Source organism: Bubalus kerabau, chromosome 11, assembly GCF_029407905.1.
Source record: "Bubalus kerabau isolate K-KA32 ecotype Philippines breed swamp buffalo chromosome 11, PCC_UOA_SB_1v2, whole genome shotgun sequence".
Lineage (NCBI taxonomy): Eukaryota > Metazoa > Chordata > Mammalia > Artiodactyla > Bovidae > Bubalus > Bubalus kerabau.
Window position 1 is genome coordinate 101,353,004 of NC_073634.1, and position 137,807 is coordinate 101,490,810.

A 137,807-nucleotide genomic window follows, 5' to 3' on the forward strand; every position below is an offset into this window, starting at 1 on the left:
GATAGGCCTAGGTGGACCCAGGACATGCTTGAGGGTGACTTCCAGGGAGAGAAAAACCTAAGGAGGGCCTGGAGCCCTGAGCCCAGGGGCCCGTTGGAGGGAGGAAGATTGGGCACCCAGGGCTGGAGAGGGGGCTCACCCTAAAGCTCCCATAGCACCCTGATGCCCCCACCCCTCAGCCAGTCTCATGCTGTGTGAGTCTCTCTGCTCGACTAGAAGCCCCTCGAGGGCAGGGACTTGGATGTCTCTGCTCCACTGTTTCCCCAGCACAGAGCCCAGGAGGATCTTCTGGTCCTTAAGACTCATTGATTAAAAGCATGAAGTTCCGCAGAAGGTAAGGCAGGAGTGGAGCCGGGGGACGCATAGGGCAACTGAGACACAGAGAGGTAGACCTTTGCTCCTGTCCCCAGTGGCAGAGGCCAGTCCCCGGGCTGGGCTGCCTGTCCCCAGGGAGTTTCACAGTCACTGTGAAATGCAGGCGAGGAGCAGCCTTGGGTTAGTGGTCTCCTGTTCGCCCCCCAGATGCACGCCCCATTCCAGTGGACACATCTGCCTCCTCCGGCCCCGCTACCCACCCCCAGCCCCAGCCCTGCACAGCTCAGAGAGGAAGGAGCCAGACGATTCATTCTTCTGGCTCCTTCCCCGCAGGGTCACTGCAGATTGGTGGCCTCTCTGCTCCGGAGGCCACAGCCCTGACCTGGCCCTCTCCACCCAGCCCTTCAGTCTGAGGGTAGTCACGGGTCATGGCCACTGCCAGCCCTGGGCTTCTGCACTGTCCCTCGTGACTTTCCTACACCCTGCCCACACCTGTGTCAACAGACCCTTCACTCCACTCTCCTCCAATTGTCCCACTGGAGCGTGCCGTCTGTTTCCTGCTGGGGCCCTGACTGATACAGACGTTTTCAGGTGCCGCCTAGCCACACGCCAAAGAGACAAGCAGCCAATGGCCAGGCGTCCGGGCCGGGCCCCTGCCGCGGGCAGGTGCCCCTTCCTCTCCCCCGCTGGCCGGGAAGACCGGGGCTGCAGGAGCGGATGGAGCACGTCTACCCTGGCCGCGGGCCACCAGAGGAATTTCAGGCGGCCCCCAGGGACCCCCCCACCAGGCGGCGGGCTGTCTCCAGCACCGGCCTGGAGCCAGGAACAGTTGAAAACAGCAGGGCCAGACCCACACAGGCAAGGGAGAGTGTGGGTGCGGGGAAAGACGGCACTGGCCTGGGAATCAGGGTGTCCAGGCTTCAGGCAAGGCCTCCACGTCTTGTGATAACTGAGGAGAATCTATGTATAACTCGGGGGACTCTGCTTGGTGCTCCTGGCGACCTAAATGGGGAGGAAATTCAGAAAAGAGGGGCTATATGTAGATGCGTAGCTGATGCACTCTGCTGTGCAGTGGAAACTAACACAACATTGTAAAGCGACTGTACTCCAATAAGAATTAATTTAAAAAATGTTCTGTGTCTCAGTTATTACCTCTGTGCAGTGGGAGGGCAGTCTGCTGGCCAGGAGGAACCCAAAGCTCAGGAAAACAATCGGAATCACCCCACCACCATTCACACGCTTGCCCTGTGCCAAGTGCCACCTCCTGGCCACTTTAACAGGCTGAGACTGTCACATCTCCATTTTACAGTGGAGGAAACTGAGGCTCAAGTGTGCAGGACAACAGGGCTGAGGAGGAGGGGCAGAGGCTAATTCTAATCTGGGCCTGTCCTTCCTCCCTTGACTTCCAGAACATTCCATCCTGGTTTTCCTCCCACCTCCCTGGTTGCCTTATCTGCCTCTTCTCTGGTACCTCCCCATCCTTCCTTACTTGGACCCTGGGTCTCTTCCCTTCTCTGTTTATTCTCACTCTCAAGTCCGATTTTCTCAAATCTTTGTGACCATGATGTCATGTCCCAGCACAAACCCAGGGACTCAGACTCCAATAATTAAAACGAACATTTTGTGAATATATATATATATATACCCTTAGGATGGGCATTCACCCTGTTCCATTTTCTTTCAAATACTGATCACTAGACACAGTATTGATATCATTGCCCACTGTGGGTCTTGGGCATAGAATATAATGCCCTAGATGCTCACAACTCTAAGTGTAGTCTCCTGGGAGCTTCTCTCAAGCTCTGCCCCAGACCTGCTGAATCAGAAGCTGCGTTTAATGATATCCTCAGGACATTCACGTACACATTCCAGTTTGGGAAGGACTGTTTTGGGTGCCCTCATCCAGATAGCTTTAAAGACCATCCATACATTGGCAGCTCCCAGCTTTGTGTCTCCAGCCAGAACTCTTCCCTCAGGCTCCAGGCCCCTGATAAGCGCCTCAGGCTTCATGAGTCCAAAACTGGGCTCTATTCATCCTCTGCCAACTATTCCTGCCTTCGTCTTCCCGTCTCAGACCATGACAGCTCCCTCCTCTCGTTGCTCAAGACTTAAGGATGACCTTGACTGTGCTACATCATTCATCCAACCTATAAGCACATCCTTCGGCTCCTCCTCCCCAGATAAATTTCCATTGTCTGTGGGGCTCCCACCACCCCACAGCTACCGCCCTGGCCACCACAAACACCTCATGGAATATAACAGTCACTGGCCCTCCTTACTCCCACCCGTGCTCCCAGCCCACTCTGCACACTGTAAAGAGAATCTGTTAAAACCAAGTCAGGTTCCATCCCTCCTCTGCTCAGCGCCCTCTGCAGATAACCATCTCACTCAGTGTGAAAGGCAGAGCCCCTCAAATGGCCCCTGAGGCTCCCCTGCCCCTCTCTGACTTCTGCTCTTCCCCCACTCACTCAATCCACCCCAGCTGGCCTCCTTGCTGTTCCTGCAATGCACCAAGCATGTGCCTACCTCAGGGCCTTTGCACCTGCCATGCTCTCTCCCTGAAACTCTGTCCCCCTAGATAACCACTGGGCTTGCTCCTCATGCTTTAAGTTGCTGATCAAATGTCACATGGTCAATGAAGGCTTCCCATCGCATTTTTGAAAATAGTTTTATTTATTTATTTGTTTTTGGTTGTGCTGGGTCTTCGCTGCTGCATCCAGTTGCGGAGAGAGAGGGCTACACTCTAGTTGCGGTGTGTGGGCTTCTCATTGCAGTGGTTTCTCTTATTGTGGAGCACGGCCTCTAGGGCTTGTCCCATTACATTTTAAGCAGCCCTCTCTCTCCCCACACCAGCAATTGGCCCCCTGGGCACATATCAACCTCTGACAATATTGTGTGTGTGCTAAGTTGCTTCAGTTGTGTCCAACTCTTTGCAGCCCTGTGGACTGTAGCCTGACAGGCTCCTCTGTCCATAGGATTCTCCAGACAAGAATACTGGAGTGGGTTTCCGTGCCCCGCTCCAAGGGATCAAACCCACATCTCTTATGTCTCCTGCATTGGCCGGCGGGTTCTGTACCACTAGTGCCACCTGGGAAACCCTCTGACATATCATGTACTGTTTATTTGGTCTGTTTCCCTCCTTAGAACAAGAGTTTCATAAGGGTAAGGGCCTAAGCTTTGCTGCTAAATCCCCATCGCTTAGAATAGCGCCTGGCCCATGACAGGTGTTCATTAAGTGTTCGTGTAGTAAATGAACGAACTTAACCCCTGGGCTACACAACCTGGGGTCTCATGGGCTGTGATTCTGGGTTTCCAGGGTGTGTGTGTTGGGGGCATTCTGAACCCAAGGATGGGGGGTTCTCTGAAGAGGGCAAATGACTCCCAAGGGTAGAGGGAGGTGACCAGGTTCAGAGGTCCTGTCCCACTCTATTCTAAAATAGTGGGATCTATATCTCCCTCTCTTTCCCCGGGAAATGGTCCTGGTACATGCTGCCTCTTGGGTGATGCTGACCTTCTTGGTAAAACCTGACCATGCCCAAGGTCTAGATGACCATGCCCGTGACGACAATCTAAGAGGCAGAAGGATTCTACTGGGCTGGGATTCTAGCACCTCTGTGTTGTAGGGACTCCAAGTTCATAGAAAGGGAAACTGAGGTCCAAGAAGAGATGAGACTCTCCAACACCCCATGAACCATGGTGGGCAACAGAGGTGGGAGACCCTTCACCACAACCCCCAGAAGGGGCAGAAGCTGTAGAGCAAGGTGAGGGTGCCCCTGCCTTGCTGTGTGATCTGGGGCAAGTCGCACAACCTCTCGGGGTCTGCTTGCCAAAGAGGAAGCCCTGTGTTGGCCAGCTGCGCATGTCCAGTGGGTCTCTGCACCCCCCTCTGAAGCCCCCCCACCGTGGAGCCGCGAGGCCTTCCTGTTTACTTGAGGCCCCTCTCGCGGCTGGGAGGCGACAGCCTTGGCCTCCTCCGCTCCCCGCTTCCTTCCTCTCCCACTTCAGTGCCTCCGGCCAGGCCCTCAGGGCCCCCGAGGCCAAGACTTAGGGGCGCAGTCCACAGGGGCGGGAGCATCTGAGGATACCTCCCTACCTGAGAGCGCTTCCTCTCTGAGACCCTGAGGTTACAGAGAGGTGGCATGGTTAAAATGTTCCTGCATCTTGGGAGGGTCCCCAGAGACCTGAAGAGTGACCATTTCTACAGTCTCGGATTGGCCATCACGTTGCCCTCTCAGCCCGCCACTAGGCGCTGAGCACACACTGACTCTAGAGATGCCCCCTCTTCTCACGCCTTCCCTGGGCTCCCACCTCCACAGGGCAGCTCCTCTCTGAGCTCCCCAAAGTAGGGGGCTGTAGACCAGCAGCTTCCTGCCCCAAGCAGACCTGCTGAATCAGAGTCAGCTTTTCTAAGACCCCAGGGAGATGTGTGTGCAGGTTACAACTGGAAGCGCTGCAGGACTCACTGTCCTGCCTGGTTTAAAAACTCTTCCTGGGACTTCCCCGGGCAAGCCAGTGGTTAAGACTCCATGCTCTCAAAGCAGGGAGCACGGGTTCAATCCCTGGTTGAGGAACTAACATCCCACATGCTTCGCAGTGTGGCCAACAAACAAACCTTCATGAGTTTAGTCTATTAGGTATTCCTGCCCCAAAGACTTCTCTTAAATCTACGAAGCCTCTACAGCTAACTTCCAGTTTACAAGAAATTCAAGGGGTGGGGTAGCGGGTGAAACGCCACCACGAGAAAGTGACAGAAGAATCTGGAAAAAGGAATTTTCTGTAGGACCACCGGTCCCTTCACAGTCAGCGTCAGAGAGCAGGAAGGACTTTGAGGTTAAAAGAGGTTTCATGGAATCACAACCAAATGCGGTGTGTGGTCCTGGGTTGCATCCTGGTTTGACTACAGACATATTTTGGGGACCATCGGGGAAAAGTGCATGTGGTCTGATTATTATCTATTACAATGTTACTATTAACCCAGTGTTCTTGGACCAATGAGTTGTGGTTATATAGGAAAGGGTCCTTATTGTAAAGTCATACTGAAGTCAGACTTTAGGGGTGAAATGTTTTCATATCTGTAATTTACTTAAAAGTGCTTTGGCAAAAGTAAAACAATGAGGTATGGAAAAATAGCGCGCCAATTACTAAATGTTGGTGATGGATGTATGGAGGTTCATCATTTTATTTCCTCCAGTTTTCAGTTTGCTTGAAAATGTTAATTAAAAAATTAAGCTCTGGGACTTCCCTGGTGTTCCAGTGGTTAAGAACCCGCCTTATAATGCAAGGGACACAGGTTCAGTCCCTGGTCAGAGAACTAAGGTCCCACATGCTGCAACAGAGATCCTGCGTGCCACATCTAAGACCCAACGCAGCAAATAAATAACTATTAAAATATATTAATTAAATAGAATATATATGAATCAAATTATGTACTTCTGTCCCTCTAAGGCTTCATCCCTCCCCACACTCAATGGGCCGTCTCCATCTGAGGCTCTGCAGAGCTGTCCCCTCTGCCCTTCCAGGCCCTCTCATTCCTAATGAAACATACTCCTGGTTTCCTTCAAGGCCCCACTCCAGAGCTCCAGCTCAAGGAAACTCCTGCCACCCGGGCCCCCTCTGGTCTGGGTGGAGTAGCTCGGGTGGAATTTTGTGAATATGGCCGCCCTTGTTCCGAGAGCCACCGCACATGGACCAGGGGGTTTGTGACCCCGTCTTCCGAGCATAGCAGTTGCTCTGGAAAGTAGAATGAACAAACGTGAATGAAGGAAACCCTCACAGGGAGGTTTGCGGTGGCAAGGATGGGTGGAGCTGTTAAAAAGTTTGTGGTTTTTTTTTCAAATTCTCAAGGGTTTTTTTGTTTTGTTTTTTATTAACAAAGTGATTCCATGGTGAATAGTTTGGGTCAGCTTAGGTTTTCATAAACTAAAGACATATCTGAATTAATGAAGCTGTACTTAAAAAGTAAAGGTAATGAAGATGATTTTGTCAGGTAGATTTCTCTTAGCTTTGCATCATTTGGGGCGTGTTTTTCCACTTACCCTCACACTGATCATGACAACCTCAACAGAGGAGGTGCGTGCATGCCTGTGTGTGTTTTATCCCAGTTTGATAGATGCTCAGACAGTAAAGAATCTGCCTGCAATGAAGGAGACCTGGGTTCAGTCCCTGGGTCAGGAAGATCCCCTGGAGAAGGGAATGGCAACCCACTCCAGTATTCTTGCCTGCAGAATTCCATGGACAGAGAAGTCTGGCAGGCTAGAGTCCATGGTGTCTCAGAGAGTCGGACCTGACTGAATGACTACACTTTCACTTTCCTTTTGACAGATTCAACAAGGAGACCCCGAGGTTTGAGGTCACAGAACGAGTAGGGACTCCTTTGCGTGCCCTGGTTGGCGTGGCTCACAGACTAACCAGCCGCAGAAGACCAATCTGTACCCCACCCAGGGCTTCATGGTGCGGGCCTTCTAGAACCTATCTCCCCTATTATCTACCAATTTCATGTTCTTCTTTCAATAGACTCACTTTTTATAACTTAAATATGTTTATTTTAAAGGAAAGTTTAAATAATGACTATAAATGGAAAACCAGCCGCACGTGCCATAAATAGAAGGGGACACACACATGGGTGGCCCTCACCCCACCCAGGATTCCGTCCCAGCCAGGGGTGCCCTGCTGGAGACTCTCTTGGCTTTAAAGGGAGCCAGCTGGGCTTGGGACAGGGGTTAGGGACACGCGAGCACCAAGGGAGATGCTCTCCATGATGAGGTCAAGGCGTGAAAGAGAACAGAAGAGGGAAGATAGTTCTCCAGGGGGATTCTGGGGGATTCTGAGGCATTCCCAAAGCATCCTGCCAAGGCTGCTCTGGTCTGTGGTTCCACAGGCTGTGGTACTGACCACTCACACCCCTGGCTCGGTGTGTTCTTGTCCTAACCTTGGTTGGGGGGTAGAGGGAGGAGCACTGAGCCTAATTCAGATTTGGAAACGGGCTTGGGGAGGGAAGGTTGTGACCTGTCCAGGGCTGCATGGTGGGACATCCTGCAGGTCTCACCTCCAGGGAGGCACCCTTGACCATGACCCCCCTTCATTCCCAGTGCCCTGTCCAGACCCTCAGAGCGTCTCGCGCCAAGGAGGCCAACTCACTGCCCACCCAGCCAGCTGATGTGTTCTGCCCTCCCTGCCCGGGGAGCCCCTACCCCCACCCCCAGCCCATGACCATGCTGCCTGCTCCAGCCCTGTCCCCAGCGACGGTTTGGAACAGAAAACATGCTCAGAGAGCTGAGGGGCTCAGGGCCAAGGTCACACAGCAAGGATACAGGGGAAGCCAGGCCAGGGCTCAGCTCTGCCTGACCATGAGCCCCTGAGAACCAGGACCCCACCTCCATCACCCAGCGTCCCCCGGCCTGGCACAGCCCGTGCCCAACACACCCCTGTGTGGGGGGGATTTTCCACTGGAGCAAGGAGAAGGGCGCCAGCTGAAGTGTGTTGAGAGGGGCCCCAACAAGGAACCAGAGGGGGAGGGGCTGGGGACTCAAGACTGGGGCGTCCACGCCCTGTGAATCAACCCTGATGGAAGCAAAGAAAAAGGAATAAAACTGAATGTCCTTGGAAACTCCTTTAGTGCTCGGCTGTCCATGAAAACAGGATAAAGTGGCTTCCTCTGCCTGTGCTCAGCCGGGCAGGGTGGAGGCGCTGAGCTCAGGCCAGGAAGGCCTCAAGTCAGGACGAGGGTGGGGTGGGGCTCTCGCTGGGGAGGGGGCTCCAGCTTGGCTACTTGAGGGCGTCCAGGTGGGTGCAGACCTGGGAGAAGACATTGTCCACAGAGCCTTCAGCATTGACCTGTAGGGAGATGGGCCATGAGGGCAGGAGGCCTACGGGGCTTGGTGAGGAGGCTGGGTGGACCCCACCAAGGCAGGGGGCTGACCCCACCCCCAGAGGCCAAGCCAGGCTCCCCAAGCCCAGCCACAGTGGACAGCAGCCTCTTGTCCAACCAGTGAGGGAAACCAAGGCCCAATCAGGAGGGCTGTCCCAAGGTGACAGCAATTGGAGGCCATGCCAGGCAAAGACCCAGGTTTTCTCTTGGGCCCGCACCTTGCGAACAATGCCGCGTTTCTCGTAGAAGGCGATGACGGGCTCTGTGGCCTTGTAGTAGGTTTCCAGACGCTTCTTGATGGTCTCTTCGTTGTCGTCCACACGTCCGCTGGTCTCTCCGCGCTTCAGGAGCCGCTTGATCATGGTCTCAGGGCTGGCGTCCACATAGAGCAGTAGCGTGGGCTGTGCGATCTGTGGGCAGGGTGTTGTTTACAGAAGGTCCATTCCTGCCCCCTGGGGCCACCTTCTCCTCCACGTTCCACTTCTGAGGCCCACCTGAAACCCACCCATTCCTTCCAGCCCTTCCTTCCCCAAGGCAGCCTGAGGAAGCTTGCTCAAACCGATTTGCCCTGCCCCTCCCCTGCTCACACCTCTTCCACGGCTCCCCAGCGCCCTCAGGAGAAAGTCCTAACTCCTCACCTGACCTGCCCTCCTCATCTCATGCTCCTCATGCCTTTGCTGTCCTGGCTTTGGCCACATAACTAGCTGTGGTTGGGCTCTCATCCCCTCCTCGCCAGGCCTCTGCTCGTTCTGGGAACCTCAGTCAGAAACCCTTTCCCTCAACACCAAGGGCTCGCCTTCCGATTTGAGCTAAAATCTCATTCCTCTAGGGCAGTCTTCTCAGATGCCCCCTCCCCCACCCCAACTACGACCCCAGCTCTCTGGGATGCTCTCCCTGGTGGCTCAGATAGTAAAGAATCTGCCTGCAATGCAGGAGACTTGGGTTCGATCCCTGGGTAGGGAAGATCCCCTGGAGAAGGAAATGGCAACCCACTCCAGTATTCTTGCCTGGAGAATCCCATGGACAGAGGAGCTTGGCGAGCTATATAGTCCATGGGGTCTCAAAGAGTTGGACAAGACTGAGCGACTAACACGCTCTTTCACTTTCTTGCAATCAGTCCCCGTTACTTCTGCCTTGAGCTTGTCTCAGGAGTGTGTGCGTGAGTGCTCAGTTGCTTCAGACTCTGCAACCACATGGACTGTAGCCTACCAGGCTCCTCTGTCCATGGGATGATCCCAGAACGAATACTGGAGTGGGCTGGGTTGTCATTGCCTCCTTCAAGGGATCTTCCCAACCCAGGGATCGAACCCTCATCTCTTGCAGCTCCTGCATTGGCAGGCAGAGCCATGGAGCTACCTGGGAAGCCTTGCCTCTGGTTATTTACTTAACATCCCTCTCCCAGGCAGGCTGGAGCCCCTGAGGGCAGGTAGATACATCTTATACCTGCAGGGCTGACGCGAACCTGACAAAGGAACAAGGGCTGAGTGAAGGGGCGAGGGGCTGCTTAGCTCTGGGGGTTCTCAACAACGTCACTGTCATTGGAACAAGCATTTCATCTGCGGAGAAGGTTTGGAAGGACCAGGTCGACCAGTCCTCCTTCAGTGAGGCCCAGGCGCCACCTGGTGGCCAGAGCCAAGCACACCAGGTGTCCAGAGGCTGGAGGACACAGTGGAGCTGGGCCCTGTGCCAAGTCCAGCACCCACAATATCACCCACAACAGCCCCAGAAAGTTTGGGGTCTTTCATTGACCACATTTTCTAGATGTGATTGTCACGGCCTGAAGTGACATCACAAACCTGGTACATCGGGACATGCTCAGGGCTGCCTGGCATCGGACTTCAGGATCCATGGCCTCCTAGCTCGAAGGAAGCCCAGCCAATCCCCATCTCACAGATAGGGAAACTGAGTCCCAGGCCAGGATAGACACTTTCTTGAGGTCCTGCAGCCTCTTAGAGGTCGAGAAATACAGTGTTGGGACTCTCCTGGTGGTCCAATGGCTAAGACTCCTTACTCCTGATGCAGGGGGCTCAGGTTTGATCCCTGATCAGGGAACTAGAACCCATAAGCTGCAAATAAAAGCCCAAATGCTGCAGTTAAAGATCCCGTGTGTTGCAACTAAGACCTAGAGCAGCCAAAAACATTTTTTTTAAGAAATATGGTATATTCCTACTGGGTGAGGCTCAAAGCTGTGGAAGCCCAAAGATGGCCCAGTCTCACAGAGATGGGCACTAGAGATGGAAGTCTGTCCTACCCCAGCCCCCTAAGATGTCAAGTCCTCCCCATATATGGCCCTGCTGCTGACAGCTGCCCCTGAGTCCCCATCCGCCCTTGCTGACCTCTCCCTCCTCCTGAGAACTCGCAGTTTCCTCTGTTTCCCCATATGGCCTGTGACGTCAGAGATACTGGCATACATCAGAGGCGTGTTTATGTGTGTACACTTGCGTGTGTACGTGTGTACATCTGTACGTGTGTGTACATGTGTACAGTCTCTGTGTATACCTGAGTACATCTGTGTGTATCTGTACGTGTGTACATACGCCTCTGCCTTGTGCTCATGTGTCTGTCAGTACTTGTGTGTACATGAACCTGTGCTTGTATGTACCTGTGGTCACCTACCTGTACATGTGTGTGTTTGGGTGAGGTGTTCCCACCCTGGAGAAGATCCTCCTGGAGGATACTCGTGCCAGGCAGCTCAGAGCCCTCCTCTTCAAGGCTGTCTCTGTCCAGCCAGACTTCCTGTGGTGCCTGGAAGGGGACTAGACTCCCCACATGGCATTCAAGACCTCAGCCAGGCCTGCACCTCCCTCCCCAAGGTACTCCGAGTTGCCCTGCGCCACAGACTCTGTTCTCCCCACATCCCCTGACCTTCCATGCTGCTTCCTGCCCCTCTGAATGTGTGTTCACGGGGTGCCAAGCCCCACTTTTGAAGGTGCATTCTCTCTAACCCCCATGCTACTTTTCAAGGATAATGTCTGTCCCCATTTTGCAGTTGGAGACACGGAGGTTCAGAGAGGCAGAATGATTGGCCCAAGGCCTCAAACAGCTGAATGGGAACCCATGGCCAGGTTTGTGAACTCCCCAGCCTGCTGCCTCCTCTTCTACTCATTTTCCTTTAGACTTCAGAAAGGCCTCCAAAGAGTCATTCCTGGGCTTCCTCCTTGCCCACCCCGCCACCCTCCGACGGTCAGTCTATCTCTCTCTCGTCTCAAAACTGCCCATCACGGCAGCTCCTGCCTGCCCGCTCCATGTCACAGCATCCCAGGGTTGCACTTACCCTCTGCTCAAACTCCTCCCCCTGCTGCACTTCCCGGGGGTAGCCGTCAATCAGAAAGCCTTTGGAAGTATCTACCTTGGCCACCATGGCGTCTCGGAGCATGTCCAGCACTGTCTCCTGGAGGCACAGCAAAAGAAGCGGGGGTCATGAGCCCCTCTTCTCCAGGCCCTGCTCGAGCCTCTGCACAAGCCAGCCCACAGTTAGAAATGCTTTCTGCCCTAACACAGATTTCCCAAACAAGCTGCCCTCTCCAGGAAGCCTTCTCTGAATTGCGAAGACTTAACTGATTGATCAGGCCATTCATTCATTCATCCATTCATTTCTTCATTCACTCAATAATATGACTGGGCCCCTCCTTCCAGCCTCCTGTCTGAGCCCTGAGGACACAGCTCTGAACAAAGTAGACCTTCCCTGTCCTCAGCACACTCACAGTCTGCTGAGGGGACAGACCATTACACAGTTCATTTATAGTTTGCAAGAATGACACGGGCTATATACTGACAAAGAAGCAGGGGCGGGAGTCTAAAGTGGGGGGCGGGAGTCTAAAGTGGGGGGGAGGGTCTTGGCCCAAATCTGAGGGAGTCAGCAAGGTCTGAAAGCTGAGGAAGAAGGAACATTCCAGGCAGGAAGGAGTGTGATGAATGTGAGGGGATAGAAAGGCCAGGGTGCAGGGAGGGTGGAGAGCTGGGGCCAGGGGTGAAGACTCGGGGGTGTAGGGAGGGGTGCTGAAGGGGGTCGGCAGGCAGGTCCTGGAGGCTCTTGGGAGCTTCTGGAAGGAATTTTCTGCCAACGGCAATGAAGACTCTCAGGAGGGTTCAGAGCCAGGGAAGGTCATGGTCAGCCCTGCCGGTGTGTCATGGGCTTTGCTGGCTGGCGTCCACGCAGGGCCACCACCTCCCCCCACAACCCTCACCCCGCCGGGGCCCACTCACCAGTGGCACCAGCTGCCCCTTCTCCATGATTTCTGACAGCATCTTGCCCCTAGCCGAGCCCGAGCTGACCTCAGCCCTCAGGAGGTCTCCGGTGGAGAGGTGGGTGTAGCCGTACTTCTGCACGATCTTCTCACACTGGGTGCCCTTCCCCGAGCCGGGCCCGCCTGCAAGCGCCCACCCATTCAGAAGCCCCGAGAAACGGGACCTCTGCAGGGACAGGGTGTCTTCCCTGGCCACCCAGAGAGGTGGGGGCAGAGTCCAGGGTGCCCCCCAGGCCCAGGCTCCCACCGGGAGGCCTTTGAAGCCGCGCCCTTCTCGCTGCCTCACCCGCCTGCCTTGGACTTACCCACCACAAAGATGATCTTGGTTTTCTTCAGCTTCTCTGTGGGAGAGAAGAGGGGAGCGGAGCTTGGTGAGTCACTGGACAAGGAGCCAGAGGCACCTCTGAGGTCCCAGGCCTGTGCTGAGCCCCAGGCAGAGGGACGGACACCGCTCATGTTCGCGTCAGAGAGGCAAATGAGTCAGCCCAGAGCGAGGGATACGGGGCGAGGGAAATGCAGAGACCAGGACAGGCCGGGGAGGTGAGGCTGATCCAGGCGGAGAGACCCGCAGGGACCAAGGCCTGGAAGTCACGGGCTCCGCACAGGCCGTGAGGGTGATGCTCAGGGGCTCAGACGCCCACCCTCACGGCCCCTCCCTGTGGGCGGCTGGACCAAGGCGCTGGGTCACCTCTGGCTCTAGAGTCTTCCATGATGCGGGGGTCTGTCCCCGAGCAGCAGGCCCCCATGGTCCCGGTCTGCTGTGTCCCCCAGCCTTCCCCCCTCAGGCTCTGGGCCTGCCCATCGCCTGCCTCCCCTAGGCGGTACCAGTGTGGAGTTGGCAACCACAACATATGTTGCCCTGGAGACGGTTGCTGGGGAAGAGGGCTGTGGTGGGCACATGGAACCCTTGCTTAGAGAGGGCGGGAGGGAGCTTGCGTTTCAACCTCCACCTCAGAATTCCACCGGACCGCAGCCCCACCATACAGAAGGGACTGAGGCCTGGAGGCAGGCGCCTGCTGGGACTGGGGCAGGGGCCTCTTTCCAAGCTGCCCAGGCTTCTCCGTTTCTCAGGGAAGTAGGAGCTCGCTGTGTGCCAATGGGGAGGTGAGCTTGGCAAGCTCCCAGGGGTCTTGAGGAGCTGCTAGAATGACTTCCATGGGCTTTCATCGTCTGCGGCCATGTGAAAGGGTACAAGCCTGGGAGTTGGGGGGGGGGCGCCCACACAGCCCAGCGGTACCTATGTTCAGAGCCCTGGGGGTGGAAGGATGACTGCTGGCTTCAGGCGCCAGCAGCAGCCAGGCCCACTGGGCTCCTTTAAGAGCCGCCTGGGCCGGGACCCAGTGCCAGGGATGGGATGGGTGGTGTCGCCAGGAGGCGGGCCAGCCGGGCGCTCTGCCCACGTCTCCCTGCAGGACCCAGCCTGCAGGAGCCAGGAGAGCCCAAGACACCCTGAAGACTCAACCCCACTGGTCCGGGAGAGGGGCAGGAGCGTGTCCTTGTTTGCCTTGGCATTTGCACGCTTGGGGCCTCTCCGCAGGGCAGGCCTTCCCTCACCAGCGCTGTGCCCCCCCTCCAGAAAGAGCCAGAGATTCAGCTCTATAAATACCAGTGTAGGAGGTGAGCTATGGGGCCCTGAGAAGCCTCAAGGAAGCCTCATTCCTTCTAAAATTAATCTTGGAGCTGGTACATTGTGCGAGAGGCCCAAGAGGCCTGAGAAAGATGCCGGAGGCCCCCAGACAGGTCCTTCTGGCAGCTCCAGAGCTACCTCCAAACCGTCCCCGCATATCTCCCAAAAGCACACCCCTTTAACAGATGGGCACACTGAGGCCCATGCTGTGAGCGAGCAAGGAGAGATGCTTCCATACCTTCCATCCTGCTGTGATCCGGGCAGCCGAGTCAGTGCTCTGCAAGACAAGGGCACAGGCAGCCAAGTTAGGAGGATTTCTTGGACATCCAGCCTCTGACCCCGGCAGCCCCCCAAGGTGGGGGCCAGGCCCTGGCCTGGTCTTCTGGGGATGGAGGGGCCGCTGGGGGCAGGGGAGGCCCAGGAGGCTGGGAGATCTTACCGAAGTCACCTTTCCTTGGGGTGCCTCCACTGCCTCACCTGTCTCACAGAGGGCGGGCAGCAGCCCCTTCCGCCCACCCAACAATGAGGGTGACAGCCAGAGGCGTAAACAGCGGCTCCTGCAACTGCTGAACTGTTTCCCTCCCAAGTCCCGGAAAACAGTCCCTGGGTTTGCGTCTGCCCAACACCTTGACAACGCTCCCCAGAGCAGGATGAAAGCCCGGGAGGTGGGAAGGTGCCTCATCTAGGAGGGGTTTGGACCACGATGTTCAAAGGGACACAGAGGCCCAAGGGGAGAGAGCTGCGGGTCTGTACTTGGTCCACAGCCTGCACGGTTCTCAACTGAGCGAGTCCCCCGGCTCCCGCCCCTGTAATGTTGCACCCAACACCTGAATGCCCTTCCCCAAGAAGCTATTGTTGAGGACTCAGTTCAGGTCGCACCTCCTTCAGGAAGCCTTCCTGGACTCTGCCCTCCGCTCCCACACTGGCAGGTGACCGGCCTCCAGCATCGCACACACCATGCTATACTGGGCCTCTCTGCTGTACAGCAGCAGAGTTGGGTGGAAGGCCCAACTTCCACCCCAACATGGCCCCTGCCCCCTCCCTGCCTGAGGACCTTGCACCCCATTTTCCCCTCAGCTTGTCAATCAAGCCCAGTGCCTCTTGGGACCACACCCCTCTGCATCCACAGTTCAGAGGTCTCCCTCCCTCTCCCCTTCCCATCAGTCTCTCTGGAGTTGCCACGAAACATCTTTGGTTCCCACTTCTTCACTCCTCACCCCCCAGCCCTCCCCAAGGCTCACAGCAACCACCACAGACCTTTTTGCCTTAACCTTTGACCCCGAAGCCTGGGCCAGCATTCCTTCTGCCAGGGACCCCTGCCTGGTGCCCCTACTCTGCCCTCTCACTGTTGGCCTCAGGTGCCCTGGACTCTCATCTCTGCCCAGCCAGCCCAGGCCTCTCTTCCCAGCCTCCCACAAACACAGCCCCTGGACAGGCCCAGAGACCCCAGAGAGCCCCAGCCTCTAAACAGCCCTTACATCATCCGAAGCCACGTACTCTATCGCCCAGCCAGAGGCCCCGGTCAGCATGAACGCCCTTCTCCCCACCCACCTCCACCCCACACAAGCACGTCCCAGCCCTCTCGCTCCAGAACTTCCCTCCGGTCTGTGTCCTCACAGCCACTTCCTTGTTCCAAGCAGGGAAACTGGCCATTGCCCGGCCTCCCATGGGCCTCCCCACCTCCACACCCCACCAGGCAACCTGCAGGATTTTCTCTGACAAGCATCAAATCACATCCTTGCCTGCTTGAAACACTTCCACCTGAGGCCCCCTCCATCCCCCAAATAAACCATAATGTAGCTGATCAAGCCCAGCAATCCGGCCCCCTTGGGAACCCTCCCCTGGGGGCCACTGCTTGAGCTGCTTGAAGCTCCCTCACTCACCACGATCGTGTCCCACCTGCAGGTCCCAGCTAATGTTGCACCCAACACCTGAATGCCCTTCCCCAAGGAGCTATTGTTGAGGACTCAGTTCAGGTCCCACCTCCTTCAGGAAGCCTTCCTGGACTCTGCCCTCTGCTCCCACCCTGGCAGGTGACCGGCCTCCAGCATCGCACACACCACGCTGTACTGGGCCTCTCTGCTGTACTGCAGGCCTGTGTCCCACCCCTCCAGGCCTGGCCCTGGTTGAGCATGGGGCTGGGGCCTCACTCCATCCTCACAGCCGTCTTGGGAGGGAAGTGAGGCTTGGGGAGGAGGAGAGACCTGCTCCAGGGCCTGGCTGGGGTCACACTGGGGGCGACATTCTCTGCTGCCCTGAGCCTGGCATCTGCTAGGTCCTTCAGCATCTTTCTGACCGTCCTGCCCCCCATGGGGTACGAGCTATAGCCTCTTTCCTGCTGAGTGTGCTAAAGGAACGCTAAGAGCTGCCAGTGGCCCTCCGATGCTGGTGGGGGAGGGAGAGGGTCCCCCTGGCCAGGGACAGCCTGCGGTGACGCCCTGAGAGGTGGCCTGGACCCCAACCCCACCCCGCCCCACCCCCTTCTGGTAACCTAAGCCCCTCTGCCCTGCTGGCACCTGCTGCTTCTTGGTCCAAAATAACTTGGGTTGTGAGGAGTCCTCACAGAGGCCAAGGGTCCAGGGCAGAGTTGGGTTACGGCCTCAGCACCCAGGCCTTATAAGGCCCCCAGGTCAGGACCACGGCAACTCCTCACATGACTGGGTGGCCTGCTGAGGGGCCCGGAAGACCAAGGCCCAAAGGGACCGCGACTTCACCTCAATCACAAGGCAAGACCAGGGCAAGAGCCAGGCCTCCCAGCTCCTGACCAGAAGCAGCTTTCTCAGTGGTTGGCAACTGGCTAGGGTTCAAGTCCCAACTCTTATCACTCAGCTGTGTGACCTTGGGCAGCTGGGGTCCCCTCTCTGGGTGCAAGCCCCCAAGCCCAGTCCAGCTGCTGCTGGAGGGTCCCAGGTAGGTAGCTGAATGGCACTCAGGAAAGGCCCCACGGGCTGGCTCAGGGGTCCCTCTGAACCCCTGCCCTTTCAGGAGGCTGGGGCAGGGGGCCAAACATCCAGGGGGTTTCCCGTCCCCCCTGCACTCAAAATGACATGCCAGGATAGCTCCTCCCAACACCTAGGCTTACCCTTCCCAGGTCCTGGGGCAGGGAGCCCAGTCACAGCTCTCCTCCCAGGTCCCCAGCTGAGACGGGCCAAGGGCAGGGACCTGGAGCCCCAGGAGTGCCAGCGGGACAAAGAGGTGACTGTCACGGAGGCCAGGAGGGAGAGCAACACACACACACACACACCCATCCCCAGGACACACACAGTGTGGCACAGACATCTAGTGCAGAGCCTGGGGAATACCGCCAGGCAGATACTTACAGATCACAAGCTGGGATACGAACACAGCTACACGAAGCCTGAGGAGACCTCGACACACACAGACACACAATTCCCCCAGGTGCGTGTAGCTTCCCGACTCCCAGCAGGGGCGCCCCCGCCCCAACACACGTGCACAAGCACACACACGGGCACACACTGACCTGGGGGAAGGGTGAGGGTGGACACAGGGGCCAGTGCGTGCCCTCCCTGTCCTCGCCAGCCGCCCGCAAAGGAGACTATTTATAAGGCTGTCAGCGGCGCGCGGCATGCCGGGAGCCGGCGCTCCGTGATGGCAGGGAGGGAGGGAGGGAGAGCGGACCGGGAAGGGAGGGGGCGCTGGACCGGAGCGGAGCCCTGGTGGGAAGCCAGGCCATGCACCCCCAGGTGGCACTGTGCAGCTTCCCAAGGGGTTTTCATTCCTCTGTTACTTCCACTGTACCTGCATCACTCCAGGGGGACCGGACCAGGCTTCTTCGATGACCGCTGGGGAAGCTGACGCCCAGAGAGGAGAGGCTCTTTGCACAAAATCCCACAGCAAATCCATGGCAGAGAGAGAGGCCAGAAACGGGGTGGAGGGGACCAAGGTATGTGTTCTGGGGGCTTTGCTGTCCAGACAAGCCCCCAGCCCCTCCTCAGATCCTGCCCTGAAGTCTCTGGGCCAACAGCCACGCAGAATTCCTCCTCCTCTGTTGAAAGGGGCCTCAAGAGCTTCTCTGGGACTGTAACTCCCCAGAACTCCGAAGATCACCCACATATCCATCTCCCAGCCAGTGGCTGCGTGCATGTGTGCATGCTCAATTGTGTCCAACTCTTTCTAACCCCAGGGACTGTAGCCCGCCAGCCTCCTCTGTCCATGGGATTTTCCAGGTAAGAACACTGGAGTGGGCTGCCATTCCCCTCTCCAAGGGATCTTCCTGACCCAGGGTTCGAACCTGTGTCTCCCGCTTGGCAGGCAGATTCTTTACCATCTGAGCCTGTGGTAGTGTAGAAGATTATTTAAAAAACAAAAACAGCCCTGCCCCCATGCCGCTGCCAGGCGTTCCCAGTGAGGCCAGCTTGAGGATGTGGGACATTAAGAATGCTGTGGGCACAAATGGGGACTGATAGTCCTGATGCAAAGAACAGCTCCCATTAATGAGGCTCACTGGGCACCAAGTGCTGGGCAGAGCACTGGACTCAGACCACATCTGCTATCCTTAAACACAAAGAAGGAAAATGAGGGTCACAGCTGTAAAAGAGCTTGCCTGGGGTTCCCAGGTAGAGAGCGAAGTATTTACCCAGCATTTTTCATGAGACGGGGACACAGCAATAGTTGCTCAATGAAGTAGCAGAGCAGAGATGAGAGCCTAGGACCACGTAGCTTCAGAACTCATGCACTTGACTGCTAGACCATATCACGACCTTGAAGGCAGCAGCCCCAAATGGTAGAGTGGGTTGAATCTGGAACTTGTCTTGCAGGCACTAAGGAGCCATGGAAGGTGTTTAAGCGAGAGGGTAAGACTCTCAGGAGAGTGAGGCCACCTTAGATGGGTGGCTTCTTTTTAGCAACAACAGCATCCTGGATACCAGGAGGCTTGGGCCTAAGCCCAACACTACCACCTGTGACATCAGACAAGGCTCTTACTCGTTGGGATTTTAGTTTCCCCGTCTGTGGGAGGGGTGAGTCGTGGGTCAGAGAGTCTGCCCTAGAAATTGTTTGAAAGGCCCTCTCGAAAGCTGTAGGTGGTTGTGGGCATGGGCGCAACCTTTGGGGAAGGCAAATTGATGATGTCAATCATCCGTGTGACTCTCTGCTCTTAGGGATCCCACGAGCGGGCACAGAATGTGTACTAGTGCAGACCAACTGATAGGGGGGCAGTGGTACAGACAGTCAGGGTGGGGAGCTGGCAACCGCCCTAGAGTCAGCGAAAGAAGGGAAGCTGGAGGTCTATGTAGCTAGTGGGCAAGAGGAAGAGGCTAAGGGCCCAACTGCATTGATCTTATCCCACCTGAGTGAAAATAATTCTAAACGTGTGTGTGTGGCATAAAATCTAGCCCTATAATTTTTTTTCTCCATTTTAACATCTCTGAAATTGGTTTTGCTTGTTTAATATTTATTTATTAGGCTATGCCGGGTCTTAGTTGTGGCACCTGGGGTCTTCTATCTTTGCTGCTGCACACAGGGTCTTTAGCTGCTGCACGTGAACTCTGAATTGTGGCAAGAGAGATCTAGTTCCCTGGCCAGGGATCGACCCTGGATGCCCTACATTGGAAGTGTGGAGTCTCAGCCACTGGACCACCAGGGAAGTCATTGAAACAGTTTTGTCTTATAATTGAATCAATGGTATCTGTTTTTTCAACTTTTTTCTTTAATATTTATTTATTTGGCTTTGCTGGGTCTTATTTTCAGCCCATGGGATCTTTGCTCTTTGGCTGTGGCATGCAAACCCTTAGTTGCAACAGGTGGGATCTAGTTCCCTGACCAGGGATCGAACCCCGGCCCCCTGCACTGGGAGCGCAGAGTCTCAGACACGTAACCACCAGGGAAGTCCCTGAAATAGCTCTGTCTTATAATCAAATCAATGGTATCTTAAAGTTGATGAACTAAAGCAAAACAAAGAGAGCAAGGGTGGGCACAGGATCCCCTGAGTGAAGGCGGGACTTGCACTTCTGCCTTAAAGGCTTTGCAACGCGTTTCCTAAATACAACAAGCATCTATAGATGTACCTTGAGGACATTGCTATGCTATGCTAAGTCACTTCAGTCGTGTCCGACTCTGTGCGACCCCATAGATGGCAGCCCACCAGGCTCCCCATCCCTGGGATTCTCCAGGCAAGAATACTGGAGTGGGTTGCCATTTCCTTCTCCAATGCATGAAAGTGAAAAGTGAAAGTGAAGTCGCTCAGTCGTGTCCAACTCTTAGCGACCCCATGGACTGCAGCCTAATAGGCTCCTCCGTCCATGGGATTTTCCAAGCAAGAGTACTGGAGTGGGGTGCCATTGCCTTCTCCGTGAGGACATTAGGCTAAGTGAAATAAGCCAGTTACAAAAAGACAAATATTGTATGATTCTATTTATACAAAGGGTCTCAAGCAGTCAAATTTGTAGAAACAGAAAGTAAGAGCGATGGTTACCAGGGGCGGAGGGGAAGGGGAAATTCAGAGCAGTTGTTCAATAGGTTTAGAGTTTCAGATATGCAAGATGAAAAAGTTCTGGAGTCTGTTTCACAATGGAAAAAAACGCAATGTAAATATACTTAATACTACTAAACTGTGCACTTAAAAAAGGGTAAGTAGTAAATCTTATGTGTTTTTTTTTTTTACCACAATAAAAAAATTTTTGAAATCTTACAGACTGAACAAAAAATATATTAGGCACCTGTTTTCATTATTTCCTTTGCATATGATCTATGGGTTTTCCACCAGTGCTGAGATATTAAAGTTTCAGGATTTTTTTTTTTTCCCAGCTACAATCTAAAGAAAGAAAAAAAAAAGAGAGAGAGAGAGAGAAGACAGGAGGAAGGGAGGGAAGCAGCAGGGAAGGAGGGAAGGAGAAAAAGGAAGGAAGGGAAGGGAAATGAAAAAGGTACATGGAAGAAAAATCTGGAAGATTAGACTGTCACCAGGGAGTAGAACTGGGTGACCCCCTTGCTTTCTATCTTACAGTGTTTGTATGTTGTGTTAGTAGCTCAGTTGTGTCCAACTCTGCAACATCATGCACCATAGTCTGCCAGGCTCCTGTGTCCGTGGGTTTCTCCAGGCAACAGTACTGAAGTGGGTTGCCATTTCCTTTCTCCAGAGTATCTTCCTGACCCAGAGATCAAACCTGGGCCTCCTGCACTGCAGGCAGATTCTTTACCATCTGAGACACCAGGGAAGCCCATCGTGTTTGTATAGTTCAAGTTATTTTAAAACATAAAAAAATACCTAAAATATAACCATACAGAATGAAACCAATTAAAAAAATTTTTTTTGAAAATACTCTAGCTAAAAAAGAATTCCAGTGAGCCGGCTTCAGGGGACACATCTGAGGCGGCCACTCTTTGAGGTGCACAGCTGGATCCATGCGTCCAGCACATGGGGCTGGGGTGTGGAGCTGCCCCGTGCGGGCCTGGCCAGACAGCAGAGCATCCGCAGGAAGCAGCTGGAGTGGCTGCTTCAAGCAGCGCATGTGAGGTTGGCAGCGAGTGGGAGATGCCCCCTCCCCCAAGGAGGGGTACCCGGGTAAAAGGGTTCACGGGAGGGCCCTGAACCCCCAACTAGGAGGTGGACTTGGTCCTGACCATGGTGGGAAGCCAGTGAAGGTTTCAGAGCAAAGCTGGCCATGATGAGGTGGCTTCAGGAAGCTAAGTTTGGCCGAGAGTGGCCCTGTCTCGGTTGGGTCTATTCTGAGGAGGAAAGAGCACGGGGCGGTTGAGGATTGGACCCCAGGCCTCTTGCTCTCAACATCTTCCATCAAAGTCCTACTTGCTGATTCTGAACTGGGCTATCCCATGGTCCACCCCCAGCAACCAACCCGTCTTGACTCCCTCCTGCTGGCGTCCCCTTTGTGCCACTGGTTGGGAGACAGGAGACCACAGCATTCTGGAAGAAATCCCGCCCCCTGCACCCCCCGAAACCTCTGCCTGCACCCCGATTCCCAGTAGCCTTTACATGGGGCTGGAAGTGTGTCACGTCCCTGTATCCCCTTCCCAGGCGGATCTAGGCTCCCCCCATGTAATGACTTTGCCGGGAGTCCCGTCCCTCAGATACACCCACCATCACCACCATTACTGTCTGGTCACCTCGGGCCCAGACCCCAGGCCTCCCAGCCGCCTCCTCATCCTGCTGCTGTCTGAGCAAGGACGGCCTCTCCAAGCAGGAAGGATGGAGGCTTTGCCCATCAGATTGGCCCTCGCGGCCTTCTGCCACCCTGTCCCTAGTGGTCTCATCTTCCACTGCTCCCTTCTTTGGCCGCCCCACTGCCTACCGAGCAGGGCTGTGGGTTCCCCCGCCAGGCTTCCATTCGGGCCCTTCTTCCCTCCTGACATCCCCTCCCTCATCAATTGCACCTCACACAGCACATGGCCCGTGGCTACCAACTGAGTGAATATATATGTGAACCAAGGCAAAGGCGGGGGCCATTCTCACCACCCGCCAGCTCCGTGGTCCCCATCCCGCTGGCGCGGTGCCCAGGAGAACTCTTTTCCATCCCCGGCAGGCTGCCTGCCCTTGTCTCACAGTCACCCTTTGTTAGGCCTCCGCTCCCAAGGGCATCTTATCTGACTAAACAGGTTGTAATCTCCCAGAGTCACGGACCCCCTACCTCCTGCCAACCTGGAGTAAACAAGCCCTTTTGCTAAGAGGTTGGAGGGATTCACAGCTCACACACCTGGCCAGGGCTGCAGCCCTGCCTGACTCCCTCCTGTTCAGGCTTGCAGGATACTCCTGCTCCCTACGCTGGGCACCCCCGCCCCCAGCCTCCCCACCCTGCTTACAGCCAACCTCTGACCCCACTGCCTGCCTGTCCCTGTCAACCTCCTCCATCCCATCCCCCTTGCTTCCGGGACAGAAATGTCATCCTCTCCTACCCCCTTCTCTTCCTGTGGGACGCTCTTCCCCTCCAAACCTCTGCAGGAACCGTCCTCAGGAAGAGCGTCACCTCCACAGCTGCAGCGCCCTGTGCAGCCCTCACTGCCCTGAGCCTGTCGCAGGCCCCTCGCCTCCCTTGATCCTGACCTCCTTGAGAGTAGTGTCTGGTTTCAGCCCAGAGGGAGCTGGGGTTCTGAGAGGGGGAGTGACTTGCTCAAAGTCACACGGGCAGGGGGAGGTCAGACTGGAAGAGCCAGGTGAGCACCCCCAGCCCCCAGGGCCACCAGGTCTCCACCCAGGCTGTAAAATGCATGACTCACAAAGAAGCTGGCCATTCTGCTGGAGTGTGGGCTCCCAGCCTGGAAGGTGTGGGCCCCAAGTACTGGGCCAGAGAGAGAGCTAGAACTCAGACACAGGAAATGGGGCTGGAGTTTAGGTGCGTTTATTTCTGTACAAATCATTACAAAATCAAGTCTAGGGTAGTCGCCGGCCCCCACCCCTTGCCCCAAAGTGCAATGACTCACTGCTGGCCTCCTTCCCCACCTGACCCTGCCCATTCCACAGCCTCCTCCAGGAAGCCCTCCAGTCTCTTCCCTTCAAGACTCCAGAAGAGCTGGGGGGGGTAAATCCAGCCCACTGAGGCCCAGCAATAAAGTGCCTGATGTAGAGGGAGATGACAGAACTTAGGCGACAGCTCCCAGGCCTCTAGAGCCTTCCCAGGCCCAGGTGGGGGAAGGCCCTTGGACTACTCCAGCAGCTGCAAACGAAGGGGCTTCGGAAAACCTCAGTTGGGCCGGGATCCCCCCTCCTCTCAGCCCCAAAGGCTCCTCCAGCAGGTGGAAAACCTCATGGCTGGATGGCAGAAACAGGGGCCTGGCTCTTTAAGAGCCAGGCTAATGGCAGCTGGGCAGAGGGGCTAAGAAAACAGCTGAAGGTTTGTCCATTCTTTTCAGAGTTCCCTAAAGCCTGAGGAAGTTGCACAAAAATACCCTCAAGTTTCCAGGAGGAGGTGAGGAAGGGAATCCCAGACCCACAGGAAGCTGAGTCCCCCAGCAAGGGGCGGTGGCTGGAGGTGCCCAGTCTTAATGGAGGACAGACCCAAGGTGGTCAGTGGGAGGAGGTGGGAGGGTTCTCAGACTCTACAATTAGAACCTGACACAGGCAGAAGGAGGCCCAGAGACGGGGCAAGGGGTTTGTTCAAGGCCACTCAGGGTAGAGGCAAGACCCAGACACCAGTCTCCCACCCTGGAGAGCCCCCCAACCCCACAAATGCCCCAGCCTGGCCCCCTACCCCCACCCAACCTCTCTCTAGCTCTAGAAAGGGAGGAGGCGGCTTCCTGGGACAGGACCCCACCATCCCCATCAATAGGAAGTGATTTGGGGTCCATCCTGGGGTTCTGAACCAAGGCCTCACGGGAAAGGACGTGACCTTAGCCTCAGATTACTCAGAAATACCCTGATTGACTATGCTCAGACCCTGACTAGACAAAAAATACCCTCAACACCCGATTAACCACACAGAAGCCCAAATCCTTGATTGGCCAAGAGATTCCTCCAGGCCCTGGATGGCTGGAGGCTGTGCCTGCTTCAAGGCCTGACCGTCCAGAAGACACCCTGACCAGCCTTGATTGGCCAGGAGACGGCCCCGGGTCGAGCAGCTGGGCGGAGAGCCACTTCTCCCGTGCCCCTCGTGAGAACCCCACAGGCGGGGTGGCCTAGGTCCAGGAGGGGTGGGAGAAGGTGATTCCGTACAACTGGGCCCAGGACGAGAAGACCCTCTTCTCCGTGATGAAGCGGTGGTGGTTGCCCTTGCGGCTGTTCTCGTTCTGGATGTAGGTGACACACTCGTCTGGCCCCTTGGGCTCATAGTAGTGGTAGGGCATACGCTGCAGGTGGGGCCGCAGGCTGCGGCAGAGCAGAGGGGGCCGTAAGGGCAAGGGGGGCACTGGCGGGATCCTGCCCTTCCCAGCCCCTGACCTGCTGTAGTGCCTCAGTGGGGGAAATCCCCACCCCCTCCCTGGGCCTCAGTTTCCCATCTGTGAAATGGGTATAGTGTAGACTAGGTGTCTGACTCTCAAACTTTTTTTTTTTTTTAATCTATTTGGCCACATCAGGTCTTAGTTGTGGCAAAAGAGCTTATGTGGACTCTTCCTGGACCAGGGAGCGAACCCCATGTGCCCTGCATTGCAAGGCTGATTCTTTACTACTGAGCCACCAGGGAAGTCCTCAAATTTTTATTTTTTTTAATGCAGTGGAAACTTTTCCTTTTCCCCAGAGGGTGCCAATGTGGGATAGTGGTAAGGACCATGGGCTCTGAAGCCTGACCCCTACCCCTTACTGTTCCTGGGAACTGAGGCCATTCACAAAACATCCTCCTCTTATCCCTTACAGTCACTATAAGGAGTAAATGAGATAATAAAAAACCATGTTTGGTACACGGTCAGCACTTAGTGAAAAAACAGCTGTCACCCACTGGGCTTTTCACATAGTAATAATAAAAATAGTTATTAATATATAAACTCTGGACTCCGGCTGAGCTTGGGATGGAAGCCCCTGAGGTAGCTCTGAAGAGCCTAGATCTCTGCAGAGCAGTTTGAATACTGTAAAATAGAGGCCCTCAAAGGCACCCCAGCCAAGGTCTCCAGGACCCCCGCTCCACCCTGAGGCCAACAGCTGGACATCGCCCTAGGAGTGCTCACCTGCAGTAGTCCGGGGGCACCATGCCATAGACGTGCACGTGGTCACACAACTCCACCGCAATCACCATGGTGAACCAGCCTGTGCTCAACCATGAGTGGGACTTTTCCCTGGGGGCAGAGAGGTGTCATGATGAAGGGGCGTGGGGGTGGGGCAGGCAGAGAGGAAGGGTCCACCCACCCAGAGTTTCCCAGAACTCCTCCCACTCTGCCCCCTCCTGGGGCTCTCCTTCCGTGTCAGTCACCCCCTGTCCAGCCCTGCTGCGGGAGCGCGGACAAGTCTGAATGGAGATGAGGGGTGGAGGGAGGGCTCCTTTGAGGGGAAGCACAGGAACACGACATGCTGGGAATTAACTCCTGGGGAGCCTGGTCACCCTCGAGCAAGCTGGGAGTGACCCTGACCACAAAACATGGTAGGCGGAAACAGCTGCACACACGCTAGGAGCAAACTCCAAAGGGGAGACTAATCCGCGGAGGTCCTGCCAGGAGTGACGAGTGACAAGTTCAGAGCAAGGCATGGGGCGAGCAACCAAGAACCTCGGGCTGTGCTGCCCACCAGACAGCCACCAGCCACACGCGGGCACGCGTGAGCACTTGACATGTGGTTAAGATGTGCTGTCGGTGTAAAATACACACTTTATTCCTTAGCATGAAAAAAAGAATGTAGAATATGTCACTGACAATTTTTCACACTGTTCACTTGTTGAACTGAAGATATTTAGGGTATATTTGATTGAGGTGGGGGGTTCTTTGAAAAGTTTAAGAAAAAATAACTTCTACAAGACTGACAGAGAGAAAAGACACAAATTAACCAATATCAAGAATAAAAAAGGAGGGTTCATCATAGGCCTTGTAGACATTAAAAGAATAATACAAAAACTGTAAAAAGCAACGTACATGAATTTGATAATTTAGATGAAATGGGCCAATTTCTTGAAACCGCAAACTGCCAAAACTCAAGATGAAATAGATAACCTAAATATCCTATAACTCTTAAAGAATTCAAAAATCTTCTGAAAAAGCACTCTCCAGGACAAGAGTTTCTACCAAACATTGGCAAATTCTACCAAACATTTAAAGAAGAAATAAAACCAATTCTAGGTTTTAATCTCTTCCAGAAAATAGAAGGAAAACATTTCCCATTTTCACTTTCTGAGACCAGCATTACTCTGATACCAAAATGAGGCAAAGACAGTACAAAATAAACTACAGACCAATATCTCTCATGAACACAGATACAAAAATCTCAACAAAATATTGCAAATCATATCCAGCAACATATAAAAAAAATGACATCCACAACCAAGCAGAGTTTATTCCAGAAACGCAAGACTGATTCAATATATAAAAATCAATCAATATAATCCATCATATTAATAGTCTTAAGAAAAACCATGTGATATCAATTGATGCATAAAAACATTTGATAAATCCAATACCCAGTAATGACTTTAAAAAATGCTTTTAGCAGGACTTCCCTGGCGGTCTAGTGGTTAAGACTCCATTCTCCCAAAACAGGGGGCACAGATTTCATCCCTTGTTGGGAAACCAAGATCTCGCATGCTGCATAGCATGGCTTAAAAAAAAAAAAATCACCAAGAACCAAAACAAACAAAAAAGTCTCAGCAAACCAGTAAGAGAAGGAAACTTCCTCAACCTGATAACCTCTTCAACCCATAGCTTCAAAAACCTACAACCAACACCATATTCAATGATGAAAGACTGAGCACTTTTCCCGTAAGACTGAGACCAAGGCAAGGACGTCCACTCTCACCACTTCTAAAACAATTCAGTGTTATATTGAAAGCACTAGGCAGTGCAATAATGCACGAAAAAGAAATAAGAGGCATACAGATTGGAAACAAAAAATAAAACTGTCCTTATATGCATGTTGTTACATCATGATCATTTGCACAGAAAACCCAAAGAATCTACAAAAGTCTCCTTGAACCAATAAGGAAGTTTAGGAAGATTATTGGATATAAGGTCAACACACAAAAATCAATCATATTTATATAAGCTAGCAATGAATAATAGGAAACCCATCAAAATTCTAATACTATGTACAACAGTTCTAAAAATTTTAAATATTTAGGTATAAATCAAACAAGATGTGTATAGGACCTATATGTTGGACATATCAAGTTGAATAAAAGTGAATTTAATTTCGCCTGTTTCTTTTAACTTTTTAAACGTGGCTACTCTAAAATTTTAAATTACCTATGTGGCTCGCATGGTATTTTTATTGGACGGCACTGGCCCAGCTTTTCTAGAGAGATCAGTCAGAGCAGCACATACCGAGGGTGATGTATCCTTAGAAGAGACATGCTGGGAATGGTCAACACGTTCCATGAGGCATGCTATGGGAGGGCTGTCCTAGAAAGATGCTAGGAGTGATGACACAACCTTAGAGCAGAGCATGCTGGGAGCCCCTGTCCTCTGGGAGTACTGCAAGCCCTCCCAGGGAGACGAGGCCAGGCAGAGCATGTTGGAAATGACACAAGCTGAGAGCTGGACGTGAAGCGAACTCCCCTAGGAAACCCAACCAAGAAAAGGTGGCAAGAAGTGACCACACCCTCAGAGCAGTGCATGCTGGGAGCAACAGGCCCTCCAGGTGGAGCGCGCTGAGAGGGAGCACAGGGCTGGCCAGAGGGAGGGGGCAGGAGGTTGGTACCTGTCCTTGCCTGTCTCACTCCGGAAGAGGTCGTCAAACTGGCGCATGCGGCTGAGGGAGATGGCATAGGCCTCCATGTTGGGGAACACCAGGCCTGCCCGCTGGATGACGCGCACCAGGCTGCCCTGGGGCTTCTGCATCTTGTTTGGGGGCCCCCAGAAGATGAACACAGTTTCAGGGGTCCGGTTGACAAACTCCTGAGGCCTCCGCAGCACATGGAATACGCTGGAATGGGCCACCACGCGGAAGGTGGTCTTGTTGCCCACATCGGCCGAGTAGCCCGTAGTGGGTGCGTCGTTCATGCGGATTGTGCACTCGGCCCGCTCGATCTCAGGACCCAGCTTGGTGCCCAGCAGGTGGCTGGAGCTGGTGACAATCACACACTGGCCACACCTGGAGGGCAGCGTCTGGAGGGTTAAGGAAAGCCAACACTGTTATGACCACTTGGTGCCAGACGCTGTGCTCCATACACCCAGGCCTCCAGGAGGCAGGAATTATGATGCCCATTTTAAAGACAGGGAAATTGAGCCGTATTCATTCAACATTCAACAGATATTTATAGCAAGCTTGCTAATGGCCAAGTACAAGAGACAGAGCAATAAACAAGAGACCCCACTCCTGCCTTTAAGAAATTCACAGTTGGGGAGACAGATGGTGAACAAGTAAATGGTAAAATAATGCCAGGTGGTAAGTTATACGTGCTGGGAAGGAAATAAAATAGGGGCAGAGGATCAAGACTGGCAGGAGTGAGGGCTATGCTAGAAAAGTCATCTGAGGGGGCCTCTCTCAGCTAGCACCTGAAGGATGAAAAGAAACCATGCAGGACAGCCATGCTGGGATGTCCCCAAGGTCGCAGAGCAGAGGAGTGCAGGGCCAGGATGTGAACCTAGGTCTACAGGCCATAGAGCCCCAGCTTCACCCTCAGGCCAGCTCTTCAAAGAAGACATCCTCCCCAATGTGTCCATGACATTTCCACATCACCCACAAAAAGGCCATCAACTTGTCAGTAGGAAATGGTGTGGAAGCTTCTTTGAGCCTCTGTTTTCCCATTGGTGAAATAAACAGATTGGAACAAGCTATCTGAAGCCTATTTTCTGCCCATGGATTTCCTGTGCACCCTTCAAGGCTAAGTTCAGGTGCCACCTCCTCCAGGCAGCCTTCCTTGAGGCCTTACTCCAAGATCCAGCAACATGTCTCATGTTTAATACCTCAACTGATGGCTTTGCCAGCTTTCCTGAGCTCTACCATCCTGGCCTCCCCTATCAGGCTGGAAACAGCTGCTGGCCAAGCTCTGTCTCATTCCCTTCCACATCACCCACCCTCAAGCAGTTCCACTTTCTCCCAGGGATTCTACCATTTCTCTTTCAAGGATCCTTAGGGTAGAGAAAGTCTCAGTTAGGTGTTAATCTGTCTCTCGTGTCGTGTGTGAGTGCTCAGTCGCTCAGTCATGTCTAACTCTTTGCTACCCTGTGGACTGCAGCCCACTAGGCTCCTCTGTTCATGGAATTCTCCAGGCAAGAATACCAGAGCAGGTTGCTATGCCCTCCCCCAGGGGAATCTTCCCAACCCAAGGATTGAACCCAGGTCTCCTGCATTGCAGACAGATTGTTTTCCACTGAGCCAATGGGGAAGCCCTAAATCTGTCTCTGTGTGCGTGCTCAATCACTTCAGTTGTGTTCAACTCTGCGACCCTATGGACTGCAGCCTGCTCAGCTCCTCTCTCTATGGAATTTCCCAGGCAAGAATACTGAAGTGGGTTGTAATTTCCTCCTTCAGTAGATCTTCCCAACCCAAGGCTTGAACCCACGTTTCCTGCATTGCAGGCAGATTTTTTTTTACCACTGAGCAACTGGGGAAGCCCTTAATCTGTCTCTTGTGCTTAGTCACTCAGTTGTGTCTGACTCTTTTCAACCCCATGAACTGTAGCCCACCAGGCTCCTCTGTCCATGGGGATTCTCCAGGCAAGAATACTGGAGTGAGTTGCCATGCTCTCCTCCAGGGAATTTTCCCAACCCAGGGAATCTTCCCAACCCAGGGATCAAACCCAGGTCTCCCACATTGCAGGCAGATTCTTTACCGTCTGAGCCACCAGGGAAGCCCAAGAATACTGGAGTGGGTAACCTATCCCTTCTCCAGGAGATCTTCCTGATCCAAGAATGGAACTGGGGTCTCCTGCTTTGCAGGTGGATTCTTACCAGCTGAGCTACCAGGGAAGCCTCTGTCTCTAAACACATGCTAATGGGCCTTTTTCCAGTGAGGATGAGCTCATGGTCCCAGGTTCTATATGCAAAGACCTCTAGAGATTTAGGAGGGTTAGTGAGAGAAGAGAGAGAGGTAGGCAGGGGCTGGGGGACCTCCTTCTGGAAGGTGGCATCCATGCTGGAGGCCAATAATTTTCTCCCTGACCCCAAAGAAAACACTGGGGCTCAGAGGACTACAAGGTGAGCTCCAGAAATACAACCTTCATGGCTAGCCAAAACAAACAGAAGTCCCAGGAAAGGCTCTGGGCCTCTCCACCCAGCTGTATCTCAGCAGATGTTGGGGCAATACCTGGGCTCCTCCTCTCCCTTGCTGTGTGGCCTTGGGGAAGTAACTTTGCCTCTCTGAGCCTCAATTTTCCCATCTCATCAAGGGAGATAATGCTAAACTCACAGCACTGGTATGAGGATTACTGCTGATCACAGTGCCCAGCACACAGTGGGCAACTGACCACTGGCGGCCATTCTTATTATTGCTTTTGTGTTGTCAAGTACCCTAGAGTCCTGCTCCCAAATCCGATATAGACTCCCCTGCAGAGACTGAGATCTGAAAACCAGACAGACCTTTCCAAAGGGATTCTGATTCAGGAGATTATAGGCTATTAGCACTGAGGGTGGAACCTTGGAGAAAACTGAGGTCCAGAGGACAGGCTGCTTGTCCGAGGTCACATCGCAAACAAGGGGCTGAAGGCACCGGACTCCTGGGGTCCACCCTTTTCTTTAGGAGGGATGGAGGAAGTAGAGAGAAGAGGAGGAGGAGGAGAAGGTAGGAGCAGTGATGGTGGGCAATGGGGAAGGGCAGTCTCCAGGCAGCTCCCAGGGAGTTCCCCAGAGCGGCTGCCCTACCTTGTTGCCAAGAATGGGGATGTATCCGTCAGTGATGCTCCACTTCCTGAGGTTGACAGGCCGGCGTGTCCGGCCCCGCAGGGAGCCATAATGAAAGACCTCATTGGCACTGTTGGAGCTGTAGAGGATGAGGATGGTGATGAGGGCAAAGAGGATCACGAACACTGCTGACCGCTGCTCCTGGAGAGGGGAGAGGCCAGTGAGGGCCCAGCCGTCCGGCAGAGTCCTCACGACCTACCACGCCTGCTAATTCCTGTTCTTTATTCCACCAGTTCAGGTACCACCTCCCCCAGGGAGGCCTCCTCCAACTCCCTGAGCACTGCCCATCACAGGCACCACCTCCCCCAGGAAGGCCTCCTCCAGCTCCCTGAGCACCGGCTATCACAGGACCAATCCCACTGCATTCAGATCCCCCTCAATGGAACCATAAGTTCTGAAGGCTGGGACTGAGTCAGCCTTGATCCCCACCATATCTCAGTTCCCAGGGTGGAGCCCAGAGCACAGAAGGGTGGCTGGATCAGATTGGATGTGGGGGTCGCAAGGATCCCTCCAGCTGCAGCGGGAATGATGCTTGGAGACAGGTGGGACTTTCAAACGAGAGGGACAGTCTTCCCCAAACAGTCTCCACAAATGTTCATCATTCATTTAAACCTGAAGGGAAAGGTTGTGGTCAGGAAACAGGATGCATGGGTAGTCGGTACACCAACTTATGGCAGAAGGCAGGAAATTGATCTCTGAAGCGTCCACTGGGACTTATTGGCCCAGGGTCTGCAAGGCTAGGTGAGGCCCCGGAGTCCTGACTCTTTGTGCTAAGCCCCCTAGGCGGTTATTGAAGTATTGCTTCTCAGTACCAGGTTTTACTCTTTTTTGCCTGCTCTGTGAAAATGGATCTGGGCCCCTTACAAGCTTTTCCTTGCTAGCAAACTTTGTTAGTAGAGGGTGCTAGAGATAGATTTCAGGAGGAAGGAAGTTTGCTGCCAGGTTCTAGGGGCTTTAAGCCTGGTTCTGGGCACTTGCTCCTCCAGGGCACATGGCTTCTCCCAGGGGTCAGTAGCTTTCTCCAGCATCCACCCTCCGGCAGTTTTGAAGCAGAGTGCCCCTGACTCCTACTGTGACCACAGCTTCTCCAGAAGCATGTGACACACTCAACCACCAGCAACACCCACAAAAATTAAGCTTCAGCTTCCTGGAACAGTTCTGCATGATGCTTGACATGCCTCCTGGGAGTTACCTCCTGTGACCAGCCTTCCCTGTAGCCTAGCAGGTGGATTTATGACAACTTTCATGGCACAGCATCACCGTGAGCTCTCTGCCATCCACTGGGCCATAGCTCTTGCCCTCTCCAGGCCAGTAAGGCCTGAGTCTCAGCTCTGACTGCAGGGGCAGCCCCCTTTTTTTTTTTTTTCCTTTTTCTTTGGCCACATCACAAGGCTTGCAGGCTCTTAGTTCCCTGATCAGGGATCAAACCCTGTCCCCAACAGTAAAAGTACCAATTCCTAACCACTGGACCATTAGAAAATTCCCTCTGAGTGCTCCTTACACCTATTATTCCTGTATTTTGTAGAGTTCGAATCCTTTGTTACTCCAATGCCCAATTATAGTTAACAATTCTTTACATTAAATTTGCTCTGTTCAAATTAGTGTGGTTTCTCTTTCCGGATTGGACCCAGACACACCCATATCACCCCAATCCCAACCCCCAGGCTCTGCCAAAGCCATAGCTCAGTGGATCCTAGGAAAGGGGTGTACAGGGCCAGGCACACAATAGGTGCTCAGGAAACCATAAATGAATGGATGATGCGGAACCCGGGCACCCTTGGAGTGATGCTTACAACATTATGTCATTTTTGACTCTGACCACTGTCCCCTCTCCCAGACTCCCATTCACCTTCTCTCCCCAACCCCACCCCCTGCACAGAACTCCACAGTCACCTTCTCAGCTAATCCTTGACCACAGATGGACCAGTCAGGCCTAGGAGGACAGAAGTGGACCTGGGCCCAGACAGAGGCAGGAACTTGCCCAGACCACACAGGTCAGTGGCTACAGCAAGGCTTGCACCAGGGTCTCCCACGCATCAGGAGCTTTTCAGTAGGGAAGAGAGACTGGGTGTGAGGCAGGTCCAAAGGCGACCACTTCACGAAGGGAAATAAGAAGCCGAGATGGGGACAAGAAATAAAGAGATGGGGATAAGAAACAAAAGGTAACTTACTTTGTTGTTCTTCATCTCTCTCCGGCGTCTGCTGAGGGGCAGGGGCCAGTGTCCTGCAGGTGGCCCAGGTAGGGGTGTGTGGTCAGACCTGCAAGCCACAGAAAGGATTATGGTCCAGCTGGTCCTAAGCGACACCCTCCCCACTCCCGCCAGCTCTATCCACCCATGACTCCAAGGCTCAGGGCTGTACCCATTTTCCAGATGGAGACACTGAGGCCAAGAAAGGGCAGGAATTGGTCAGCAGTCATACAGCCAGGTGGTGGCAGAGCCCTGCCTCTCTCCCTGCCGTTCTCTCTCCCACTTTGTGCCAAAGGCAGCTTGCAGGCCAAAGGCTGGCTTCCCTGCTGGGGTGGGGGGTTGCTGCTCCTCACCTAGCAGGAGCCCTATTCGTACCTCTACTCTAAACCTTGCCTTATGGTCCCAAAGCCTGGGAATAAAGCAACATTCTTTGTAGGTCCCCAAACTCCTCAACACTCACACCCTTCCAGGTCTTGCATAAACTGGCCCCTCCAACTGGAACACTCTGCACAACCCTGTTCATGCCCACTCATCCTCCCACCTGGGGTGGGCCAGGAATGTCCCCTGCATGCCACCTTCCAACTGAGAGTTCTGATGGCACAGCTGGCCCAGGGCCTCATTCCCATTCTCTGCTGTGCCTCCAGGGCCCTGGGGATGTGCAGGAGGTCCACTGAGTGATTCCATTCTTAACTTGTTTTCCCTTGGTTTTGACTTTGTTCATTATTACATAAGATCTTGGGGGTTAAGGGTTCAGACTCATCTATCCAATGGGCATAATCACAGCTCCACCCTGGTGAGGGGGGAGAGAGTCTCAGGGAACCATACACACTCTGCTCCTCACTCTCCAATAGACGCCCCCCACCCGGCCCCCATCTTCGCAGGACGCAGCTTCTCTGCAGTTTTCAATTTCCCTACCTTTCAAAAGGGAGTCAGTACTTGTGTCCAGCCACCTCCAGCAGATTAGGCCAGAAGACACGGAAAATGAGTGCGCAAAGAAAGAAACTGGGGCCCAGGGGCTCCCCCAGCTCGGTCGAAGCTTCCCTACAGGGGCCTCCCAGCTCCCGCCACTATCTCTGCCCCCTGACCTAGCAGCTGTTTACTTCTACACCGCTCTCAGGCATAGCCAGGCCAAAGGAGGTGTCCCCACTCAGCTTCTGACTGGTTGGGTCCTAACTCCGCCCACCACCCAACCCCGCCTTCTCTCCGCAGGCGCCCCCTCCTCCCTAGCCATGTTTCAGGTTTCACCGCAGCCAGCCTTCAAAGCCACCCCAGTCGGGACTCATGGGGACTCTCACCAGGTCCAGTCCCGCCGGTTGCACAGATCAGGAGACAGGTTCAACAGAAGGAAAGAGCGGCTTGTTGTTAGACTCACAGCCCACTAATGCAAAAGTTATCCAGGATCCCTAGGTAGCCCCCATCCACCCTGAGGCCTCTAGCATTCCAGCTGCTTCTCTGAGCTGAGCCTCCCCTCTCACTACACTTTCCTTCAGATGCCCCAAGCTCCAGACACCCTAGAACACTCCTGTTCCCAGACCCGCCCCCCGACTTTCCCACCTTTGCCTGAGCAGTGCCCTCAGCCAGGACCACTGTTCCCTTGGTCAGCCCCCGTCACAGTCCTGCTCTGAGAAGGCCATGGTCAGTACAGCATCTCAGGTTCAACTGCAAATCCGGGTTCCTCCACTTACTGGCTGAGGGGCCTCGGGCAAGCCATGTGACCTCTCTGAGCCTCAGTTTCCTCATCTGTGAAATGGAATGATAAGAGTAGGTAACTCACAAGATTGTTAGAAGGATTCAAGCAGATGTGGCACGGGAAGCACAGGGATTTGAAAGTGCTTGGTCGGGGCCAGCAGCTGTTAGTTTTATGGTTATTCATTGTTCAAGGCCTGCCTCTTCAGGAGCTTGCCAAACAATTCTCCCCCAAGCCGCCTCTGATGCCTGGCCCAGCAACTTCCCTCTAATATCAATAAATGCTGAGTCCTTGCTAAGCACCACCCACTCACTGAATCTTCCTGGCAATTGTACACAGTAGGGGCTCTTGTCCCCATTTCACAGATGAGGAGACTGAGGTTCACAGATGAGGAGACTGAGGTTCACAGAGGCAAAGTGCCTTGCAGAGCTGTTCAGAATTTGCTGGGAAGTCTTATTTCCAGGCAGCAACCTGGGGCTGAGCCTGACCGGATCTCTCTCAAGGATCCCCCAGAAAAAAAAAAAAAAAAAGGATCCCCCAGGGCTGGTACTGACTAGAGGCCACCAGGTGCGTTCCCAGCACCTGATTCAGCAGGGATAGCAGGCCTGCTGGGGAGCCACTTCCTCAGGCCAGGGAGGTGGCAGCCCACAGCCCTAAGCCGGGAGCGTGTACTCAGCCCTGAGGAGGCCCAGTCAGAAGGCTGAAACCGTGGGCTAAGGCTGGGGGCCACACCCTGCCCTCTGTTTGGGGGGTTTCGCTTTGCCCAGCTCGAGGATTCCTCCTACACGGTCGGGACGACCCCACGAGTCGCGTGGGAGGAGAGCTCCCGGGAGAAGGGGGAGGGGGCTCCTAATTCCAAATGGGGGACGCCGAAACGGTGGGTGCATCTGGTAGGGGGCGACGAGTTCTCTGCATCCCGCTTGCGCTGACCCCCCACCCTACGAACTCCAGCACTCCGGCGGGTAAGGAGCTCTAGCCTCAGCTGGGAAGAAGGCAGGCAGGCAGGACGGCGGCAGGGTCCCCTAGCTCGAATGGGGTGTCAGCGGCGGGAGGCCCCGCGAACCCCGCGACAGCCCTTGGGCGCGAGGACCGGGATCTTCAGGCGAGACTGCCAAGAGACAGTGGGTCTAGGGGAGCCCCCTGTGGCCCCCACATCAACCTCCATCACCAGCGGCTCCCAACCCCACCCCCACCAGGGGTGCAGGCGGCGCCCGCTCCCGCAGCCCGCCCCCGCGCGGGCCCTGCTCACCTCCCCCGGGGAGCGGTGGCTCCCCGCGGCCCCCGAGCCCCCTCACATGGCGCCGGGAGCCGAGAGCCGGGGTCCGCGATGCTCTGGCCGCCCAGGCCCCGCCGCAGCCCCGGCCCGCCGGGTCCTAGCGCCGCCGCTCCCCGATCTCCGGCCCAGGCCTGGTAGGCGGGCGGAGCCTCGAGGGGCCGCGGGTGGCTCCGCCCCGGGGCGGTGCAGACGGGGATGGGTGAGGGGCAGGCGACCCCCCCGCACGGGGCACCCAGGCTCATTGCTCACGCCTCTAGGCAGCCTGTAGTGACAAGGACAGTAACAGCCTTCCGAAGAACCTCTTCTGTGGGTCAGACCCACACCCACTTCACTTTACTGTCCCCACGGCCGGGATGGGGCAACTGAGTCATAGAGCACCCTGCCCTTGGAATCAATTGAGTTTCTCCCTGGGCATCCCTACCTCGGGCCTCCAGAGCCCTGCACCCAGTAATCACCCTGGGTGAACGCAGGGGTCCACTGTCCAAGTTCAGCGCTGCTAGCTGTGTGGCCTTGGCACTCGACTTGCCGCTTCCCCTGCTTTCGAAAAATGGGGCGAACAAGCTCCGGCGGTGTTGTTAAGGATTAAAAAACGTTTTACATTACTTCTTATAATTATCATGGTATTCATTACATCAATTTTTGTGATAGTGAAAAATAAGAAGGCTGGACGCCTGGTTAAATGAACAAAGGCACAGCCCTGCTAAATGAATGATTCAGATCAATATACACCGACAGGAAGAGATGTCCAGGATGTTCACGGGAATATGTCATAAGTGAAGAAAGCAAGTGTTAAAAATGCATCTCTATACTACTTTGGAAAACGAAGTTGGAAAATTTTGCACCCTGCTCCTAGATATATTGGAGAAGGAAATGGCAACCCACTCCAGTCTTCTTGCCTGGAGAATCCCATGGACAGAGGAACCTGACGGGCTACAGTCCATGGGGTCGCAAGAGTTGGACACGACTGAGCAACTAAACCACCACCACCTAGATATATACCCTGGAGAAAGTCTTGCAACTGCAGGTAATGAAGTTCAGAGCAGCAGTGCTTGAAACCAAACTGGAAATAGTTCATATAGCTATCAAGGAGAATGGAATCTTTTTACATTATGATACATTCACATGGTGAAATACTGTAGAGCAGGGGGAAATGGCATGGATGGATCTTACAGACAGGAGTGAAAAAGCCAAGTTCTGGAAGACAAATGGGACTACACAATATACTGTTAAAGCGCACAGCAGGCAGTAGGCCGCCTCTCACAGGACAGGCGACAGCTTTGCTTATCAGAGTGATTAAAGTTTTAAAAGCAAAAATCAAGAACACAGCAGTCTTGTGTGTTGGGAGATGGGTGTGGAGAAGGAAAAAAGGCAGGGGTGTGCAAGTTATAGTATCAAAGTCTGGTCTTTTAGTGGGATATGAATTCAGGAAGTTCATTATATTGTTTTATTATTCACAAGTATAACTCATGCCGTCATTCAGGTATATTTTAAAAGGTGAAAAAAAAAGAATATAAATGAAAATAGAGATGTTTTTGTCTATCACAGTGATTGAAGGGTCAATAGTGGTTATTTCTGGAATGATAAGATTATGGGCTGATGTCTTCTTTTGGCTTCACTGTATTTTCCAAATTTTTTAGGATAACGGTCACATTGTGTTTTTTATATTTTAAAATTAATTTTTAATATAAAAAATGAACTGCATATATAGCATAATTCCTTTTTTTATCCAACCATCTATGCACGTGGTTTTGTAAGCGTACACAAACTGCTTCGGGAAGAATCCATGAAGGGACTACAGGCAGTAGTTAACCCTGGAGAGTGGATGTGAGGAGAGTGGACGTGGGGAGAGTGGATTGGGTGCTATTTTCACCTTTTGCTTTATAAATTTCCAAGTGGTATCCATTGGACTAATTTAGGACATTAATACCACTTTTAACTTGTTTTTAATTAAAACAAGTTAATGGGCCCCCAAGGTCCAGCCTCCAGGCTGTAGAGACACTGCCCTCCAGGCACTGGGGGCAGTACAAATGGCTGTGGGCACAGGCAAGGCTTCCTGCCCCTCTGGTGTCCTGCTCCATCCGCTTCCTGAGCCTTGGCCCCACCCTCACCCCAGCCCTCCTCAGTGCCTGACCTGCCCTGCTGGCCAGAAAACCACGGAGCAGGGGGCAGGGCGCCTGATGACCAGGACTGCTGGGAGCTCACAGAAGGGGAATCTCTTGCTTGAGGTCACAGGCAGGTTAGAGGCCAGCCCTTCTCCCAGCCCCGGCCAATGACCGGGACTCTGGAAATAAAAGGGTGCTGCAGCCGAGCTCCAGGACCAAATCTGGGGCTGGAGCTCCCCCGTCAGGCCTGCCGTGTCCCTGGGGCCAGGCTTACTCCAGGAGGCTCTGCTCTAGGGCTAGCTTCCCTTTCCAGAGCCCCCAAGAAGAGTAACAACCACTTCAATAATAATAACAAGGACACGGAAGCCTACACAGCTCCCTGTGGGTCAGGGGTTTCTCCTGTGTTATTAATAACAAGCACTATGCGAACATACCTCGCTGAATCCTTAGCACAATCTATAACGTGGACACTGCTGTTACTCCTGCTTCCCAGAGGGAGAAAGTGAGGCTCCAAGAGTACACAGGTGTTCCAGCTGGGATTGCCCCAGGACTGTACGCTAAATCGTCACAAGCCTTTCTGCCCACAAGTGTTTCCCCAGTGGCTCAGCTGTAAAGAATTCGCTGGCAATGCAGGAGATGCAGGTTTGATCCCTGGGTCAGGAAGATCCCTTGGAGAAGGAAATAGCAACCCACTGCAGTATTCTTGCCTGGGAAATCCCACGGACAGAGGAGATTGGCGGGCTGCAGTCCACGGGTTGCAAAGAGTTGAACATGACTGAGTGACTGAGCATTTCTGCCGCTAAAGCCCCAAGCCTGCTCTGCACACGTGCCAGGATCTTCATGTCTGAGAAGCTGTGGCCAGTCCTGGTGCTACTCCCTGACCCTGCCCACAGCTGGGCAGCCCATGCCCTCTGGAGTCGTCCCCCTGCCCCCACCACAGTCTGATGGCAGTAGCCTCTGCTTCAGCCCTTCCTGCCCCAGGGTGGGGATCCTGGTTGTGTGTCACCCTCAGGCCCTTCTTACCCCTTAGCAATCTTTGCACTGTTAGGATTTTTTTCCCCACCATGGGATACTGGAAAAAGCCTTCACAGGCCTCTGGGCAGTGGGTCTGGAACTAAGAAGTCCCTGGTCATTTGCAGACAGAGGCTGGAGCCATCAGAATGGCCCAGGTGACACTGGACCTGGGTGCCCACCAGTACCTAGAAGAACCCAGGCTCCTTTCCTCACCTGGGCTAACTGTGTGAGTGTGCGTTCCTGCCTGACCCCAAGTTCCTTCTGAGAAGAGGCTACGTGAGATACCTCCAGGCTATGAGACTCACCCAGCTTCCCTTGGTTTCTAGGAGGAAGCATTGGGTCCCCAGCAGGCCCACAGAGGAGACAAAAGAGACTGGGTGTGATGTGAAAATAGGGGCCCAGAGTGGCTGCCCACCAAGGTGACCCCCACCACATCCCTCAGGCTCCCACTCCCCCTGACTCACCTCCGGGAAACTGCAGGAACTGCAGTGGCAGAGAAGGGGGTCCAGAGAACGTCAGCAGGCCCAGAACCAATCTCCAGTCATCTTCGTCTGCCTGGAGGAACTGGCTGGTGGATCGCAGCTGCCAGGTTACCACTCCAGAAAGACATTTGGGTCAACAAAGCAATAAACCTCCAACCCACCCAAGGGCAGGGCCAAGACAAAGGGCCTTGGTGTACACTGGACACCAAGGGTTGGGCCTGCGTTTCCCAAGTAATGGAACAGGAAGGGGAGGCAACCTCCTGGGACTGGCTGGAGTTGTAGTCTGATCAAACCCAGCAGACCCTGGGCCTGGGAGACGGAGGGTGATGCTATGAGCAGACACGGCTGATGGTGGTGGGAGGTCTTTCTGCCCATCCCTCACCACCAGGGCAGGCAGGGCTGGGTGAGCAAAGGAGACCCCACTGAAAATGATGACACCCCACTTCATGGGTGCCATCTCTCTCCCGTGAGTTGTATGACTACTCCCTGTGCCTACCCCTGTGCCTTTTACAGGTGAGGAAACTGAGGCCAGGAGGGAGGCACTAACTTACCAGGGTCCTGCAGCAGGAAGTAGAGCCAGAATTAAGCCAAGTCTGACTCCAGAGTCCTCTCTCTGAGCCTGGAAGTTCTCCCACCAACCCCCGCCCCCATCTGCGAGGTCACATTGCCCCCTACCTCTGCCCAACACCAGCTTAGAAACACTCACCACTGCCAAGCCAGCAGTTGTGGCTTGGCCGCCAGCCTGCTGCCTCCCACAGCATGGCTCCCTGCCTCCCCATCTCAGGGCTCTCCTCCCATGCCTGCAGAGACTTCTGGGGCCACCGGGCCCTGGGTAAGGGGAGACAGGGCACAAAAGGCCTGTGGGCCAAATGCCAGGTCTCCAGACTCTCCTGACAAGGTTAGGCGTGGGAGGGGAACGTTCCGGCTACACGTGATTGGTAGGTCCAGTGCCAAATGAAAAGGTGTAGCCCCTTGTTAATTAAAAAAAAAAAAGTGTCAAGTGGAAACTGCAGAACATTAAGCCTGGTGCCCGAGGTAACTGCACAGGTCACCCAACAATGAACTGGCTGAGCCCTGGAGCTGCAAGCTAGAACCCAAGGGCTCCATCCCAGCTGAGACCTTGGGGTCCTGGCCCACCATTAGTCTCCTGGTCTCCAGAAATGGGGAAAAGGGAGGAAGTTAGGAAGAAGGGAGGGGGAGTGAAGCCCTCTTTCCAACCACCGGGTGCAGGGGGCCCAGACACTCAGCTGCAGCTCTCAGACCTGGGATTGCATCCTGGCTCAACCCGGTGGCTTCATGTCATCTGTGAACTGGGTTAATTCTAACCCCACCCCAGGGTGGCTGCACACCGTCCATCCCCTGTTCGATGGTGGGTCTGCTTTTCCACTTTACCGGTGACCGAACTGCTACTCAGAGAAGAAAGGCCCCTGGCCTGCCCCCTGCTTTCCTTTCTGGTAGTGCAACGAACTCCAGAGTTAACTGGGAATTGAACTGGCCAGGCCCTTGGAATCTGACCCTGAACCAGGAAGGAAACGTGATGTGGGGGAATTTCCTCCCACCCTGACTCCTCTCCCAGAGCAGGGTGGGAATCCCATGGAAGGCATTTCCTGGGCTATGTGCTGCCATGGGCCACACACCCTGAGCTGGTGGGGAAGAAGATAGGCTCTTGAGGAAGAAACAGGCAGGCAGATTAGATGGCCAGAGGCCAGCTGGCTGGAGGTCTCCCCTCAAGGCAACAGATCATGGGATTGTGGTGAGCAGAGAAGCTCCAGTCCCCACCCTCAGACACATGACAATAGCCGGGACAGGCTTCCAGAAAACACATTTACCCGTACGCTCCAGAGGTGGCCCTGGCAGTCACAGTTCAAAGGCCCCCCACTTCACCCAACGAACCCCAAGCTCTAGGCTGCCCCGCTGAGGGAAACCAGCCTGGGAAGTGTGGCACCAAAGGCAGGTGGAGAGGGAGTGCAGAGAGGAAGGACCAGGGCTGGTGCTCGGTTGAAATTCATAGTGCTGGTGACTGGGGGCCACCAGCCCCCAGGGCGAAGGCCACTGGACAGACTCAGATTACTCAGGGAGCAGGGGCGGGGAGGAGGCTGCAAAGGTCACCAGAGGCCTCCTCCTCTCTCCCCAAGTCTAGAAGCCCGACATGGCTCCAAGTGTTCCCAAGGGTATGGCTGGAAGGGAACTCAGGTCCGCTCGGCACGTGGCAGGAGGCAGGATCCATAAATTAAGTGCTTTTGGCGGAGTGTGGCTGCAACAGAGGCCTGGTGATGGCGCTGTGGCGATGGGGCCACTGCGTCCTCCAGGATGGGTGGGCAAAGACGATAGGCCTCTTCTTGGCCCAGCGAGAGAACACAGCCTTCTCGGTGATGAAGCGGTGGGCACTGCGGGGCGCCCGCTCATGTGCCAGGTACATCTGACACTCGTCCAGCCGGCCCTTCTCGAAGTAGTGGTAAGGCACTGAGGGGTGATGCTCTTCCCTGTGGGTGGGGAAGAGGGACAGGTGTGAGGCAGCCCACCTGGTCTGCCTCCCACCAGACCCTGCCACCTGCCAGGACCATCCCTCCCCCAGCCCTACGGACCACAGAGTCCCACAGGCCTGGTCCCAAGGGAGGCCAGGACAGATAAAGGAGGAACAGGGCAGCCCCCGAGGATTCTAAAGGCCGAGGTTCAAGCCCTGGCTGTACTTCTTGCGAGCTGGTTGACTCTAGGCCAAGACAAACACCCTGAGCCTCAATAACCCATCTGTAAAATGGGGATGGTGACCTCTACTTTCTTGGCTGAAAGTGAAAGTGAAGTGGCTCAGTCGTGTCTGACTCTTTGTGACCCCATGGACTGTAGCCTACCAGGCTCCTCCATCCATGGAATTTTCCAGGCAAGAGTACTGGAGTGGGTTGCCATTTCCTTCTCCAGGGGATCTTCCCGACCCAGTGATCAAACCTGGGTCATCCCACATTGCAGGCAGATGCTTTACCGTCTGAGACACCAGGGAAGCTAAAATCACAGGTCAAAAATTGCAAAGTGCCTGGTGCCGGGCTCATGGTTGAGGGACCCCTGGTTCCCCGCAGCATGTAACTGCCAGGCCTGCATACCCACCTACTCACAGGCAGTCTAGCCAGGCGTCTTGGTAGAGAGGGGCTACTTTCATCTTGCCCACGTGCTCAGCAAAGAAGTTCCCAAAAAAAACAGAGGATGAAAACATGGGGCCCCTTCAGTTCAGTGATGGGAGCTATGACAGTGTTGAACTAGAACAACATCACAAGTCAAAGCTTAGGCGTAACAGCTGATCACAGACACGCACAGCAGCCCTTAGGCTGGGGTGAGGACTTCGGTAGATCACTCTCGCTAAACCTTCCCACAAGCTTCTGAGGACAGTGTGGTCATTTGCTCTCTTTGACCTGACAAAATGGTTGCCCTGGGAGGTGGCGGCTGGGCCCAACGCCACTTGGGCAGAGAGGAGGTGGGAACCCAGCCTGTTCTACAGGTTGGGCTCCTTCCCACCGGGTACCAGGCCCAAGGGCTGTCTGTGCCTTGGCTACTCACGCGGAAGCCCACACACCCTCAGCGTAGGGCCCAAACATGGTGTCCCCCCCCCACCTGGCTCCTGGCTGGCCTGACCTGCAGTAGCTGTCGCTGACCATCCCGTAGACCACGATCTCCTCACACAGCTCCAGGGCGAGAATCATAGTGAACCAGCCGGTGCTGAGGAAGGACCCGGACTGCCTCCTGGCCGGGGGAGGGACGCACAGTCAGCTGGCCACGTCCCCCAGCTCAACTTGGAAGGAAGGTGGCCCCAGCCTCAGCTGGCTCACCGCACAGCACGGGTTCCCCTCCCAGTCAAGGGCTTCTCACCTCAGCCCCCACAGAGAGGCTCTGTGGGAGCACTGGGGAGCCGGAAGATCCGGCCCAAGGCCAGCAGTGGGCAAGAGGTGGGCGTGGGTGCCAACCCAGGTCTGTGCGTCTTCTACCCATCCACACAGAACTTGAGCAAACCACGCCCCCAACAATGATGATGCATCAGCCCTGGTCACAGCCTCTCCACATCTCAGGGACCAAGCTTGCAGAGACAGCAGAAAGCAGCAGAAACACAGCCATTGAAAGCGGGGAAGAGGGTTGTCTAGAGTCAAGCAGTCTTCAACTTGAACCCTGAATCTGCTCCAGGGCATCCGATTTGCTTATGAACCTCTCTGAGCCTCAGTGACCCATGGGTGACATGGGGATAACTATAATTGGTGATAGAAAGGGAACAAGGTTGGCCCAGCTCCTCCCTCAAGCCCCAGCCCCCAACTCAGAGCATGGGACCCTGGAGCTGGACCTGGCTTCGCCTCTCTCCAAAAGCACCAGTACTGATTACTTTCCCAGTCGATGGCCATTCATCTCGGGCTCTACTGAAGGGCTGTGGGGTGGTTCAGCCATTCAAACCTAACACCTCCCAAGCCCTGAGCTGGCCATGAAGCAGCCCCACCCAGCGCTACCATTCTCAAGGAAGTGGGCAGCTGGAAGAGACCTGCTGAGAAGACAAGGAAACAAAAGAATGGGATGAAGGATGTCAGATAGGAGGTGTCCCTTCAGATGGGGCCAAGGAGAAACTCCATCCGTATTGAACGCAAGGGAGGATCTGGGGGAGGAACGGCATGTGCAAAGGCCTGCAGGTGAGAGCAGTGTGGATGTCCACGGCCAGTGCGGCTGGAGCAGGGTAAGCGACGGACGATGAGGCCACAGAAGCAGGCAGGGGCAGACCATGCAAGGGCACGAAGGCCAGGGCAGGGGAGGAGGTGGGAGTCTGGACTTTATTTTCCATGTGATGCGAAGCTGCTGTAGGGTGAGGCCAGGTGACTGGTGGGAGAGATCAGACTGCAGGGGGTGCTGCGAATGCAGGGGAGTGTGGGGACTTCCCTGTGGTCCAGTGGCTAAGACTCTGCGCTCTCAGTGCAGAGGGCCCAGGTTCGATCCCTGGTCAGGAAACTAGAGCCCACATTCTGCAGCTAAGAGTCTGCATGCCACAACTAAAGACCTGGCATGCCACAACAAAGATCCCGTGTGCTGCAACTAAGACCAGGCACAGTCAAATAAATAAAAAAATAAAAATATTACCAAAAAAACAGAGAAGGATGGTGGCTTTGGTCAAGGAGGTACCCGTGGGCAAGGAAGGAGATTCGAGAGCCCATCCTATGTGGCAGGTGATGAAACAAGGGGAGTCAAGGGCAAAGTCAAGTGTTTGACTAAAAAACTGGAGGTTGGTGGCTGTATTTTCTGAGCTAGGGAGGTGGGGGAGAAGCCAGTGTGCAGAGGAGGAAGCCAGTGTGCAGAGGAAGAAGCCATAGGAGTTCAAGTGCTCTTTTGGGTGTTGGATAAAATGAGATCTTGAAGGCAAGAGTACTTAGCTCAGTACCTGGTGCACAAAAAAGGCTGTTAGAACTGCCACTGTTACCTTCATTTTCTGGAAGGGACATCAGAAACCAATTCAGGTCTCAGAGCATCCCCTCCAAAGAGAAGAACTCCCTGCCATGGCCCCACACCGGTCACCACCACCACCAACAATCCACCGCCCCGCCACAGTGTATACTGGTGAGGCCGAACGCCCTTCACCGCCGTGTGGAACATCTATATGATCATTCGATGATGACAGTCTCTCTGATTCCTGTCCCCATCAGAGGGCAGGACCACACCTGCTTCTGTCACTGCTGAGCCCCAGTGCCAGACAGAGCAGACCCTCAGTGGACCAGAGGCTCCTGGAGAAGGCAGGCCCCCAGCTGCCAGGGAGATCCCCAGCAGGCCAGCCCCCCCGGCTCACGCTCACCGGTTCTTGCCCGTCTCGTCCTGGAAGACCTGGTCGCAGTAGGCCATCATGCGCTCGGTGAATGTGTACACCTGCAGGCCGGGGTACATCCTGGTGAGCTGCAGCAGCGCACGGTAGGTGCGGCCACCCAGCGCCCGGTCCATGTGCTTCCCCTGGCCCCACACCACATAGAGTGTGTCCTGGGCCTGCTGGAAATAGTGGGAGTAGTTTCGCAGCAGCAGAGGCACGCTCGTGTGGGAGATGACCCGCAGGGTGCTCCGCTGGCCCACGTCTGCCTCGAAGCCCACGGTGGGCGCCTGGTTCATGCGCAGTACGCACTCAGCGCTGTCAATCTCGGCGCCCAGGCCCGAGCCCAGCATCTGGCCTGAGCTGGACACCACTGCGCAGCTGCGGCACAGCTCTCGGACCAGAGGCTGCAGGGGGAGGTAGAGAGAAAGAAAGGAAGTCCTGGGCACGTAGCTTCCACCCTGCCTTCTCCTCCACCCAGGAATACCCCTGACCACCTGTATCAGCTCCAAGGACTTCATCAACCCTTTTTGCAGATGAGGAAACAGAGGCTAGGCAGTTGGAATGACTTTCTAAAGGTCATACCAGTGACACGTGGCAGAGCTGAGAGTCTATGCTCAAGGCCCCTGCTTCCCCATCAGCCACATTTCTGGCCCTGGTTTCTGTTGCTAAGGCCCTATGAGGCCCTACATTGCACTTTCTTGTTAGGGTTATATAAGTCAATATTTACAAAGTACTCAGAGCAGTTCCTGGCACAGACTAGGAGTCAGTTATATGTTCGTTAGGTAAATATGAACCTCAGCTCTTCAGAATTTCTTTTAGGTCACTTCTTCCTCTGCCCAAGTCCCATTTTCCTTGTTCCAGTTTATAAGTAAAAGCCCATCACAACATTGGGAACCTCTGGTTCTGAGCCTGAATCCTGGCTCCGCCCCATCCTAGCTGTGTGTGCTTAAGGCAAGTTACTTTGTCTCTCTGAGCCTCAATTTCCTTATCTATAAAAAGGGGATGAAAATAGCATCTGCTTGATCAGGTTTTAAGGATTCAATTCAAAATGCCTAGAGAGTGATCAGCACAGACTGAGGGCATGTAAGCTGCCCTCCTACCCCACCTCATCATCTCATAAGAGGCAGGAGCCAATCCAACAAGCCTGTACACTGTCACTGGAGGTGAGGGCTCCCAGAGACAAGACTTGCTGCCCACCCCAGGCCTCCATGCCCCTTTGGGAACACAGGTTTATGGAGGCCTGTAAAGGATATGGGAATAGTCAATCTAGTCGATAAAAGACACACAGTTGTAGCCCACTCAGGGACAGTTTATGTCTGACACAGTGTTGATTTAAGGACTCGTAGCCCCATTTTCCATGCCCTGGCAATAAAGAACAAGACTTCCTTATTCTGCCCTCAGTTTAAGCCTGAGCTGACAATTGTGGTCTGTTCAGATCCAAAGTCACCATCAGCCCCAGAAGGCGTTCTGCTTGTCCTGTTTTGCAGGATCTTTAAGACAGTGAATCCTTTACAGAAATCAGCCCTTTCGACATTCTAAGATTTTCTGCCCTGTTAACAAACTCAGAGGATCTGGCCATCCTGGGGCCACGTCCTCATGAGCTCTGAGCATCTGAAATGAACACTAGCTGTGACCACGGAAGCTGGGACGGCGTCTACCCAGCCTACCTTGCCGCTTGTCCCTCTTGGCCAAACCCGGTGGCACTTGAGTTTGTCCCTCCCAACTCAGCTGTTTTTGCATCTTGATCAAAGATTTATACAGCACCCATTCTAAACACTGTCCATGAATCACACAGTTGGACTTGCAGAGCCACCCTACCAAGGTAGGAACCACAATGATTGCCTTTTACAGATAAGGCAACTGCAACTCAGAGGGATGAAGACCTGAAATAGATCTCCAACGCAAGGTCCCTGAGCCCTCTTCCCTCTGACCAACACTCGGAGAGCTGGCAGACTCCGAGCTCGGACCTTCCTGCACTGGGTGTCATTGGCAGATGCCTTTGAGAAGAAACCTACCAGCTGGGGCTGCTGAAATCAGGGTGAGCGGTGTAAAGCGTTCTGAACCTCACCTGGCAAAACAAGCATGGGGAGGTGCACGCCATGGGACAGGGGCCTCAGCTGCCTTGTCACCCTTGGGCTCCACTGTCCCTGTCTCCTGTAGAGGGACAGCTCTGGGGCAGATCTGTATCCCCAGCAGGTATCAGCACAAGGCAGAGCACATCTAAGGCACCAAATACACACTTGCTAAACAGATGGGTTGTGCGTGGACAGTTTTTAATAAATTTAAAGCTGCATGTACCACCACGATGTGATGCGGTCTGGCTTCCAGGATGGACCAGGAGTTCCAGGTGGCCACCCTGCCTAACTCATCTTTTTTATCCCCAGTGCCCAGCTGAGAGCAGTCAGGCAATGTTCGTTGAATTAAAAAAAAAAAAAAAAGACATTTAGGAATACCCTGGTGGTCCAGTAGTTAGGACTCAGCGCTTTCACTGCTGTGGCCTGGATTCAAGCCCTAATCGGGGAACCAAGACCCTGCAAGCCATGCAGTGCAGCCACAATTGTAAAAAAAAAAATTTCCTCCTAGAATTTGAAGCTCAGAGAGGTAAAGGGACTGGTCAGCTTTAGCAGAGGAGCCAAGTCCAGGATCCAGGCTGGCCTGACATGAGCCCAGTTCTCACAGTCCCCAGAGAGTCGGGGAGCACCCTGGCTGGGCCTACCCCCCACCCCCCGACACGCTGCCCAGCAAACTCACCTTCCCATCTGGCACGCTGCTGTAGCCACTGAAGTGCAGAGGCCCTGGCACGGTGGGCCTGGACTTGATAGAGAGGTGGGGGTCCAGGCAGGGGGCTGGGCAGAAGGGCAGGCAGGCCCAGTAGCACAGCAGGATGTAGACAGCCGAGAAGCCCACAGAGCAGAGGACGATGAGCAGGAGCCGACACTGGGGGAGACAGCAGTCATGGGGTGTGAGTGGGGGGTGGGGGGGCAGTGTCGCTGGAGCTCCTAGAAGCTGCCTCTGGGATCCCCAGCCTCATGGGTCCAAATCCCAGCTCAGTAGTTCCCAGCACATCAGCAGAGGCCACAGTCTCTGTTAGTCAGGCCTGCCTCTGGGCTGTCAGGTTTGGAGCACGTGCATGACTGAGATAAGCCCTATTATCCCAATATTCTAGATAAGGAAACCAGTTTGGGGTGAAAATGGGTAAGTAACTCAAGGCCACACAGTAAGAAAGCAGCAGGGTGGGGTCTCCAAATCAGAAACTGTCCTCTCAACCAGAAAGCTGAGGTGCCCTGTGCAGCCTTGGGTATAACTGTCTACGTCTCTGGGCCTGCTTCCTCTATGAAACTGATACTACCCAAGGTGGGAACTCACTCTGAGGACAGCGGCCAAAGGGCTACCATAAAGTGCTGTGCACATGAGGACAGGCATGGCCCAGCAGAAGGGCCACCAGTTCCCTTCAGATCTCAGGCTCAGGCTGTCCCGCACACCCAGAGCCGTCCCCTCCCCCAGCCGATAATCATGACCTGGGTCAGCAGACCCTGTGAGTAAAGAGACAGTAGAAGGGGATATTGGGAAGCGTCACTCAGCAAATGGTTTCAAGAACTGAGAGCTGCAGCCTTGAGGCTCCCTCCTCCAGAAACCACGTCCCCAGAGGCCACGTGAACCAGGAAGCCCTCCTGGCCCCCTGCCCGGCTGGCGGATGTAGTGAATACCTCCACCGAGCCTTCAAGGAGGGGCTGCCTGGTGGGGGGACAGAACCCTGGCCTGCCATTGTGTGCTGGGCCACCTTGGTCACCACTTGTATCTCTCTGGGCTCTAACCGGTCTCCCAGCCTGCCTAAGACACAGGTCCCTCTGCCTCAGGAACCAACTGGCAGCTGGCTGGGGCTCTCTGAAAATCAGAGGTGAAAAAGTAGCCCCCACCAGTCCCCTCCTTGGGCATATCCTGCCAGAGGCCCTCCCTTTTCTGCCCACAAGCCACTTCAGCTCCTAAAAATAAATCTCTGTGAGACCAGCTGTGCGTAGGAGGGGGTTCAGCCCCTGAGGCCTCAAGCTATGCTTGGCACCTGGTTCCCTGCCCGCAGGGACCCAGAGACCTTGATTCAGGCAGCCATGGCTGACTTCCCACAACATTCAAGGCTCTCGCCAGGGGCTCCTGAATAAACTCAAGACTCCGCTAAACTGAACTTTCACAACATACCCTGCTCCCAGGTAGATGCCTCACCTGGGTGACCCCTGGATGCTCACAGGAGGCAGTACTATTATCTCCATTATACATAGAAGAGGAGCAAAGTACTGAAACCAGAGAGGGAATGCCACTTGCCTGGGGCCACACAGCCTGCCAGATCAGGGCTGGACTTTGAGGCTGGTCTCCCCGTCTCCTTCAGCTCAGGAGCAGTGGAATCAGAAGTGACAGTCAGCTCTGGGGTGGGGGGAGAGGCTACTGGGCCGGAAGCCACCTCCCCTGTGAGCCTTCCTCCTTCTGCCACTTACCGGAGCCTTCATGTTGTCACTGCCGCTCAGTAGCCGGTGGCTGCTGCCTCCAGGGATCAGGCTGGGAAGGGATGGGAGCCAGGGACCTGCCAAGACCCAGACACTCAGAGCTGGGTCCCAGGCTTCGGAGGAAACTGCCCAGGGATACCGAGGCAGGGGAGGGTACAGGCCTGGGTCAGGGAAGACGGCTTCTGGGAATCACACGCCCTTAAGTCCGCAAACACGGGGCAAGCACTGTCCCCATCCTAAAGGAGCTGTAATCTCTTCCTGAAGGAGCTGAAACCTCCCACCAACCCAGTCTCCATTGCACAGATGGGGAAGGAGAGGTAGACAAGAGAAGCCCAGGGCTCAAGGCCACCCCATCCACTCTGGGTCAGATAAGCACCAGGAGCCTGGAGCCTTGACTTCCCATCTCCGCCTAACTCACTAACAGAGAGGCCTGGGGCTGGAGGGGACAAGGGCTCTCCACCCCACTGCCAGATCCCACCGACCCCTCACCCGCTGGGGCGCTAACCTGGAGGGCAGGCGGGGATGCGCCAGCTGCTCCCCATCCGTTGCTCGGAGCTCCATGGCCCGCGGGCGGGACGGATGGGGCAGGAAGCCGGAGCCTCGGGGCTGAGGCGTCGCCGTCGCCGTCGCCTCAGCTTCTGGAGGCTGGAAACTCATTGTGCGCCGCCGCCGGTGGGGGCGGGGTTTGCTAGGACGGGGAGGAGGAGACAGGCACCGGGGGCGGGGCTGGGGCGGGACCTACGAGCGCGCCTCTGGTGGGGCGTGCGCGGTGGGCGTGGGCGGGGGCGGCGAGGCTGCAGGGTCTGAGGACCTGGCCTCAGCAGCTGGGGGCGGAGTCTCAGCTCCGGCATCTCTTCCCTTCCGCCTTTCAGCTCATCTCCCAAGCTCCTGCGGGTGGTGGGGTAGGCGGCCCCCCAGAGGAAAGACCTACAGGGTGCCTTGTGTGCCTTGTCGCTCTCTTGTGGTCCGGATTGGAATTTCTCCATTCCTGAAGTTTGGGTGTGGGGAGCTTCAGGGATAATCAAGTGGGGTTTTAGGCTCAGGCAGCTCCAGATTTCAAGCTTGGTAGGGTTGCCGGATTTCGCCAAGTAAAATACCGGATGCCCACGTAGTTGGAACTTCAGAAAAGAAAGATAGCGCTAAGTTGCGTCCGACTCTTGCAACCCTGTGGACTGTAGCCCGCCAGGCTCCTCTGTTCATGAGATTCTGCAGGCAAGAATAGTGGAGTGGGTTGCCATTTCTTTCGCCAGGGCATCTTCCCGACCCAAGTATCGAACCCAGGTCTCCAGCAGTGCAGGCAGATTCTTCACCGGTTAAACTACGCAGGAAAGCAGCCACTAATTACGTTAGAAATCTGAAAGTCCAGTGTAACTGTGTGTGTTAGTCGCTCAGTCATGTCCGACTCTTTCTGGCATCCTTACCTGGACTACCTCAGATGAGCCTGTTTTTCTCCTCTGTGGAGGGAGGTTGATGATAGAAGCTACCTCAAAGTGCAGAGGCATCTTGTGGCAGAAGCAGAATTTGAACTGGGCAGTCACTGCAAAGCCAGGGCTCTGACCACCTACTTTCAACTCCCAAATGCCCCTGTTTTGTTGCAGGGTCCAGCGGTAAAATCAGGCTAGAATCACAGGACTGGGGATATACAAAACATAACCAGTATTCAATTCATGAGTCACTTGGTTTATTGTACACAATTAGCATGCAAAGAGTTGGACTATAAAGAGGGCTGACCACTGAAGAATTGATGCTTTCCAACTGTGGTGCTAGAGAAGGCTCTTAAGAGTCCCTTGGACTGCAAGGAGATCAAACCAGTCAATCTTAAAGGAAATCAACCCTGAATATTCATTGGAAGGACTGATGCAGAAGCTAAAGCTCCAGTACTTTGGCCACCTGATGTGAAGAGCTGACTCATTGGAAAAGACCATGATGCTGGGATCAAATTGCCAACATCCGCTGGATCATCGAAAAAGCAAGAGAGTTCCAGAAAAACATCTATTTCTGCTTTTGACTATGCCAAAGACTTTGACTGTGTGGATCACAATAAACTGTGGAAAATTCTGAAAGAGATGGGAATACCAGACCACCTGACCTGCCTCTTGAAAAACCTATATGCAGGTCAGGAAGCAACAGTTAGAACTGGACATGGAACAACAGACTGGTTCCAAATAGGAAAAGGAGTAGGTCAAGGCTGTATACTGTCACCCTGCTTATTTAACTTCTATGCAGAGTCCATCATGAGAAACGCTGGGCTGGAAGAAGCACAAGCTGAAATCAAGATTGCCAGGAGAAATGTCAATAACCTCAGATATGCAGATGACACCACCCTTATGGCAGAAAGTGAAGAGGAACTAAAAGCCTCTTGATGAAAGTGAAAGTGGAGACTGAAAAAGTTGGCTTAAAGCTCAACATTCAGAAAACGAAGATCATGGCATCTGGTCCCATCACTTCATGGGAAATAGATGGGGAAACAGTGGAAACAGTGTCAGACTTTATTTTTTTGGGCTCCAAAATCACTGCAGATGGTGACTGCAGCCATGAAATTAAAAGACGCTTACTCCTTGGAACGAAAGTTATGACCAACCTAGAGAGCATATTGAAAAGCAGAGACATTACTTTGCCAACAAAGGTCCGTCTAGTCAAGGCTATGGTTTTTCCAGTGGTCATGTATGGATGTGAGAGTTGGACTGTGAAGAAAGCTGAGCGCCGAAGAATTGATGCTTTTGAAGTGTGGTGTTGGAGAAGACTCTTGAGAGTCCCTTGGACTGCAAGGAGATCCAACCAGTCCATCCTAAAGGAGATCAGTCCTGGGTGTTCTCTGGAAGGAATGATGCTAAAGCTGAAACTCCAGTATTTTGGCCATCTCATGCAAAGAGTTGACTCATTGGAAAAGACTCTGATGCTGGGAGGGATTGGGGGCAGGAGGAGAAGGGGACGACAGAGAATGAGATGTCTGGATGGCATCACCGACTCGATGGCCATGAGTTTGAGCAAACTCCAGGAGTTGGTGATGGACAGGGAGGCCTGGCGTGCTGCAATTCATGGGGTCACAAAGAGTCAGACATGACTGAGCAGCTGAACTGAACTGAACTGAATGATGAGAGATGGAAGGCAGGAGGAGAAGGGGAATGACAGAGGAGATAGTTGGATGGCATTACCAGCTCAATGGAAATGAGTTTGAGCAAACTCCGGGAGATGATAAAAAACAGGGAAGCCTGGTGACCATCGGGTCACAAAGAGTAGGATGTGACTTACTGACTGAACAACAACAAAAGCAGGCAACACAGGTTAGTCAAAGTAGGGAAAATAGAAAGGGGGGTAACAGACTAGTCCAGGAAGAAGTCTGGGAAGATCCCATCTCAGCACCAGTGAGCAGCAGGTTTTGGTTCAGCTGAACCAGTCTCATGACAGACATGATAGGAAGTCACCTTCTGCTCCAACAGAGCATCCATCTGGAACAGCAGCGGGGAGTCCTCCAGCAAAGAGCCTTCAAGTCGCTTAGCACTGTGGTCTCATTTTAAGGGATCTGCCTATAGGGGGTAACAGTTATGCCCCCAAGGAGTCTTAGTCTCTATCAGTCTCTGTGCCAGTAGAGTCTTTCTGAGGAACCAAACAAATCTCTTATCTAAAGCAACACTATTTTTTTTTTTGACCACACTATATGGTATGCAGGATCTTAGTTCCCCCACCAGGGATCAAACCTTCACCCTCTGCAGGGAAAGCATAGAATCTTAACTGCTGGACCTCCAAGGAAGACCCTAAAGCGACAATGTTAATTTATCACACTCAGACACTCACAGTCCTGTAATGGACAGTTCACAACAACTAATATGGAAGTTCACATTGGCCACTGTGACTCCATCTTGAATTACTAAGTTTAAATCCTATGAGTTTCATGCAAGATGAGGAGGAAACACAGTAACAAAAGAAGTCACACTGTAAAAGCCTGGGCTCCTGCTCTGGTCCTATCTCAAACTCTATTTTCCTTTTTCTAAGAGGTTCTGATGTGGATACAATAGCAAGGTATCTGTGTTGGGTACCTGCACCCAGTTCAGCAACTTTCCAGGGCTATCCACTCCATGTGCGTGCGTGCTAAGTCACTTCAGTCATGTCTGATTCTTTGCGACCCCAGTAACTGTAGCCCACCAGGCTCCTCTGTCCATGAGAGATTCTCCAGGCAAGGATATGGAATGGGTTGCCATGCTCTCCTCCAGGGGATCTTCCCAACCCAGGGATTGAACCCGCATCTTCTGCATTGGCAGGTGGGTTCTTTACCATTAGCACTACCTGGGAAGCCCACATGCAAAGCCAAATTCCCCGAAGCCGGTGACTAGACCTCCATGCTGCTCCTCATCCTATTGGAAGGGCTGATGTTGAAGCGACCCTGCTCCCAGGGCATCCTTTGAGCACAAGCCTTCCTTGTGTTGCCTCCCCCTAACCTGGGCACACCTAAGTTCAGTCTCTCTCCGTGGCCCCAACTCCAAGGGGAAGAAAAACGATTCACTGATCACCCACAATGGCTGGTGAAGTGACGATTCCTTCCGCAGAGAGGCATATCCTGCCTTGCTAAGACTGCATGGGGACAGGGACACACACCACGGTCCTGGGCTCCCAGAGTAGAGGAGGAGCGTACAGCCACAGAGGAACTGACACTGGCAAGTCCTGCCACCTCAGGTGAAGCTCTTCTGTTCGACCCTGCAAAAGTCCTCTCTCCTCACCCTGATCCGTGAGGCCCTGCATACTCTGAACTCCTGCCTCCTTCCTAATCGCTGTCCACCCACCCTGACTGCCGTTTCAATCTCCAGTTGCATTGAACTTGTTCCTACCTCAGGACCTTTGCACTTGGTGTATCCTCAACCTGGACTTCTGTATTCACATGGCCAGCTCTTTCTAGTCATTCAGCTCAAATATCACCTCCTTAGAAGGCCCTTGTCAACCCCTCTATCTGATACCACACCCCCATCCCTCTTGTCCCAACTTGATTCATTTTTTTCAGAGGACTTGTCACACTCTGAAATCACACTGTGTATTAATTCATCGTCTTGTTTATGGTCCACCTGCCCACTAGCCTCTAATCTCCGTGTGGGCAGTGAGGCCAGTCATGTTCTTAGAGCATTTCCAACACCAGCACGGCGTCCAGCACACACACAGTGCTAGATAATGTGTTGCTTGAGCCAGTTAGAAGAGCCAGGAGTCCTGTGCCTCGTGAGACCTTAGACGGGCCACTTCCTTTCAGGCCCTGTTTCCTGCCCTGCTGCCCTTCCACCAGAGTTTCCACGACCCACCCACCTTCCTAGTGATGACCTTAACGCAGTCTGTGTCTCAGCTTCCTGCTGAGCCAGAATGAGAAGTGCTCTGTGGTTTGCGCCAGCTCAGAAAAGTTGAGTAATCACCTAGGGTCACCCAAACAGCAAGGGATGACGTCAATTACATATATATTCCAGGAGCCCACGCTCCAGCCCTGCAGCCTAAGATTTCCTTTTCCTCTCCCTTCCCCCACCAGCCGTCTTTCCTTGTTTTCTGTTATGGCCAATGCAATGGCAGCATTGAGTCACTGAGTGACTTTCCCAAGGTCTGGAATCATCCGTCCCCAGGGACCAGCCATTGGCCCACAAAGCTCCCCCCGCCCCCCACCACACTGTCACCCCACCCTCAAACTCTGACTGCAGTGAAATAGTTCTTTCTCTCAAATGCCAAGCTCTCTCTTACCCCAGATCTTTGCTTTGTCCTTGGCTTGGGACACACCCCCACCCCCTGCCACCGCCAGAGCTGCATCTGATTCTTCTGGTCTCTGTTTAGAGGTTAGAGCCCCCCTTCCCATCAAATAACTAGATAGGGGCTCCTTCCCTAAGCACCATGGCCCCATGTTGCTTCACAAGGCTTTGTCAGACACATGGCTTTTGTCACTGTTCCTCCCACACACACTGTGAGTTCTTCAGAGGAAGAATCTCTGCATTTCGCTCCACCCGAGGTCCCCATTCCCCCGGCAGAGGGCCTGTCACGTAGCAGGTGCTCAATAAATATTTAATGAGTTAAATATTTCCATTTGCAAAATTAGACCACTGAGGCACAGAGAGGTTTAGCACCTTTTCCTGGTCACACAGCCAGGCCACAGAGAAGCTCTAGAGGAAGGGCTCCCTTGGGCATGGTCGAATTGGACTGGGGTCAGAGGTAGGGCTGAAGTTTCCTGGAGGAGGGAGAAGGAATGATCAGGGGCTATGCAGGCAATTTCCTTCTCTGCTCCGGTGATGTTTGTGCATCCAGGTCCCTCAGACTGACCACCAACCTCTGCTCCCATTTCACAGGTGATTAAAGTGACTCCCAGAGGAGGGCAGAACTTACTCAAGATCAATAATGGACCCCAGTCTAATGTTACCTAGAGCTGAAGCACCCCCCCCCAATGCCCCACTTCTTCCCACCTGTGCAGAATATAGGGGGCCCACCCCAGAGGGAGGCCAGTGGGTCCTGCTTGAGCCTGGGTTGGGGGCGGAGCGGGTATTGGGAGGCCTGGGTTCTTGGGCTGGCCTTGCCACTTACCCGTGCATGAGTCTCTTAAAGTCTTTGGGCCTCAGTTTCCCCATCTGGACGACGAAGAGGCTGGACTTGGAGGTTTCAGCCACCCACTTCCCCAGTGAGGACAGGACTGTGGGAGCTGATCAATAGGAATACAGCTCCTGAGTTCAAAAGGCATAGTTGAGTCCTGGTTCTCGCATTTATTGCTGAATGATTTTGCTCAGTCCCTTCACCCCCTGAGCCTTCATTTCATGGTCTGTAGAAAAGAATAATAGCTTTTTTTTTTCTTTCTTTTTTTGAGGATTAATAATCTCACGTTAGGGGAGTCCCTGGCACTATCAGGCACAGCATTCCCCAGCAAAATGAGTTCATAATATTAGTTAGGGGATGCCGCCCTCTGGAGGCCAACAGGAGGAATGGCAGGCGAGGGGAGCCCGACCCGCTGCCCGGGGCCAGGCTGGAACCCGCGTTCCCGGCGTGGTCCCATTTGTCCAGACGGGGAGAGAGCGGCTGGGCGCCGGTCACTCGGTGTGCGCCTCCACCCACTGGCAGAGGCGACGGGCGTAGCAAGCCGGGCTGACGGTTGAGAAGGTCCGGCCTGGGTAGCGCAGCGTCTTCCACAGTTGCTCCAGCCGCTTGCGGAGCCCGTAGACCGTGGTGAGGTCCACCAGGCCTAGGAAATAGCGATGCTCCGGCCCGTCCACGATGTGTAGGGCGTTGGGGGAGTCGGGCAGCAGCCGCCGGTTCTGGGCTCCCGACTCCTCGGCGCTCTGCGCCCCTCGTATAGACCTGGGGGCCGACAGGGGGGTGAGGTAACTGTCTCCTCCGAGGACCCCCAGTCAATGGACCCCGTCAGCCTGGGCCAGGCTGCCCCTGGGTCATCCCCACCCCTCCTGTGTGCCCTGGCCTGATGTCAGATAAACTGGGCGGCTGAATGAATTGTAATTGACAGGCTAAAAGCCGAGCTGCACGCTATGCAGACACCAGCTAGCCACGTATGGCCCCTGAGCGTTTCAATGTGGCCAGTCCCAAATGAGATGCGTGGTTAGTGTAAACTACATACTGAAAAAAAAGGAAAAAAAATACTGAATTTCCAAGACAGTATGAGAAAAAGAATGTAAGATATAAATGTTTACATTGATTAGATGATGCAAGGATCAAAGTTTGGATGTATGAAGTAAGGGAAATATGCTATTAAAATTATTTTTACCTATTTCTTTTTACTTATTAAGATTTTTAAAGTCTTTATTGAATTTGTTACATTATTGCTTTTTGTTTAAAGGCATGTGGAATCTTAGTTCCCCCACCAGGTATCGAACCTGCACTCCCTGAATTAGAAGGCAAAGTCTTAACCACTGGACTGCCAGGGAAGTCCCTCTTTTTAATCTTTAAAATGAGGCTACTAGAAAATTTAAAACTACCTGTGTGGCTAGTATTAACTTTCTACTGGATAGCGCTGATATCTAGCACTTGGGTCACACAGACTCTGGCTCTACATTTAAGTACCACATCACTTCTGGTAAGTCCCATATTTGGGTGGGCTTCCCTGATGGCCCAAACAGTAAAGAATCTGCCTGCAATGCAGGAGATACGGGTTCGATTTCTGGGTCAGGAAGATCCCCTGGAGAAGGAAATGGTAACCCACTCCAGTATCCTTGCCTGGAAAATTTCATGGACAGAGGAGCCAGGCGGGCTACAGTCCATGGAGTTGCAAAGAGTCAGACAGGACTGAGTGTGCACACACCACACCATATACAGGCATTTCCAAAACTGCTGTTTGGGGTCGTCCAACCCTGAACGTTTCAGAGTGGCAGAGTTGAAACCCTGCAGAAAAAGGTCCAACCCAAGTTTGCAAATGTGTGTCTTTTTGCCCCAAATTGTATTCCAAATCAGAAGATCCCTCTGGCGGGGGCCCCCAATCCAAGCCAGAGAAGGCTCAATTCCCTAATTTTGTCCTCCTGTGATGGTGCAACTTGGAGAGTAGGGGATCAGGGGGTCACTGGGAGCTTTATTCCTGCCCTGCCCAGGTCTTGGGGGAAAATAAGCCAATCAAAGAAAGCTCCCTTCCACCCCAGGCACCAACCAATCCGAACAGAGTGGTCTGGGAGCCTGGACAGAATACTGGTACTTTCTGCAGTGGCAGGGTTAACCTGGGGATGGTAGGTTCTGAATGAGGGGCTCAGAACTGGGTGGAAGCGGGGCTATGGCCATTTACCAGCCAGCTTGGAAAACTTCAATAGAATAACAACCACTGTATGCAAACTTGGGTTTACTCTAGCTTGGATAGGCAGACTTGGGGGAATCTGTATCCCATGGTGGGCATTCCACTACCTGGTCAGGATGTGTCCACCAAGCCACAGGTTTCATGGGGAGCCATTACCTTGGGTTGTGCCCAAGATCACCCATTGGAAGGTCTTCCTCCAAAGGGTGGGGCTGGAGACTGGGTGAGTGGACATCACTTTACATTTGTCCACCCAACAAAGCAATGAACTTATTTCCTTTCTTATTTTCCAAGAAGGGCCTATCTTAATGCCTAAATATTTCTGAAAAGCGAAAGTGAAAGTGTTAGTAGCTCAGTCGTGTCCGACTCTTTGCAACCCCATGGACTGCAGGCTACTAGCTTCCTTTGTCCATGGGATTCTCCAGGCAAGAGTACTGGAGTGGGGTGCCATGCCCTTTTCCAGGAGATCTTCCCAGTCCAGGGATTGAATCCAGCTCTCCTGCATTGCAAGCAGATTCTTTACCACTGAACTGCCAGGGCAGCCCTGAGTAATTCTGTTCAACTAAAAAGTGGGCCTTGGAGGAATGAAAGCCAAGTAACTAACCAAGTACTAACATGAATCCTCAAAAGTCATTCTACAACTTCATTTCCTCCCTCTGAGGCTCAGTTTTCACATCTCTAAAATGGGAATGAACCCATCCTCTCAAAACCAAAACCTCATTGTCAGCATGCAAGATTGACTGCACGCAGAGGAAGGCAAGATGATGATGGTGCCAGAGGCGATGACTTCAGGGTCCTCGAAGTGGAGTGACCAGGTCAGGGGGCAGGGGCTCTTTCTAAGGCAAAAGTGAAGTAGGTCTGAAATCGTCAATGACTCCACATCCCCTTCTGGAAAATGGGCAGATTCTTCAACACTGAAGCCCTCATCCAACTGGATCTCACCTGGTCTTTCCCCTGCTGTGATCCACCTGTGCCCACTATCCCTGCTGGCCAGGCTTCTCCAGCTCTCCACTCCCCTCCTCGGCACCCCCCCCGCCGCCCACACACACATGTACACACAAACACACAAATACTGCACTTTCCAATCTTTGAACCTTTGCCTGTGTTGTTTCTCCCACCACACCATCTGTCTTTTCCATGCTCTCATCACCTCATTCTTGCTGTTGCCTCTGGGGGGCCCACCTAGCTGTGCGGAAGATAAGGCTACTGCCTGGGCCCCTCTCATCCTCATGAAGACGCTGGAAGGCCATCAGGAGGCTGTAATCCAGTACGTTGAGCTCCCGGAGGAAGGCGGTGTCCAATTCCATCTGGCGGAGGAACCAGCTCCTCTGGGGCCCTGCCGGAGCATCAGTGCCCCCACCTGAGTGCTCGTCGGGTGCCGGGCAAGGTGCTGCGGGCTCCACACGCACCTGCCCCGGGAGGGCAGGAGACATTACTGTCCCAGTTCACAGATGGGCAAACTCATCTGTAATTTGCCTTGGTCACCTAGCTAGAGAGTCACGGAGCTAGGATTCTCCACTTGACTCCAGAATCTAGGCTGTTAATGACTCGGGCAGAGGATAATGCCAAGGACACCCTTCTAACTTCACCCTAAACAGAGGAAGAGCAGGCAGTGACTGCTCTATGGCTCACCCAGATTGATGGTCTTGCCCTGAAAGTTGAGGTCTTTCAGCACCAGAACAAGGACGCTGCCCTCAGGGGCGGGCTCCACCCAACGGCTCACCTCGCAGCCCTTGATGTCATACCTGGAGGTGAGGGGTGGGGGAGACAGAAAGTGAAAGTGAAAGTCACTCAGTCGTGTCCAACTCTGCGACCACATGGACTGTCCGTGGAATTCTCCAGGCCAGAATACTGGAGTGGGTAGCCTTTCCCTTCTCCAGGGGATCTTCCCAACCCAGGGATTGAACCTAGGTCTCCCGCATTGCAGGCGGATTCTTTACTAGCTGAGCTACAAGACAGAATTCCACTTTATACAGACTTGAGACACACGGGAAAACTCACAAGGTGATAAGAAACAAGAGCAGCCACTGGGTGACTGTTCAGATTCTCAGCACAACCTCAGTCCATTATCGTTCCCTTGTTAGAGATAAAGAAAGAACCTCAGAGAGGTTTTTCAATTTGCCCAAGACCACACAGTGACTAAAAGGCAGAGCAGGGATTCCAACTCAGGCTGAACACCAGTCCAGCCTTTCCCCCTACCTGTGCCTGCCTCTTGGCACCTTGTCATCCTTGGGGTATCCGACAGAGTGGGCCCACACTACTCGCAGAACCACAAGGGCCTGTGGGAGGTCTGCAGTCCCTGCGGAGCACCAATGTGGAGCTCTGGTGGCAGAGGAGGCGGGACTAGGAGGCTCAGAGGGCTGAGTCTAATCAGAGGCTGGGTTTGAATCCCTGCTTCTAGCACAGTTGCTGCTGCTGCTAAGTCACTTCAGTCGTGTCCGACTCTGTGTGACCCCAGAGACAGCAGCCCACCAGGCTCTCCCATCCGTGGGATTCTCCAGGCAAGAACACTGGAGTGGGTTGCCATTTCCTTCTCCAATGCATGAAAGTGAAAAGTGAAAGTGAAGTCGCTCAGTTGTGTCTGACTCTTAGCGACCCCGTGGACTGCAGCCCACCAGGCTTCTCCGTCCATAGGATTTTCCAGGCAAGAGTACTGGGGTGGGGTGCCATTGCCTTCTCCATCTAGCACAGTAGCTATGTAGATTTCCCCTCCTCGATTTCTCATCCACAAAATGGGGATGATAAGGACACCTACCCCTCAGAGATATTCTGGGAAGGAAGATGATGAATGCAAATGACTCAACACAGCACCCATTGCCTCCTGAGTGCTCAAGAGACGTTGGTCGTGGGGATCACGGTCTCGGACCCGTCAAGAAATCTTGGGATCAATCTTTTGCTGTCTAATCCCATGAGTGTGGGCGCTTCTGGTGGTACATTCTGGGCGGGGCTGGGAGGCCGACTCACCTCTCAGAGATGCGGCCAGCGGGATAGAAGACGCTCTGCATGACGATGAAGTATTTCTAGGGACGGGAGTACGGAGTGAGAGGAGACAGGGTCTCACCCTCCCACCGCCCCCTCCGGCCCCGTCCACTCGGCTCGGCCTCACCCACCTTCTTTCCCCGAGCCACCCGCAGACTGTGCACTCCTGGAAGGGGAGAGGGCGTCAGGTGAGGGGCGCAAACTCGGATACGCCCCCGGGGTACGTCCTGTCCAGTGCCAGTTTCAGGCCACGCCTCCTCTTCGAGATCTGCCGCATCCCAAGCCTCCAGGGCGCGCCCCCGGACCCCACCCTTCCCCAACTTGAGGCTGGTGTCCCGACTTGACCTGTTTCTAGATTTAACCCCAAATGGGGGGCTCGATGGTTAAGAATCTGCCTGCAATGCAGGGGACTTGGGTTGGAGCCGTGGGTCAGGAAGATCCCCTGGAGAGGGGAATGGCTACACACTCCAGTATTCTTGCCTGGAGAATCCCATGGACAGAGGAGATTGACGGGCTACCGTCCATGGGGTCGCAGAGAGACACTACTGAGCGACTACTGCTAAGTCAATACAATCGTGTCCGACTCTGTGCGACCCCATAGACGGCAGCCCACCAGGCTCCCCCGTCTCTGGGATTCTCCAGGCAAGAACACTGGAGTGGGTTGCCATTTCCTTCTCCAGTGCATGAAAGTGAAAAGTGAAAGTGAAGTCGCTCAGTCGTGTCCGACCCTCAGCGACCCCATGGACTGCAGGCTTCCAGGCTCCTCCGTCCATGGGATTTTCCAGGCAAGAGTACTGGAGTGGGGTGCCATTGACTTCTCCAACTGAGCGACTAACAGAACCACAAGTCTTCCTCCGGTCACTGTCCAATCCCAATCCCGCCCTCTTTGGGCCCCACCCAGGTCTTGGCCCCGCCCATCGACCCCGCCCCCCTGTACATTGCTGTCTAGGACCCGCCTCCCCACTGGACTTGGCCCCCGCCTCTCTGTTGCCCAGTGCCCTCCACCCTGCTCGGACTCAGGTCCCCTACGCTCCCCCCACTATCCCCAACCCTGGAACCTTCCCACTCTCCGACCCATCCTCTTCTCGCCCTCTCTCCTCACACCTCCCCGCTCCCTGCAGTCCCGGTCCCGGATAGGTCGTACCCAGCACCCGTGCGAGCAGTGAGTGTGGGTGTCGCTGCAGGTGATGCACGTAGCGGGGCAGGTGGGCGAGCAGCGCCTGCACTTCCCGGCTCCGCAGGGTCTTCAGGAAGAAGCGTTGGTCGTGGCTGAGGGGCGGGAGGGAGAGGTCACTGTCCAGGCCGGTCAGGAGCCGCCTCCCTACCGCCCGTCTGGCCTCCTGTCCCCGCCCCTCTCCATCGGACCGCTATCTGGACCTGACCCAACTTAACCTGGCCATTCTCTCTCTCTTCAAGCGCACCTCTCCCCCGACCCACCGCCAGACACCACTCCCCCCACCATTCCCCACCCCTGCCACCAGCTCACGACAGAAAGAAGCTGGCTTTGCTCTTGGAGGTGCTGAGGAACTGCAGGTAGGGGCGGCCGGGACCCAGCGCGGCCTGGTAGTCCTCCTCGGCCAGCCCCAGGGAGCGCCTCAGTCGGGCGAAGGCGGGGCCAGCCAAGGTGCCCAGCTCGAAGCCCTGCGAGGAGGAAGAACAGCCCCTGAGAGTGTCCCCCGGCGCCCAGGGGTGTGCAGTTGGCCCTCCCGCGGGAGGGTCAGGGTTAAGCACACCCTTTCTGCAAGACCCCGGGGTCAAGCCATCACTCCCACTGCAACTGATGGGGAAACGGAGGAGGAGAGCTGAACACATTCCCTCCCATGCAGAGGTCTTGGGCCTCCTACCTCATGAACCTGGGTCAGGACTTCGGAAAAATCCTCCTCCGTGGGCAGCCCCTGCAGCAAGGAGCAAAGCGGCCCAGGGCAAGTCTCAGCCGGCACTGCCAGCCCAGGGTCTCCCAGGGTCTGGCACCCGGCCTCACCCCCTTCCCCCCATTGTGGTTCCTCCAGCTGCTGGGGACTAATCCGGGTATGCCTGAGTTGAGCAGGGAGACGGCCAGCCCTCCCAGAACTGTGGGGAAGAGTGAGCCGGGGCAGGTCCCAGGTGTGTCTTATTCACTGCTGAGTCCCCCACACCAGTCTCTGAGTTAGAGTCTGGCACATGTGCCCAGACACACGCTGGCCAAAGTGTTGCCGGATGCCCTCCCGGTAAAAGGGGGTGGCCTTGAAGTCTAGGGACCTGCCTGACTGAGCCTGGGAGGAGCAGGATCGGAGAAATCTTCCTGGAGGAGGTGGCCCCTAAGATGAAATGTGGGAGTAGTGAAGATGGGGAGCAAGGTGCTCATAGCAGGGGGAACAGCAGTGATGGCCACTGGGAAGAGGAGAGGCCGAGACTGAAGAGAATAAGCGAGGGGTGGACTGAGAATGAGGTTGGACAGATGGCCCTTGAGCTTGAGCCAGCAGGATGCTGAGACCATGCTGAGAATTGAGGAACCCTGCAAGATTTTCAGCAGATGATGAGATTCAGAGGACTCCTGCATCTCCCTGGACCTCCAGGTCCCTGCGCTAGGATGGGGTCACATTGCACATGTGTGCACACACACAAACGACACACATGCTCACCCGGGGCCGTCCGGGTGCTGAGCTTGCAGTGGGCGACCCTTTCTGCTGAGCCAGCCTGGCTCTAGCCAGAGCTCTGGGGAGGATGGGCAGAGCTGGTAGGGTGGGGGTGGGGTCCCTTCTCAACTGCATACCCTGGCGGAAAGGGAGGACCTCAGAGACCAAGGAGTACAATCCCTCCCACCCATTATACAGATGGAGACACTGAGGCCTAAAGAGAGGCAGACACTCACCTAGATCACACATCCACCACATGGGTTCAAGGGCTTCCTCACACCCTCAACACACCATGGGCTTTCTCGCTTCCTGTCCTCAGCCCAGAAATGTCCCTCCTTCCCTGCACCGAGTCCTGGCCTTCTTCCCCTTCTATCTGGCCTGCTCTGATCCCCAGCCCTGCATTTATTAGCAGGGCATCAGCCTGGTCTCGCTGTTAGTGGAGGTGCAGAGAACTGGCCACTCACCATGGGCGGGTGGTCCATGGACACTTGAGTGGCAGCCCACAGCCCCGCCTGCATCAGGCACATCACCTGGTGCAGCTCGTGCCCCGGGCCGATCTCAAACAGTCCCAGGCGACACTGCTTGTCCCGCAGACGCCAGAGGAGGCCACGGTGGCCAGAGCTTGAAGCAGCTGCTCTGCGTCCAGCCTCTGGAGAGGGGGCCAGGATCTGTGGTAGGAGGCACCAGAAGCAGTCAGCATGGGGCAGCCAGCACCCCACAGGAGAACGACCCTGGTCTGAGTCCCACATCACTGTCAGCTCTCTCCTCATCTCTCTGCCTCAGTTTCCTTAGTTGTAAAATGCAGAAAAGGTTGGTACCCACCTCACGGCGTGTTGTGAGAGGACCGTGCCTGGCATTCAGTCAGCATTCATAGTGATGGTTCTTACTATCAGCGGGTGGAGCATTCGTTCCGCAGCCTCTCACACAGCCTCAGCTGTGTAACCTCAGGTAAATCACCTAACCTTTCTGCACCTCGCTTTCTAGTCTGTAAACTGAGAACTACATACAGTACCTCCTTCGGGGCTGGTATTAACTGTTGTTACTGGTGAGTCTGAGCACCGTGCACAGGATCTCCTTATAGTAGGAGCTGTGATGTCAGTGATTGAGTCATCTATTCTACTCGTCTACGCCGAATTCCTCCAGTCCGGCGCGGCAGGTCCCCACGAAGCTGAGGTCACAGCTTCTGACCCATCCTCAGTAGGCACCCCCCATGAGCCCAGCCCTAGCTGAGAGCTTGACCTCCTAACCGCCCTATGAAGGAGACGCTTTTATTATTGTCTCCATTTTACAATGAAGAAACCAAGCAAGTTCTCGTGGAAAACCCTCTGGACTCCCCACTTCAGACCAGCAGCCCCATGTGGGGCGTGTCCCAGTCCCGCCCAAGCGCAGGACCCCTTCTGGGTTTGGATGGGGATGTGTCCGCCCCTTACAGGGCGGGGAGACCCGGCCCCTGCTCTCCAACCCTTTCCTTTCCTGTCCTCTCTCGGGTCTGCACCTACCTCGCGGGGCCCCGGGCTCGGCGCGGCCATCGCCCCCGCAGCAGCTTCCCGGGCTCCGGCCGCGTCCCCAGCTGCTGGGTAGCCCCGCAGCATGAGCCGGGCCCCGCCCCTGCTTCTGGATCGACCAATCGAGCGGTGCCGGTCACGGCTGCACCCAATCCGAAAGGGGGCCCCGGGGATCGCCTGCGGGTCCCGCCTCCGGGGCTGCAGCATCCTTCGGACAGCGGTCCAGGAGGGGCGGGGCCGCCGCGCGTTGGTTAGGGTCTCTGCGGCATGAAGACCCCCAGCCCCCATTCCCTTATGTGTGGGAGACTCAGATTTCCTGGAGTTCGGGAGGCCGATAACCTAAATCCAGTCCCGCCCACCCACTCTGGCATGAAAATCCCACAGATCGTATTTCGAGTAAGGAAACTGAGGTCCAGTGAGAAAAGTGACTACCTCCAGGTCACACAGGAAGTCAGGGGCATGTATCAACACTTTTTTGAACACTCACTATGGGCCAGGAGCAGTGTAGGCCGGGGTGTGTGGTGGGGCGGGGGGCGGGGGCATTGGGGAGGGCAGCTTTTAGGGTGAGAGGAACACAGCTGCCTGCGTGAGCTTTTAAAAGCATAAATCGGATGATGTCACTGTCGTGCTCAAAGCCTCCAGTGGCTTCCCAAGGCACTGAAACAGTCCAAACCTCCCAGTACGGCCCCAGGCCTGTCTGCCTACTCTTAAGACTCCTCTCAACTCACTCTCCCTGCACCCTCCACAGGGACTCTGGACCCTCTTTCAAACCTCCAGGCTTTTGCAGGTGCTGTTCCTTCTGCCTGAAGTAGCCCCCCGCCCCCGCCCCCCCACACCCGATTTGCTTTATTCCTTATCACCTTGCCCTACTCTGAGTGTCCCCTCCCCTCAGTTATGATCACATCACTTTTATTTTCTTCATCATGCTTAACACTGTCAGAGACTGTCTTGTTCATTTATTTATTACATCCCCCTTTCCCCCACCCACAGAGCACGAGGAGGGCAGGCTCCTTTCCTGGCTCAGTAACCTGGCACAAACTGGTGTTTGAGAAACTGGTATATGCTGAACCAGTGCAAGTAGGATGTACACAGAACCTCAGTGACTCCCAGGAAATGGAAGGCCAGTATGGCTGGAGGAGAGTTCAGAAGGGAGCACGGAGGCTCTTGTCAGCCATGGGAGGAGAGGGATGGGAACCCAGAGAAGCAATGTGTGAGAAAGATGCTCAGGAAAAGTAAAAAAGAAACTCAAATGTTTTCCAAAGGTCACTGGTTGTCATGCAGCTGGATTTGAGGGGGCCATTGTCGGGGAGTGGGGAGAGAAGTGAGGACACTTTTGGTGATTTAGGGCAGAGGATGCTGGCTTTGCATCAGGAAGGTGACTGGGGCGGGGGAAGAAATGGCAAGAATTGATAGAATTTGGGTCTGGTGGATGTGGGGTGGAAGAGGAAAGCCAAGGTCTGTGACATCTGATGGAGATGTCAGGTGGACAGCTGGCAAACATCCAACACCTTTGGGCTCAGGAGAAAGCTGGGCTGGAAGCAAGCCTGGGTGAGAATAAGGTCACCCCTAAGAGTGGGGGGTGAAGAGGCCTGTGACTGAGTCCTGAGAAACCTACCCTCTCATGGCAGGAGGAGCATGAATATGATAGAGAGAAGTAGGAGAATGCACCCGGGGTGGGGATGGGGGGCGGAATGTCACTGGCCAAGTGTGGCAGGTCAAGGAACATGCCTCTGATGTAGACCGGACATCACTGGTGGTCTGAGTGCAGCCCTCCTGGAAAGCTGCCAAGCACAGCGGGAGGAGAGGAAACGCAGGGGGCAGAGGTAGATACCCTTTGGGGAAGTTTGGTTGTGAAGACAGGGAGAGACCTAGAGGGAGTTAATGAGTTGATGGAGGGTCCCTTATATGGAGCCTATAACATGTTCATTTAACACTGGAGGACCATGTTGAGAAGCAGAGGCTGTTCCCCTGAGAGGGATCATCAGATAGCAGGCTCTTACCACAGCAGTGGGAGAGGACAGGACCCAGAGTCCAGGAGGGCAGCTCTGCCTGGACTGGAGGTTGGGGAGGGGAATAGGTAAGGACAGGGCAGGTGTGCTTGCAGTTGGGCTCTTTCCTCTGATGAGGCAGGCGGGACACCTCTGCTAACTGGAGGAAGAATGAGTGCCCAAGGAAGTGAGGGGTGGAGGCTCACACTGTGAATGGGAGAGCTGGCTGCCCAGAGGGGCATGGTGGGATTGCCAGGGGCTCGAGCTGAGGCCTGGACCAGTCAACCAGAACACAGTGTAAACAGCCCTGCTCTGGCTCACAGTGGCCCTCTGCTCAAGAGCCACACTAATTTGGGCTGCTGGGTACAAGACAGATGATGGGCTTGGGCTTTTAGGGGTGTGAGGGTCCTTAATATACCAGCGCCCACTGGCTGGGCTGGCACAGGGAAGGCGAGGTAGAGGCTGATGTGACGTCTGGCAGATGGCCATGCCTCCAGACTCCCCTTCTGTGAGCTGCACCAGGCCAGATCCACACCAGTCCTGGCCCCTGCTTTGTCCTGTGTCCAGCACAGGGATAATCCAGGAGGTACCCAAGGCACCCTCACTGCACAAACCAGTGTCTCCTGATCTGAGACCAATGCAAAGGCCAGGTCCCAGCCCCTGAGCGCCTCGGGTCAGGGACGGCACTGAGACGAAGACAATGATGTTTATTGTTCAGCTCTCCCATCAGGCCAGCCCTGAGGCTTGGGAGCTGGGCCTCCCTCTAGGCTCTCCAGGTCCAGAAATCCTTGTGGGGTCTGGGGCTATGTCACACCTGGGAAGGTTGCCTTTGTGGAGGAGCAGGACATGTGGGGAGAGGTCACGTGATGTCCCAAACCTGCCAAGTCCAACACCATCATGTGACAAGAAGCAAACTGAGGCAAGTGTAGAACCCAGCGGGAAAAATGAGAGGGAGTCTGAAGGTGAGGTGTGTGTGTATGTGGAGAGGGACCAGCACCTTGCAAGCCCTAAGCCAGAACGGGGGTGAGATGGAGACTTCCAGGTACTTCTCCTCCCTGGCTTCTGGAAGGAGGAGCAGGGGCCCTGGTCAGCCAGGGGTGAGTCCTGAACAGCTTCCATCCCACAGGGGTGTCTGCAGGGCAATCAGGCTTGACGGGACCTCAGTGCCTGGATGGGTCCTGTGGGCACCCTTGTTGGGTCTGCCCTGGAGAAGCAGAGACGGGGCCAGCAGCCTCATTCCTGCTGGGCCTTCACTGAGCCTTTTTGGTATCGTTCTGGTTCTTCAGCATCACGTAGGTGATGAATATACCTGGAATACACAGACCAAAAAAGGCAGCTAAGATCCTGGCTCAGGACTGCTGGGAGGTCAGAAAATGAAGTGAAAGTGAAAGTCGCTCAGTTGTGTCTGACTCTTTGTGACCCCATGGGCCACACAGTCCATGGAATTCTCCAGGCCAGAATACTGGAGTGCTTCTCCAGGGGATCTTCCCAACCCAGGGATCGAACCCAGGTCTCCCACACTGCAGGTGGATTCTTTACCAGCTGAGCCACAAGGGGAGCCCGGGGAGGCCAGAGCAGGACTCAAGCATGGCAGTGACCCACACAGGGGGCCAAGCAGCTACCCAACCGCCCTCCAGGCCACGCCCTGGAGGCCATTTCCCTAATCGTTCATCAAGCTACACTTCTGCCTGCATTCATTCAACAAACATCAGCTGCTGCTGCTGCTGCTAAGTCGCTTCAGTCGTGTCCGACTCTTAGCGACCCCATGGACTGCAGCCCACCAGGCTCCTCCATCCGTGGGATTTTCCAGGTAAGAGTACTGGAGTGGGGTGCCACTGCCTTCTCCGAAACATCAGCTGAGTGACTATCAAAGGCAATTTTCTGAGTTTAGTGTTTCTGATTCTACAGGGAATAAGATCCACCCAACTATGTACCTACTCACCCTACCACCTGTCCATCTACCTAACCACCCACCCACCCAGCATCCATCATCCACCCACCCCATCATCCAGACAGCTAATTGTTGATTTATCCAAACCACTTTCTTGAGCACCAACTCCGTGCCACAGCTTGTGCTTGGGGTGAGGGCATAGTAATGACAAAGCCACAGTCCCTGCCCCTATAAGGCCCACACGCTAGACCCTGGGAGACAGAGAGATGCAGGAATCATGAACCAGGGTGACAAGGGGGTGAGAGGTGATGGAGGTGTGAGCAGAGCGGTGGTGGTGGTGGTGGAGGGAGCAGGAAAGAGGGAGACATCCCATTAGATTCCAGTGAGCCTGAGGCACTGGGAAGACTGACTTACAGCCCTGAAGAATGAACAGGGAAACCCCAGGACGTGAGCTGGGGGTAAGGAGCCTCAAGCAGATGTACAGTGAGTGAGAAGTGTAGCAGCATGTTTGGGGTTGGGAGGGGGTCATGGGGTCCCCAAGATACCCTGTCCAGAGTTGAGGGAACTTACCCACAAACAGGAGCAGCAGGAGGCCGGCGGCCAGTGGGATAGCAATGGCATAGGCTCGGGGCAGGAAATACTTGTGGATGACATGCTGACTGTCGATGAATGGCTGGCATCAAAGGCAGAGCTCTAGTAAGTGTTCCTCGCTCTGCTCAGCTCCCCAAGTCCAAACAGCCCACCGCCTCCATCTCAGGGGCTGACCCCATCAAAGCACTGCATTTGCTTTTCTCTAAGATGATAGCACTCTGGGTGCCTTGGTTTGTTCCCTTCCTCCAGTTATCTAATGGTTGTGTACTGGGCACTTGACTGGTGCTCGCCCAAAGTTGGAGCTAGGGACCTGGCAGGGAACAGAAGACAAAGGACTTGCGCTAAGGCCCTCACAGCTTAGCAGGGACAAAGGGGACATGAGGAATCCGCGAGTGATTCCCAACCAGGACTCCAAGGTTTTCTTTACTAACATTTGTCTCCAAAGGATACCGACTTCTGCAAGATTTTGCCCTCCAAACACACACTTCACTTTTAAAGCAGTAACCAAAAAGAATTTCCCACGGGGGAAAAAAAAAATGCTAAACACTCTCACAAAATCCACTGGGATTGTCATGCCCAAGCGCCCACAGGACACCCAGGACTAGAACTCCCATCAAAAGCAAAGCAAATCAAAGACAGGACTTAGCAGTGCAGTGGTTAAGGATTCCACCCTGAGCCTTCCCCTTGAGCTTCTGCTTCCTCGTCTATAAAATAGGGACTCTGTTACCATCTTCCTCATAGTGCTGTCCTGGAGCTTTCATGAGATATGCAGTGACAGCACCTAGCACAGTGCCTGCTAAAACGATGTGAGGAGTTGGCTTCAAGATACAGGGATGGGAGGTAAGGAGGGCGGGGAAGCACACATACCAAGAGAATTACCCAGGCGGTGTAATAAGTGAAGATGATCAGGCTAAGGGCGACGAGGCCGAATCCCACCACCTGGTCTGTTCCCGTGGCCTGCAGAAAAGGGAGGATTCAACTGAGGAAAAGATCCTCCATTTAGGAAGGAGGGGGTAGTCGTTGCGGCCCGATCACGTCCATTCACTCAGCTGACATATGTGACGTGGCTGACTAGATATCTTTTCTAGGTCGGGAGAGAGAGTACCGGGCCAAAGTCTATCACTCGTACGATGAGACGGCGGGAGAACGATACCGGCTCCGAGTGCTCAAGCCCCAGCTCCTGAGCAGACCCAGGACCCTACCCCCCAGACGCCCCCTTTGCCGACATTCGGCCTCACGCTCACCATTTCCCTGGCGCTTCAGGCACCGGAGACGCAAGCCCCATCCGGTTCCGGATCAGGGCCCTTCCGGCCTTGGGCCGCGGGGCACGCCGGGAGTCGTAGTCCTCAGGCTGGCCCGGGACCACGTCGCCGGAGACGGGCGGGCACCGCCTCCTCTTTGCATGTCGGGAAATGTAGTTTCTCGAGGACATTCTGTGACGCGTTCCCGAATCTCTCGGCAGTGAGACCGAATTGAGGAACCTAGACCGGCTTGGCACTTATGGGCTCGGTCCTGTCGAACTCGCCCAAGAAAAAAAAAAAAAGCCCATCTCTCAATATCCCCGAGTCCTAAAGCCAGAACAGAATGGGGGTGAGTGGTCAGAAGTCCCGTGTTTCAGGTGGGGAAAAGGAGGCTCAAGAGAGGGGCGAGAACTTTTCAGATCACAGTCTGAGTCAGTGGTGTATAGCTGACTCCAGCACCCGAGGGCGCTACTTCCTGGTCCCGAGGCCCGAACGTATCTGTTGAGGGTAAGGTAAAGAAAAAGTTCAAGGACCGGCCTAGGGTGGGAGGAGAAGGAGGAGCCGGAGTCCCTTCCTCTGTGCTTCACAGCCCCAAGTGCATCACCAGGAAGACGCTTGTCACTGCGTTTCTGTTTTTTAAATTTTATTTATTTTTGGCTGCGCTGGGTCTTCCTTACTGCGAGGGCTTTTCTCTAGTTGCCGTACAGAGCCTTTTAATTGCCGTGGCTTCTTCGTTGCAGAGCACGGGCTCTGGGGCATGCGGGCTTCAGTAGCTGCGACTCGCAGGTTCTATGAGCACAGACTTTACTTGTGGTGCACAGGGCTTAGCTGCTCCGCAGCATGTGGGGGCCTCCTGGATCAGGGATCCAACCGTGTCTCCTGCACTGGCAGGTGGATTCTTTACCAGTGAGCCACCAGGGAAGCCCCATCACTGCGTTTTAATTATCTGATTTACTTGTTAACCTGGCCCACTTGACTGTGAGCCCCCTGAGGAAAGGGTCTGTATCCCCAGTGCCCAGAATGAGGCTTGGCACAACTGGGAGCTTTGAATCAGTCAAACAGTTTTAAGATTTTGGTGACTTCTGCAGTGCTACAGAGAATAGCATCTGGCGATGCCAGGCTCTCCCTGTGCTGTCTTCACTTGGAGGGGAGGGGGGCTGCTGCTGCTAAGTCACTTCAGTCATGTCTGACTCTGTGCAACCCCATAGATGACAGCCCACCAGGCTCCCCCATCCCTGGGATTCTCCAGGCAAGAACACTGGAGTGGGTTGCCGTTTCCTTCTCCAATGCATGGAAGTGAAAAGTGAAAGTGAAGTCACTCAGTCGTGTCCAACTGTTCGCGACCCCATGGACGTCAGCCCACCAGGCTCCTCCATCCATGGGATTTTCCAGGCAAGAGTACTGGAGTGGGGTGCCATTGCCTTCTCCTGGGGAGGGGGGCAGGGCCATGCAAAGATGGGGTCTGAACCAGGCATGGCTTGCTCCTGCTGGCAGCATCTGTCTCCTTGGGTTGTCTGAGCCCATCACAAAGCTGAGAGGAACATTTTTCCCCCATCATTTATTTTATATACTGATTTTTCACTTAGCATGGAAAAAAAAAAGTGAAAGTTGTGCTTAGTCGTGTCTCTCTGCAACCTCATGGACTGGTTCCAGATAGTGAAAGGAGTAGGTGAAGGCTGTATATTGTCACCCTGCTTATTTAACTTCTATGCAGAGTACATCATGAGAAACGCTGGGCTGGAGGAAGCACAAGCTGGAATCAAGATTGCTGGGAGAAAATCAATAACCTCAGATATGCAGATAACACTACCCTTATGGCAGAAAGCAAAGAACTAAAGAGCCTCTTGATGAAAGTGAAAGAGGAGAGTGAAAAAGTTGGCTTAAAACTCAACATTCAGAAAACTAAGATCATGACATCTGGTCCCATCACTTCAGGGCAAATAGATGGGGAAACAGTGGAAACAGTGACAGACTTTTTTGGGGCTCCAAAATCACTGCAGATGGTGACTGCAGTCATGAAATTAAAAGACGCTTACTCCTTGGAAGGAAAGTTATGACCAACCTAGACAGCATATTAAAAAGCAGAGACATTACTTTGCCAACAAAGGTCCGTCTAGTCAAGGCTATGGTTTTTCCAGTGGTCATGTATGGATGTGAGAGTTGGACTATAAAGAAAGCTGACACCCAAGAATTGATGCTTTTGAAGTGTGGTGTTGGAGAAGACTCTTGAGAGTCCCTTGGACTGCAAGGAGATCCAACCAGTCCATCATAAAGGAAATCAGTCCTGAATATTCAGTGAAAGGACTGATGCTGAAGCTGAAACTCCAATACTTTGGCCACCTGATGCAAAGAACTGACTCATTAGAAAAGACCCTGATGCTGGGAATGATTGAAGGCAGAAGGGGACTACAGAGGATGAGACGGTTGGATGGCATCACCGGCTCAGTGGACGAGTTTGAGTAAACTCCAGGAGTTGGCAATGGACAGGGAGGTGTCTGGTGTGCTGCAGTCCATGGGGTCACAGAGTCGGACATGACTGATCGACTGAACTAAACTGAACTGGACTATAGCCCACCAGGGTCCTCTGTCAATAGAATTCTCCAGGCAAGAATCCACTCGCTTCTCCAGAGGATCTTCCTGACCCAGGGATCGAACAGATTCTTACCATCTGAGACACCAGGAAAGCCCACTGAGCATTACTGTGTTCCAAAGGAGCAAACTTTTTTGGACCTTACAGCCCAATTCCTTCCCTGTCTCAGAATTGGGGCTCAGCCAGGAGCCAACTCATCCCTCCCCAGGTGTGCACAAAACCGAGGAAGGGGCTGAGAATCAGCCTCCAGGATTTTCTGGGGTGTGAGCAGGCATCAGCGCTGAAAATGGGCGAGGATAATGCAGTGCTGGGGCCGAGACAAGGCCTGGTAGTCTAGTCCCTTCCAGCTTGTCCAGAGCCCTGAGGATTCCTGCCATTTCTGAGCTCATGACGGGCCCAGGGTGACTTGCCTTTCCCAAGAGCTTGGTGGCCATGTCAACTCTTCAGGAACTTGAGTCAAGGGCAGGGAGTGAGGTGGTCCAAGCCTGGAGACAGTGCTGGCCTGTGGCTTTGGGGAGGCTGGGAAAACTCTTAGCATCTCTCAGCGGGGGTCAGGCTCCCTAGGGAGGGCTGTATACCCACCTCCTAATTTGATCCACAACCCCATTTGCAGCCTCGAAAGCTGAGGCACAGTCGTCGATCCTCAGGCGTGCTTGTGAGAGGCCACCCGACTCTGGGGAGGTTAGAACTTGGGCTCTGAGGTTAGAGCTGCCACCTTGTAAGTGTGAGGTTGGCAAGAAACTGCCCTTTCTGGGCCTACGTTTCCTCCCAATGAATGTGGGTAGTAACAGTGATGGTAATTGTAATGAGTGCAGCCAGGACAACCAAGAACCCTGGCCACCGACGTCTCTCCACCCGAGTGTCATCTCGCTCCCTTCTGATGCCACCTGTGACCTGGGATTCAACTCAGTAAAACAAGCAAGAACCAACATGCCATAACAAAATCTGCAACATTGAATCCCCACCCCCCCAACCAAGACACTGACACTAGGCTGATTTCCCCTTACAATGTTATTTTCTACAATAGAAGCTGGGACGGAGATACAAACACAGCCCACTCAATCAGGGGGTGGTGGTGGTAACATTCTGTTCGAAAGGAGGGGTGTTAAAAAAAAAAAAAGACCTCCCCTCCCCCCATCTCCCTGCTCACCTCCCGCAAGAGAGGAGACCATGGCATTCTCCACCTTGGCGGATCATGCCATGCGGTCGGTTTGTGGGGTGACCAGAAACAAAAAAAAAAAACAAAAAAAAACGACCTAAAAATATTGTAGACCTTTCTTTAAATCTCCTAGTAAAAACGTTAAAACTGTCTTTCAAGAAGATTCCAAACTGCCATTGCATAGACCAATTCCTTTCCAAAAATATCTCTAATATATTCTGTCTCCTTCTAAATATAGGATTTTTAGTCCAGAGATGTGGGCACCTAATGGGAATTCACTGAGCTTGAGGGGACCAGAGGGTCAAAGAAAGGGCTTCCACGTGGGAATGAGGCTGGGGGTCCGGGGCTCCAGGCCTCCAGCTCCAGCCAGCATTGATTTGGTTGTGGCCAAATTCTGTTAATCCAGTTACCCTGGCCCAGGGCCTGGCATGGGAAGGTGTGGCAGGCTCTGTCTCCTTCTGGGATGACTGTCAAATTCAGACCTCACCTAGGGTGGGGCTGGGGTTCCTGGTATGGGGAATTCTCCTCAACAGCACCAAAACCAGCTATCTTATGCTTGAAGCCCCCAGAATGTTGACTCAGACCTAAAAACACCCTGAATACATCGCCTCACTGGGCTGAGGTCATGCAGATACAGAAGGACAGTGTTCCCCCATCTTCTAGGGGTCACTTCAACTGCAGACAGTGCGGCCAGCTCCCTTTTAAAGTGCCAGGTGTCTGTGGTGCAGGAAGGGACCTGCAGAGCTGACCAGAGCCTTCCCTAGCCAGAGCAAATGCTCCATCCTGCCTCGGCAGGCACCTTCTCACATTCATTTTCTAAAAGGGTTAGGGCATTAAAAACAACAGAAACCCTAGAAATGCTCTGGTCCCAATGCCAGGAGGTTCCAAGACCAAGTCCAATTCTTGCCAGTGGGGCAGAATGCAAGGACCCCTCCCAGCCTGGGGAGGGCACCCCCCACCCCCACCCCAGATCCCCAGCCCTGCTGGGACCCAGCCAGCGGGTAGGGGGAGAACAGAAGCACCTCCCCTCGCCTGGGGGAGGAGAAAATACCAAACTGTGAACTCTAAAAAAAGAAAATGAAAGGGAGGAAGGAAAGAAAAAAGAAAAGAAAAAAAACAACCAGGAAAGAAAAGGAAAAAGGTATGGGGCTACGTAAACACCAGCCTGCTGGGTTTATACAAAATGAGTGGAAGTTAGAGTGTCGGGGAGTCTGTCCAGAGACCGGCGGGCAGCCAGAACCCACCTTCAAGCAAGTAACGAGGACAAGGCCAGGGGAAAGTGCTGAGAGCAGAGGGTATAGCGAGGGGTAGGGGCGGGGGCAGGGCCAGACTGCTCCCCACTGGGAAAACCCCCTTAATGGACGGCCCCCCGCCGCCCTCTCCTTTGCCCAGAGAGGGCATGTTTTCAGAGGTTGGCTGAGGCTTTTCTGGCCAGGAAGCCAGCTCCGGGCCAGTCCAGCTACAGCCCATCTGCCTTTCCAGCATCGGCCCTGGCCTGGGCCAGCTGAGCCTGAGGGGAGAGAAAGGGCGCTTGGCTTGGCAAACCCAGCCCAGCCGGGCTGCTGACCTCCAGGGCCTTGGGAGGCACCCTTCCTGGCTTCATTAACGTAAGCCAGCTGCCCAGGACCCAGCCCCGGGCAGAGGGGAACCGCAGCTCAGGCTCAGACCTTTCTCAGCAGGGGGCTCAGGCCTGAACTGGGGCCAACTGGAGAGGGCAGGGAGGGGCAGGGGCAGTGCCACGTTCCAGCCGGGCTGTGAGGGCTGGGCTGCTGACTGCACGGCAGGCAGGGCCCAGGGATCCTTGGGAAGGGCTCAGTGGACGGGCAGGCGAGGGCCAGGGTGCTGTGCTGGAGACAAGCGTGTGCAAAGTGCAGGCTGCCGGGGCAGCAGGAGAACATTCGCTGCGGGGGAGGGGGGTCTCAATCCGGAGCACGGGTGGGGTTTGAGGTCTTGGTTTCCCGGAGGAGGCCGCCAGCAGGTCCCCCGGGACGCAGGGGAGGGACAGCTGAAGCACTAAGCAGTCAGAGGGCCATGGTGGCAGGATTCCGGGGGGTGAACTGCCCCCCCCCAAGGACAAGGGGGCAATGGAGCGAGGCCCTGCCAGGGCTGAGCCAGCGCTCCTGGAGTGAACGGGGACACAGGACAAGAGGCCCCTCGGCCACCAGCCTCCCTGCATGTGCAGGAACTGCTGAATGTCCTCACCGAGGGCCCAGGTGGGTCTCAGAGGAGCAGTGCCCGCCATGGGTCTCTGCCCACCTGCTTCACGGGCCCATGTGTCCTGCCCTCTAGTGGTTCAGAGGAGAATATTCACAGTGGTGCCCGGGGCCCTTGCAGGCCATGAGCGTCCCAGCATAGATGGGAGGTCAGTGGAATGATGCTTTGGGGCTGGAGTGCATGGAGGAGGCACAGATGAGAGGCAGCACGGATGGTGATCCGAAGGGGAAGGTCCCTTGTGGAATGACGTGGGTCTGGATGCCCGTGAAGGCAGGGCCCTTCTCCAGCCGGGGCACCTGCTCTTCAATGGCTTTCAATCACGACTGGCTCGTAGACCCCAGAGGAGACCCTGTGGGGAGAAACAGATCAGCGTGTCCTCCCTGATGGTCCTCTGGGCCAGCCCTGGGAGGTACTTCGCAAGCACTGTTAACTGGCCCCATTTTTCAGAGAGAAACTGAGTCTCAGAGGAGTCACCTGCCCAGGGTAACATAGATGTTACATACCTGAGCCTGTGGGATCACAGAGCTTGCACAGACCATGCCCAAGCCCCCCTGGGTACCAGCAGCTCACATGCTGGGGTGTGCTGTGCCCATCCTCACAGCAATTCAGGCAGAGAGGATCTGCAGCCAGCCCCACTTGACAGATAAAGAAACTGAAGTTCAGAGAGATTATGGGGCTTGCTGAAAGTGCAGCAGGAGGTCGGGAAGCTTGATCAGCTCTTCTCCCCACCAAGGCCAGGCCCACTGGCAGGGCTGTAGTCATTTGGGGCGCAGTATACAGCTCTGCAATGACCTTGCTCAATCTCAGTTTCCTCATGCTCAGAGGGGGCTGGAGAGGGATGTCACAAAGCCCCAAGAAGTGCCCTCTGTTTTCTTTTTGCCCACCCCACTAAGGACAGCCTGCTACTGCTGCTGCTAAGTCACTTCAGTCCTGTCCGACTCTGTGCGACCCCATAGACGGCAGCCCACCAGGCTCCCCCGTCCTTGGGATTCTCAAGGCAAGAACACTGGAGTGGGTTGCCATTTCCTTCTCCAATGCATGAGAATGAAAAGTGAAAGTGAAGTCACTCAGTCGTGTCCGACTCTGAGCGACCCCATAGCCCACCAGGCTCCTCCATCCATGGGATTTTCCAGGCAAGAGTACTGGAGTGGGGTGCCATTGCTTTGGCCATGCAAAGATGGCAGTTGCGATTTTGAGCCTCAGCCAGCAGGGGTCAGCAGAGCAACACCAGAGGGCAGGTCTGAGGCCCCAGTGTGGCCCAGCCAAGCCTCCGACTCCTCTGGCCTAGATGTTAAATGGGCACTTTCCCATCTGGCCCACAAGAACCAAGAGTAAAGGTTTCAGTACAGCCCTGCAGGTGGTAAGCTCCTCCACTCATTCATTCACTGAGCCTGACACACACAGACCAGCATGCTGTAAATGAATGATTTAGAGGATACTCTATATACTGGCAGAGTTCAAGCCACAAGTTTGATCCTCACATCTGCTTGCCTCTGAACATCATGAAGCAGAAATCTATGTTGCTCACTGCCATATCCCCAGCACCTAGCTCAGAACCATGGAACGTAGCTGGTGCGCAGTAACTATTCATTTAATAGATACATGAGTCATCATCATTTTTTAGGAGCTCCCAGGCCCAGGAGGAAGAGAAAGAAAAGTGGAATCCAAAATAAAGATGTATGAAGCCCCTGCTGCGTGGCAAGCCTTGTGCCAAGCATTTTCCAAGGTTCCTCGGAAGCCTCCCAAACCAACCCTGGGGTGTTTGTCCCAGGTTTCCGGGTAAGGTGGTGTGATCCACATCATTTGACAGATGGAGAAACCGAGGCTCAGACAGACATGACTGGCCCAAAGTCACACGGACAAGAGCTGGCATTCAAAGCTAGGTCAGTGGGCTGCAGAAGCCATATGCTCTCACCATGGGGGCCCAGAGCCACACTCATCACCCGCCCAGAACCTTCCCCCGCCTACCTGTTGGCCAGCTGGATACCACTCAGGGTGGTGGTGCCATCGCGGCTCACGAACAGCCGGAGGTTGCTGTCTGTGTGGACACAGGGGGAAGATAGAAGCTGAATGGGGCAGCGAAGCCAGGGAGCCCCCAGGCACTGTGCCCGTCAGTGCTGGCTGCTCACCCTGGGCACCAACCCCCACATCCCGCCTGCGCTGGCAGCTCACCCTCAGTATTGCTGCCTTCCGTGAAGTCCTGGCTCTGCATGATCTTCTCTACGATGTCATCAGCATCAATGCGCGTGTCATCCACCCAGGTCGGGTGGCTCTCCACTGAGTCCTTCTTCCTCCTGGGGTGGGGCGGGAGTCAGGAGAGTCACACGACCACAGGACCCAGTCCCCGTCCACCGCACTCAGGACCCTCCGAGTGCACGTGGAAGCTGGTCCAGACTGTGTTCATTGAACCGTCACATCAACCCTACGGTGCGGATGCCGCTGTGACCTGGTTTTAGAGAGGAGGCCGCAGAGGCCCTGGGAGGTTAAGTGCCAGCCTCTGAGAGGCCACAGAGCACGGAAGCAGGCAGGCCCCAGGGTATGCTAGGCCACCCGCAGCATCCACCCACTGAGCATGCACGCCAGGCCCGGTGCAGCCAGTGTGGAGCATCAGCTAGTCCGACGGCCACGCACCCAACGACGACGGGACCCAGTTGTCCCTGTGTTACAGGTGGAGGAGCAGAGGTTCCGGGAGCCACCGGAGGGCTCTGCTCTCTAGCAGCACTTATGGTGAGACCTACCGGAACGAGCGGTCTGACAGATGCGGAGGCCGGGGCGGCCGCGGCGGCTTCTCGGGGGGCCGGTGCTCACGTTCGCTGCCTTCAGGCCCCTCCACGGCCATGCTGAGGCCGCCTGAGGCGCTGCTGCTGGTGGACGTGTTCCGGCGGTGTGTCAGGTCCGAGAGGCTCGAGGAGCGCGACTGCTCTGTGCTGTAGCCTGCTGGGCGGTGGGGGTGCAGGTCATGATGGGGGTGGGGCTGGGGAGGCTGGGAGGCCAAGGGCACGGGGAGGGTGGGCGGGCACTCACCCGAGATCTTGGACTGCTGGCTGGCGTAGCTGGAGTTGCGGGAGTGGCCGGAGTGGAACACCTCCTCAGGGCTGGACAGGTTCTGGTCTGGCTCCTCCGGCACCCCTGGAAGCCGGGAGGGGCAGGGGTGACCAGTATGCTCGCTTCTCACTAGTCCTCTCACTGAATGTGGCGGGGTGGGAGTGGGGGGGGCACACTATGTATTTCCACTTAAGAGTTGGAAAAACTCTTAAGAGATGGTTCAGGGGGGCAGCAACCTGTCCTGAGCTACAGGTCAGCACTTGAACCCAGGCTCATTCCTTCATTCCACAAATATCTGGGGGGCGCTCTACTGGGTTGCCAGGGGACAGGAGACAGGGTGTCACAGACACCCAGTGGTGGGAAGGAAGAACACAGGACAAAAAGGACCCACGATTAAGCATAACTGGCAAATGGCCCACAGCAGGGAGTGTATGGGGGGAGGTTGGGTCTGAAATCCAATCTGAAATCAGGGAAGACTTCTCTGAGGAGGTAGCCTTAATGAGTGACCTTCAGGATGTTTGGCAGGGAGCAGGCTAGGTAAGGCATCAGAAAAAAGGCCTTCTAGACCCAAGGACCAGCATCAGCAAAGGCCCTGAGGCTTCAGTGAGCTGGAGTCTGTGCAACTGAAGTGGAGTAAATAAGGGTGGGGAACACACTTTTAGGCACTGGCAGCAGGAAATACAGGGAACCAAGCAGGGTCTGCCTAGGGCTCAGAGAACACCCAGCCACCCACCAGTCCTTCTGGTCTACGTGGGAAGCAATGACTCTTCCATCCTCTTCAGATATGAGCACACCCAGGTCACAGCCTGGACCCTAGGCCTGCCTGTGTCCCCACCCAAAGCCACAAGGCTTTTCAAGTCCCGACAGGTTCTCTGCCTCTGAGGGGCTGCAGGAAGAGAGAGGCTTGTCGAGCTCAAATTCCCACCCTACGCGGGAGAAGCATCTCTTTTCTTACACAAAAGGCACCACATGTGCTGGGGCGCCCTGGTCCCCAGATCGCTCCTCTGGGGACCCCTACCCTGAAGCTGGAGAGAGCAGTGGAACTGGGGAGCCCCCATTCCTGCATGCAGCCGCCAGGCTGAGGCAGGGGAGAAGCCCAGCTTTCTGCTCTGGGTCCCACCTGGCTGGTGTGCAGGAAAAAAGGGGAGGGCAGGAAAGCTGGACCTCAGGGTCAGAGGGTCCCTCTCGGCTCCCAGCCCCGGGGGCAGAACCACCCAGAAAGCAGGGTCTGAGGCCCCGTGCCCTCACTGCTCTTGTGGCAGGTTAGGGCCACCATGTGCCACCCTGCTTACTGATCGGCTTGGGGGTTGTCCACCTCCCAGCTCTGAGCTCACCCCCAGGGACGGGGTGCAGGGGCCAAGGCTCAAGCTTTGTGGGGGGAGGGCCTACTTCATCCCTTACAGCACTGGGCTCCTTTTCCTCTTAATTGCCACACCCACTCCTCTGGGGATTCAGGCTCATTTGCATTTTTCATAACATTAGTAATAATGATAATTTAATGGAAACGTGCTAGGAAATAGAGAGGACGACCCAGGTGCCAGGAAAGGCACACACGTTTTCTCAGTTCATCCCCAGAGCAACCCGGATGTGGTTACTACTGCTGATCCCCCTTTGCAGAGGACGATGCTAAGGCCTGAGAGGTAAACAGCCGGTCAGGGTCACACAGCAAGGAGCAGAACAAGAGCTCCTAGCAGGTCCCTCTGCCAGGAACACAGCACAATACACCCCAGATTCAGCTCAAATGACATCCCTTCAGGAAGCTTTCCCCGGTTGTCCCCAGGCGGACACCTTCTACATCTCTCTCCCAGCTCTCATCACAGTTCTAGGCGGACAAACGTTTGATGTATTTATTGTTCATTGACCCCTGTCTCTCCTGCTCGACCTGGAGAGCCACGAGGCCAGCGACCTGATCTGTCTTGGCCCAGGGTGCTGCTGTGATTCTGGGGCCAGGCAGAGCCTGGATCATGGAGGGGCGCAGGTGCCCACCCGACGGAAGCAAGGGTGGGTGAACACCGCTGCACTGGCTGTCTTCTCAGCAAGTGCCCCCCTTGGGACCTCGGGACCGGGGGAGGTGAAAGCCTTCATCCCAGGAGGAGGGCCGAGGGCAGGTGGGGAACGGTACCTGAGCTGAGGATGGTGGGCCGGGCCTTGGGGGGCCGGGACCCCGTCAAGGAGTTGCTGCTGCCCCCACGGCTGGTCCCGCCACCCTTACACGTCAGCTGCAGGGAGGAATCCTGGCCTGGAATGGAGATGGACTTGGCAGTGGACGGCGGCCTTGGGAAAACAGAGGGAGGTGTGACTGGGGTGCCCCAGCTTGGGGTCAGGAGAAGACAGGGGACGCCACGAGCCTGGAGGAGGGAAGAGTCCCTGCCCCTCCCCCCACAATGTCCAGGACAGAGCCCCCAGCCCTCAGCAGCCTGCACCAGCACTCACGTCTTGAAGCAGGGGTCTCCCGAGAGCAGGAACATCCCAATGGTGACCTGTGCAAAAGCCGGGGCGATGAGCCACGCCCCGTTCAACCCTCCCAGCTCCCCCACAGGTGCCTGGACCCCGTGCTCTGGCTTCAGATGAGCTTGGACTCTGATCCCATCTCTGTCCCTTGCTGGCCCTGGTGACACCACCAAACTTCACTGAAGCCCAGTTTTCTCGTGCAGAGGACAAAACTGATCCTAACAGCTGCCTCGTGGGATGGCAGAGGATGCCTGAGGCGCCTGGCATGGAGTGAGTGAGCAGTGAGTCGGCTACTGTCATTTCAGAACAGCGACTAGACTGTGGGACCCTCAAGGGTGAGGCTGCAGACACTCTCCATCCTCACAGCCCCCAGAGCGGGCGAGGTAGGTGGGAGAGGGGCTCTTGAAGCCTACCCGGTGGGGAGGGGCCCACCCAGCCTGACACAGCATAGGGGTTCACAGAGTCCAACACAGACGGCAGGGGTGTGTGAAAGTTTGTTGAATAAAGCAAAGCAAGAAGTCATTAGAAATGTTTAACATCCACTTGGGCAAAGAGTTTGGCAATGGTTCAAACAAGGCAAGATTTGGGTCCCCGAATTGGGGCTAGGATAAAGTGACAGGTGATGGGGTGAGAAAGAGAATCCCAGGGACACTTCCAACAACAACGGTGCCCGCTGGGGTGAGGCTGAGACTTTTAATGGGTTGTTTCATTTGGCTGTGATAGCAACCTGCCACGTACGTGGTGGCCTCCGGCTGTAGACACAGAAACTGAGACTCAGAATCAGGGGAAATAAATGACTGTCCAAGGTCCTGCAGACAGGACGTGGGGGAGCTGGCCTTGGACCCGAGGCCCCCTTGATCTGGTCTGAGGATGCACTGAGGCCCTGGCTCTCACAAGAGCCAGCCTGGACCTTTCCAGGAGCCTCTGGCTTCTGCAAAAGGTCCAAGAGGCCCCAGCGCCCTTGCCTACCACCTCCTACCCAGCTCTGCCACACGCAGCACGCTCCCACTGGGTCAGCTCACAGGGCTGTGGTTAAGACAAGACTGTTTTCTCAGCCAGGTGGAAGGGTGTGGAGACAAGGAAGAGAGGTGCGCTGGCAGCGGATGCCCCAATATCTCTGTCCCCAGGGGTTCAGGAGGCAGCTGCCCGGGGGGAGGGTGCTGCGCCGGCCACTGGAAACCTTCACGTGGCTGGGCCCTCGGGGCAGCTGCCCAGGTCTGCCGGGTGCAGGGACGGCAGGTCCGTCCACACCCCGGTGCTCTGGAGCTCAGGTGGCCTCGCGTCATGCGCGGCAGTGGTTAGGAGCTGGGCTGCAGGGTCAGGTGCCAGCTTCGCTGTGCCTTCGGGTGGATGACCACCCGAAGGTGGAGCCCCTCCTGTGCAAAACTGGGGTCAGGAAGAGACACCACTCCCTGCCAGGCTGTGGTCAGGCACCATGAGATAAGGGGTGCTGGTCTCACCGCAAGAGACTGTCGGGGTCCACTCCCTGAGCCCCGATTATGGAGGGCAAAACTGAGGCCAGTGGCTGAGTCAGGCCTCCAAGGGGGGTTTCCTGACCCCAGGGCCCACGTCTTCCCAGCGTCTCTCGCTGCCCGTCTGGGGTGAGAACCTGTGTTCTTCGCAACTCCCCAGGGGACTCTGACAGGGAGGTGGTCCGCCCTTCCCCTGCCCCTGGGTGGGAGGGGCGGACAAGGCCCAGAGCCCCCGGTACCTTGAGGATGGAGTTGTCCTGTCGAGTGTTCTTCGTGTCGTAGCCCTCCAGCAGGCAGCAGCGCACCGTGGAACCTGAGCCTGCAAACTCCGCCAGGTTCAAGTCGGCGAAGCCCAGCTGAGCGGGGGACAGAGGAGAGGGTGGGAGGCTGAGGGGAGTGTGAGCACAGCGCTGGTGGCCCAGGGGTGAGCTGGGCCGGCGGCGGGGGGGCTGGAGCCCTGGGCCCGCCCCACAGCCCTGGCGGACTGTTGCATAACCGGCACCCAAGGACACGGGCCCCGGCTGGCGGCTCCACGTGGCAAAGCCAGGAGCTCACATCCCCGGGCTGCACAAAGCACCCTTTGTGCCGTGTCCCGGCGTGCACCAGGGCAGCGCCCGAGATGAAAGGACATTGTTGTCTGCGACACAGACGCACTGTTCCCGGGGAAACAAGGCCGTGCTGTGGGAGCTGCCGAGCCAGCAGGCAGGAGGGGAGGCCAGGCCCGTGGGAACTTGGCGCTGGGGTGGGTGGATGGATGGGTGGAGGGCATTCTGCTGGGCAGGCGGGAGACCCTGGTGAGGGTGGGAGCCAAGGGCCAGTGGGAACCCCAAGCTGTCACGAGATGCAGAGGGGAGACTGGGGTGGGGAGGGAAGTGAGAAAGTGGAAGAACAGGGTGGATGAGCTGAGAAGGCCTCCTGGACGGAAGCCACATCTGCCAGACCTGGAGGCTGGGGTGCGGGGGGTGGGTGCTGGGTTTAGGGACCTGGAGGACAAATCAAGCTAAGCGGGGACATTCATTGAGCACCTGCTGCACGCAAGTCTCTACTGCAGAATGTAGGGGGCATGCTTCAGACCCAGAAACTAAGGCTCAGAGCAGGCAAGTGACCTGCTCAGGGGCTCACACACCTTATCTGGCAGAGCCAGGACTGAAACGAGGCCTGATTAGTGTCAGATCTCCCCGCCTTTCTGGGCCTCAGTTTCTTCCTCTGATTAAAGGGACCTGAGCCTGTAGTGGGACTTCCCAGGTGGTCCAGTGGTAAAGAACCCACCTTTCAATGCAGGAGACCTAAGAGACACAAGTTCAGTCCCTGGGTGGGGAGGATCCCCTGGAGGAGGGCATGGCAACCCATTCCAGTATTCTTGCCTGGAGAAACCCATGGACAGAGGACCCTGGTGGGCTACAGTCCGTGGGGCTGCAGAGTTGGACACGACTAAAATGACTTAGCACGCACACAAGAGCCTGTGACGGAAGGGAAGGGCCTGGGAGGCCTGACAGGTGACACAGCAGGTTTGTGGGGGGAGGGGGAGGGAGGTGGATGCTCCTGCCGTTTGCTGGCCTTTTCTTCCCTGGCTGTCCTTCTCCCACGTGCGTCACCAGGAGGAGAAATCTCCACTCTAAGAGCACCTTCTGCAGCCCGGTTCTAGCCACCCTGCCCTCTGCTTCTGGGCAGGGTGTTGGCACCCGGGACAGGGCACAGGGCACGGCCATGTCCACTGAACTTCCTGAGCTCTGGTCGGTGGGAAGGGACTCACCCCGCTTATTGCCTGCCTCAGGCTCTTCATGCAGGGTGAGGTGAGACAAAGACATGTCCCCTCTGGACTGACTGAGCCCACCTCCCTGCTGCTGGGTGCCTCCCCGGGCCCCAGAGGGTGGGCGAGAGGCCCCACAAGAAGGGGGGCTCAGGGCAGAGCAGGCTGTCTCAAAGCCAGAGGTAACCCTTCCAGAGCCGTCTTCCCCCACTTTCCCCAGTGGAAAAGGCTTTAAATGGGAAGGCCTGAAGTGTCTGTGGGCAAGGGGAAACCTGCCCACCACACAGACGTGCAGCCACAGGGGTGACTGAGCCCCCTTCACCCAGCCAGACGAGGGGAGCCTCCACTGTTAGAAAGCGAAAGGAAACTGTGATGACACAAAACATGCCCGCGCTGTACTGGGCGGCTAAAATAAAGGTTTCAGAATCTGCAGGACAAGTCCCTCTAGTGAATTTAAAAATCCCATCACCCGCGTGTGCTCAGGTACCCCCGTGGGGGCTCCTCGTATGACCCTCTAAACCACATTCACCCGCGTGTGCTCCGGTACCCCCGTGGGGCTCCTCGCATGATCCTCTAAACCACATGCGTGTGTTTTATTCACTGCTCTGTATGAGATAGTTCATGCATTTTTCTTCTGCTGCTTCTTTTTAAAAGTATTTATTGATTGATTTGGCTTTACTGGATCTTAGTCGAGGCATGTGGGATCTAGTTCCCTGACCAGGGATGGAACCTGGGCCCCTTGCACTGGGAGTGTGGAGTCTTAGCCACTGGACCACCAGGGAAGTCCCCCGCTTCAGGCATTTTTGTTTTCTTAAGAGGTCTGGAAGGGTGTGAGGAGGAGGCACGCGGTGGGAAGCTCTCTACCATCTGTGCTGCGATGAGCATCCGCTGCCTTTACATTAAACGCAGAGGCTGTCAATCAAGATATTTCCAAAAACTAATACATCTCATAGATGGCAGGGCGTCTTCTGTTTGGGGCAAGAGAGGTGGCTGGAGGTTCTTCTTAGAGCTTCTCTCATGCCTGCCCCATCCCGTCCCACCCCGCTGCCCCTTCACCTGGCCTGGCTTACCTTGGAATAAGCCTTTCCACCTTTCAGCTCCTGCAAGGGAAAGAGACACGGGGATGAGGATGGCTAGGGAATCCCAGCGACCTAAAGGGTCTTCCCAATCCTCTCCGCCCCCTTCCCCACCAGACCCGCAGGGGAGGAGGACAGGAAATGAGGTAGCCTGACTCAGGGGATGGCCCGGAGGCACCAGCCCGGTGGTCCTGGCAGCCCCCGCCGGCCTCACCTTGCGCACAGACACACGGAAGATGCAGGGGTCGAGCAGGCCGGTGGCCGGGTTGGCGCTCATCTTACACACGAAGGTGAACCTCTTCCGCCACCGCACGCAGTTCTCCTGCACCTCCTCCCTGTGGGCACAAGGGGTGGGGGTCCACGTTAAGGGAGGTGAGGGCCCTGCCTCCTGCGGGGATGGGTGGGGAGCCCTCACTTTTCGCTTTGTATCACAAAGTGACTGCATTTTCGTAACAAGAGTCTGCTTGTGGAAGTGTGATGAAAACAACAACAAAAACAAGATAAAAAGGGGGAAAAAAAACCACAAGGCAAGCGAGGGTGAGAGCAGGCTGGGCCGCCGGCGGGGAGGGGGCAGCCGTGTGTTTCCAGCACTGCCTGCCCCCCAGCCCCCACCTTGTTCTGGGGCCTCCTTCGGCTGCTACGTCCCCCCTCCCACTGGACTGCCGCTGGCCATCTCGAGTGAGCCTCACAAAGGTGTTCCCGGGATGGACTGCCAGCCCTTTTCACAGATGAAGAAACTGAGGCTAGATAAACTGCGCAGCGTCACCCAGCCAGGAAGCAGCTGTGCCCTCAGTCCAGTGCTGCCTGGCTCCAGAGCCCCCTTCTTCACCAGCAGTAACAGCGACGATAAGAATAACTACAGCAACAATAGCAAACTCAGCACACTTCCTACGTGCCAGGCACCGTCCAAAGCCACTGGAGCCTGCTCCAAGCGCTGGCGATCCACGGTCACGCTAACCCTCCCAGCAACTGTCTGCAGCAGCTACCGTCAGTAGTCCAAGCCCACATTCAAAGAAAACGGGACCTCTGGGGCTAAGACTTCAGCCCAAGGCCCACCACAAGCAGAGCAGAACAGGGATTTGAACCCAAGCCGCCTGGCTCTGTGCCACAGGCATGTTCTCCCCACTGGGTCGGGGGTAGGAGGGGACAAGCTGGCTTTCCAGCTCCTGGAGCTCCTCCTGGGCCTGGGGAGCATGACCAAGCACCCTCCCGCCAGTTCAGCACCCCCGCCCCCGCCACTGGGGAGGTGCCTTGTGCCCGGGAGGGTGAATGGGGCCGGCAGGAGCGGTTCCCCCAGCCTCTCCAGCTGCGGCGGCCCTGGAGGTGGAGGTCGGGGGGGGGGGGGTGCAAGTAGTTGTGACTTCTCACGTGAAGGAGATGAGGTCCCCCCCACCCCCCCGCAGGGCAGGATGTGCTCAGGAAGGGAGGGGCCCACGTGAGAGACATTATCTCCAGCCTCATCCCACCTAACAGGAACGGCTGAGCGGACAGCTGAGGAAGTGACTGCTCCACCCCCTGGAGACTGGAAGGGCTCGGGTTAGCGGCCAGATTGGGGCCCGAGGGCATAGGGTCAGCACAGGTTGAGCATCTCCTGAACACTTGCTTCCCCCGGCAACTCTGGAAGGAGACAGACTCTGTGCCACCCCTTCTATACAGTTGAGGGCACTGAGGCTCCCCCAAGAGACGGGCAAAGCAGGATCCGAGCTTAGGGCTGGCCAATTACAGGGTCAGAGTGCCCAGCCATCGTCTTGGTTCACGGGTCAGCGGCTTGGGAGAGGCTGGCACGTGGAACCCACGAGGGTCGTGGGGCCAGTTGCAACATGCTTGGTCCCCGAGGCATCTATCTGGGTCTCTCAGTCCCAAGTATGTGCCGCATGCTGGACACTGCAGTGGACTGGATTCACAGACTTGACATTTGACAGTCACCCCAGTGATGACTCAGTGTCACCAGGACAGGGTGGGGGAAAGGGTGAGTCAGCTAGGAAGGTTACTAGCTGCAGAGATGGCATTCAGGCACAGACCCGAATGCAGAGAAGGGGAGTAGCCAGTGGGGGAGACAGTTGCCAGCAGAGGGAACTGCATGAGTGGGAAACGAACATACTCTTGGGTTCTCAGCCGATGAAGGCCCCCGAGCCAAGCCTCTATGAGGAGCTCCCTTCTGGCCCCACGAGGCTTTGAGGATGGGACCAAGGCTTCCCCACGTCCTGCCAGGGCTGTGATGGAAGCAACACGACTCAGCCAGGCAGACCCGGGCTCGCAACCTCACACTGTGCAGCTCAGGCTGGGGCCTAACCTCTGCATCGGCATCGGTGAAACAGGCACAGAAGCCACTCATCGCGGGCACCTGAGAGCATTCAGGGAGGTGTGCCCAGCAAGGGCCAGGCCTAGGGAGGCCCCCTGAGACATGTCTTATCTGATGAAGACACTGGAGTCTAGGGGCACTCAATCACCAAGATGCTCTGACCTTGTTAGGAAGGTGAGCTCCAGCAACCCCAGCAGACTGGGGACAGATAGAAAAGGTCAGGGCTCGAGAGGAGGGGGAGAGGAAGGGAGAGTTCCCAACCCCCTGGTGGACAAAGGGCAGGAAGCAGGTGCCCCAGGAGAAGTGGGGGCCCCAGGCCAGAGCATCCACCGTGGTGGCCCTCCTCCTTCATTCATCACATAATTGTCACCGACTGTGTACCAGCCCGTTCTGTGCACTGGGACCGCAGCAGTGACCAGCTTACATTTTGCTGGAAGGAAGAACTAAAACTACCTCTACTGGCAGGCGACTTGATCTGCTATGCAAAAAATCCGAAGGAAGCCTCTACCTATTAGAATACATGAGTTCAGCCAGGTTGCAGAATACAAGGTCAATATACAAAAATCAATGACCTCCTGTATACTAGTGGACATCCACAATGAAATGAAAGAGTTTCGTTTACAATAGTATCAAAAAGAATAAATTTAACAAAAGAACTATAAAACATATGCTCTGCAAAACTACAAACTATCAATACCTTACTGAAAGAAATTCAAGAATATCTAAGTAAATGGAAAGACATCCCATAGTCGTGGACAGAAAGATTTAATCTTGTTAAGATGACAGTACTCCCAAATTGGTCTAAAAATTCAACACAATCCCTATCAAAATCTCAGCTGACGTTCCTGCCGAAAATTGAAAAGTTGATCCTAAACCTTAGAAACTCAAGGGACCAGAATAATCAAAACAATCTTGAACATTAAAGTAAAGGATTCACATGTCTTGACTGCAAAATTCTACAAAGCTACAATAATTAAGAAAGTGTGGTTCTGGCGTAAGGATGGATACAAAGATTCAAGGAATAGAATTGCGAGTCCAGAAATAAATCTTCACATTTATGGTAAATTAATTTTAACAAAGGTACAAATGGGGGAGAGAATAGCCTTTTTAACAAAAGTTGCTGGGACAACTGATATTCACATTCAAAAGAATGAAGTAGGACCCACTTTTCACCCCACGTACAACAATTAACTCAAAATGAATCAAAGGCCTAAGTTGAAGAGCAAAAAACTATAAAATTCTTAGAAGAAAACATAGGGGTAATGCTTCATGGTCTGTGATGAGCCAACATTTTCTTAGCTATGACACCAAAAGTGCAAGCAGTAAGATAAAAATATAGATATACCGAACTTCATAAAAATTTAAAAACCCTGTGATTCAAAGAACACCATCAAAACAGTGCAAAGACACCCACAGAACAAGAGAAAATATTTGCAAATCATGTATATAAGGGACCTGTAGTTAGAGTATATAAAGAGCTCTTACAACTCAAAAATAAAGACAGATAACCCAATTTAAAAATAGGCAGATAGACATTTCTCCAACGAAGATATACAAATGGCCAATAAACACAGGAGAAGATGCTCAACATCAGTAACTATCAGAGAAACACAGATCACAAGTGTAACAAGCGACCACTTCACACCCACCAGAACAGCTATAATCAAGGCGGACAATAACCACTGTTGATGAGGATGTGGAGAAACTGGAACGCTCGTGCACTGCTGGCAGGGGTGTAAATGGTGCAGCTGCTTTGGAGAACAGCCTGGCAGTTCCTCAAGTGGTTAAGCTACAGTTACCATATGACTCAGCAATTCTACTCCTAGGTATAAAGCCAAGAGAAATGAAACATATGTCCATACGAAAATTTGTACACAGATGTACACAGCAGCATTATTCAAAATAGCCAAAAAAGGGAAAGCAAACCAGATGTCCAGCAACTGGTGAATGGATACATAAAGTGTGATACATCCAAACAACAGAAGGTTATTCAGCAGTCCAAAGAGCGCCTAAACATGCTGCAGTGTGAACTACCCTTGAAAACATTCTGCTTAGTGAGAGAAGCCAGTCCTAAAGAGCATACACTGCATGATTCAGTTTCTAAGAAATGTCCAGAAGAGGCAGACTCATAAGAGACAGAAAGACTGATGACCGCCAGGAGATGGGGGAGTTGGGGGAAAAAATGGGAATAACTGCTAATGGGCACGGAGTTGCTTTTTAGGGTGATGGAAGCAGCCTAATATTGCCTGTGCTGACAGCCACAACCCTGTGAATACACTAAAAACTTCAAATGGGTGAGCTGTGAGGTGTGTGAACTGCAGCTCAAAGAACAAGTTACCGAAACCAAAACAAAAGCATGGTAGTTCAAGTAGAGAGGAAAATGGGGCACAGAGAACAGGGAAGGTGGGTGGGGAGTACCGGACGGAGATGAGACACGGGGAGCTGCTCCTCTGGGCAGGGGGTAGGGAAAGCCCTGTGGCAGTGATGTCTGATCAAGGTCTGCAGTGAAGTGAGGGTGTAGGCTGAGCAAAGGCTGGGGGAAGAGCCGTCCTGACGCATGAACAGCAAGTGCAAAGGCCCTGAGGTAGAAACAAACGTGGGGGTTCAGGGGCTGAATGGGACTGGGGAGGGGAGCAGAGGGGATGAGGCAGTGGAGGAAGCAGGGTTAGGTAACGCTGGACCGTGGTGAGAACGCTTGAGCCTTCCCCGACAGTGCCTCGGTCTTGCCACGATGGATTCTGGGCTGAGGGCAGCCCGGAGGAGGTGGGTGGAGGGGCACAAAGACTAGACCCCTTCCCATCGGGCAGAGGCCCCAAGCCTGAAAGCAGGGAAAGCTAGTGGGCAGCCGGGGCGCCAGAGCAGAGCCTCGGCCCCCGCCAGCCCTTCCACTGGCCTGAGCCAGCCCAGGAGCGGCAGCTGCTGCTGCAGTCTGAAGAGGAAGCTCACAGTGCCGGGCGTGCTGAAACACCCAGAGGAATCAGGATCAGTGTCTGGGAATGAAAGCCGGTATCGAATTGTGCGTTCTCTCCCTTCCCTTTTGTGAGTCTGCCATGGGAACACCGGGCCAGGAAGCCTCCCTGACGGTGGTTCCCGCGGGCCTGGCCAGAGAAAGCCTCGGGGACCCCTCCCAGGCTCGGGTGACAGGCAGCTTCCTCTCCCGCTGTGGGAAGGTGGGCCGGGGCAGGGCTCACGGGATCAGTCCCGCGCCTCCCTCATGTTTCCACAGGGCTCTAAACACACACTATTAAGTCCCGCCACTCCCACGGAAGAAGCGCGGGGCCTCACCCTGGCGCACCCCGGGAGGTCACGGCAAGGATAAAACAAGCACCCCAGCAGCGGCCACTCCCTGAGGGCCTACTGTGTGCTGCCCAGAACTCTTCAGCACTGGCTGTTACGATGGCCCACTTCACAGATGAGGAAAATGAGGCTCGTTAAGGCTGAGAAACCCAGTCACAGAGCAGTGAGGAGCGCTCGGTCCTGACTCGGGGCCCATCTGTGTCCAGAGCCAGGGACGGCACAGCCAGGACCCAGCCCTGCAGACGCCTCCAGGGCCCTCTGGAGAGAGGGAGCCAGGACCCCCAGCCAGGTGGTCCCTGGCACAGGCAGGGATAATGGGGGGAGATGAATATAGACTCAGGGGACGGGGGCATTCATTAAAAAAAAAAAAGCAAGAATTAAGATGCCAAGCAGAGGACCAGGAGCCCTAGGTGGGAGCTGAGTTTAGCCAGGTTTAAGGAAATCTCAGGGCTTGATTCACTGAAGAAGAAACTCTCATGAAGCACTTACTAGGTGTCAGGTACTCCTGAAGGACCTAAGAACATAAACAGTGAACAAAACAAAAAAATTCTGCCTTCAAGGGGCTTATAGTCTGACAGTAGGTAGGAGGCAGATGAAATGAGGTAAACACACAGCAGATGGTGGGAAGTGCTGTGGAGGAAGGAGCCTGAGGGCAAGACGGCCAGGAAAGGTGTTGATGGGAAGGGGACACCTGAGCAAAAAGCTGAAGCAGGTGAGAGAGTGACGACAATGTAGACACCTGGGGGAAGAATCCAGAAGTAAGGGACAGTCAGTGCAAAGGCCCTGAGGTGGGAATCTGCCTGGCATGTTTAGGGAGGCCACGGGCCAAGAAGGCACCACGCCCCAGGAATAGCAAGGGCCCCTCTTCGGGGCTGCAATGGCCCTGAAGGTGACCAGGATGCTGAAAGCTGAGCACAACCTGACACCAGCCATGAGTCGATGGACTGTGGCCCAAGGGGCGGGGGCAGGGATGGGGCCTGGGCGGGCAATGTGGATCTCTGCACACATTCCTGACTCCCCAGGTGCGATGAGCAGGACGCGGGGAACAGGGAGGGCATGAAAAAATTACAAGTGAGCCTCTATGACAAAAAATCATCCAGAAGATGCTCATTAAGAAGAACACACAGGGCTGGGAGGCTTCCCTGGTGTCTGGTGGCTGAGACTCCACACTCTCAATGCAGGGGCCTGGGTTCGATCCCTGGTCAGAGAACTAGATCCCACGTGCCGCGACTAAGATCCAGTGCAGTCAAATAAATTTTAAAAAGGAAAAAAATAACACACTCACAGGACTGTGCATCCTCTCGCCCACCCTGCTTCCCCTGCCAACGTGGCTTAGAATGGGCTGAGGACTGGAATGTAAAGATGACGGCACCAAACCCAAAGAGGACACCATCGAGAGCCCTAGGCTGCGGGTTCCCAAACTGAGCGGCCCGCTCCACCTGCAAAGGGGCAGGAAGGGACAGTGGCTGAGGCAAGGAGGGAGCTTGGGCCGGGTCTGGCTAATGTGGGGTGAGGGACTGCAGGGCCACTGTTTTCATGTCTCTCCAAGAATTGTTTCTGTAATTGAACTTGAAATTGAAAAATGAGAAAAGTGTCTGAGGTTAGAAAAACAGTGAAAGTGTTAAGTCGTTCAGTTGTGTCCACCTCTGTGACCCCATGGACTACAGCCCGCCAGGTTCCTCTGTCCATGGGATTTCCCAGGCAAGAATACTGGAGTGGGTAGCCATTCCCTTCTCCAGGGGATCTTCCCAACCCAGGGATTGAACGCGGGTCTCCTACATTGCAGGCAGATACCTTACCGTGTCTGAGCCACCAGGGAAGCCCTGTGAGGTTAGAAGGGCTGGTCAAAAGCCTAAAGGATTTGATGCCCACCTACCTGATTTAAGGTCTAGGCCAACACTCGTCCTCCTGGCAGGACTGGGCAGCCCCTTGTAAGAGACAAAGATGGCCCCAAACCTCCCTCGCCTGGGGTTTCAGGGTTTGAGTCCACGCTGCCAGGGACAGGTAATTACAGAGACTGGGTTTGCAGGGGAGTTTCGTTTTTAGCTTTAAGATATACAATTAGACGTCCAAACCCCAGAGAGGCAGGGCGAGGCCTCTCCACCCACCGCAGCCTGCCGGTGGCCCTCGCAGTGACAGAATTCAGCTATTTCTGTGCTGTCCTGAAATAGAGCAGAGCACCCTACCAGGCTGGTGTCTCCCTCAGAGCTCCCCTGGCCCCAGATCCTGACCAGGGCCTCTCTTATGCATCCACAAAGCCTCCCTGTGGGCGCCAGCTCGGTGCCAGGCCCACGCAGGCAGGGGGTACACAACCAGAGCAGACATCCTCAGGAGCCCCCAGCTCAGTGGGGAGACACACTTACGCAAAAGTCAAGTGCAAGTCAGTCATGTCCAACTCTTTGCAACCCCACGGACTATAGAGTCCACGGACTTCTCCAGGCCAGAACACTGGAGTGGGCAGCCCTTCCCTTCTCCAGGGATCTTCCCAACCAACCCAGGTCTCCTGCACTGCAGACAGATTCTTTACCAGTTGAGCCACAAGGAAAGCCCAATTACACAAAAACTGACTTGGCAACTGTTGCCAGCATCCTAGGAAGGGAAGGGGCTGCAAGCGAGCTGAAGAGATCAGGGGCCTGACTGGGTCGGGGGCAGTGACCCCACACCTGGGACTTCAGTGCTGGGGCTGGCTGGATGAAGACACAGGGAGATGGGCCAGGCGGTGGGAAGAGCCTAGGACCATCTGGAAGGAAGGAGGCCGGGGTGGGGCGGGACCAGGCAGGTGAGGGCGAGGTGCATGAGTGACCTGGAGGCCCGTCACCGGGAGCCGGGACTGCATCTATGAAAGGGTGATCCCCCCCACCATGTGGGGCTGTCTGGTGACCCACTGGGCTGTGTGCAGCTCCTTTCTCCTCTGCTCAGCCCAAGGGGGATACAAAGAGTTCTGCCAATCTGGGGTGCAGGGGTGTGGTGACTACGTCATCCTAGCATCCGTCCCACCATGTATCAGGGACCAAGAGAAAGGCAGCCGACCACCTTTGCGGCCCCACACAGATGGGGGCACAGGGCATCTCTCGGCCAGCACTGCCTCCCCAGAGCTCACAACAAGAGCTGCACGGAGCAGGACTCTTGTTCGAGAATGTCCTCCTGCCTCCAGGCTCATCTTTAATCAGCAGTAAAACCCAGCCCTCTCATTGAGCCTGTTCTACAGGACACATGTTTTGTATACACGGGCATCGTCTTCTACCACAATCCTAGGAGGTATGTGCCAGTGTTGGTCCCATTTTACAGATGAAGAAACTGAGATCCAGGGAGGGGCAGAACAAGCCCAACCAAGGCGGGACAGAATAGGGTCAGAGGCTGACCCAAGGCCACCCCTTCACTTCTTCCCCGTGTTGTTGTCCCTCAAAAGCAGGAAGGAAAGTGGACACCTGGGTGGAGCAAATGTTTCTTCCCAGGCTCCCAGCAACTGAAAGGCCAGGAAGCGAGCCACCATTCTTAGCCTTTCAGATGGAGAAATATGGGGCTCCCAGCGAGAGCCCCCTACCCCCAGAGTCGGGGTTCCGTGGTTCCCCAAGGGTGGCTCACTGGCACATCCCTAGCTCCTGGCCCAGACCAGCCTCACTGCCCAGAAAATGTAAGATCCCAGAGCCTTAGCAATGGCAACCCACTCCAGTACTCTTGCCTGGAAAAATCCCATGGATGGAGGAGTCTGGTAGGCTGCAGTCCATGGGGTCGCAAAGAGTCAGACATGACTGAGCGACTTCCCTTTCACTTTTCACTTTCATGCACTGGAGAAGGAAATGGCAACCCACTCCAGTGTTCTTGCCTGGAGAATCCCAGGGACGGGGGAGCCTGGTGGGCTGCCGTCTGTGGGGTCGCACAGAGTCGGACATGACTTAAGTGACTTAGCAGCAGCAGCAGCAGAACCTTAGCACCGCCCCCAGTCTCCATCAAGCAGCTGACAAGGGGTCAGTGCCATGAGGGCTACCTCCTGGCCTCAGGCTGGCTATAGCCCACAGGCTGTCGCATCTACAGGGTCCTTGCAGATAGGGACCAAAGCAGGGCCATCTGGGGTGAAGGCACAGCACAGACCGCAGTAGTCTCCGAGCAGGAAAGTTGAGAGGGTCTCAGTGGGGGTGGGGGTGGGGCCATAGAAGGGCTCCAGCCTGACCCAGCCTCAGTCCCTCACCTTCCCAGGCTGGCTGCAAGCATTTGTCTGTCTTGTGCCCAGCAGAGAGCTGAGCAGCTCCACCGCAGCCACAGTCGAGGAGTGGGGGTGCCGGGTCTGGGAGGACAGAGCTTCTTAGACTCGAATCAACATTGAAAAGCCTTTGGTTTGTCACAAACCAAGATTCCCGCCCCGCCAGAACTAGCCTGTCACGGCAGGATTTCTCCACTCAGCACTGCAGACGTTTGAAGCCATTCTGGGTTTTCTGGGGGGTGTCCTGTGCATCACAGGACATTTAGCAGCATCCAACCACGGGCACAAGTCCAGCTGTGACCACCAAATATGTCCCCAGATACTCTGGAGGCAAAGACATCCCCGGTTGAGAACCACTGCTGCAGACCCTGGACGGGACTTTTTGAAAAGCTCCCAGGTTAATTCCGAGGCAGGAGTTGGGCACCCGGCTAAGAAAGGGCACGTCGGTGAGCACAGAGTGGGACCCTGGGGACTCCCAGCCCCACTGCACTCCTGCGTTCCTGGGAGGGCTGGTCCCTCCCTTTCTGCCCCTAGGAGGAGAGATAAGCAGAGCAAGGCTCCATCACGTGAATCCCTCGCCTCCACCCCCACCCCCACCCCCACCCCAGGCAGTCACGGCATCCCGCCTGCACTCCCAGCCACTCAGGCTCTGTGATCTCCCATCCTTGGCTGGTTTCGAGTGGTCGCAGTGATGCAATCAAGGTTCCCGGCTGTTGAAGCCCAGCCTGGGGCCAGGAGAGGCGAGAGAATTATAAGGAAACGATTTAAATCGACAACATCTGCCTGTGCTTCCCTGAAGAGCATCGAGTCCAGCCGCCTGGGGAGGGACCCACCCCGGGGGAGCAGACGAGGCGGCCGTCCAGGGGCTGCAGGGCGGTGGAGCCTCCATTCCAGTGACGTGGCCCACGCGGCGGCCAGGCAGCATCTCGCTCCTGCCAGGAATTCAGGGCCTTGTGCGGGGGAAGCAGCTGGTTGTGGTTCTGACACGGCCAGCCCCTCCTCCTGGGATGCAACGAGGCAGCAAGAAGTTCCTAGAAGTCAGGCCACTCTGGAGCGGTGAGAAAGCATTAGGGTCAGGAGGAAAGATTCTGCAGGCGGACGCCCCTGGCCTCGAATCCTGCCGCTCACCAGCCCGGAAACCTTGAGCTGGATCAAAAAAACCCAAAGTGGAGACTTCCCTGGTGGTCCCGTGGTTAAGAATCCGCCTAGCAAAGCAGGGGATGTGGGTTCGATCCCTGATCTGGGAACTAAGATCTCACATGCTGTGGAGTAACTAAGCCCAAGCACCACAACGAAAGATCCTACAAGACCCAGTGTGCGTGCGTGCGTGCGTGCTCAGTCATGTCTGATTCTTTGCTACCCCTGGACTGGAGTTCGCCAGGCTCCTCAGTTCATGGGATTTTCCAGGCAAGAATACCGGAGTTGGTTTGCCATGTCCTACTCCAGGAGGATCTTCCCGACCCAGGGATCGAATCCACGTCTCCTGTGTCTTTTGCATTGGCAGAAGGATTCTATACCACTGAGCCAACTGGGAAGCCCACATGACCCGACGCAACCAAATAATTTATAACAATTTATAAAACAAAGTGGGCAGGTGCTGGCTTCTCCATTTTACAGACATGGGCACACTGCCTCCCAGCTTTGCCCTCCAGACTTGCCCGTACCCAGAGGCAGGCTCTGCAGGCAGCTCGGCAGCTCCCAGGTGAACATGCAGGGATGTGATTCTCAGCAGACGCAACAGGCCACTCCCTCTTGCTCTTAGAGCCCAAGAGGACAGCAGGCTGTTGGAAGGGATCCAAAGTAAACTTGCTGGCTTTGACCCAGGAATGGTCCAAACCCAGGCACCCGGGTGAAGGTGCCCCCCCCCACTAAGTGTGGCCCAGCCCAGCTCGTTTCCAGGGTACTCTGCCTCGTGTCAGGGGCTGCTCAAGCATGAACCCTCTGCAGGCACAACCACCACCCACTTCACAGATGAGCAAACGTACACTCAGGGAGTCCACAGGTCACTCAAGAGGTGAGGGATGAACTGCACCCCCAAGCCCTACCTCAGGAGCCCACCCCTATTCCCTGCCATGCAGGATTGCTGGGAAAATGCTCCCAGACAGAAGAGCTGTTCTCCGGAGCATTGTCAACGTTCCTGAGCTTTGCAGGCTGACCCTTCACGAATCTCAATACTAGAGAAGACGCAGTCTTGAGACCAGTCTTACCCTAAAGGAGGCGTGGTCACATGAGGTCAGAGTGCATGGTCAGTGGGGCATGACCCTGGGCCAAACCTATCAAGCAAGACCTGCTGGTGTTGGGGACCAAACCTCGTCAATCCAGGGTGGAAGGGAGAGTGGGGAAATGTTCCTGGAGGAGTTCATGTCAGCTTCCTGCCTACTTATCGGGCGCTGAACTGACAGCTCTCCCTGCCTGACCTCCTGGAGTCCACACCCCAAGTCTGGGAGGTAGGAACCATCGTCCCCACATCACAGGCAGGGAAGCTGAGATTCAAGGCACAGAAGCCACCTACCCCAGGTGTGGCCGGGAGATCTGGTCTGAACCCACAGCTGTCTCATCTTGGAATCTCAAACCAGGCCCAGGCCCTCAAAATTCAAAGCAAGAATCCACAGCTGGGTAGAGTAGCAACTTTCCCTCCCCTCAGAACCCTCAACTGTAAAAAAACAGAGCTAAAGGGTCAGCTTATTTAACTTCTATGCAGAGTACATCATGAGAAACGCTGGGCTGGAAGAAGCACAAGCTGGAATCAAGACTGCCAGGAGAAATAGCAATAACCTCAGATATGCAGATGACACCACCCTTATGGCAGAAAGTGAAGAGGAACTAAAAAGCCTCTTGATGAAAGTGAAAGAGGAGAGTGAAGAAGTTGGCTTAAAGCTCAACATTCAGAAAACGAAGATCATGGCATCTGGTCCCATCACTTCATGGCAAATAGATGGGGAAACAGTGGAAACAGTGTCAGACTTTATTTTTTGGGGCTCCAAATTCACTGCAGATGGTGATTGCAGCCATGAAATTAAAAGACGCTTACTCCTTTAAAGTAAAGTTACGACCAACCTAGATAGCATATTGAAAAGCAGAGATATTACTTTGCCAACAAAGGTCCGTCTAGTCAAGGCTATGGTTTTTCCAATGGTCATATATGGATGTGAGAGTTGGACTGTGAAGAAAGCTGAGCGCCGAAGAATTGATGCTTTTGAACTGTGGTGTTGGAGAAGACTCTTGAGAGTCCCTTGGACTGCAAGGAGATCCAACCAGTCCATCCTAAAGGATATCAGTCCTGGGTGTTCATTGGAAGGACTGATGCTGAAGCTGAAACTCTAATACTTTGGCCACCTCATGCGAAGAGTTGACTCACTGGAAAAGACCCTGATGCTGGGAGGGATTGGGGGCAGGAGGAGAAAGGGACGACAGAGGATGAGATGGCTGGGTGGCATCACTGACTCAATGGACATGAGTTTGACTGAACTCCAGGAGTTGGTGATGGACAGGGAGGCCTGGTGTGCTATGATTCATGGGATCGCAAAGAGTCGGACACGACTGAGCGACTGAACTGAACTGACTGAAAGGGTCAGCTATGTGTGGGCGGTGGCGGGTTCCCTTCCTGAGCCCCTGAGATCCCCAGCAGGACTGTTCACAAGACAAGGGTGCAGGAGGCAGACAGACTGGGGCCCAAGGCCTGGATCTGCGCCCCCACTGGACACATGACCTCTCTGGACCTCAGTCACCGCCCTGTCTCACAGGTTTGCTAAGAGGCTGAATGAGAGAGCAGGGCCTGGCACACACCAGAGCTCACACACACACAAAAGGGGACATGTCCGTTACCATCAGAAGCAACTGAGACGGATGATCCAGCAAGAAGACCAGGCATGCAGGGCCCCTGATGGAGGCCCTGCTTCCCCACCCCAGGACATGTATGGACCAGGACATTTCCGCAGACCTTGAACCTGGCTTGGACATCCCGGAAGGTGGACTGGCAGGTAGCCCAGGCATGCTCAGGCCGCTCCTGGCTGACTCACACCTGGGTGGAGACTGAGTCACCCACGGAAGGGAAGAAACAGGAGGGAGGAATCCCCAACTGTGGAGTTCAGTTCCGTGAAGAGCTGGACTCGAGTGAGTCACAGGGATGTCCCTGTCCTCTGAGCCTCTACCTAGCCCCAGAGCCTTTCCTGAAAGCACCCTCCTCACAACTACTACAGACACATTACTTCCCCTTCTGGGTCTACGTAGGGTGAAAAAGAAAGGACTTCCCTGGTAGTCCCAGTGGTCAAGACCCTACACTTCCAACGCAGGGGACACGGGTTCAATCCCTGCTCGGGGAGCTAAGATCCCACGTGCTGCACACTGTGATCAAAAAAAAAAAAAAGAAAACGGAAGTAAGCTTCTATATCCCAGAGTGCAGGCGTCTTGGAGGCAGGGCCTCTGTTTCACTCACTGATGCTTCTCACGTCCTAAGGATGGCACCTAGCACAGGGAGGCACTCAGTAGGTCTCTGATGACTAGATCAGTGACATCCACAGTCCGGCTCCCAGTAAGGAGCCCTAGACCCTTCTTGCGCTGAGATTTCCACCTCCAGGAAAGTGGCCTCCAGCTGTGGTCAGGACATGTACTCTAGCTTTCAGTGGTCTTCGAGGGGTGAGAGGTCATCACCACCTCTGGATCTGCCCCCAGGTGGTCCCACTGCTCCTGGTCCCTGAGTCAGGCCTCCTCTTGCATGCAGGGGCAATACCCAGTTAAAGACCCACCCCCAGAGAAGACAAGGGTCAGGGCCAGAGCGGGAGGGAGTGGCTGGTGCCACCCCTCTCGCCCCGTGCTCAGCACTTCCAGGAGAGCTGATGTATCCAATGGTCCTCCCCTGGCTCAGGGGCGCTGGGTCAGGGGCCATGGCTGTCTCTGCCACTGCTGGGCCCAGTGCCCAGGGCAGGAGCCTGGCTCTAATCGCAAATGTTTGCTGAAGGGGGTGAAGCACAGGAAGAGAGAAAGAGAAACAATTAAGGGGAGAGAGGGAGCAAGGTGAACCCTTCCTTCCTACTCCCACCCCTGGATCCCCTCCAATAACGGCCCTGAACTGACAGCCACCACTGCCAGCCTTTCCAGGGCCCTGACTCCGTGCCAGGGTTTCTGCTGGGTACGTAATGGGGACAGAGGAGGGTGGGTGACCCACTTAATCCAAGCACCAGGAAGGAGCTCATCGTCCCATTTCACGGAAGAGGAAAGCAAGGCTCAGAGAGATCCGGTGGTCTGGCAGCCTTGGGAGCCCACCCTCCATCTGAACCGCCAAGGCCCACACCCAGCCGACCCTGCCAGGGTTTCAAGAGGCGGAAGGAAAAATCCCCAGCCAGAGAAGACTGTTGGCAGCTGCCAGGAGGAGTTATAGCTCATAACTGATGCTTATCGGGCTTGGGCAGGGATGGTTCAGGCCGCCCAGCCAGAAAGACCCTGGAAAGACCAGAGGATCCCCCCCAGCCCCCCCATCAGGCTCACAGGTGCCCGGCCTGATCAAAAGGGTGGGCATGCCCAGGCCGCTTCTCAACACAGACACGTGCACACGCCGGGGCACAGCTGGCAGGCTCTCACAGCAATCCTGAGTAACCAGCCACCTAAGAAGCAGGACCTCACAGGTCCCAGAAGTCCCCTCCAGACACGACCTCCCCGCAACAACCCAAGCCAGCATCATCCTGACTCCTATCAGGATGGGTGGTTTTAATCAGAATGCTTTTGAACTTTATATAACTGGCCCGGCACGGCACGCTCTTGGGTCTGGCTTCCTTCCCTCAGTGTTGTTTGCCGCACTGTCCTTGTGAGTGGCAACGGCTGCTGCGTGGCTGGCTGGGAGTTTGGTTTTTAATCATTCCATGATGACAGAGGTGGGAAACCGCTCCTATCAGCTGATGCCGCCTCCCCTCCTGCCACCTGGAGTCCCAAGCGATCAAGCCCATGGCTGCCCCTGGGGGTTCTACAATACAGCTCTGATTCACGTCTTTCCATGGCTCCCCAAACTCCCAAGCCCAGCATCCTGCCTGGGGCGGGACACAGCGGGGGGCAGGGCAGTAACCCCAGGAGGCAGCACGGGCCCCCCCACACCCAGAAGGTGCTCAGGAACTTGTCCTGGGGGACTGGGGGTGGGGGTGCTCTCACAGAGGAAGTGGTGGGAGGTAAGGGTGCCTTTGCGTGCGAGAAGGATCCAGACTTCTGCCTTCCCCGGCGGCCTCCCAGGCTCCAGGCGTGCACCGCCATCCCTCTTGGCAGGTTTAGTCTGGTTTCAGCTGCCCCGTGCCTGGCCCTGGGCTGGGCAGGTAAGCCCTGATCTAGGAAGCCCTCCTTCCCCCTTCCTGAGCACCCCCTGCCCTGCTGGATGGATGAGGAAGCCCAGAGCAGACACGGTGGACAAGGCTGTTGGCTGTGGTTACAGAGTCAGAGGGTAGTTGCCAAGGTCCAAGGGCAGACGCGGGGGCAGGGACCAGCCTCCACCTCCTCCCCACCCCGCTAGGAGCAGCCCCGGTCTCCACACCCAACACAACCCACCGGTGCCCCTAGCTGCCTCTCAATCGCAGCATCTGAGCCCCAAGGCGGTGCCCAGCTGCCCGGTAGGCGGCGAGGGCTGCTCCTGACACATGCTGATACCCCTGGCACCAGGGTGGGGAGGGCCTGGGCTCAGGCAGCTGGCGGTGACTGGCACTTGGTCCATCACCATCAGCACCCACGCTGGTTCAGGGCCAAGGGAGAAACGTCCCAGGCCCACGCCAGTGCCTGCCCTTGGCACAAGGCCCCAGGACTAAAATGCAACAGAGGCCATGCCAAGGCTGGGGCTGGAGCTAAGAGGCATGGTCCACCAGGGTGCACAAAGCCAAAAGTGGGGCCAGGGAAGGCCTCGCAGGGGAGGGCGCTCTTGGGCTGAGCAGGAGTTTGGCCATGTAAAGCGGGGAAATGGAGTCTGAGGACAGGGCAGCTGCAGAAGCAAACAGCTAGAGGAGTAAGGTGGGGTAAAGTCAGGCAGCCCGAGGGCCTCCCAGGGACCCTGGCATTGCCCCCTGCTCCCCCGGCCCCGACAGAGTCTGCCCTCTACCTCGGGCGGGGAGCAATCTTCTGTCTCCCAGCGAGGGTCCCACAACTGACTGTGCGGAAGGCCCCCTCCCTCCTTCTGCACTTGCTGTGTGGAAGCCCCCACACCCCCCTAGCCCAGCCCAACCCAGGGGAGCACGCCAGCTCTCCCTGGCTTGGAGCCAAGCCCCGCAAGACAGAGCAGGTTCAAGCCAGCAAAGGCGAGAAAGTGCAGAGACCCCACACTGGGCACCCTGAATTCCAGTGTGAGGCCCAGCTTCTTAGACACTTGGGAGCTCACCGGCTCCCAGCCTTCCAGAAGGAACTCTTCCCCACACCATCCCTAGAATCCTGAGACGGAGACAGCACCCCAGTCAGTCCTGGCCCCTAGGGCAGTTCCCCGGCCAGAGGGACAACTGAAGGTGGCTCCATCCAGCCCACCGCCTTGACTCAGCTGGGGACGAGCTGGACCTCTGATGGTCATTATCTCACCGCGTCCTCCCAAGAACACTGCGGGCAGCTCCTGAGGCTGAAGGGCTGAGGCCCATGCCCAGGGTCGAACGGGCGACAAGAAGCAGAGGAGGACGGGTATGTCCTCCCCGGGTCTGTTGGGGGGACAAGCCTCCAGCCGGACCAAACAGGCAGTGCGTCCTCCAGCAGGGCGCCTTTCTCCCAACCGTGGGCTGGCCACTCCCCACTGACATCTGGGCAGATGGAGGGGCCGATGGTTCCAGGCCTGCATCTGAGAGCTGTCTGTTCCAAGCCTGGGCACCAAAAGCAGCTCAGAGCAGAGGCTGAGGGTTTGCAACGACTGCCCCAAGCAGACACCAAGGCCGGGCCACGGGCTGGGCGACTTAAGGCCTACCAAGGCCACCAACGGCACAGTGTGCGACCTCATGGAGAGCCGGAAGGCCTGGGGGCGGTGGGGACAGCCCTGGGGTCACAGAGCACACTGAGGCCCTGGGGGCAGGTCTGGTGTCCCCAGAAGCCCTAGCACTTGCCAGGCCAGGTGGATAACGAAGAGTGAAAGCCCTTGTCCGCGGCCCACATCACTTCCAGGTCTCGTTCTAAGTGAATCTGACGTCTCTCCCCTGCTCAGACCTTCCGGGGCTGTGTGATGAGATGAGGATAAATCTATATTGGTTGCCATGGGTGATATACTGCTCATTTCAGCAGCAGGCTAGCGACTGCAGGGTCACCAGACTGCACACACCGAGTCCCCAAGCTCCCAGGATCCATGGGCAGATACGCCAGCAGCCCAGACAGGGCTTCCAGAATGCAAGTCAGGACTTCCGAGTACTGAGCAAGCAGAGTTTAAAGCCTCTCCAGGCCCTCAGACACTCGGTGTGGACGCTGCTGCAAATCCCGGGCCAGAGAGGTTCCCAGAACTGAGCTCAATGTGAGGCACAGGCCTCGGGGAACAGCCCCGGCTCCACAGGGCCCGATCACCTCAGGTCAGGGCTCTGCCACTGCCAGGCTGGCAGGCAGGCATGTGGCCAGGGTTGCCAGGGTGGCACCTGCCAATGGTGCGGCCAGCTGGCGGCAGAGGCCAGGCCCCGGGAGCACACACCAAGGCCAGGCAACAGGCTGGACGGCTTCAGGCCTCACCAAGCGCACCAGCCGCAGTCTGACCCCAAGGGAGCCCACAACTGGCCTGAAGCCACGACCCGGGTGCCAGCAAGATGTCTCACTACCAGTGCCCGCCTCCTCAGGCCCCAGCTTGCCCAAGGAAGGCCTCCCACAGGGGCCCTGGGGACCAGGCAGATCACCACCAGGGACCAAAGGGCGTGAGGAGGGGTCAGGGGGAGCCCAGAGCAGGCAGCCCACAGAAGAGGCAGCTTGGGCCAGACGCTGCCACGTGACACGGTCACCAGATGCACTGATTTAAAAGATGTTTTTTCCTTTTTATGCTGTCAAAACCTGTTAGACCCCTGTACAGGGCAACAAAACCCCAGCATAAGCTCCATGAGGGCAAGGACCATCTCCAGCCTGGGGTGGGTGCCCAGTCGACATCTGTCAAGCAGACAGATGACCGAATAGAAAGGCTTCCCGAGTTGGTCCTGGGAGGACCCTTCCCAGGTGTGCCTGGCTGTGAAGTCTGTGAGGCCCCCAGACGCACTGCCCCCCACCCCCCTGCCATGGGGAACCCCCAGGAGCTGGGCTCTCTGCTCCCAGTCACCTCTGGAAGCCCGGGTCCAAGAGGGTGCTCAGTAAACGCGGAGTAGGGACCCGGGCCTGCCGGCCTCCTCCTCTGCCCTCCCCGCCCAGTCTGTGAAAGGAAGTGGTGGCCCCACCTACCTAGGGGTCCCATTGCACCCCCACATCTCTGTCCCCTCGGGCCCAAGAGACAGAACCATGAGTCCATCTCCAGACCAAGATGTGCGGGAGAGCCTGCCGTGCGAGCCAGCAGGTTCGAGAGGCGTCTGCAGCCTTTTCCATGGAGGAAGGGCGAGGCCCCACCAAGCCCGAGGTGTGTGTGTAAAAGGCCTGGCTTCCCCGGGCCCGCGGCCTCCAGCTGCAGAGCTGACCTGTCCAAGGCTCTTCTTCAGACCCCTCCAAATCCCAAGCAACCCACAGAGGGCTCCCATCCCGGCCTGCTCATGGCCAGGCCCACGGAAGGAAGGCAACGTCCATCTTGTGAGCAGGCGTGCCCCCTTTCAAAAGGTTGCCCCGGTGAAAACCCCACTGAAGAAATCATTGAAAACTGAAAGCGGTCACAGAAGAAAGTACAGGGTGGGAGCCCACCCAAGTCATGTGTCTGTTTCTAGACAGCCTGGCACTAGGTCCAGAGCAGGAAGAGCCCCTGGTCTCTCCCTGGCCCAGCCTGCCCCTTCATGCAAAGAGGGGCTCTGAGGCACCCGAGAAGAGGTCAGGGCCAACCAGAGCTGTGCCATGAGCTCCTCCTACGAGGTGACCCTGAACGAGTAGTAACTTCTCTACCCCCAGCCTCAGTTTCCCCATCCACTGGCCCAGGAGGCTCGCTCTGCCTGTCCCCTCCACAGGGGCCTTGCTGTCCGGTAGATCCGCGCCTCCCTCTCGTTCCCTCCCACCACCAGCCATGTGCACAGGGCAGGCCGCAGGCCCAGTGCCAGGCAGGCACACAGACCTCTCAGGATGTTTGGGATTCCTCCGGCCTGAAAGACAGATTGGCTCAAAACTGGAAGCCTGCGCCTGGCCTGCCCTGGGGAGACCACGACCTGGCCCACGGCTTCCCGGCTCACAAGACTTGGCTGGGATGCGTCCCTCCTGGGACCCCTGGGAAAGCCTCCCAGATGCCATTCGGATGCATCTGCTTAGAAGGCCTCTGGGCAGAGACCTTGGCAAATGCCCACTGTGCCCCAGTGCCAGCCCGTGCCTGGCACTGAGTTCACAGCAACGACGTTGGCTCCATCCCCACCTGCGGCCCCGAGGCCCCTTTTCCTCAGATCTCACCAGATCGAGTCCAGTGCCTCGAAGCGATCCCAATCTGGATTTCCCTGTTGCACCCAGCCCACGGGAAAGAACCTCCTTCCAAGGTCTGGGGACATCACACGGGCCTGCAGCTGCTTCTGGCCCTTGGCCACCAAGTCTAAATCACAGCTCTGCCAGGCCCCGGCGAGGTGATGCGGGTCTACCACTTTAGGTCTCTTGACCCCAATTTCCTCATCAGCTCAGGGGTGGGGTTTAAGGACTCAGCAGATCACACATTCTAGGTGTTTAGCGGGTCCCTGACGTCTCACAGTGCCCAATCGAAGGCAGCTTAAACCCTAATGATAAAATGGTTATTTTTGCAATTGCATTTCTAGCCAGGTGACGCCTCCGGATGGCCGAGAGGATTAACAGACACTCTGTGTGCAGAAACACTCGGCGTGGCACGCAGCACAGAACCTGGTAACCATGAGGATCACGGTTCGTAAGGAGGCCTCAGAGAGGTGAGGCTGGGGAAACAGTGCAACGAACCACCTGTTCTACCTGCTCAAATTGGGTCAGGCTGGAGCTGTGTACCCGGCTGTTGCCATGGCACCCAACACACAGGGAAACACTCTAAGCTAGACGTGTGGTTGCTGCAGGAGTGGGGCCTCAGGCCTGCTTCGCTCAGACACCTCCCATGCTGCCACTACCCCTGCTTTCTGGACCACATCAGGGATCCCTGAGGTTGGGGCAGTACACCGATCACCTAAGCAAGTCTCATACCCCTGACCCTACCCCAACTCCAAAACAACGGGGCTTTGGCCCCCTGGGCGGGGTGGGGGGGCGCTGTGAGGAGGGGCTCCCAGGCGGCAGATCAGGTTGAGTGGAAAGGGAGTGGATGGGGTAGGAACCTAGGAACCCTCATCTCCTGAGAAAACGCCAAAGCGCCTCTAAGCAGCCTCAGGTCCCAACATGTCTGTTCCCTCCAGCCACACCTGCCCAGCAGCGAACAGGTACCCAGAGCCCACTTCGTGCCTAGCTGTATGGGGTTCAGTGCCAGCTCTTCCCTCCTCATCCCACTCAGCTTTCATCCAGGGTGAGGGTTGGCAAAGGCTGTCGAGACTCAGCCGGGTTTAGGGAATCCATGGCCCGTGGCCAAGAGGGAAGAAGGGGAGAAAGAGGAGAAATCCAGATGCTGCAGGCTGAGATCTGGAATTTTTCAGACTTTCCCGCATGAGGGGGCAGGTCTGGGGCAATGGAAAGGCTGACAGGTAGGGTGGCAGGGGCCCCAGGGCCTGGGAAGCCCAGCTGAGACTTTAGCCTGGGGCTGAATACTGACTTCTCAGTAGAATCCAAGACCCTGCCCCCAACCCTCAGCTCAGATGAGAGCACCCCCACTGCTGACTCCAGCTGGTACCCCCAAGATCGAGGAGGGGCCTGGGCCTGGACCCCTCTACCATAGTAACCGCAGCGGCTGCAGCGATTTGCCTGCCGGACGCGGTACATACATTACCCATTCCCCGTCACAACTGTGGTAGTGGGTATGACCTCCCATTTCACAGAAAAAGAAACTTAAGGCGCAAAGGTAGAACACGGTAGTGGCTAAAAGCGCATCCTGAATTTGAATCTGGCCTCTGCTGCCATAACACAGGCAAATTACTCCTTCTCCGAGCCTCGGTTTCCACCTCTATAAAACGGGAATAATCTTACAGGGCACCCCCGGCCAACCAACCTCCACTCTGCTCCATGGCATAATCAAAGGGTTAAGTGAGAGGTACTAGTAAAACAGGGTACAAAGGACCAATAACTTAACTTGCTGGTCTCTGGAATCAGAGAGGTTAGGTAACTTGCCCTAGGTCACCCAGCCAGTGAGGGGCCGACACCCCAGGCCCCAGCTCTGAGCATACTCTTTACCAGAAAGGTTGGGCTGCTCTGTGTGTGGCCGGCGGGATCACAGGCTCCCACCCCCACAGCAAAGGGCAGTCCTTGTCTGAATTCCTCAGATAAGCAGCTCCCAGCCCTAGCGAGCTGGCCCAAGTGCACAGAGAAGGCGCGCTCCGCCCCGTTCCACACCGGAGGTTCCTAAATCTGGGTTAGGCTATAGGCCTCCTCTCTCTCCTCCTAGCGGAACGTTGGACCACCAGATTCATCCAATAGGTCTCCAAACAGGCCGAGTTTAGTCGACAACTGCCTCCTGTGGGGTCCCTGGCAGACCACTTACTTCCTCTTTTTGGGGCCTCAGTTTCTCCACCTGTAACAGGCAACCCCATCTCACAACTATGGGGCAGCCCCAGCTAACTGGGCTCACAAGGAGGCCTGAGGAGCGAAGGGGCAGCCCAGCCAATGAATCACAGGCCCTGGACCACGTTCTCTCTGCTGAAACTTCTCCACAACTGGGACTGAGAGACCTGTACTGGGCCCAGAAAGTGGCCGAGCTGAGACTCCAACTCCCATCTGTCACACTCCAGGACGATGTGACCCACGGAGCTGGGGGGTGCCGGGCAGTGGGCACAGCTTGGGAACTCGGGCCGCTCTCAGCTACGAGCTGGGCGGCTGGGACTGCAGGATGGAGAAGAACACAAAACTAAACTTGACCAAGCTTCTTTCTTTCAACGAGGGCAGCAGCCTCCGTGACAAGGGCATTTGCAATGCAAAGCAGTCCAGCTCCAGCCAGAAGAGGACGGTCACTCGGAGGGGGCTAGGCGGGTCAAAATCCAGCCCTCACCCTCCAGCCAGACACAGAGTGCCCGGGGGGCCGGACCTTCCCGGGCGTCAGGGAGTGCCAGGGAACCTGTGGCTGGCAAGGGCTCTAAATCATATGACAGCCTGAGCGGCCAGCTGGGTGCAAGATGCCCTGGAATACTCTCCCCTTCTCAGCCCTTCAAGGCCAAACTCCGCTGGGCTCTGCCTGCAAGTCTGCAGAATGGGCCTACTGTGGGCTGTGTGTGTGCAAGGCCCCGAGCGGGGGCTGAAAGAACAGACATCCCTACCCACCAGGTATCCATCTGGTCACCTGTAGGTGGGTGCCCCGCACCCTGCCAGCTTCCCTCAGGCCCAGACCTCCCAGATCACTCAGTCCTGCCTTGTGCAAACCTGCCCCAGACACGCATAATCTCCAGGACTCCTCTGGGCCCCAGGGGGCACTTCCACACCTGCCAAGTGGCTAGATTTAGCTCCTCAAACCCCGCTTTGCACCCCTCTTTGCGCCCACCCCGCACGCAGGCAAGACTGCCCCAGCTCCTACCTTGATGACAAGCTGACAAAGTCCCCGCCATCCAGCAGCCGGACCTTGCAGAAGAGAACCCCATTCACGAAGGGGACTGCAGTCAGCTCCTCCAGGGTGAAAGTGGTTTGGAATTTGAATTTCTTCTTCTTCATCAAGAAAGCCATGAGCGAGTTCCCTGAGTCTGAAGCCCCGAAGGCCAAAAAAAAAAAAAAAAGCAGGGGGAACCAGAAATCCCCAGGATTCTTTTCCCTACCACCACACCCCCTCCTCAAAACACCAGAGCCGGATCCCGCCCAGATGGTGGTTGAGGCAGCAGAGCGGATGGGGAGCTGAGTCCGGAAGCCCCGGGTCCGAACGACCAGTCCAGTTCGCAGGCCGGCAGGCTTCACCCTCAGGGAGCTGGGGCTTGGACGGGTTCCGAGTGGCCGGGGGCTTCACCGGCCATGTAAACATTGGGGCATGGTCCAGGAGTCAAGGGCAGGGGTGGCGGGCGGCGCGCGAGCGGCCGTGCTGGCGGACAGCATCCCGAGAGCTGCGGTCCCCGGAGAGCTCACGCCGCGCGACCAGGCGCGGCGGGCGGACCGTGAGACTGAAGGCGACGGGCGGCCCGGTTGAGGGCCGAGGGCGGCCCCGCCCCCGCCCCGCTGGCGGCCGGGGGTGGCGCCCACGCCGCGCCCACGCCCCCGCACCTGGGTGCCAGGCAGCGGCGCAGGTGAGTCCGGGGAGGCCGAGGGCACCCCCAGGGGGCGGTCGAGAGCGCTGCGGGGGGCGGGGAGGCCCCCTCTCTCCGAGAGGTGCTTCGGGGAGCTCCGGGCCGGGAACGTCCGGCCACGGCCCCCTCCCGGCGGGCAGCCGGCCGGGCTCCAGGCAGCAGGGGCGCCGCCTCCTCTTTGGTCCTGGGTCCCGCGCCGCGGTCCCTGGCGGAGCTGAGGCGCCCTTCCGGCCGGCCGGTGGCGCCCGCCTCACCCGCCGCCTCTGGCCCGCACCCCACGAACAGGAGCGCTGCCGCTCGCGCCCCCGACGCCGCCTCCCGAGCCCGACGCTGCGCGGGGCCGCTGGGAGAATGCCGAGACCCCCGTGCTGCCGCCCGCGGAGCCTCCGCCGAGCGCGGGAGGGGCGGGGCGCCGGCGGCTCAGCCCGCCCACGATTGGGCCGCCCGGTGGGGCGGCCGCGGGGCGTGATTGGCGGATGGCGGCGTGGGGTGGGACTCGCGGGAGGCCAAGGCACCTCTTAGCGTTCGGATTGGTCTGTCGCCCATCTGGGCCCGCCTCCTCGATCAAGGCGGAGCGGAGGGACGGGGAGAGGGGCCCTGGGAAGGCGGTGGGAGGTCGTGGGGCGGGAAGCCGGGACAGGCATGCAAGCTAGGAGGGCGTGAGCAAATAAAAAAGGAGAAACAATGAAGAGAAGAAATAAAATGAGCCCCAGGACTGAAGTGGCCCTCCAGTGTCTTCCCAGACTTGAATTCGTTGACCACTAGATTAGGCCCGGAAGGCAGAGTCTCATTTTTCAGAAAACACACCCAGAGAGGTGGCCGGAACTAGACCATGAGCAGCTCTTTGGCTTCACATCCCTAGTTCTCAGCACCCAAGAGGGAAATGCCTGCAAAGCCTTCGCCAAGGGGGTGAATTGAAGCAGTTCATCACGCAACCGGTGATAGAACCAGCTTCTCCCGTCCCAAGCTACTATATAAGCATTTAGTTGTTGCTTAGCATCTTACCCAGTATGGCTGATCTCCCTGACTGCATTAACTGCCCTGGACGCAGAGACCACTCACTTCGGGAGCTTTTTAGGTTCCAGGCCTTCCACACTGCAGTTCATTGATTTAGTCCCCAAATGTTCAGGGGCAATCTGCTGTGTGCCAGGCTGGCATTTAGGAGTGAGCCTGGTGGACCCGCCATTTCCAACCTTCCCAAGCTCAAGATCAGATGGAAAAGCGGACAGGGACCCAGGCAGAGACAAATCTGGTGAATGAGGACAGTGATCGGGGACATAGAGGGAACTGGGGAAGCTCAGTGCTGGCAGGAGTGGAGAGGAAGGGGACGCAGAGAGAAGGCCTCACAAAGTTATCCTAGCCACTGGCAGGATGCATTCCCTGGGTCAGGCAGGGTCCAGGCAGATGGAGCCTCAAGAGGCCTGGCAGCCAGAGAGTCCAGTGCCTGCAGAAAGCTGTGGGTACCTGCATGCTGCTCCACTGTGGCTCTTTGAGGGAGGCAGGGGCCAAGAGGTGGGGCTGGAAGGCCTGTAGAGGCTGGATCTAGCAGAGTCTTGTATAAGGAGGGGAGCCACACACACGTTTTAAGTGACCCAGACAGATTTACTTTTTGTTACAAGAAGTTTGCTCTGACTATAGAGAGTGTGGAAGAGAGATGATGGGAAACAGGGATGAGGGGCTTGTTGCGGCGATCCAGGCAAGAGGTGATGACAATGAACCACAGCACTGAGGGAAAACCGGGGTCTGAGAGGCATTCAAGAGACAGAGTCAAGTGGACTTGGGGATGAGTTTGGTTGGGAAATGTATCTCAGGACTCAGATTTCTGATTTCTTCCTGATTCCCAGGCATAGCATAGTGGGCAGCTTCTACTTTTTTCCAGTTTATCCTGTAATTTCAAAAACACTGCTAGCCAGATAGGAGAAAAATGATAATAGCAGCTCCCAGTACTATTATGTGCCCCCATTTACAGCCAGGGAAGTTGAGATCTGGAGAGTTTAAATTACTTGACTTGGGTCTTGACCCCAGAGCATAGACTTGAGAGTGCTAAACTGTGCTGACTGTGATGAGGTGGGAGTTTCTTCACTAATCCTGGCTGGGCCCCTTTCACAGGGGAAGGACCTGTGGCTACCTGATCCCAGGAGGAGATTTCAGAGGAGAGAGCTAGTGAAGGATGTCCCTGGCTGACTTCTCAGCTGTGACCGCGAGTAACCCCGGACTTCAACAGGAAGCGGGGTGGGTCTGGCTGCCAGACTTAGCTCCGGTAGGGTATTTATCTCTCTGCCGCGTCAAGGCTGGGAACCCAGGAAGTTTCCTTTCCCTCATTTCCCAGATGGGTCCTGGGACAGAGCTAGGCGCCAGGGCAGGATGCCATGTTTGGGGTGAGACGAGCCTGAGTTAGTGTCCTGGCCCTGATGCATATTAGTAGTATGGCTTTGGTTTCAGACATCTGAGCTCAGGGGCTCTGAATAGAGAGGGGATTCAGTATGGTCTGGCTAGGACCGCTTGCCCTGGTGCCAACAGAGCAGGGGCTGAAATCTGGCCGACACAACATTGACCACCAGCGTCACATACACTTTGGGTGTAGTTTTCTGTGCACAGGAAGGAACCCTGAAGGAGACACTTTAAACTTTCCCATCGCTGAGCCACAGTTTCTTTACCTATAAACTGGGAATAAGAATACCAACCTTTCCAGAATGTTGTGAGGACTTCAAGAGGCTGTGCCTGCAAAAGGCTCAGCCCTGGAAGGATGTGGGGCTCTGAGTGAGCAGTCAGCAGGGAGCTCCAGGCCGGCACTTCCTCACTTCTCCAGCCCCCCAAATTCCCAGGTAGAACCTGTACTTCCTCCCTGAGGCCCTGGCCGGATATATAAGGAAACCAGTACCTAACAAGATAATTCAGACAAGTAAGTGGTCTGGAGGACTTCCCTGGTGGTGCAGTGGATAAGAACCCACAACTACTGAGACCACGTGCCTAGAGCCTGTGCTCTGCAAGAGGAGAAACCACCGCAATGAAAAGTAGCCCCCGCTGGCCACAACTAGAGAAAGCCCACACAGCAACAAAGACCCAGAGCAGCCAAAAGTAATAAAATAAACAGATAAATAAACATTAAAACAAACAAAAGTGGTTTGGAGAAGGGCTCTCAGGGCACTGTGAAAGAGGATACATGGATTGGGACTCGTCCTGATTTAGATGCAGTGGTCAAGGAAAGCCTCTGTGAGGCGTTATCTCAGCCCAGACCCCAAGCACAGGAAGTTCTGGGAGCAGAGGCAGAGCCGGCATGCTTCCAGGACTCTGTGTGCCTGGAGGGCTTCCCTGGTGGCTCAGATGGTAAAGCATCTGCCTGGAATGTGGAAGACCCAGGTTCGATTCCTGGGTCAGGAAGATGCCCTGGAGAAGAAAATGGCTACCTGCTCCAGGATTCTTGCCTGGAAAATCCCATGGACAGAGGAGCCCAGAGGGGAGCGCATAGAGGGAGGAGAGAGAGGTATGGAGTCACTCAGGAATCAGCTCATTTGAGACCTGTGGGCCTGGAAGGAGTGTAGACTCCATTCTAAGCCCAAAAGGATACCATTGGTGGATATAAGCAGGTGGGTGACAAGATCCAAATACCTTTTTGCAAGTTCTTGCCAGTTTTTTCCATTTTTTGGAGAACAGATTGAACGTCAGCAGGCAAGAACAGAGGCAGGCAGGCAGGCAGGCAGGTGAGGAGGCTGTTACAGCCATTCCGATGGGAAACTGGTGGCTCAGACCAGGGTGAAGCCAAAACAACGGGAAGACAGAGGGAACTCCTGTGAAGTGGAGATAAAAGTTACCCACTAGAACTTTTTAATATTCCCAGGATTTTGAATTTGACTGAATGCCACCAGGTTCTTTAAGGCAGGAGTTATGTGAGCATATGGGCTTCCCTGGTGGCTCAGCAGTAAAGAATCCGCCTGCCAACGCAGGAGACGCAAGAGATGCAGGTTTGATCCCTGGGTCAGAAAGATCCCTGGGAGTAGGAAATGACAACCCATTCCAGTACTCTTGCCTGGAAATTTCCATTGACACAGCAGCCTGGTGGGCTACAGTCCAGGGGGGTCACAAAGAGTCAGACATGACTGAACATGCATCTTTTTTTTTAATGTGTGCATAGAAAAGAACCAGGCTTCCCCGGTGGCTCAGCGAGTAAAGAATCTGCTGGCAACACAGGTAACACAGGAGATGCGGGTTTGATCTCTGGGTCGGGAAGATCCCCTGGAGTAGGAAATGGCAACCCACTCCAGTACTCTTGCCTGCAAAATCCCACGGACAGAGGAGCCTGGCGGGTTACAGCATGGGGTTGCAAAAGAATCAGACATGACTGATAGACTAAACAACAGCAAGTGAGCATGAGCACTGGGATAGGAGTGAAGAAGGAATAAAGGGGAATGGGAGGAATTGCCTGGGCATCGGCCTGTAGAACAGAAACACAGCTGGAGAAAGAGGTGTGCCCTTAGAGAATCCCTACCTTTATCTGACGCTGGACAAACTCTTGTGATGGTATTTTTCTTCTCTCTCATTACAGCGTGAGCCTCAAGGGTCAGACACCTCACTCATGGTGTCCCCACATCCAGTTCATGGCCTGTCACATGATAGACACTCAGGAAAGGGTTGCCTAAGGAATTGATGCATAGACAGATGCATATATATGTGATGTATGTGTGTATATTTGGATGGATGCGCATGTTCAGTTGCTTAGCTGTGTCTGACTCTTTTTCGACCCCATGGACTGCAGACCACCAGGCTCCTCTGTCCATGGGATTTTCCAGGCAAGAGTACTGGAGTGAATCGTCATTTCCTATTTCAGGGAATCTTCCCGACCTAGGGATCAAACCCATGTCTCTTGAGTCTCCTACATTGGCAGGTGGATTCTTTACCACCCAGCCACCTAGGAAGCCCCATATATGAATGGATAGCTACATGGATAGATGAGTAGATGGATGACTGAAGATTTAACCTTGTCACCTCATACTTTAAACTCCTCAGTGTCGTCAATAACTATCAAAATCCAATATGCACAAGTCCATTTTCAGTAAGTTGCCCAGGGATTTCCTTGGTGGTCCAGTGGCTAAGACTCCAAGCTCCTATTGCAGGGTGCCTGGGTTCTATCCCTAGTCAGGAAACAAGATATCACATGCTGCAACTAAAGATCCCAAGTGCCATGACTAAGACCCAGCACAGTCAAATAAATAAATAAAAATAAATATTAAAAAAATTAAATTAGCCAAAGCAATATTCACACATGCATTCAATTAGATGTGCAAGATGGGCTTGCACCCTTATATATTACACGAAAATATTGGAAGCAACCTGATGTCTGGCAGTAGGAAGAGGGAGGCCTTGAGGGAAAGTAATGTGTTTTGTGCTTTGCTCCATCCTCAGCTTCTGGGACAATGCCTGGTACACAGTAGCGTTAAATACATACATATTTGTGGAATGAAGGGAAGCATCATCAGTGAGATGCTCTCAGCTGTTAAGAAGGAGATGTGTGTGTCGAGGAGGAGATATCCACTCTGTTGTGGCAAAGCAAACACAGAGGATGTATTTGTAAAGCTATGTAAAGGATCGGCTTACTTTTGTCAAGAAAAATGGACATATTTATGGGGCTTTCCAGGTGGTGCAGTGGTAAAGAATCCACCTGCCAATGCAGGAGGTGCAAGAGAACGGGTTTGATCCCTGGGTCAGGAAGATCCCCTGGGGTAGGAAATGACAACCAACTTAAATGCTCTTGCCTGGAAAATTCCATGGACAGAGGAGCCTGGTGGGTTATAGTCCATGGGGTCAATAAGAGTTGGACATGACTGAGCAAGCACCTTGTTTTTTATGTGTGCTAGAAAAGAATGGGCCCCCCCCCGATGAGTCAGCAGGTAAAGGATCTGCCTACAACACAGGTGACCCAGGAGACAAGGGTTCAGTCTCTGGGTCGGGAAGATGCCCTGGAGGAGGGCATGGCAACCCACTCCAGCATCCTTGCCTGGAGGATCCCATAGACAGAGGAGCCTGGTGGGCTAGAGTCCACGGTGTCGCATAGAGTCAGACACAACTGAGCGACTGACCACAGCAAGGAAAAGAATCTCGAAGGATACACTGAATTGTTATCAGAAGCTTCCAACTAAGGCGAGTGTTTGAGGGAAAATGTTTATTTTAATGAATATTCTGGGATATTGTTTGTTTTTTGTAATAGGATAGATTTATTTTATAATTCAGTACTGTATAATTATAAGGATATTAGTTTTTATAAGGATATTAACAGAAGGCCTTCCATGCTTCTCCATCACGGTCTGGATAAAGTCAAAGGTTCTTAGAAAAAAATAGTTTCTTAGCCAGGCATTCAGGCCCCTCTGGAATCAAGTGCTCAGCCTTTCCCTGCCTGCCCCCCCCCTCAGCCCCTGTAGCTCTGCTCAGCCTTTCCCTGCCTGCCCCCCTCAGCCCCTGTAGCTCTGCCCCAAGTTCCTGACCTTGTTCTCTTCCTCAACTGGTGACAGCTAGTATTAATAAGTGTCAGGTTTCAGCTCAAGCCTCCTCTCCCACCCCACTCCCCCACATCAGGCACAGTACTCTCTCCCTTCTCTGTGCCCCCAAGTTACCAACCTGTATACAGAGAAAATGAGGGCTCTGCCTTCTGTTTTCCATCACAACAACGGGTGCCTACTTGGCACTCATTGAAAGGGAGGTGGGAGGGCAGGAGGAAAAAAGTAAGGAGCAAAAGAAAAGAAGAGAAGAGAAAAGGAAGAAAAGAAAGGGGAAACTGAGGTCGAGGTGGAAAATGTCACTTGCCCAAATCACCCTGAGGGCATCTGCCCAGCTGGCTTGCTCTCTCGGTCACCTGACAGCCAGCATGGAGTGCCATGCCAAGCCATTTTCCCAGCGCTGCTTGCCAAGGGCAGTCGGTGCTGATTCACCGGTGACTGGGCTCCAATTATTTGCAGAACTGGAATGGCAGCTGAGCCACCCCAGCAGCTGACCAGGGGTGTATCGATTCATGTTACGCTCCTTGCTAATATCTGAGCCAGTCACAGAAAAAGATAAAGGCCCCAGAGAAGTCACCCATGGTGATCTGTCCGACTTAAACCTCCCACGTCCAAGTCCACAAGTCCCCCCGCTGTTGATCAGCCAACTCTGTCCTTCCCAAACCAAGCCTGACCATCAGTCACGGAGAGTAGTCATGGTTCAGAACATGAGATCTGGAGTCAGGCGGCCCTGGGTTCCACCCCAAGGATTACTGAGTCAAAGGGTATTTGCATATTTGCTGTTGAGAGATGCTGCCAAACTGCTAAAAAGGCTGGGCCCGTATATACTCTCATCAGTGGTAGAAGACAGTGCCCATTCAGACTTTCTCCATCTTTACCAATCTGTTTGGAAAACAAAACAAAAAACCCTCTACTACTGTGCTTGCCTTTCTTTCATTAGCATCTTTTCCTTTTTTTTTCACTTTGAATTTCTGTAAATTGCCTATGTCCTTCGTCCATTTTTTAAAATTTGAGTCATCTTTTCATTATTTATTTATAGTAGCTTATTGCATATTATGGACAGCAACCTCTATTATATATGTTAAAGTATTACCTCCACTTCATCAGTGGTCATTGGACTTTGTGGTGTCTGTCTCACAGCAGCTCTTACCAAATCCCAGTTAAGAGATAAGAATCAACCTACTTCAGTGGAGAGAGCACTGAATTAGGAGTCAGGAGCCCGGGTTTTGAGTTCCACCTCTGTCACTGATTCACTGTATGACTTTGAACGAGTCCCTGACCCCTCTTTCACTATCTGCTAAATAAGAGCCTCGATTTAAGTGGTCTCTGTAGATCCATCCACCTCCACAGTCTGTGCTGTGTGTGCTCGGTAATGTCTGACCCCATGGACTGTAACCTGCCAGGCTCCTCTGTCCGTGAAATTTTCCAGGCAAGAGCAGATGGCCATTTCCTACCCCAGGGGAGCTTCCCCACCCAGAGATCTAACCCATGTCTCTTGCATCTCCTGCATTACAGATGGATTCTTTATTACTGTGCCATCTAGGAAGCCCCTCCATGGTCTAGACAAGCACTATTAATAGAATTTTCTGCAATGATGAAAATGTTCTGTCTCTATTCAGTATGCTAACCACTGAGCACTTAAAAATGTGGCTAATGTGACTGAGAAATTGAATTTTAAACTCTATTTAAGTTAAATATTTAAACAGCCACAGATGGCCAGTGACTACCATATTACACGGTACAATTCTGGATGGTTTAGGTCCCCCACCTCTGAGTAAGCTGTGTGTGTGTGTGTGTGTGTGTTAGTCATGTAGTGGTGTCCAGCTCTTTGTGACTTCATGGACTGTAGCCTGCCAGGCTCCTCTGTCCATTGAATTCTCCAGGCAAGAATTTTGGAGCGGGCTGCCATTCCCTTCTCTGGGGGATCTTCCCGACACAGGGACTGAACCTGGGTCTCCTGCATTGCAGGCAGATTCTTTACCATCTGAGCCATGGGAGAAGCCCCTGAGTAAGCTGTAATACTGTGATGTTGGAGAAGACTCGAGAGTCCCTTGGGCTGCAAGATCCAACCAGTCAATCCTAAAGGAAATCAGTCCTGAATATTCATTGGAAGGACTGATGCTGAAGCTGAAACTTCAATACTTTGGCACCTGATGCGAAGAACTGACTCCTTGGAAAAGACTCTGATGCTGGGAAAGATTGAAGGCAAGAGGAGAAGGGGACGACAGAGGATGATATGGCTGGATGGCATCACCAACTTGATGGACGTGAGTTTTAGCAAGCTTCAGGAGTTGGTGATGGACAGGGAGGCCTGGCATGCTGCAGTCCATGGGGTCACAAAGAGTTGGACATGACTGAGCGACTGAACTGAACTGAAGCTGTAATATAGCAGCTTAATTAAGGTAGCAGTGACGAGTCCTTGTGTGACTTGGGGCAGGTCACTCAACATCTCTAAGTCTCGGTTTTCCCATCTGTCCAGTGGGGCCAGAGCAGTCCCTGCCTCCTGGGGTTTTTGGGCAGATTTGATTAGTGAGTGTGTGAAGGCCAAGGCCCAGTGACTGACCCGACACTGTGGAAAGTCAGGCCACATTCCCAGGTTGAAATGTGAGAGCCTTCCCAGCAGCTGGGCCTCATTTCCACTGTGTTCAGAGACCTATGAGTGGTCTTCCCCAGAGCTTCCCGTCTTCCCCTACAGCTTCAAGACCAGGCTTATATTCTTAAACCAGGACTTCAGCTCCCATCAGCCCTCAGCCCAGGATTCTAGATTGCTGATGGGACAAAGTCCAAACTTCAGCCTATGTTCCCAACTCTGGGCACTGGCCCTGCCCTTGCAGTAATGTCATTAATACAACCTGCAGGTCAAGCCAGCAGCCTTGCCACCTTCGCCCTCTGTCTGCCCCTGGCCCCAGTCTTCCAAGGTCTGCCAAGCACTTGATTGATTCATTTTTCATTCACAGATATTTATCACACCATCTGCTCTGTGACTGTGGCCCAAGCGATGAGAGCTGTGGTACACCTGGGGTCAGGAGGAGTCGAGGGAGCAGTGAGAACCCAGAGGGGCCCAACCTGGTACATGTGGTCAGGGCAGACTTTCATAAGGAAGTGGCATGTAAGCCTGAGTTCAAGCAATGGATAGAAGTCAGCCAGAGCAGAGGAGAGTTGGTGGAGAGGAAATTGTAAACTGAGATAGGCACCCAGGATCTATGAGAGGCAACGGGAGGGCTAGAAAGGTATGCAGGAGGACCCTGCAGGCCATGTTAATGATGTTGTATTGTGCTTTATGCTAAAGGTAATGGGGAGCCTAGAAGATTTTAGAGAAAGGATGATGTGATTATTCCATGCCAGTTCCCCACATGGACAGGAAGATTCAGGAATTTGGGAAATTTCTTGGTGGTCCAGTGTTAGGACTCCATGCTTTCACTGCCAAGGGCCTGAATTCAATCCCTGGTTGGGGAACTAAGATCCTGCAAGGGGCAGAGCCGGGAAAAAAAAAAAAAAAGAAAGAAAGAAAGAAAGGAATTTAGCCTCTTTAACTTTTCCTTCTCTGCTTGCCACATGTATCTCAAGATGCGTCATGAACACACAGTTCCTGGGGCCTTCCTTTTGTTTTAAGTGACCTGGGTTCAAATCCCAGCCCTATTGCTTCCAGTAAGTTATTAACCTCTTTCAGTGTCCTCACCCATAAAACAGAGATAATGACACCTTTGCACAGTTACACAAACCATGAAGGGAAAGTGTGTGGCACGGAGCCACCCCGGAAATGGAGTCCAGTTGAATTCCTTCTGTGCAAAGTCAAGTCGAAGCCACAGACAGGGCCTCTGGGGGTTTCCTGAAGGGCAGAAGTCCCATTTTTGGGCTGTGTCGCCAAGGCCTTTCTCAGGAAGCCTGACCGTGTGCTAGGTGACCTCAAAGGGGAACTCTGGAGCTAGATTTTGTCTTCTGAGCCTTTTCAGACCCCTACCCAGCAGGCCAGGCATCAGCAGGTGGATCCTGAGCTTACATAACCGGTCAAGAGTCCGACACCTCTCACCCGGTGACGGGGCGTGTTTACTGAGAAGAGGTTCCCAGGTCAGTTCCCTGGCCTCTTAGGTGCCTCTTGGGGATGTGCACAGCCCTTTCGCCCTTGCTGAGCTCCGCTTCTTTTCTGATTTCTTAGTCACAGTGTTTGGTGCTACTGTCAGCAACAGCTATTTTGTATTTTATTCATATAATTTTATTTATTATGTGTTTTTGGCTGGGCTGGGTCTTCATTGCCGTGTGGGCTTTTCTCTAGTTGTGGCAAGTAGAGTCCACTCTGTAGTTGCAGTGCTCGGGTGCTCTGGGCTTCTCATGGTGGTGGCTTCTCTTTTTGGGGAGCACGGGCTCTAGGGCACGCAGCCTTTCCTAGTTGCAGTTCTCGGGCTTAGTGGCTCCAAGGCATTGTGGGATCTTCCCTGACCAAGGGTCAAACCCATGTCTCCTACATTGGCAGGCAGATTCTCTACCACTGGGCCACCAGGGAAGCCCAACAACTATTTTTAAAAATGAAAATATAGTTGATTTACAATGTTGTGTTAATTTCTGCTGTACAGCAAAGTGATTCAGTTATATATATATATATATATATATATATATATTCTTTTCTATAGAATGATATCTAGAGATCTCTTCAAGAAAATTAGAGATACCAAGGAAACATTTCATGCAAAGATGGGCACAATAAAGGACAGAAATGATATGGACCTAATAGAAGCAGAAGATATTAAGAAGAAGTGGCAAGACTATACAGAAGAACTGTACAAAAAAGATCTTCATGACCCAGATAACCATGATGGTGTGATCACTCACCTAGAGCCAGACATCCTGGAATGTGAAGTCAAGTGGACCTTAGGGAGCATAACTACAAACAAAGCTAGTGGAGGTGGTGGAATTCCAGTTGAGTGGTTTCAAATCCTAAAAGATGGTGTTGTCAAAGTGCTGCACTCAATATGCCAGCAAATTTGGAAAACTCAGCAGTGGCCACAGGACTGGAAAAGGTCAGTTTTCATTCCAGTCCCAAAGAAAGGCAATGCCAAAGAATGTTCAAACTACCACACAATTGCACTCATCTCACAGTAATGCTCAAAATTCTTCAAGCCAGGCTTCAACAGCAAGTGAACTGTGAACTTCTAGATGTTCAAGCTGGATTTAGAAAAGGCAGAGGAACCAGAGATCAAATTGCCAACATCTGCTGGATCATAGAAAAAGCAGGAGAATACCAGAAAAACATCTACTTCTGTTTCATTGATTACACTGAAGCCTTTGACTGTGCAGATCAGAACAAACTGAAAATGGAAAATTCTTCAAGAGATGGGAATACCAGACCACCTTACCTACCTCCTGAGAAATCTGTATGCAGGTCAAGAAGCAGCAGTTAGAAGTCGACAGGGAACAACAGACTGGTTCCAAATTGGGAAAGGAGTACATCAAGCCTGTATATTGTCACCCTGCTTATTTAACTTCTATGCAGAGTACATCGTGCAAAATGCCAGACTGGATGAAGCACAAGCTGGAATCTAGATTGCCAGGAGAAATATCAATAACCTCAGATACTCAAATGACACCATCCTTATGGCAAGAAAGTGAAGAAGAACTAAAGAGCCTCTTGGTGAAAGTGAAAGAGGAGAGTGAAAAAGTTGGCTTAAAGCTCAACATTCAAAAAACTATGAGCATGGCATCCGATCCCATCACTTCATGGCAAATAGATGGGAAAACAATGGAAAGAGTGACAGACTTTATTTCTTTGGGCTCCAAAATCACTGCAGATGGTGACTGCAGCCATGAAATTAAAAGATGTTTGCTCCTTGGAAGAAAAGCTATGACAAACCTAGACAACATATTAAAAACAGAGACATTACTTTGCCAACAAAGGTCTGTCTAGTCAAAGCTATGGTCTTTCCAGTAGTCATGTGTGGATGTGAGAGTTGGACTATAAAGAAAGCTGAGTACCAAAGAATTGATGCTTTTGAACTGTGGTGTTGGAGAAAACTCTTGAGAGTCCCTTGGACTGCCAGGCGATCCAACCAGTCAATCCTCAAGGAAATCAGTCCTGAATATTCATTGGAAGGACTGATGTTGAAGCTGAAACTCCAAAACTTTGGCCACCGGATGCAAAGAATTGACTCCTTGGAAAAGACCCTGATGCTGAGAAAGATTGAAGGCAGGAGGAGAAGTGGATGACAGAGGATGAGATGGTTGGATGGCATCACCAACTCGATGGACGTGAGTTTGAGCAAGCTCCGGAAGTTGTTGATGGACAGGGAGGCCTGCTGTGCTGCAGTCCATGGGGTCGCAAAGAATTGGACATGACTGAGCGATAGAAGTGAACTGATTCTTTTCTATATGTTCATTATGGTTTATCATAGGAAACTGAATATAGTTCCCTGTGCTCTTAAGTGGGACTTTGTTATTTATCCATTCAATACATAATGATAGCTATTATTTTTTAATGGGAATATAATTTCTTTACATTGTCCTGTTAGTTTTTGCTGTACAGCAAAGTAAATTAGCTATATGTATATATATATCCCCTCCCTCTTGGACCTCCCTTCCACCCCACCTCTGTCCCACCCATCTAGGTCAGGACAGAGCACCAAACTGAGCTCCCTGTTCTATACAGCAGGTTCCCACTAGCTAGCTATTACTTTTAAATGTGAAGATCATCAGTCATATCATTTAATGATGAGGCACTGGGGGATCAGAGAGGGACAGGGGCTTCAGTAGGGACCATGGTGTGAATTCCAGACTCCTACACTCGATAGCTCTGTGACCTGGAGCCAGTTGCTTGAAAACTCTGAACCTCAGCTTTTAGAGCTTTAAAATGGGTTCAGCGACCATACTTACCTCAGGAAATTCTTTTGAGGATTCTACAAGATAGTAATGTACACAAATTACCTGGCAGAAGGAAAGCACTAGTCAAATATTAGCTATTAGACTGGCCAAAAATTCTTGAGTTTTCCATAAGATGTTATGAAATATCACCAAATATTAACATCACACCATTTTGTAACCTGTCCCTTCTACTCAACTCACTGTGAAAGTCTTTCCAGGGACAGTGAGGAATTCAATGCTTGGAATTTTCTGATGCATCCCAAACTTCTAACCGGGAACTGGGAATCCTGAATTTTTTTCTCCTGGTTGGATTTAGGGCCCCACCCTCCCAGACCTTGGTCCCCACTTCCCACTTGTAGAACAACAGGGGAGTAGGGTGGACCCTGTTCTCTGATTCTGCGTTTCAGAACTACAGCCCCCAGGCCCCACCCCTCACCTTTCCCTTCCTTCCTTCCTTCAACAAATACCTCCCAGGGTTCAAATTCCAACTCAGTCACTAGTTGGCTATGTAACCTTAGACAAGTTATGTAACCTCTGTATGTGTCTGTTTCCTGACCTCTAAAATGGAAATAAATTACCTATTTATTTACCAGGGATGTTATTAGAAATGAATGAGTAGATTTTTGTAAAGTGCTTAGAATAGTGCCTATTCAACTAGATCAAAAACCGAGTGTCCCTCTGTGCCATTCACTGATGTAAGCACAAGAGCGAACAATCAGACAAGAGTCATGATCTCAGTGGGGTTTTGTTGGCAGGGAGGGTTGAAGTCAACGCAGTGATGTATCCCCAGTGACACAGCCCCAAGGCAGGGCAGTGTTGACCCTTCTCTGGCAAGGGGGTTGGCTTTCAAGGAGGCCTGATACTCTGATGCTGTCATTTCTCTTTGTCTAAATAACAGCTCCTATGTATTGACCTCACCCTGGGGGAACATGCCCGGGGCTAAGTCCTGTGCTCCTAAGCCAATAGGCCGCACGGGGTTCCATCATTGCTATAGACCAAATGTTTGTATCCCCGCACCTAAACTAATGTGTTGAAACCCTAACCCCCAGCATGATGGTATTTGACAGTGGGGCTTTTGGAAGTAATTGGGTCATGAGGGTGGAGTCCCCATAAAAAGTATTAGTGCCCTTATAAAAGAGACCCTAGAGAGCTCCCCTACCCCGTCCACACTATGTGAGGACACAGCGAGAAGACAGGCCCTCAACAGACACAGAATCTGCCAGTACCTTGATCTTGGGCTTGCCTGCCTTCAGAACTGTGAGAAATAAATTTCTGTTGTTTGTAAACCACCAGGTCTGTGATATTTTGTTAGAACAACAAGAACAAACAGTCATTATTCCCATTTCAGGAAAGAGTTTCTGTCCATTCTCCCTCCTGGGCCAAGCACATAACAGGAGGCCAGTGAATGAGTGTCAAAGGAAAGAAGGGGCCTTCCCAGGGGGTCCAATGGCTAAGACTCTGCACTCCCAACGCAGGGGGCCTGGGTTCCATCCCTGGTCAGGGAACTAGATCCCACATGCTGCAACGAAGAATTCGAGCACTGCAACTAAAGATCCCACGTGCTGCAACTAAAACCTGGTGCAGTCAGAGAAGTAAATAAATAAAAATAGGTAAGAAAAAAAGGCCACTACTGACAGTAATCCTTTCAGGGGCAAGGATCACAACAGGGCTCAGGCGCCCTTTTGCAGGGAACTCCATCGTATGTGCTTGTGGTCACCATACAGGGCTCAGCAGGAACACCCTCCAGACGGTGCCTCTGACCCTGGCCTGTCCTCCTCCGCATCATCACAGCTGAAACTTCCCCAAACCTTAGTATGTGCCCCAAGCACTGATCTAAGTCTTCAGCATATGAACTCTCTCAATCTTCACAGTCCCATGAGGTATGTCCCATTTCACAGGTGAAGAAACTGAGGCACAGATAGGTAACATCATGCCCAGGGTCACATGGATAATCAATGATGGAGCTGACTTCAAATCCAGGCAGTCTGGACCCTGGGCCTCAGCTCTTCACCACTGTGCTATCCAAACTTTCTCTTTCTCTTTTAATCACTGTTCTGCTGATTTCAAATGTACCACATGCTCTGCAACAGATTGAAACTAGAAATCAATGGCAGAAGGAAAACTAGAAAATTCACAAGTATGTGGAAATTAAACAACACACTCTTAAGCACTCAATGAGTCAAAGAAGAAATCTCAAGGGAAATGGGAAAATATCTTGAGAACAAATGAAAACAAAAACAACATACCAAAATTTATGGGATGCCATGCAACGAAAGCAGTACTAAGAAAGTTACAGTAGTCAATTCTTACATTAAAAAAGAAAGATCTAGGACTTCCCTGGTGGCCCAGGGGGTTAGGAATCCACCTACTAGCGCAGAGAGCATGGGTTCCGTCCCTGGTCCAGAAAGTTTCCACACGCTGCAGGCTTCCACAACTACTAAAGCCTGTGTACCCTAGAGACTGTGCTCTGAAACAAGAGATGCTACCGCAATGAGTAGCCTTCGCACCGCAAGTAGAGAAAGTCCGTGCACAGCAACGAAGACCCAACACAGCCAAAATTAAATATATAAATGAATAAATTAAAAAGAAAGAAACAAAGAAAGAAAGATCTCAGGGAGTTCCCTGGTGGTCCAGTGGTTAGGGCTGGGTGTTTTTACTGCAGGGGCCCAGGTTCGATCCCTGATTGGGGAACTAGGATCCCGCAGACCACGTGGACAAAACCATGAAAAAAGATCTCAAAACAAAAGTAGAACACTCATCATTGAAAAATTCAAGCATTGCATAATTTTATGCTCTAGAAAGCGAAAGTTTAAAGAATGACAGTCCCCCTTCCCAGAGGTGACCTCTGTTCAGACACTCTCTGACTCTGTTCAGGGAGCTTTATTGAAGTTTGTCATTCAGGCATCTTAAAAAAAAAAAAAAGGAATAATTCAATACACATTGTTTTGTCCTTTCCAAGTTGTTTTGTTTTGTTTTACCTAAAAGTGACTCTTAGAGGCTGCCTCTTGCTGGAATATTCTCTTCAGGGGCTGCAGCTGTCTCTAGGGAGGACATCCATACCAGATTTAGCCAGTTCCATCCAGGCTTCTCTGTCCATGAGATTCTCCACGCAGGAACACTAGCTGCTGCTGCTGCTGCTGCTAAGTTGTTTCAGTCATGTCCGACTCTGTGCGACCCCAAAGACGGCAGCCCACCAGGCTCCCCCGTCCCTGGGATTCTCCAGGCAAAAACACTGGAGTGGGTTGCCATTTCCTTCTCCAGGGGATCTTCCGGACCCAGGGATTGAACCCACATCTCCTGCATTGCAGGTGGATTCTTTACTGTCTGAGCCACCAGGGAAGCCCACATGAGGACACGCCTGCAGCGCTTGTGGTTTTTAACTACTTCAAGCCACTGCAGGGAGCACCGTTGTAAATGCTCCTTGTGTGCTGGTAGAAGATCTCAGGGGGATAATTTCCAGAAGTGGACTCTCTGGGCCAAAGGTCAAGAGCATTTTATTTTATATGTGTTTATTTAGCTGTGTTGGGTCTTAGTTGTGGCATCCATGATCTCTTTCTTGCTGCTGTTGTTGCGGCATGTGGGATCTAGTTCCCTAACCAGAGCTCAAACTCAGCCCCCTGCACTGGGGGCTCAGAGTCTTAAACACTGGACCATGAGGGAAGTCCCTCAAGAGCATTTTAAACATTCCCTTCAGGAAGGCAAAACCAGCTCTGCCTGGAGGCCAGGAGATGGTGAGTTCTCTGCCCTCACCACTTTGCTGCCACCTCTGTCCAGCTGGTCAGTATGAGCCCAAACCATTGTCTCGCCCTGCTGAGCAGTGCCTGACCCTCAAGAATGACCCAGCCTCTCGTGGTGACATTCCCTCTGTTGCTGCCGGGGTCCAGAAATAGACCGTTCTCTTTGAGAATATCATCAGATCCTGAGGCTGAAGCACTTCTCAAAAACCCCATCGTTTGCTCTTGAACTCATACAGCAAAGCTAGCAGTGCCTACAGCAAGCCCTTAGAAAAAGGCCAAGGGCTGCTCCATAGACTGCCAGGGCCCCGCTCTTGAGGTGACTGGTGCCCAGGCTGGCCTCTGAATAGCATCTCTCTGCTTGGATAGCTGGATTGGCTGAATTCCCTTCCAGAAGCCAGCGAGTGGCTTTTTCCCTGAATCATCATGACTCCCACAAAAGGGGCACTAAAGTGATTAGCATCCTTCCGGGCCATTTGGTAGCAAACAGTGATCGAACACGTCCACGGATTGGTCCTGCTGTCTCCTCAGACAACCACGGGCATTTCAATGTGACTGTGACTGCCAGTGGGGAAGCGGCGCAGGGTCACAGAGGGGCAGGGCAGTCACCTGGAGCCCAGGGTGCGGTCTTTTTCACCTTTGTCCGGGGTGACTTGCAGCACTTACCTGATCTAGGGTGTGCGGCACATGCAGTTCCCTCTCACCCAGACTCTTCCTACCGTAGACTCTGTCCTCCCTGCCTTGCCTGCCTGCTCCTTGTAACTCTGTGGTCCTCAGCATCAGTGCTGCAGGGTAGCCCTCCCTGACTCCTCTAGGCCACGTTGGTCCCTTTTTAGATTCTCTTAGGGTACCAAACTTTCAGGCTTCCCTGGTGGCTCAGTGGTAAAGAGTCTGCCTGTCAATGCAGGAGATGCAGGTTCGATCCCTGAGTTGGGACGATCTCCTGGAGGAGGAAATGGCAACCCACTCCAGTATCCTGGCCTGGGAAATCCCATGGACAGAGGAGCCTGGTGGGCTACAGTCCATGGGGGTCACAAAAAAGTTGGACATGACTCAGTGACTAAACAACAACAACAGCTTATAGCTCTTAAAACAACAATGACAAAAAACAACGGTGACGGCTCCTGATGTGGGTCATTGTTAATATCTGGGTCATTTTCCCCAGGCCCACAAGTAGGATGTGTGTCTTGGTCTGCATCTCAGACCAAGTCAGGCACCTGCCAGTGACTGAGGAGGAGGCAGTGGCTACCAGCATGGCACCAAAGCCAGGTTCTCCAGGTTGGAATCCTACTCCTGTGAACCACCTCAAGTTACTGAACCTCTTTGTGCCTTAGTTTTCCCATCTGTGAAATGGGAGTAACAGTACCTACCTCTTCGAATTGTTAGGAGGGTTGCATGAAGGGCTGTATGTGAGGTGCTTAGAAACAGTGCCTCTGCTGTAGAAGGTGCTGGATCAGTGCAAATGTTAGCATTCAACACTAGTGCTGATGACTTCCCTGGTGGTCTGGGTCAGGGAACTACATCCCACATGTCACCGCTGAGGAGCCCGAATGCTGCGATGAAGATCACAGATCCCGAGTGCTGAAACTGAAGGGCTTCCCAAGCGGCAATAGTGGTAAAGGATATGCCTGCCAATGCAGGAGACACAGGAGACATGGGTTCAACCCCTGGGTGGGGGAGATCCCCTGGAGAAGGAAATGGCAATCCTCTCCAGTATTCTTGCCTGGCAAACTCTATGGATAGAGGAGCCTGGAGGGCTACAGTCCATGAAGTTGCAAAGAGTCAGACACGACTGAACGACTGAGCACACACGCATGCCACAACTAAGACCAAGCACAGACGTATTAAAAAAAAAAACCCTGAAAACAACAGAAAACCCCGCTAGTGGTTAGACAAGGGCCTCTGAGCGTCTGTGTGTCTTCCTATTCAGGGTTCTCCTGCATGCGAACTGCTACGCCTGTCAGAAACACGATTTCCCGTGGCTTGTGGTGACTGGGGTACTGCTGCTCTGGTCAAAAGCTGTCACCATCACTCCTCTGCCTGCTCCGTGCCGATCTCTTCATCCCTGTTGCTAGCGACACAGCTGACCTTTCCCCGCACAGCCTCGTTCAGATTCCTCAGAGGGCTTTGCCATTGCTCCCCTGGGGCAGGCGACTTAGCAGCTGACACCAGGGTCGTGCTATGGCACAGACCTGGGTGGGGATCCATTCCATGGGAGGGGGCTTGGCCCCGGCTGTCTTTCTAATACTTGGGCCCCTCAGGACAGCTGTCGCACAGGGAGGCACCATGCTGGCCGGAGGCTAAACCACCCCGTCGGATTTTTCTCTGCTTGTGGAGCCCTAGAGGGCAGCCTTTGGGGAGAGATCCAGCCCATGCCTGCCCCTTCCCTCAGATCCCCTTAGCAGGCATCTTGGTGTTCTGGATTCCTCCCCATTGGCCGGATCAATAGGTACCACGTGACCAAGGTAGGCCAATCAGATTCTACCTTGGGAAATTGGCTCTCCACTAGTCTTGGCTGGCAGCCGAACTACCCACCAGGGGTAGCCACGTGCTCAGGGAGGCAGAGACTGAAGCGGGGAGCCCCTGGCACTGAGAATTCAGGAAGGTCCTGCTGGTTTTGCAGGGCCCTGTTTTGGTTCCTTGGGAGCTTGGCTGCACTGCCTCCTCTTTTAATCCCTCACCATAGCATAAGTGGGGGCTCTTTACTCATCTAAAATTTGCACGCATTTCCCCGCCTCGGTGGCCCTCCCTCTGCAGAGGAAATGCTCAGGCCCCTTCCTGGGGTGATTTACTGGTCTAGTCCCGCTGACCCTCGGGCTTTCCGGGAAGCATCTGCGGGGCGGCTCTCGTCACTGCCCCGAGGGCCGCTGCGCACAGGAACCAGTTCTCAGGAAGCCTTTGAGACTGGGTCAGCTCACGCCCCTAGCTGGACCGGAGGAGCAGGGGGTGGAGCCTCCAATGGGTGGGCGGGGCTAGACCCTGCTTGGTTTTCCTTTTGCAAAATTCAAGTTGCTTTATTTGTTGTACAATAAAAAGGCAAACGTGTGATTGTTAAAAAGCGTTACTGCACATGCAGAAAAGTTTAGAGAAAAAAGTACTTCACCTCCGAGCCCAGCACCCAGGAAATATACACACACGCGAACACCTTTTTCGCTCCCAGAAAGAACATCAGACCATGTATACGTTTGGAACCAGCCTTAAAAAAAAAAAAAAAGGCAGTGTATCAAGAACACACCCTTTGGACTTCCCTGGTGGTGCTGTGGATAGGAATCTGCCTGCCAATGCAGGGGTCACGGGTTTCATCCCTGGGTTGATCCTGTGGCCACAGGCAACTAAAGTTGGTGGGCCACAACTACTGAGCCCATGTGCCTAGAGCCTGTGTTCTGCAACAGAAGAAGCCACTGCAATGAGAAGCCCCAAAGAGTAGGCCCGGCTCATCGCAACTAGAGAAAGCCGGCTGGGAGCAACCAAGACCCAGGCAACCAAAAATAAACTATATTCAAAAAAGAAGAACGCACCTTTTTTTTTTTCCCCTTCCACTTGACATACAGAACTGTATAAATTTATGTACACCATAATGATATGACTTACATACATTATGAAAGAATTAACACAATACATTTAGTGAACATCCAGCATCTTATATAGTTACAAAATTAAAAAAAAATTTTTTTTCTCTTAGGATTTCCTTTCTTAACAACTTTCATATATAACATACAGCAGAATTAATTATGTTTATCCTGTTGTATGTTATATCCCTAGTGCTTATTTAAAACTGTACTGAGACTTCCCTGGCAGCCCAGTGGTTAAGACTTCAGACTTCCACTGCAGGGGGCATGGATTTGATCTCTGCTTGGGTAACTGACATCCCAAAAGCCCCACAGCGTGGCCAAAGCAAAACAATGTGCATCCCTTTTACTCACTGATGTCACATGAAGGAAATGGACAAATATGCAGAAAAGCACATACATCACAGCATTAGGGAGAACAGCAAAAAATCAAAGCCAACCTAGATGTCCATCAACAGGGTCTGAAAGAAGCAAAAGAATGGATCCGATGTTGTAGTCCTAGACAGTGACTAATCACACGGTGATTCAAAATGACAATCAAGGCCAGGGGACCTTTCTGTTTCATTAAACTTTATTGTAATAAAGTTTAATAATAAAAGGGGGTAATGACAACATAGGCATACAAAGATGGCCTCACATAAGCACATGAAAAGATGCTCTACTCCATAGTCAGCAAGGAAACACAAATTAAAGCCATGATTAGATACTACTATACATGATTAGATGCACTATACTACTATACTACTACACACCTATTCAGTTCAGTTCAGTTCAGTCACTCAGTTGTGTCCGACTCTTTGTGACCCCATGAATTGCAGCACGCCAGGCCTCCCTGTCCATCACCATCTTCCAGAGTTCACTCAAACTCACATCCATCAAGTTGGTGATGCCATCCAGCCATCTCATCCTCTGTTGTCCCCTTCTCCTCCTGCCCCCAATCCCTCCCAGCATCAGAGTCTTTCCTAATGAGTCAACTCTTCACATGAGGTGGCCAAAGTACTGGAGTTTCAGCTTTAGCATCATTCCTTCCAAAGAACACCCAGGGCTGATCTCCTTCAGAATGGACTGGTTCCATCTCCTTGCAGTCCAAGGGACTCTCAAGAGTCCTCTCCAACACCACAGTTCAAAAGCATCAATTCTTCGGCGCTCAGCTTTCTTCACAGTCCAACTCTCACATCCATACATGACCACTGGAAAAACCATAGCCTTGACTAGCGGACCTTTGTAGGCAAAGTAATATCTGCTTTTCAATATGCTATCTAGGTTGGTCATAACTTTTCTTCCAAGGAGTAAGCGTCTTTTAATTTCATAATTTCATGGCTGCAGTCACCATCTGCAGTGATCTTGGAGCCCCCAAAAATAAAGTCTGACACTGTTTCTCCACTGTTTTCCCATCTATTTTCCATGAAGTGATGGGACCAGATGCCATGATCTTCGTTTTCTGAATGTTGAGCTTTAAGCCAACTTTCTCAGTCTCCTCTTTCACTTTCATCAAGAGGCTTTTTAGTTCCTCTTCACTTTCTGCCATAAGGGTGGTGTCATCTGCATATCTGAGGTGATTGATATTTCTCCCGGCACACCTATTAGAATAGCTAAAATTAAAAAGATTGACTGTATCAGTGCGCTTCCCTGGTGGCTCAGTGGTAAAGAATCTGCCTGCCAGTGCAGGAGACGTGGGTTTGATTCCTCATCTGAGAGGATCCCACATGCCACGGAGCAACCACATTTGTGCATCACATTTATGAGCCTGTGCTCTAGAGTCCAGGAGCCACAGCTACTGAAGCCAGCTCACCCTAGAGCCTGTGTTCTACAACAGAAGAAGCCACCACAATGAGGAGCTTGCACATCACAACCAGAGAGTAGCCCCTGGTCATCCCAATTAGAGAAAGCCCATGCACAGCAACAAAGACCCAGCACAGTCAAAAATAAATAAATAAATACAATTATAAAAATAATGTCCAAAGAAGCCATAGTTTTAAAAAAAAAGACTGACCCTATCAAAGATTGGCAAAGATGTAGAGTCACTGGAAATCATATAAATTGCACATTTTTAACGCTTTCGAAACACGTTGATAGACAGCTCCCCTGGAAACCTGCCCTGGTTAAAGTCCGATTGGCAGGGTATAGGAAATAGGCCTGCTTCCAATTCAGGCAGAAATCTCCAGAGCCAGGGCTTGCAAGGTTTGAGGAAGTCTTTCAAGTATGACCCCATGACTTTTGGGCAGCAGCCAGAAATAAGGGCAAATTGGCCACAGAACTCCCTTGGAGTGGCCTTAGAAAATCATTAAGATGGTTTGGGGAGGGGGAGACCATTTTGGCGGGGGAGGGGGGTTAGGAGAGAAAGGTCGAGCTGGGGTCAGGCCTGGGGGTGAGCCCAGCAGTATTCGTCTCTGACCTGTGACCTTGGGCCAGCCACTTAAACTTTCCAACCACAAATTTCTCAGAAGTGGAGCAGAGCGAATACTACTAGCCCCCAAGTATGTGAAAGCTCATTACAAACTCAAATACAGGCCACAAAGAACACCTACTCCCTCCCAGGTTATTCCTTGGGGGCAACTGCCTGGTGAGGACAGTTAACAAGGGCAGGACCGGGAGCCTGGGAGGGGAGGGGTAGCTGGCAGAATAGTGCCCCCCAAAGATGTTCATATTCTCTTTTTTGTAGTTATTTTTCGAACAGATAATTTGATGTGGATAACATCATTAAAAAAATATTTATTTATTTATTGGCTGTGCCGGGTCTTCCTTGCTGCACAGGCTGTGCTCTAGTTGCGGCAAGCGGGGGCTACTCTCCAGTCGCAGTGCATGCCTTCTCACTGCAGTGGCTTCTCTCGTTGTGGAGCACGGGCTCTAGGGCCTGTGGGCTTCAGTAGTTGTGGCACATCGGCTCAGTAATTGTGGCTTCTGGGCTCTAGAGCACAGGCTCAATAGTTGTGGTGCTCAGGCTTCGTCACTCTGTGGCTTGTGGGATCTTCACGGATCAGGGATCGAACCCATGTCTCCTGTATCAGCAGGTAGATTCTTTACCACTGAGCCACCAGGGAAGGCCTTTATCTTTTTTTTTTTTAAATTTGGCTGTACCGTGTGGCTTACGGGTTCTTCCTGTCCAAACCAGGAGTCGAGCTGGGGCCACAGCAATGAAAGCGCTGAGTCTTAACTACTGGACCACCAAGGAATTCCCAAGATGTCCCCATTCTAATCCTGGGATTAGTGTGAGTACATTAGGCTACCTGGCAAAGTGGAGTTCAGGTTGCAGACGGAATTGAAGTTGCTAATCAGCTGACCTTAAAATAGGGAGATTATTCTGGATTATCTGAGTGTGACTACATTCAATGTAATTACAAGTATCCTTCAATGTGAAAGAGAGAGACTGAAGGAAAAACAGAGAAATGGCTATGTGAGAAGGCCTCAGCCCTGCAGGGCTGACTTGGAAGATGGATGGAAGAGGCTATGAACCAAGAAAGGCAGGGAACATCTAGAAGCTGGAGTTCTCTCCTAGAGTCTCCAGAAGGAATTCAGTGAGGCTGCCACCTTCATTTTAGCCCATTTTGGACTTCTAGGATCTATAACTGTAAGGTAATACATGTGAGTTGTTTTAAGCTTTCTGTTGTTTAGTCGCTAGGTCATGTCCAACTCTTCGGGACCCCATGGACCGTAGCCTGCCAGCTTCCTCTGTCCATGGGATTCTCCAGGAAAGAATACTGGAGCTGGTCACCCTTCCTTCTCCAGGGGATTCTCCCAACCCAGGGATGGAACCTGCGTTTCCTGCATTGGCAAGCAGATTCTTTACTGCTGAGTCACTGCTGCTGCTGCTGCTAAGTCGCTTCACTCGTGTCCGACTCTGTGCGACCCCATAGACAGCAGCCCATGAGGCTCCCCCGTCCCGGGATTCTCCAGGCAAGAATACTGGAGTGGGTTGCCATTTCCTTCTCCAATGCAGAAAAGTGAAAAGTAAGAGTGAAGTCGCTCAGTCGTGTCCGACTCTTAGCGACCCCATGGACTGCAGCCTACCAGGCTCCTCCGTCCATAGGATTTTCCAGGCAAGAGGACTGGAGTGGGGTGCCATTGCCTTCTAGGGAGGCCTATTTTAAGCTACTAAGTGGTCATTTATTACAACAGTCATAGGAAATTAATATAGGAGGACAGATGGGCCCCTGGGCCCCATGAGCTGCAAGAATAACCGTGGAAGAGACTGGAGTGCCCCTATTCCCTGATTTCCTGGTTGGGGGACAGCACCTGTGAATGTGGGGTGGCAGGCTCTCTGGCAGCCTCTGGGCGACACTGAACAGTGCCCTTCACTTTGGTGTGGAATCATGCCAGAGAGAGACAACCTCGAGCAGAAGATTGAGTGCCAGACTGTGCATTCTGGAGACAGTGGGGAACCCTTGGGGGTTTCAAGCAGGGTGGGAAGATGATGAGAACAGCAAGACCAAGGGCCTGGAGTCGGAGAACTGGGTTCCCAGGCTTGTCTCCCTGGGTGACCTTGGGGGCTAGTTACTGAAGCTCCCTAGCTTTGGACTCTAATTTATCAAAACAAGAGGGCTATTTCTGGGGTCCTTGCCAGTCAAGGGTCACAGCTGACCCAGACTAGTCAGGGCATTTTGGGATCAAAGGGAATTCTCTGGCCTTATACCCCAGAGGGTGAGGAAATTTAAAACTAATAATAATAACAACACTTATTGAACCCTAACTACAGGTAAAGAAATGTACAAGATCAATGGCTCCTTTGGGTTCTTAGTTCAATGGTCAACCCTGGTTGATAAGGCCAGTGTGATGCTGTTAAGCCCTCCAGTTTATCTCAGTCCTCTCTGCCCTTCACTCTCTGTATTCAGATTCTTTCAGTATCAGAAGTGATTGTGACATGGCCCTCCCACCTCAGGGCCTTTATACAAGCCATTCCACCCACCAGGAATGCAGTTACTCTGCTTTTCATCCTCTTAACATCTTCATTCTATGGCCTCAGCTCAATGCCTGTCTAATTGCCCACCTTCCAGCTAAATCAGATTCCTGTGGACTTGTTCTAGATTTCAGATGACACTTCCCCCACATGTCAGTACACAGAAGTAGATACTTCTGCAGTTACCTGCCATCTCTGCCTCCCACTAGACAGACCATGGGAGCCAAGAGGCCAGGATGCTTCTTTAGGAAGCTTGCAGAAGCAATAGATAGATAGATACAGAGAGATGTTTACTGGAGAAATACACAAC

General features: G+C 54.1%; 6 protein-coding genes and 1 non-coding gene across 21 annotated transcripts; 1 reads left to right on the plus strand and 6 right to left on the minus strand.

Annotated features, from left to right (window-relative positions):
• Positions 1 to 7,909: 7,909 nt before the first annotated feature.
• On the minus strand, positions 7,910 to 17,620 carry AK1 (adenylate kinase 1). 3 transcript variants are annotated; one of them, XM_055541235.1, is made up of 7 exons: positions 17,538 to 17,620; positions 14,295 to 14,333; positions 12,735 to 12,770; positions 12,389 to 12,552; positions 11,457 to 11,573; positions 8,401 to 8,592; positions 7,910 to 8,148 (listed from the first exon to the last, which is right to left on the minus strand). In XM_055541235.1, exons 2-7 carry the CDS (start codon positions 14,299 to 14,301, stop codon positions 8,080 to 8,082), a joined length of 585 nt encoding a protein of 194 aa, XP_055397210.1. In that variant the 5' UTR covers positions 14,302 to 14,333; positions 17,538 to 17,620; the 3' UTR covers positions 7,910 to 8,079. The 3 variants fall into 3 exon arrangements, with proteins under 3 accessions (XP_055397210.1, XP_055397211.1, XP_055397212.1); XM_055541236.1 differs by lacking the exon at positions 17,538 to 17,620 and adding an exon at positions 17,377 to 17,441; XM_055541237.1 differs by lacking the exon at positions 17,538 to 17,620 and adding an exon at positions 17,139 to 17,158.
• A 6,572-nt stretch (positions 17,621 to 24,192) lies between these two features.
• ST6GALNAC6 (ST6 N-acetylgalactosaminide alpha-2,6-sialyltransferase 6) lies at positions 24,193 to 40,388 on the minus strand. Of its 10 annotated transcripts, XM_055541246.1 has the most exons (9): positions 36,564 to 36,656; positions 35,182 to 35,367; positions 33,610 to 33,697; positions 33,332 to 33,481; positions 31,868 to 32,050; positions 31,400 to 31,579; positions 28,296 to 28,702; positions 25,625 to 25,732; positions 24,194 to 24,830 (listed from the first exon to the last, which is right to left on the minus strand). In XM_055541246.1, the coding sequence occupies exons 5-9, from the start codon at positions 31,868 to 31,870 to the stop codon at positions 24,641 to 24,643; spliced, it is 888 nt and encodes a 295-aa protein (XP_055397221.1). In that variant the 5' UTR covers positions 31,871 to 32,050; positions 33,332 to 33,481; positions 33,610 to 33,697; positions 35,182 to 35,367; positions 36,564 to 36,656; the 3' UTR covers positions 24,194 to 24,640. The 10 variants fall into 10 exon arrangements, with proteins under 10 accessions (XP_055397214.1, XP_055397213.1, XP_055397221.1 ...); XM_055541248.1 differs by lacking the exons at positions 35,182 to 35,367; positions 36,564 to 36,656 and adding an exon at positions 34,543 to 34,727; XM_055541239.1 differs by lacking the exons at positions 31,868 to 32,050; positions 33,332 to 33,481 and having other exon boundaries at positions 24,193 to 24,830; positions 35,313 to 35,367; positions 36,564 to 36,701.
• Positions 40,389 to 42,002: 1,614 nt separating this feature from the next.
• ST6GALNAC4 (ST6 N-acetylgalactosaminide alpha-2,6-sialyltransferase 4) lies at positions 42,003 to 51,163 on the minus strand. 3 transcript variants are annotated; one of them, XM_055541249.1, is made up of 6 exons: positions 51,002 to 51,161; positions 50,488 to 50,573; positions 48,752 to 48,937; positions 45,992 to 46,404; positions 43,810 to 43,917; positions 42,003 to 42,671 (listed from the first exon to the last, which is right to left on the minus strand). In XM_055541249.1, exons 1-6 carry the CDS (start codon positions 51,036 to 51,038, stop codon positions 42,419 to 42,421), a joined length of 1,083 nt encoding a protein of 360 aa, XP_055397224.1. In that variant the 5' UTR covers positions 51,039 to 51,161; the 3' UTR covers positions 42,003 to 42,418. The 3 variants fall into 3 exon arrangements, with proteins under 3 accessions (XP_055397224.1, XP_055397225.1, XP_055397226.1); XM_055541250.1 differs by lacking the exon at positions 43,810 to 43,917 and having other exon boundaries at positions 51,002 to 51,163; XM_055541251.1 differs by lacking the exon at positions 50,488 to 50,573 and having other exon boundaries at positions 51,002 to 51,136.
• Positions 51,164 to 57,235: 6,072 nt separating this feature from the next.
• Positions 57,236 to 66,533, minus strand: PIP5KL1 (phosphatidylinositol-4-phosphate 5-kinase like 1). The gene is made up of 10 exons (XM_055541775.1): positions 66,321 to 66,533; positions 65,286 to 65,489; positions 64,051 to 64,101; positions 63,693 to 63,847; positions 63,351 to 63,475; positions 62,338 to 62,372; positions 62,192 to 62,247; positions 60,860 to 60,972; positions 60,410 to 60,563; positions 57,236 to 57,795 (listed from the first exon to the last, which is right to left on the minus strand). Exons 1-10 carry the CDS (start codon positions 66,531 to 66,533, stop codon positions 57,528 to 57,530), a joined length of 1,374 nt encoding a protein of 457 aa, XP_055397750.1. The 3' UTR covers positions 57,236 to 57,527.
• Positions 66,534 to 69,001: 2,468 nt separating this feature from the next.
• DPM2 (dolichyl-phosphate mannosyltransferase subunit 2, regulatory) lies at positions 69,002 to 72,192 on the minus strand. The gene is made up of 4 exons (XM_055541255.1): positions 72,041 to 72,192; positions 71,664 to 71,753; positions 70,776 to 70,878; positions 69,002 to 69,623 (listed from the first exon to the last, which is right to left on the minus strand). The coding sequence occupies exons 1-4, from the start codon at positions 72,041 to 72,043 to the stop codon at positions 69,565 to 69,567; spliced, it is 255 nt and encodes an 84-aa protein (XP_055397230.1). The 5' UTR covers positions 72,044 to 72,192; the 3' UTR covers positions 69,002 to 69,564.
• A 3,428-nt stretch (positions 72,193 to 75,620) lies between these two features.
• Positions 75,621 to 112,346, minus strand: EEIG1 (estrogen-induced osteoclastogenesis regulator 1). Of its 2 annotated transcripts, none has more exons than XM_055541253.1 (11): positions 111,270 to 112,346; positions 88,009 to 88,129; positions 87,789 to 87,818; positions 85,208 to 85,324; positions 83,479 to 83,525; positions 83,168 to 83,319; positions 81,025 to 81,129; positions 80,739 to 80,934; positions 80,173 to 80,294; positions 79,969 to 80,038; positions 75,621 to 78,349 (listed from the first exon to the last, which is right to left on the minus strand). In XM_055541253.1, exons 1-11 carry the CDS (start codon positions 111,413 to 111,415, stop codon positions 78,304 to 78,306), a joined length of 1,152 nt encoding a protein of 383 aa, XP_055397228.1. In that variant the 5' UTR covers positions 111,416 to 112,346; the 3' UTR covers positions 75,621 to 78,303. The 2 variants fall into 2 exon arrangements, with proteins under 2 accessions (XP_055397228.1, XP_055397227.1); XM_055541252.1 differs by having other exon boundaries at positions 80,739 to 80,937.
• Positions 112,347 to 115,272: 2,926 nt separating this feature from the next.
• Positions 115,273 to 115,345, plus strand: TRNAS-GGA (transfer RNA serine (anticodon GGA)). Its single transcript has one exon. It is a non-coding gene; the product is annotated as a tRNA-Ser (tRNA).
• The last annotated feature ends 22,462 nt before the right edge of the window (positions 115,346 to 137,807 follow it).

Coding starts and splice junctions, on each gene's coding strand:
- EEIG1 (XM_055541252.1), bottom strand. CDS start 111,415: ATGGCTTTCTTGATGAAGAAGAAGAAATTCAAATTCCAAACCACTTTC. Junction 83,320..83,478: donor GGAGACCCCTGCTTCAAGAC/GTGAGTGCTGGT, acceptor TGTTTTCCCAAG/GCCGCCGTCCACTGCCAAGT. Junction 80,039..80,172: donor GGAAGGCAGCAATACTGAGG/GTGAGCTGCCAG, acceptor GTGTCCACACAG/ACAGCAACCTCCGGCTGTTC.
- DPM2 (XM_055541255.1), bottom strand. Junction 70,879..71,663: donor CCGCCTGGGTAATTCTCTTG/GTATGTGTGCTT, acceptor CTTTGATGCCAG/CCATTCATCGACAGTCAGCA. Junction 69,624..70,775: donor CCTGCTGCTCCTGTTTGTGG/GTAAGTTCCCTC, acceptor TGTGTATTCCAG/GTATATTCATCACCTACGTG.
- ST6GALNAC4 (XM_055541249.1), bottom strand. CDS start 51,038: ATGGGGAGCAGCTGGCGCATCCCCGCCTGCCCTCCAG. Junction 43,918..45,991: donor GACGAGACGGGCAAGAACCG/GTGAGCGTGAGC, acceptor TCCCCCGGCCAG/GAGGCAGTCCGGGTCCTTCC. Junction 42,672..43,809: donor GTCAGCGACAGCTACTGCAG/GTCAGGCCAGCC, acceptor CCCCACCCACAG/GGAAGAGCATCACCCCTCAG.
- PIP5KL1 (XM_055541775.1), bottom strand. CDS start 66,533: ATGCTGCAGCCCCGGAGGCGGGACCCGCAGGCGATCCCCGGGGCCCCC. Junction 65,490..66,320: donor CGAGCCCGGGGCCCCGCGAG/GTAGGTGCAGAC, acceptor CTCCTACCACAG/ATCCTGGCCCCCTCTCCAGA. Junction 64,102..65,285: donor CCATGGACCACCCGCCCATG/GTGAGTGGCCAG, acceptor TCCTTGCTGCAG/GGGCTGCCCACGGAGGAGGA.
- AK1 (XM_055541235.1), bottom strand. Junction 11,574..12,388: donor AGGGGCAGCTGGTGCCACTG/GTGAGTGGGCCC, acceptor CTGTGCCTCCAG/GAGACAGTGCTGGACATGCT. Junction 8,593..11,456: donor GGGAGGAGTTTGAGCAGAGG/GTAAGTGCAACC, acceptor CCCTGCCCACAG/ATCGCACAGCCCACGCTACT.
- ST6GALNAC6 (XM_055541238.1), bottom strand. CDS start 34,311: ATGGAATCACTCAGTGGACCTCCTGCACATCCCCAGGGCCCTGGAGGC. Junction 31,580..33,609: donor GAGAGATGAAGAACAACAAA/GTAAGTTACCTT, acceptor TCCCCTCTCCAG/GAGCAGCGGTCAGCAGTGTT. Junction 25,733..28,295: donor AGTGAGACAGGCAAGGACAG/GTACCAACCTCC, acceptor CTCTGCCCCCAG/GGAAAAGTCCCACTCATGGT.